The sequence below is a fragment of the Phalacrocorax carbo genome, chromosome 19 (assembly GCF_963921805.1).
Source record: "Phalacrocorax carbo chromosome 19, bPhaCar2.1, whole genome shotgun sequence".
Lineage (NCBI taxonomy): Eukaryota > Metazoa > Chordata > Aves > Suliformes > Phalacrocoracidae > Phalacrocorax > Phalacrocorax carbo.
In genome coordinates, this window is record NC_087531.1 from 2,341,367 (window position 1) to 2,474,674 (window position 133,308).

General features: G+C 59.3%; 12 protein-coding genes across 23 annotated transcripts in view; 6 read left to right on the forward strand and 6 right to left on the reverse strand.

The window, feature by feature from the left end:
- The window catches only part of GDF15 (growth differentiation factor 15), a 3,133-nt gene extending 988 nt beyond the window's left edge, over positions 1-2,145 (reverse strand). The window contains exons 1-2 of the mRNA XM_064469771.1: positions 1,079-2,145; positions 1-332 (exon numbers count right to left, since the gene is read on the reverse strand). The exon at positions 1-332 is cut by the window's left edge and continues 988 nt beyond it. Coding sequence (XP_064325841.1) covers positions 1-332; positions 1,079-1,391 — 645 coding nt within the window. The 5' untranslated portion in view covers positions 1,392-2,145. The remainder of the gene's footprint in view (positions 333-1,078) is intronic.
- Positions 2,146-10,511: 8,366 nt separating this feature from the next.
- PGPEP1 (pyroglutamyl-peptidase I) lies at positions 10,512-26,808 on the reverse strand. 2 transcript variants are annotated; one of them, XM_064469775.1, is made up of 5 exons: positions 26,787-26,808; positions 23,609-23,661; positions 17,980-18,096; positions 17,221-17,453; positions 10,512-16,858 (listed from the first exon to the last, which is right to left on the reverse strand). In XM_064469775.1, the coding sequence occupies exons 4-5, from the start codon at positions 17,424-17,426 to the stop codon at positions 16,666-16,668; spliced, it is 399 nt and encodes a 132-aa protein (XP_064325845.1). In that variant the 5' UTR covers positions 17,427-17,453; positions 17,980-18,096; positions 23,609-23,661; positions 26,787-26,808; the 3' UTR covers positions 10,512-16,665. The 2 variants fall into 2 exon arrangements, with proteins under 2 accessions (XP_064325845.1, XP_064325844.1); XM_064469774.1 differs by lacking the exon at positions 26,787-26,808 and adding an exon at positions 26,293-26,442.
- Positions 26,571-34,111, forward strand: LSM4 (LSM4 homolog, U6 small nuclear RNA and mRNA degradation associated). The gene is made up of 5 exons (XM_064469779.1): positions 26,571-27,073; positions 27,174-27,215; positions 27,350-27,448; positions 29,932-30,115; positions 32,601-34,111. The coding sequence occupies exons 1-5, from the start codon at positions 27,071-27,073 to the stop codon at positions 32,687-32,689; spliced, it is 417 nt and encodes a 138-aa protein (XP_064325849.1). The 5' UTR covers positions 26,571-27,070; the 3' UTR covers positions 32,690-34,111.
- A 4,797-nt stretch (positions 34,112-38,908) lies between these two features.
- Positions 38,909-40,336, forward strand: JUND (JunD proto-oncogene, AP-1 transcription factor subunit). Its single transcript, XM_064469777.1, has one exon. It carries the CDS (start codon positions 39,078-39,080, stop codon positions 40,014-40,016), a length of 939 nt encoding a protein of 312 aa, XP_064325847.1. The 5' UTR covers positions 38,909-39,077; the 3' UTR covers positions 40,017-40,336.
- A 407-nt stretch (positions 40,337-40,743) lies between these two features.
- Positions 40,744-45,188, forward strand: CIST1 (colon, intestine and stomach enriched 1). The gene is made up of 3 exons (XM_064469772.1): positions 40,744-44,392; positions 44,854-44,999; positions 45,084-45,188. Exons 1-3 carry the CDS (start codon positions 43,522-43,524, stop codon positions 45,129-45,131), a joined length of 1,065 nt encoding a protein of 354 aa, XP_064325842.1. The 5' UTR covers positions 40,744-43,521; the 3' UTR covers positions 45,132-45,188.
- Positions 45,189-45,903: 715 nt separating this feature from the next.
- Positions 45,904-55,799, forward strand: PDE4C (phosphodiesterase 4C). Of its 4 annotated transcripts, none has more exons than XM_064469761.1 (17): positions 45,904-46,127; positions 46,715-46,929; positions 48,723-48,785; positions 50,648-50,836; positions 50,914-50,950; positions 51,062-51,126; positions 51,247-51,296; positions 51,910-52,025; positions 52,161-52,254; positions 52,793-52,971; positions 53,055-53,153; positions 53,225-53,389; positions 53,481-53,580; positions 53,664-53,818; positions 53,918-54,040; positions 54,236-54,418; positions 54,493-55,799. In XM_064469761.1, exons 1-17 carry the CDS (start codon positions 46,086-46,088, stop codon positions 55,015-55,017), a joined length of 2,400 nt encoding a protein of 799 aa, XP_064325831.1. In that variant the 5' UTR covers positions 45,904-46,085; the 3' UTR covers positions 55,018-55,799. The 4 variants fall into 4 exon arrangements, with proteins under 4 accessions (XP_064325831.1, XP_064325832.1, XP_064325833.1 ...); XM_064469762.1 differs by having other exon boundaries at positions 51,913-52,025; XM_064469763.1 differs by lacking the exon at positions 48,723-48,785.
- A 1,820-nt stretch (positions 55,800-57,619) lies between these two features.
- Positions 57,620-61,610, forward strand: RAB3A (RAB3A, member RAS oncogene family). Its single transcript, XM_064469773.1, has 5 exons — positions 57,620-57,713; positions 58,657-58,884; positions 59,144-59,262; positions 59,378-59,502; positions 59,933-61,610. Exons 2-5 carry the CDS (start codon positions 58,657-58,659, stop codon positions 60,121-60,123), a joined length of 663 nt encoding a protein of 220 aa, XP_064325843.1. The 5' UTR covers positions 57,620-57,713; the 3' UTR covers positions 60,124-61,610.
- Positions 61,295-66,306, reverse strand: MPV17L2 (MPV17 mitochondrial inner membrane protein like 2). Its single transcript, XM_064469776.1, has 6 exons — positions 66,256-66,306; positions 63,070-63,276; positions 62,610-62,780; positions 62,222-62,298; positions 62,003-62,131; positions 61,295-61,897 (listed from the first exon to the last, which is right to left on the reverse strand). The coding sequence occupies exons 2-6, from the start codon at positions 63,242-63,244 to the stop codon at positions 61,832-61,834; spliced, it is 618 nt and encodes a 205-aa protein (XP_064325846.1). The 5' UTR covers positions 63,245-63,276; positions 66,256-66,306; the 3' UTR covers positions 61,295-61,831.
- Positions 66,307-66,587: 281 nt separating this feature from the next.
- Positions 66,588-68,671, reverse strand: IFI30 (IFI30 lysosomal thiol reductase). Its single transcript, XM_064469548.1, has 7 exons — positions 68,457-68,671; positions 67,507-67,686; positions 67,354-67,428; positions 67,178-67,273; positions 66,944-67,096; positions 66,792-66,860; positions 66,588-66,715 (listed from the first exon to the last, which is right to left on the reverse strand). The coding sequence occupies exons 1-7, from the start codon at positions 68,589-68,591 to the stop codon at positions 66,650-66,652; spliced, it is 774 nt and encodes a 257-aa protein (XP_064325618.1). The 5' UTR covers positions 68,592-68,671; the 3' UTR covers positions 66,588-66,649.
- A 693-nt stretch (positions 68,672-69,364) lies between these two features.
- Positions 69,365-89,876, reverse strand: PIK3R2 (phosphoinositide-3-kinase regulatory subunit 2). Of its 3 annotated transcripts, XM_064469256.1 has the most exons (16): positions 89,753-89,876; positions 82,196-82,919; positions 78,586-78,678; positions 77,994-78,056; positions 76,804-76,935; positions 76,410-76,611; positions 76,008-76,093; positions 75,602-75,707; positions 75,398-75,496; positions 75,094-75,274; positions 74,734-74,859; positions 74,311-74,453; positions 73,935-74,111; positions 73,591-73,662; positions 73,199-73,369; positions 69,365-72,909 (listed from the first exon to the last, which is right to left on the reverse strand). In XM_064469256.1, the coding sequence occupies exons 2-16, from the start codon at positions 82,533-82,535 to the stop codon at positions 72,717-72,719; spliced, it is 2,184 nt and encodes a 727-aa protein (XP_064325326.1). In that variant the 5' UTR covers positions 82,536-82,919; positions 89,753-89,876; the 3' UTR covers positions 69,365-72,716. The 3 variants fall into 3 exon arrangements, with proteins under 3 accessions (XP_064325326.1, XP_064325328.1, XP_064325327.1); XM_064469258.1 differs by lacking the exons at positions 82,196-82,919; positions 89,753-89,876 and adding an exon at positions 79,700-79,923; XM_064469257.1 differs by lacking the exons at positions 82,196-82,919; positions 89,753-89,876 and adding an exon at positions 79,675-79,717.
- A 1,092-nt stretch (positions 89,877-90,968) lies between these two features.
- On the reverse strand, positions 90,969-119,410 carry MAST3 (microtubule associated serine/threonine kinase 3). 6 transcript variants are annotated; one of them, XM_064469252.1, is made up of 29 exons: positions 119,315-119,410; positions 116,371-116,402; positions 114,753-114,842; positions 107,009-107,097; positions 106,687-106,759; positions 106,490-106,510; positions 105,315-105,393; positions 104,598-104,755; positions 102,838-102,913; positions 100,487-100,696; positions 100,306-100,407; positions 99,618-99,750; positions 99,043-99,110; positions 98,564-98,649; positions 98,239-98,447; positions 97,764-97,902; positions 97,404-97,536; positions 97,128-97,293; positions 96,749-96,850; positions 96,348-96,470; positions 95,905-96,014; positions 95,642-95,787; positions 95,247-95,479; positions 94,935-95,135; positions 94,625-94,851; positions 94,386-94,508; positions 94,096-94,232; positions 93,712-93,893; positions 90,969-93,607 (listed from the first exon to the last, which is right to left on the reverse strand). In XM_064469252.1, the coding sequence occupies exons 1-29, from the start codon at positions 119,351-119,353 to the stop codon at positions 92,562-92,564; spliced, it is 4,533 nt and encodes a 1,510-aa protein (XP_064325322.1). In that variant the 5' UTR covers positions 119,354-119,410; the 3' UTR covers positions 90,969-92,561. The 6 variants fall into 6 exon arrangements, with proteins under 6 accessions (XP_064325322.1, XP_064325321.1, XP_064325325.1 ...); XM_064469251.1 differs by lacking the exon at positions 119,315-119,410 and adding an exon at positions 116,575-116,793; XM_064469255.1 differs by lacking the exon at positions 114,753-114,842.
- Positions 119,411-123,628: 4,218 nt separating this feature from the next.
- IL12RB1 (interleukin 12 receptor subunit beta 1) lies at positions 123,629-127,545 on the forward strand. Its single transcript, XM_064469606.1, has 12 exons — positions 123,629-123,769; positions 124,298-124,334; positions 124,512-124,622; positions 124,706-124,788; positions 124,870-125,356; positions 125,448-125,549; positions 125,655-125,798; positions 125,882-126,025; positions 126,167-126,263; positions 126,358-126,439; positions 126,543-126,786; positions 126,835-127,545. Exons 1-12 carry the CDS (start codon positions 123,644-123,646, stop codon positions 126,987-126,989), a joined length of 1,812 nt encoding a protein of 603 aa, XP_064325676.1. The 5' UTR covers positions 123,629-123,643; the 3' UTR covers positions 126,990-127,545.
- The last annotated feature ends 5,763 nt before the right edge of the window (positions 127,546-133,308 follow it).

Sequence of the window (133,308 nt, forward strand, 5' to 3'; positions counted from 1 at the left end):
GGGCTGGATGGCCGCTGTGAGGTCCAGGCTTGGGGCGTGGCGGTCCAGCTCTTGGCTATGCAGGAGCTGGGGGGTCCCATGAGACCCCCCCAGCATGTAGATGCTGACACGGGGGTGCACCGAGGTGTTGAGTGGGGACATGCCAGGGGATGCCAGCGACTGCTTGAAGAGCTTCAGCTCTGCCTGCACCACCCGGAGCTGCCGGTGGAAAGCCTCAGTGCGGGAGAGGATGAGATGGTAGCAGTAGGGGCCACGGGGGTCCTGGTCTCCCTGGGGGTCCTGGTCTCCCTGGGGGTCTTGGTGTTCCCGGGGGATGTCCGGCCGACGCAGCACTGCAGGGACAGGGAGGACAGCTGATGTAAGAGCTGGCAATCCATCCCACCAGCCAAGGCTTGTGACCAGCTCTTGTCAGGCAGCCAAACTGCTTCCTCTGGGGAATCACCCAAATCCCAAGGGATGACGAGGCTGGGGAAATCCAGCTCCACCCTCAGTCCTGGATCAGCTGGGACCCACCGTCGTCAGGGAGCCCCAGCCTGAGGGTCTCGTCAAGGGCGGTAGCTGGGGACAAAGCAGATGCCCCAGGACCCAGAGGGGTGGCCCCCCCCACCCCGTGCCCCAGTTGTGTCCCCCCCAGCCCAAGCAGCAGGACCTGAATCACCCCAGATCCAGATAAATCCCTAAATGACCCCAGATCCAGGTAAAACCCAAATGCATGGAGCAGCCAGCTGGGGCTTGATGGATGACACCTCCCCTCCGCTCACCCCCAAGCCGGCTCAAACCCTGCTCCGAGCACCCGCAGCCGCCACCACGCTGTCAAAGCTTTCATCCCAAATTCACTGGGTTTTGCATTTTTTAAGCAAAACAGCTTGAACCGGTGGCTCCTCCCCGCTGCCGGGGCAAGGGAAGTGGCTGAGATGGGATGACCGTGGCCACCGCGATTCATGCCCAGTCATGTCCCGGCACATGCCGAGGCAGCCGGGCTGACATGCCCGAGCAGGGACACGTTGGGACACACACACACGTGTGTGCCCGTGGGGGACGAGGGTCGCGGGATGTGCGTGGAGCCATGGCCACTTACGCGTGGGAGTCAGGCGATGCAGGCGCCTGGTCCCGGGCACGGCTCCCTCTTCCTCCCGGCTCTGGTTCCACATCAGCTCAGCCACTTTCTGCTGGTACAGCCGCTGCGCTCTCCGGATGCTCTCCCGGTCCAGCCGGTGCCGGACCACGGGGGGAGCGGACATCCCCAACCGCTCCAGGATCCCCTTTTTGATGGCTTCCAGCTGGAACCTGTCCTCATCCCACACGTGGGGCCTCAGCTCCACACCGACAAGAAGCAGCAGGAGCTGGAGGCAGGTGAGGGCAGCCCCCACGTCCCGCAGTGCCCTCGGCATCGCGCAGGCAGCTGGTGGTCCGGGGGGATTTATCTGCAAAACCTCTTGTGCAAAGGCTGGACGTGCAGCTCCCAGCAATGCTGCCAGGGGAATGAATGAAGTGGACCAGACCTGACTTTATAGGAGCCGAACTTTGCCCGCCCTCCATCCCCCCCTCCCCATCCCAGGCTGCTGGCGGGTGACGCCGGAGTAAACACCCAGCAGGAATCTCTCCTCTCCGCCTGGGATTTCATATGGGAGCTCTGACAGTCCTGGAGTTGGGTGATTTACAAGCTGGTTTGCAGCTGTGGAGATGAAAAATGTAATACTTTTTCTCAGAGACAAACATTTCCCTTCCACATCCTGTTTCCCCTGTGGATTTCCACACCAGCTGATGGCTGGAGGGATCCCCCTCACCTTCCCTGCCCCTTCGGTGCAGGGCAAGCAGTCATGGGCAACATCCGATGGCCTCGGAGGCGGCAGAGCGGGTGGCAGGGGGTGATGGAGAGAGGATGATGCGCGGGCAGGCGAGCGCTGCGGGCAGCATCATGGCACAGCTTGAACATCTCTGCATCCTTGGCTGCCTTCTCCGTCCTTTGCCTTGCACCGGTCCCCGCTGGTACTCGGGTCCCTGTTATCGCATGGGGCTGAGCCAGGCACACAGCCCCTTCCCTAAAACCTCTCTGAAGCAGAAGCGAAGCAGGGAAGTGGCGGCCAGGCAGCCTGGCTCATGCCGGCACATGGACGGAGGAGGGGGCGGATCAGCATTGGACCTTGTCCTACCAACCCAGCTGACGACACCGCAGACCGACTTGCAGCAGCGGCTCCTCTGAGCAGCCGGTGGCAGGTGTAGCCAGGGTATAGCTCTGCCCCAGGTCCCGTCCCTCCTGAAGCAACAGTGGCTGGGGTTATGCCATCCCTGGGCAGCCTGAAGACGGTCGGGAAGGAGCTGGGCATGCCGGGGTGGCACGGATCCAGTGGGGCCACGTGCGGCGGGAAGTGCTGTGCCAGACCGGGGCTTCCCCACGCACCGGCAAAGAGGAAATCTGCGGTGGGAACAAGCCACCAAAGCTGGCACGGGACCACCCACCTCTCACCTTCCCTAAGGGATGCTTTGACCAAAAAACATGAGCAGAGGGATGAGAAACACCCAGTGGGATGAGGCAACGGGCAGGTCCCCCCGGCGCTGGCCGGGGCAGGCAAAGCTGTTCCCAAATGTCCTGAAGTTGAGCCAAGCGCCTGGTCTTTAACTGCGCTCCCGCCACGGGATGGACGTGCTTACAGTAATCCCATGATTTATGGCTGTTTATCCTCTGCTCCTACTCGGGAGCTAGTTCCAGCGTTACTTCTGCCTTTCTCACCCAGTTTCTCAAGGGGTTGCCTGAGGCAAAACCGAGACCAAAAGTTTCACCCTAAAACACGTGAAAGGAGAATTTTGTCAGCACAAGCAGCATCATGTGGAGGGGATTGCCCCAGCTCCGTCTCCTCTGCCCCGCTCTGGATCTGTCCGTGCAGAGGGATGGATGAAGAGGGGGCAGGAGAAGCCCACCCGGAGACCTCACACCATTTCATGCTGCCTTTCTCTGTCTGGAGCCTCCAGCTTGGAAAGAAACCCCATGTGTCACTCACAGGGAAACCTCAGGGCCAGGCCTATCTCAAGTGCTTTGTCTGACGCAGAGCTGGGCACCGTCCTGCTGCTGCCATGGGTGGCACATCACCCATCCCTGCAGCAGCCGGGCAGGGAACGCTCTCGGATGAGCCCCCTCCCAGAACACCTTCCTGCAGGAAGCTGCTCCAGGCGCTGGCTCCTCATCTGGTGCTTTTGTTCCAGCTGGAGCTGTGGGATCCTTCAGGAGTTCCTGAGAGCACCCAGCCCCTCTGTGATCCCCTCTCCTGGGGATTTTATCAGCCGGGGTGATTGCAACCCTTCAGCTCCCCAGTTCAAGGAGAAGGAAGATGAGCCACCACCCCAGGAGGACCACAAACCTCCGGGTAACGCCCCAGGGCAGAACCGCCGTGCCACCCCCCTCCACCCTGGGCATCTCAGGTGCCACCAGCACCCTCCACCATCTGCAAGGTGCCAAACATGGTTGTCCAAAGCTGCACCGGAGCTGTGCGGCATGTCACGGCACAGGAAGAGGCCCTGACCACCCAACAATCACATTGGCCGGCCCTTGAGCAAGACCCAGCAAAACCCTAAATCCTGAAGTTCTGCTTTTGCAATGAATTTTCTAACCGTAGGCGTGTTGCACGGTACAAGCCCCATCCACGAGTGACGCACGGCGGCTCATGCTTAGAGAGCATCAAAGTTTGCTGAAGCCGGATGTTTTCCCCCAAAAGGCGCCAGCCGTGGAAGTCAGAGATTTACAGTCCAGCAACAGCCATAAAACTTGTGTCTTAAAAGCAGTGGTTGTGAATGCTGAGCGACCTGTTATGAAATGTCCCAGCGTGTCCTCACCAGCCTGCAAGATGCGATTGCACAGCCTCAGCTCTGTGCGTAAACAGCATCCCACGTTTCCTCTGGTCCTTGCTGGGCCGTTAGCCTGTCGTCTTTTGCAACAGAAGGTCAGATTTATCCAACACCCCTTCCCAGCAGGGCGCAGGGTCCTCTCCACTTAGGGCATCCCATGAGCATCCCTCGGCAAGGTGCAACCGCAGCGCAGCTCTCGCCTACCCAGCGTGGATCTGGAGCAGCAATTTATAGAGGCGCTCAGCCATGGGGTTGCAGGTGGCTGGGGACTGCCGGACCTCGGAGGGGCCGACGCAGGGGCTGAAGGTGAGAAGGAGCTGATGTCCTCGTGCTGTCACTCCTCCACACACAGCGAGCAGGAAAGAAACTGGGAATTTTGGCGATTAAAGCATTACATGGGGGCCAGCAGCTGGAAAGGCTGCGAGAAAGTCTAATGAAAGCTCAGAGCATGCGCTGCTGAGCCTGGAAAGATGTAAAATACTTTTTTGCCTTCTCTCCCCCTCTAGACATGAGGTGGTTGGCAGGGAGCAGGGCGGGGGACATGGCAGATGCTTGCTGTCATCCCGAGCATCCCCCCAGAGCCCCCCACAGCTCCCAGCTGAGCCAGCACTAGGGAAAGAAGCCCATGTTGTAAATTTTGAGATTAAATACCAAAAGAAACAAGAGGGGAACATGAGCATTAGTCACTTCCCCATGAAAGGCAAGCCGACCGCAGCCTTGAACTTGAACTAACTCGAGCAGGGCTTGGAGCAGGACCGGAGAAGTTCCCAGCACCGTGCAGGACTGTGGGACAAGCCCCAAAATGGCCATGAGCAACCGGGGCTTTGTGGCTCCTTGAATGCAATTGCCTCCCCAGGTTGATGCGATCATGCCCGAGGGGACGGCCCCGCTCTGCTCCCCCCAGCCCAGGTGATGGGAGGCTGACGGGGGGTGAGTGCAGGTGAGGGGGCTCCGGAGGGCTTCCATTCCCCCCAAAGTGCAAAACTTCCCCACAGCTGCTCACCCACACATGCTTGCAGAAACCCTGGTTATTTTTGCAGCGTTCGTTATCGCAGGCAGCAAGAGGGGAAGTGCTGCCCTCCAGGTTTTAGGCCTATCAGTTCCTTGCAGCTGTTGAGCAAGCAGCTCCCAGAAAGGTGCTGAGAGCCTCCGATGAAAGCCAGAGCCCCCCAGGAATGGGTACGCGTCAGCCCTGGGACCGACAGAGTGAGGTTACAGCATCCCATCATCCAGAGCATCCCTCTGCAAGGCAAACTGCGTCGGACTCGGTGCTCCCCGTGACCCACGGGACCTCAGGCGCTCCCCGAAACCACGTGAGTTGAGCAAGTCGGATGCTGGAAGGGGGATATTTCCTGCAAACTACTGTAAGTGAGGTAGATTAAGTGCTTTCCCATGACCTATTTTTCAGCCAAGGGCCAAGACGGGAAGAGCAGCACGGCTTCCTCTATCTGCTGCCACCACGTGAAGCTCCAAGCAGCCCTTAGAGCTTGGTCTGTAGGGAAGTTGGTGGCTGGAGGCAGCTTCAGCACTTCCAGGAGTAATTTGGGGTGAGAAAACACCTGGTAGAGGGGAGGAACCCAGCCGGCCTCCGAGGTGGTCCATGGGTCGCATCATGGACAAGGTTTGTTCCATGCCATCTCGTTCCGGGTCTGGACACGGGCACAGAGGGATGGGAGAGGAAAGTGCTCGCTCTGCTGCCGGTGCGGGATGTTTGGGAAGCTGCATCCCATGTTTTCCCAGCACTGGCCGCGGTCATCCTGAACTGGCAGAGTTGAAGCGATCTTGACCTTCAGACATTTCTAAATAAAAAACAAACAGGAAGGGTCAGGTGAGCAAAAAGCAGCTTTTGCCCCGTCGCGGTGGGAATCACATTTTTCCTCCTTTGCTGCAAATTTACAGTATCTGCCAAAAATGAGACTTCTGCTCCACTTGGACAAAGACGTTTCTGCTTTGGCTGCGCCCGCGGTCAACGATTAACTCGAATTCCCAGCAGAGCAGGAAATTACTCCAATCCAACCACCAAAAATGGAAATCTCGCTTGAGAGATCCTCACTTGCCACCCCGAACACCTTCCTTACAGCAATGCCTTCGGCACGAGGAAGTTCTTTGCTTGCAACGAGCACCTTTCCTGGAATGGACTCCCGGACAGATGGATTTAGAGGTAGGGTCTGTCCTTCAGCTAGGACGCATTACAGCTTGCAATGGTGTTTCTCCTTCAGCAGATGTAAATATGGTCTAATACCTTGAGAGCATCATCTGCATAAGCAGCAGGCAACGAGCTCAGCCTGGGCGGGATAGAAGTGATGGTTATTGAGAAGCAGCCTTAAAAAGCAGCTTTTCCATGGTGTGAGACTCTTTCCCTTCAAAGGGGCATGCGTCTCACCCCTCTGACATGCCGAAACAGCCCTTTGCCTCTGTTTTTAGTGTAGATGCAGCGCAGGCCGAGGCTTTCGGGAGCATCGGGCTCCCGCGGGACGGCGGTGCTGAGCCCAGAAGCGAAGCACAAGGCAGTGGCGGAGCGAAAGCTGCAGCTCTAACCGGGGACCTACCTTTGTGCAGGCTCCAAGCCGTGCTCCAGAGGGACCCAGATGGGCTCTAAATCCTTCCTCCAAAAAGCTTTCCACTCCAGAGCAGGGTGCGGAGAATAGATGAAGGAAATCAAATCCAACCTAGGCACATCCCAGAGCAGCATGTCTTTTACCAAGGAAAGCCTCAGGAGATGCTACAAGGGAAGGACAACCCAGAAAGCTCCTTAAAACCGCAGGATTTTAAGAGTGTGGATGGTTTTTTTTAAGTGCAAGGCACAATTTTGGATGAGGCATGAGAATGAAAGCTGTGGAAGAATTAGGTGAGGTTGCTGTTAGTCTAACCTCCAACAGAAATAAATTTATTTATTTGTGAACCCGGGCATGGACCAGGCTTCATGTGCCCGTCAGGAAGGAATTAGTCACTGGAGCATGACTCGGGGAAGGGCTGTGTACACAAGGCACGCTGCTCCTGTGTGGAGCATGCCTGCATCCACCGCAGCAGGAAGCAGCTGGCAAAGACTAGCAAAAAAAGACTTTCCCCCCAGGCCTGAGCCATGGTGCTGGATGGGAACCAGCCAAGAAAACCCCAGCCCGGTGCAGAGGTTGGTGGTGAATATCCATTTATATCTCCTGGAAGGCTGGAGCCAGACGATGAGGTACCTCCGAGCAGCAGGGAAAGAAAAGCGTGGTTGAAATGCCACGGTGAGGAGCCCCGGCATGGGGAAATACTCAGCCAGAGCATCATCCCCAGCGAGGGAAGTGCATACCGGGAATTCTCTGCTGCTCTGAGAGCCTGTTCATCCCCAGCCACCCAGCCCAGGGTGCAATAGGCAGCGAACCCTGACCTGGGACCTGCTCGTACATCCCTCCAGCGAAGGCAGCAAGGGCTGCTGTGAGGAGGCAGGAAATTCCAGCCATTCCCCTGCACCAGATCAGCCGCTGTGAGTTTCTGATTGAAGCCCTGGGGAGCCCTTCAGCAGCGGCTGTAAGAGAGGGTGGGCTCTCCACCACCTCTGCTTGAGGTCAGCTTTGATTTGCAAGCTGGGAAAACATGGAGGAGAGCAGCCTGCCAGATGGACGCTGCCCAAAAATCCCACCTCATTTACGAAGGGTTTGGAGGGCTTGAGGAGTAGGGGAGGAAGAAAAGAGGGGGAACAGACCAGGCTGTTACAAGAAAGAATTAAGATCTATGAGGAGCCAGTCTGCCAAAGAGATCTCCTCCCCAGCTCTCTGGATCTGTGTCCAAGAAACCCAAGCGGGATGCTCTACGATGAGTTTCCTCAGTGCTGAGCAGTGAAACCTTCGATCTTCCCCTCCGGAGAGTTCTGGTTGCAAAATAACCTCATCGACACAGGGCTTACCCAACAGCATGACATCACTCTGGAAACACTGCCTTGCAGGAAAAGCTTATCACCTTATAAAGTGAATTAAAATGAGAGTGATTTCATCAGGGGTTGACTCATGGGAGAGCCTGTGTCCTCTCCAGCACACATCCTGGCTCACGGGTATCAGTGAGTGTAATAAAAGCAGGAGAACATCACAGTGCTCCAGTTCTGAAGAAAAAGCTGGAGAACTCAATGAGATCGCCACAGCAGCTTGGAAAATAAAAGGGTTCCCAGAGGTAGGACATCAAAAAAAGGCAGAAAAGCAGAAATGCAAAAAGAACCATAAAATTTTCCTCTCGGATCCCACCTCCAGTAACAAACCACTGTTAACTCTCCAGACCAGGGGCTCGGTAAGTCCTCACAGCGCAGCTTTTGGGCTAAGACCGCTGCGTGACCCCCCCGAGCCCTCTCCCACCTCGAACGCTGGCCTGGCTGTACCGGGGGCAGCCTTTAGCTCTCCGTCTTAGCAAAGCCATGCCTTGCGGTGATAAATATGACATCCAACCTGCTCCGCAGGGCAGCTGGCGAGGGGTAAAGGCTGAATCACCGACACCCTCGCTGCAGTCTCCCCTCGCGTCGCAGGGACCTGACGCTGCCTCTTCACTGGCGACACCTCGTCTCCTCCCATCGCTGTAACATCGGAGGTGGTGAAAGGACCACAAGAAGCCCTCAGGACCAAGCTGAAGCTGTTGAAGTGCTGTACCTGTGCCAGGCTGTCCCAGTCCATCACACCGGGGTGAAGCTGAGCACAGTCCGGCTGTATGGCAGCACCATCTGGTGGCACCAGCCCTCCCCGCCGCCCCAGTTTGCTCCCAGTCAGGACCAGTGGCAGCAGGCACAGGGTAGCAGCCTGAAAGCAGCCAACACAGGGCTTCTGCCCGTCCCCAGCCGAAGCCAGGCTGCATCACACCCCACCATGAGCAGCCGCCGTGGCAGCCAGCCTTCAGCAGCACCGACAGCGACGAAGCAGCCCGGCAAGGCAAAAAGGTGCTCTTGGGGAAGACGGGCAGGGCTCCAGGGTCACGCTCAAGGAAAGCGGCACGCAACAGTGCTTGGATTTGCTGCACCCCAGCAGCTTCCAGACATGCTGCTCATCTTCCAATCATCCTCGAGGGAGCTCTTCCTCCAAAAAAGAAGCGTGGCAGAAGAAAACTGGCTAGAAAATGACTCGCAGCGGGTTCCCAAGCGGCTTAGGAAGGCTGCGAGGGATTTGCAGCCTGTGGATCAAAGCCAGCTTCAGAATCACAGCAGCTTCTGCTGCCAGCACATCACCTGCTGCATCCCACAAGGCTTCGTTGCTGAAAGCCCCTTTGGTCAAGACTATGTCTATGGAGAGGTGGAGAACTGCTGCTGCCATTTAAGCCCATGTGAGAACAGTAAAGGGCGGGTAAAGCAGAAATACTTTATTAACTGACAGATCTGGAAAAGACTGAAAAGATTTAGGGTTCACCAGGCAACGCTGACTTTGCATGACATGGCTACGAAACTCGAGCTAAAAAGGAAACCGAAGAAGTCAGTCGGATGAGCTGTGATCGCCAGCTCCTCGTCCATCTGACATTAGCACGCCTCAAAGTTTTACCAGACTTTAACACCTTCCCCCAGGAAAGCGACCGTCCGTCTGACCCTGCAGTGCATAAGTATCTCCAAAGGAGTTTTGGGAAGCTCTCTGAACCCTGCCAGACCACGCCAGACCTCCCGGTCCTCCGAACGGACGGCTGCAGACAGACCTGCTCGCCGGGAAGCCTGACATTCAGCGCTGCTCTTTTCCATGCGGAGAACATGCTCTCGCCACTCGTGCTCCAGCCGCTGCGGACCCCAGAGGCGCTATCAAGTGCAGACTGGGCCATACCCATACCTCATCTAAAGCAGAGAAGGAAGAGAGGGGTTTTTTTGTTAAAGTAATGCCATGGAGTGGTTAAAACCAGCATTAGCCTTGCCCCAGTTCCAGCTTGGGATGCAGAGACAGCTCCAGTCACTGGAGGAGCGCGGCCCCAGACCCCGCTCTCCAAGACTTTGCCTCATGAATAACAAGAATCTAAGAAAAAAAAAAAATATCTGAGTAGAATTGGTGTTTTCAGCGTGAGAAATGTACAAGGGGGTTTATTAATCAGACCCTTTCGCCACTGCCTCCTGGAATTATCCAGCTCGGAGTGAAACGGGGAAGTCTCAAACTTGCAAAGAAAAACTGTTAGGTAGCTTTCAGGATCACAGGCTCTCAAGATCTAGCCGTGCTGCTGCACGCTTTGAGGAGTCATCGAATCAGGGGAAGGACACAGTCCCCGGGTCTCTGCATCTTAAGATCAGTAACGTTGAACAATTTTTTGCATTAATATTTCAGCGCAGTCTGTTGAGAAGGGTGGCTGTTGCCCCCTTCGGCCTTGTGGTCTAAGGGAGGGCCGGAAAATTTACCTCAAAGTACAAAGAATATACAGATAAAAGAAACACACGTATATAATAGGTGGCAAGCTAAAACTTCCAAATACTCCTGTAAATAAAAATGACACAAACACCCAAGGTACGCAGCTGAGGCCGAAGAGAATGAGCCCAGACAGCATCTGTTCCCATTCCGAAAAACAGCCACGCGGGGATCCGTATAGTCCCAGGGCTCGTCTCCAGCAGCAGCAGGTGCTTAGGGAATGGTATAAAACCAAATACGCTGTTATCCCGTCACTCTGTGATCACCGATATGTAATCGCCACCCTAAAAAAGGCATCTTTAAAAATTACGTCTCCCGCTGACTGTGAAAGAACACCAGGAGTCAGAGTTAAACTCTTTATTTACTTTGAAACATCGGTTTAAATTTTCAGTTACAAAGTCCAGTCTAGCAATAGCAAGCTGAAAGTATGTTACCGGTTCTTTATTACACAGCCCTTTTGTGACACACTAGATTGTTTGGTTTTACAAGGCACTGCAAGAACACACTGAGAAAAACAGAAGCCCCGACAGATTTAGAATTGTAGCTCCAAGAGTCCTGGTAAGCACGAGACTGGCGACACCTGAGATACCCAGACAGACAACTGTTTATTTCACCACAATTAACGAGCAGAGGACCCGGAAGGCTGAGTGATGCTGTAACATGCAGAACGGAGTCCAAACAAAACACGTAACCTTAGAGGAGAGACAGAATAACCTTCACAAATTTGGCCAACCTAACCAAGAGTGACAACGAAGTAGCAAATACTCTGTTTTTTTTTTTTTTTTTCCCTTTGTCAGGTCCGAGAAAACCTCGAGAACTCAATTCAGTGCAGTTTCTGAAGAGCATCCTTGCATAAAGGGGATACCGAACAAGTCCAGCAGTTTCTCCCGGTGCCGACAGCCCAGTCTTTCCACCCACCTTATGTGCAAATGGCTCACCTGTCGCCATCCCCACCGCCCCGCTTCCCAAAAGCGAGCCCCGCACAGGACAAGGCACTCCCTGTTTAATCAAAGTAAACATTTGCGATTTAAGAAGCTGGTGCAATAGAAAACCTGAACGTGTACTTAAGTGGCACAGAGTTTTATTTAAGGGCAGTGTAAAGTTTCGTTTCCTATATTTAATTCCTATCTATGGGGAGGCATTTTCTTCTCTACTTTGTCTTAAAATAGCCTGAGCAGAAGCGGGTCTCAGGTTTCAATTAATACGATGAAGAATTAACAATATCCTCAGCTTTGGAGGTTTGGCAGAATATCACTTTCATCACATAAGACACTAATCAGACATGAATACAAGGTGTTTTTTTAAGAAAAAGTGCACTTTATACTGCAAAACTTTAGGGCTTCTGGTGCAAAAATAACAAATCCATCTATGTCAAGATGCGTACTTATGGTATCAACTAGGGGTATTTTATCCAAGCCAACGGACGCAGTTTGGAAGAAAACCTTCGCAACTCGGAAATTCCTCTCATGAAAATATTACTGGATAGCGTAGTGAAGTAAAGGAGACAACAGGAAGGAAGTCGCTTTGTGAAAATATGTAAAATTAATTGTCGTCGATTTTATTATCTGCACTGCGGGATGAAATCTGAAAACCGTAATTAAAGAAACCACACAAGCGGTAGTTTCTACGGCTAAACATACCGGTTTCCAGTCAGCTTTCAAACACTACCACTCACTCTTAAAGCAGCTTAGCGTCTGAGCACCGGCGGCGTGGCTGGAGTTAGAAACACGCTATCAGTTAAAAAAAAAAAAAATAATGCACGAGTCGCAACAAGTTAAACCATGAAATAACATGGTCAGACCGTAATGGCTGCTTCAGCCTAGCGCCAGCTCTCGTGTTAGCGGGGAATTACCAATTCAACTCATTTACACGGTTCTCCTATTTTTGGTTTTAAGAAGCCCCTCCTTCTGGAATTCCTTTTACAGATTTCATAAGAAAGCCCGCACGCGAGGTCAACGAATCGCCCAAATGAAGGCTATTTGAGTGTTAGAAGAAACTTCAGTGGATTGTAACTTTTTTTAGCCTTTTCATCAACAAAAATAAGAACACTGGGAGCCTGTGCCGTCCACTTCGAAGTCTGCAGGCCTGGAAGCTCTTGGGCTTTTATTCCAGGTGTGGCACTGCGTGACAGTGGCCCGGAATAACGCCCTTTGCCAGCCGAACGAGGCACTAAAAGGTTAAATATTGCCTGCACAACCGGCAGAACGGTGAGAGACACACCGGAGTTTGAATGCTACATCTAAACGTGACTGTCCAGGTAAGTAAATACAAATAGCAGGGTTTCCCACCTGACTTACCACAGTACGTGCGGTACAAACCCTACGGAGATAAAGGTAAGTTGACATATTAGATCAGAGCCCTGGTTGAACGAGTCTGTTTTCCTGCTGCGGGCAGCAGGCACTACCCAACGCACCAGGCTACGCGCGACAACGCGACGCTGCCTGCAAACGCCTTCTCAATGTCTGCAAGGAGTTGGCCACGAAGCCTTGCCTCTGAACTTCCCTCCTCTCCGGGGAGAAAGCAGAGCAACTGGTTCGTTTTCACGAAGCCTGAAACTTTTGAAGACCCTCAGTCAGGTCCCCCCCCCGGGAAGGACTCTTGAAGCTCAGCAGTTCTCGGCTGCAGTCTCATGTCACAACCGCACTCAACACCTCTAACCATCTTCATGACCTTTTCATCCTTTCCCACTACTACCACATTTAGGAGGAAGCAATCAGCTTGGGGAATACTCCAGATAAGCGTGAACTGCTCGGTATGATCTTACAGGTTTTGATATCCTTTCCAAAAGCTGCCAAAAACCATACAAATAGCTTCTGTACGATGGGTGTTTACCTTCAACCATGTCATAGAATATCTCAAGTTGGAAGGGACCCCTAAGAATCACCAAGTCGCTCACGAGGCTTTAAGGTAAAGAAACTTCCAAGCTCACAGTTTTTTTGCTGTGTTTTATAAAGTCAATTACCATGTTTAATTCAAGGGAAATATCTCCCGACATCAGTGTCACCAAATTATGAAGGAGTTTACGAGTATCTGGCGTTCCTCAAAATCCTCCGCAGCATTTAATAACTGAAACAATTAAATTGTCATCACCAAACTTCACCAACGCGTTAGCCGGTTCCTACTCCAAGCTGTTGGCAAGTAGAAAAAATGACGTCAGACCCGATAACAGTGGAACCTCCCTAATTCTCTCTTCCACACAAAATATTCTCACCCCCGTTTCACCGTGAAGTGTATTCCCAGAGACAATTTGCAGTCACAGGATTCTAAAACATGACCAGCTTTTTTTTTTTTACATTTTACAAATTGCAGGCACAGTAATTAACACTAAACCTGAACTTCCTACACTCACTCACCAGCACGGAATTTTTTGTGGTTGGCAGCAGGTCTCCCAGTCAGTGCAAATTAGCAAATTCTATTTATTGATGAGCCGGAAGAGAAAGTAGATAGTAAGCATTACACAAAACATCAGCTTCTTGAAGCTCTGCATCAGTTTGAGGTCATATTTCCAAAGAAAATATGCACCTATAGGAAAGGCATTATGAATTAATGAATTTAACACAAAAAAAAAACTTTCAAAAAACCCCAAAGTATTTAATTTAGGTCAGATTAAATAATATTAGTTTAATGCCATTTTCAAAAGTTTCACTATACAAAATTTCTCTACCACCAAGACACCCTTTACAAATACAATCTCCGAGGACTAATTCTCAAAAACCCCAAAAGATTATAAAATAAATTATGTTTTCTAAGAAACCGATCACACGGAAGCTTCACAAAAAACAAACTATGAGGAAACACACACCTCGAAGTAACGCCCAAAGCAAAGTATTTCCAGAAACGAGATTTTTAACACTGACACACAGAAGGTCAACCACTGCAGTCCTCGGACAAACAGCAGTCACAGAAACTGGCTCAGGATTTCCCCCTTGAACAGCAGAGAGCACCCAAGAAGGAATATCGACGGGTGTCGAACAGGACACGCTCCACAGGCTGAATAAACTAGCGTGGAAAGCCTTTCTCGCCACGCAGCCGCCGCTGTCTACCTTCCCTGCCGATGAATTTGGAGCTACTCCTCCTCCTCGGCCACATCCAAGGCGGGGGGATCTCCAAGGCTGCCCGCTCGTACGCTCAAAGGCGGCGAAAACATTCGGCAGGCGCGGACAGAGAGGGCTCACCTCGCTCAGAGACATTTATCACCAACAGAGCCTGACCGGCGACCTGCCGCCGAACCCTTCCCGCCGCTCTCCGAGCACGGCTCCCACGGGCACCGCTGCTCCGACCAGCCCTGCCTACGGCCGCTTCCACTCCACGGTCATCTTCGTGTCTGTTGTCACCTCACTAAACTGTTGATCTTCCGCTCCCATTTTATTCACAACTACAATACACGTAAATTAAATAGCGTTACTGAAAATTACTTAAATCAACTGCTGACCTTAGCAGAATACGCGAATTACTCCTCTTTCAAAAGTTTAGCAGCTAGGATACACTGATGACAAAAAACTTACCAGATAAAGGAATAAACCTACATGATAAGTAGCTCTACTATTTGCAGAAATGCGTCAAACCACGAATATTTAAACAAAATATTAAATATAATAAATTACTAATCAGAAAGTCTGCCTGCCCGCTGACAATCTGACAAGTGCTACTTCGTATTTGAATGCAGAAGAGAACATTTACTTTGAAGGCAAACTCCTTTGATCGGGAAAGCCCGTATAGTAAATACAGCGGTAATTTCCTCGGTAAACCAGAAGTCTATCCAAAAATCTTCATACACAGGTCCCCTTAGCACAGTTATTACAACGGCAGAAGTCTCCGTCCTCTCTCAAGGGTTACAAGGAGAAGTGGTGTTGCCTCTGTCACTAGGCTTCTACTGGAAAACAGCAAGTTAATGGCAGCTCTCACTGAGAGATACTATAGCAGAATCATTCATAATTAGAAAAACTAATATAATGGTATTTTAAAACGGTTCAAAATGTTGTGGTTTTTTATATATATATATATATTTGTAAAGGTATTAGAAACAAACCACAGACTCTTCATTTAAATGAAAACCCTCAGTGAGCCCTACCAGTCATCAAGGACCAATTTGGTGCCCGTTCCCACCGTAACACCATCTGTCTTTTGCTGGAATCTTGTAATTTGGAAGCAAACCTACACGCACGACTAGCGTCAACCGCGTTTACAGTCCCGCTTAGAGCCTGCATGTACACTTCCCCAATTTAATTACTGGGGAAGTTCACACAAGGAGCAGCACTTTGTACCCTCCCATTGGGAGGGGGACACTAAAACAGCCCCGAATACTCATTCTAAGCAAAACTCCCAGTTTTCAAATAATTGCCTCTGGTTTACAGACAGTGGGAATAGGTTTAAGATTTTAGATTTGATCTGGCAGCACGCCTTCGAGTCCGCACGTTTGCAGATTTAGGCCTGCAATAAATCCAGGTGGCAACTTCGAATTTAAGTTAAACATTACTCTTCGCCTAACCTTTAACAAGAATGAAAACTTATAACTAAAGAAGTTATAAATTACTCAACCTTCACCTTAAAAATAACAGCTAGCACCAAGAATCTAGGATAAAGATCTCCTGCGGAGAAAGTGGCCTTTAGCAAAGCTATTTAACCGCTAATGATTTGCTTTATACACATATGAAACAATGTGTTTTGTACAGGAGGTATATGGTTGACTTGAGTGAGGAAGGTGGCACTGAGAGCGTAATAAAAAAAGACATTTGGAAATATTTGGCGCAAGTTAGGCTTTTACTGTGTACAAAAAAAAAAAAAACCCAAACCAACCCCTATCTTCTGCTCCACAGCAAAAGGAACCCAAAAAACCTCCCTTCTATCTGCAGCTACCACTTAACCAGCACATTACAGAGGACCCTATGGATATCTGGACAATGTGGGGTGAGAAATCAGTGCCTAAAATATTTTCCACTTCAGCAAAGTAATTTCGAAGACTCCTTGTCTCCACCCAGCGCTGTTTCACATCAGACAAGCCCACACCATTCCAACTCTTCTCAGTTGTACTTTTGCATCATAACCTATCATTTGGGCCAAAGGGGGGGAGGGAAAACACCAAACCAAAACGAAAGCAAACCTTTCAACTTAAGGACTAGTCATTAGAAGACTGGGTTATCAATTCCCTGCACCTGAACGCCAAGTCCAGATGAGAAACTTTCCATCTGCGCTGTATTAGACTGGTCGGTAGCTGTCACTTGGCTGACAGATAAGCTCTGGACAAAGCACAGCACACACACTTCAGTCACTTCAGAAATGAGGAGCTGCAGGTGTTTTAAAGAAAAGATTTTTGAATCCTTTGTTGCCTAGGCTGAAATGCACACATTTGACAAAAAAAAAAGTCAATTTCTAGAAGTGGAATTTTCCTTTTTGAAGTCTCCAATTCTGGGTCTGTATGTTCCAGACCGTCTTCCCCAGTACTTCAGTACCAGGGAAAATTTTGGAAGTGCAATACTAAGATAGCTTCTGCCCGCTTTCAGTGTTCATGCTGACAATTGATTTTGTCTTCAGAATGCTCCAAAACATCAAGCATTTCTTCTATTATAGCCTGTAGCGCCCGACCCAGCTGTTCTGCGGTATATGGTTTTCCCAGTGGAGGCACATGAACAAAAGCTGACCTCCCGCGGCTCTGGTACAAGGAAGTGTAGTAAGTGAAGTCACAGAGGTATCTGAAACACAAGAAGAGAGCTTATGTAGCAACAAGTGACAAATACAACGTGCCAACGGCAGGACAGGGGGAACGGTAGATTCTTATCATTCAGCATTGCAGCAACATCCTGCGATAGAGAGCGGAATACAAGCCAGGTGTTGCGAGTCTGTGCGATTGCTTTAATCAAATCTAGGACAAAGAAGCGTTAAGATCTCTCTTTCTCCACCCCGACGGTTGGGTGACCGATGAAAAATAGATGGTATTGCCAGCCCCGTGAGAAGCGAAAAGCGTAGGAATCGTACGGGTCTTGTAGCTGAGCACGGAGGGAACACGTGTTACAGTACGAGGCTACTCTCCCCACCGACCACTGGCATCCCATACCTGCCGGCATCCTTCGATATAGTGACCGTGACATCCAGCCCCAGTGCTGAGACTCTCTTGCAAACCGTGTCCATGTCAATAATGGAATCGATGCATTCTGGGCCGCCTTCTACACAACACTGAGAGCCGGGGCAGAAACGGCAGTTGTCTAAGCCTTTGTAACCTACGTTATGGCCACACTTCTCCAGGGTTACAGTCGTCGCCATACCCGAAACACCGACATGAACCACCAACTACAAGAGAAAAGGAACAAGTTAAATCAACCAAAATACAAACGCCGGAGAGCCGACGGCCCGCTATTCCCAGTTAAAGACTGGTGGAGTTGTGACAGGAGTTCTGGCATGAATATCACAGTAACAAGTCATTTTATCGATGAACTCGTGGGTCCGGTACAGAACAATTCTTGTTTCACCGCCTCCTGGCCTAAATTGTGATGTAGTCAGGGTGAAAATGAACGTTGGCACGATCACAGCCGAGCCCACCGCTGGCACAGCCCAGGTGGCACAGCCTAACGCCAGCTGTCTAGACAGCCCTGTGCAGCGGCCTCTTCACACCGACTGCTCCCATTAATTGGAGCACTCTATTCTGAGCTATAAAATTCTACAAATTCACATGTTCTCACGACAACAGAGGAAAAGACCTAGTGAGGGACTACCAGTCTGAACATTCATTAAAAATGGGCACTTCACACCATGCTCGTTGCTGTAAGCGCGGCAGATTTCAGCCATTTGCCCTGCCTTTTCTCCTTTACTCACTCACTTGTGGACTGTGCTTTTTCCATAATGCAGGAATGAGCCTTTGCACTGTCTGGTATTCAACCGGGACTTCATAGACGTGCAGATCCACATCATCTCGCAGTCCTAGCTTCTCCAACTCCTAAGAACATAAGGAAATAAACAAAAGCAAGACGGTCAGACACAAGCTCAGCAGAGGACATACTTCTGGAAAGTTTATTAGCAGAGTGAATCTGCTGTGAGGGACTAACATCAGCTTACAACACAGGCTGGATAACCTTGTAAAAAAAAACAAACACCTACATAACGGGGAACAACAAAGGCATCTCTCCACCTGCGTTAACAGCCTTCACCCACAGGACCATTCGTTTTGCTCTGATGTGTGTATAACAAAGAAATCCACATTTAACTGACAATAGCTATCAGTAACACCCATTCTCAAAAGAAAGGTTGGCTACATTATTTACAGAGGTATAGAGTCATATTCACTTCTGAAAGAACTAGATATTATGTAGAGAAAGTAGAACTGGGAGGACTATAATTCATCATCTGATTTGTCCTCTCTCAGGACTGCTGGCCTGGAGAGCAAATTCACACTTGTTTCCAGATAAAGAGCTCTCAGGGTTAGGCGACGGTACTACCAGGCTGCAACTCCGTGTCTGTGAGTCTCCAAACATTAGCAAACATCCCTCGTACGAGAAACTGAAGCAATATTGGCACACCCTCCTCAACATATTTGCCTTACTTCTATTTTGGCAGAATGTGGAATACAATACAGCCTGCTTCCGAAATGTAAAACGGGTTTCCATCGCTAGCTTTACCCATACCTAATATATTGTACTTAATTTTGCAACATGAGCTGTTACCATTGTAGTGATTCAACTAATGCGGTAAATTATTTTTCTCTCTGTAACGTTAACTGAAGCCATGCCTTGAAAACATCCCAAATATCCAGGCAGTAAACTTAGCCAATTTCCTTTAAACTTTTCATAACACAAAGTTAAATATCTTGAAAAGACTTCTTTAAAACCAGAAGGAAGAGGAAAGGTGGTTTTTTTTACCCAGTATACCTGACTGGAAAGAACACAGTTTCATCCCAGCACTGAGAGTTCCCACTACATACAGCCCATGGCCCTGGACACTTCTCCCTTGCTCTTCTTTGGTCTCCGTTTCAACACACTCCAGTCTCACCAGTAAGGCTTCAGTTCGAGGCTCATTTGGTACTTCAGACTTTACCAGTCTAGCCCAGAACAGGACTCCATCAAAAGTGAAAACTTTCAGAGCCATCAAACCCAAACTTTTAAGAATTCAAGGAACGGATACAACCACATGATCTGAAGCTTCTGGACGAAAAATGTTCTTAAACAAAATCATCAGCTGAGCTCAAACCTAGGAGCCTTGCACAAGTCTATACTGGGAAGCTGAAGCGACTTCAGCTATCGTGTTTAACGAGTTCCAACAGCATCTACCTTGGAGCAAGTTTCCCTCTGATGAAGGCAATGTTTTTTGGCACTCTGAAAAATTTTACAGCTGCTTTTTGAGGCTGATAAGTGACTGGACAGGCCATAAAGCTAACAGCCTTAGTCAGAGCCCTCCCATAGCTCTGACTCCTCTGGAAAGAAGCTGCAAGTGCATCCTCCTCACTGAAGACAGAAGGAGCCGTGCGCTCTTGCTTCTCTATCGCCAGGCCTCTGTTTCAGTTAGAAGAATCAACTCCAGCTTTTCACAAGTTAATACACAGCAGAAGCCTGTCATCTGGTGCTGCTCTTCTCCTCCGAGACACAGATCGGTTGAAAAAATGCAAGCTTATTCGTGCCAAAACCGTGAGATGATTACCTGCGCTAACACCAAAGGGGCTGCACGCACAGCAAGAGAATAACCTGCAACTCCCATCCATAAACCACTGTAGTTGTTCTGAGGTAAAAACAGCAACGTAAGAAGCCATTACACTATCAAAGACATTTCAAAATATTATTGGATGATTAAGTTATCTCTGTTTTGGGTTCGGATTCAGTGATCAGAGCCAGGAGCTGCTCTTTCAGGTAATTCTTAGGCCTTATTTTCCTGTGCAGAGAGGCTGTACTTGCAAACGGCAGGCTAAGAAGTACAGATTAGCCATTTCAACGAAGCTTACTCACTTTCAAATCTTGTATTTCCCTAGGTTTAGAATTCTCCCAAATTAAAGACAGCTGAAAGGAGAGGACAAGTTGAGGTTTTTGGACTGCCCTGTTACAATCCTACCTCCTCTACATAAACGCAGCAGTATCTTAGCATCCCTTTTCTCTGTAGTTATCAGCATGAGCCGTTTCTTTACTGAGAAAAGAAAAATAAAACCTTTAACACTTGTACTGACAGACCACAGTCAGCGAAACAAGGCTTAACATAACTAAAACACGGAGCAAAGGCAAGAGTAAGACTTTCAAGGACCAGCAGATATGAGCAACAACAATGATAAATCACTTGCTCTGGCTCTAAGGGCAAGTCTGGTATTAAAGGCTTGCTGTATTGATTAGTGTCTGGCACACACAGACATTCATTACCAGAGATGGATGCTAAGTGATGTTTCATCACATCTTCTTTACACAAATCTGCCTTCAAAACGCTAGCTGGTTTATGTGGAGCATTAATAAAGTAAGTAGTTTACAAATGAGAGTATTCAAATACAAGTCAGTCTCTTTAGGAAGATCTCCAGAGTGTTAATTGGTAGGAATTCATCATCACTTCTCTAAAGAGCGTGAAACAGCTCCTAAAGGTGAATTCAATCGCCAAAAGTTTTACCGGCTGCGCAGAACGAGCGTCTACAGCGAGCAAGAAACCTCGGGCCGTAGGAGCCGCGCCATCTCAGTGACAGCTACCTTCTCCAAGCGCAGATACGTTAAACCTTAGCTTTACAAATTCACAACTTTCTTTTAACCAAACGCAGCGTTCACGCGCTTCCATTCAGTAATAAAGATGTACACTGGCCCCCAGACAACTTACTACCCACAGCCTTGTATACCTGACAAATATAGAAAAACGAACATGTTTGACCGATTCCCTGACCCCTCAACAATGGTCGTCTTTGTGAGCCTTTAATATCCTTATCAGGTCTGTCTAGACACCCTGACAGCAATTGTCCTTAGTAATGTCAAAACGCACCCTGACCTCTCTCCTCCTCCTCCTCCGGCTCAGCCAGAAGCACTTCAGGGGGATGAAGGCAGGAGCCCATTAGCTTCACAGTCCACAGGGCACACCTGTGTCTACCTAAGTCACACCAGGGAGGCCAGAAAATGCACTGAACAGAAAGCTCGTTTCAGTAACTTCTACTCGAAAGGAAGGTCCCTCCCAAGCAAAAATTGCAGCTGAAAAAACCCCTCAAATGAAATGTTAAAACGATGAAAACCAGGAACAGCAAATCCACATTAACTCAGAATATTTTTACTGTAAGCCTTAAAGAAAAACCAGAAAGAAGTTATCCTTCACTCTGAATTTATAGGAAATCTCCCCGCCATGTGTGAAAATCTCCAAACATTTCATCTTCGCGTTATTTAAGGTACCCACGTGTAAAAATAGTGTAGCTTTCAAAAACAAACAGCTAGACTAGAAATTCACTGCAGTCAGAGGGAAAACGCACGCCGTGTCGGTGTTCTATATAAGCCAAATAAAACCAAAAAGAGGACTGGAAAGAAAAGCAGAGAATTTTATCCTCGGGATGCAGGATAATAAAAGATGTAATAAACCAGAACTAGCTTAGCCCTAAAGCTAGGAAGGATTTACAAAGATTGTTTAATTGATTTTTCTTCTATTAAAATGCAGATCACACCGTCTGGGATTCAGAAACTCAGACACGCCTTTGTGTCCACTCAGCTCCATGAAGTCCCCTGTCTGAAACTTGCACAATGCCCAACTCGCATGTGCTCAAAGACATGCTGTTCCTTTTTGTCTGGGCCTCTCAGGGCTGAGACAGGCTAAGGAAAGGCAAATCCTCCCCGCTGCCTGAAAGTTTATGTTTTTAGTTAGAAGCTAGCGCGAGTATTGAACAGGAAGACGGGCTCCAACGCAGATCATCGCAACACCACCAACTCTAGTTTTATGCTCTCGAAACACCCCCAAGCCCACAAAATGAATTTAAAATGCACGTGATTACTTCATCTATCAGCCGCACAGCTGAGCAGCCATCAGTGCCTCGAGCTGCAGGGCTGAAGGAATGACACGCCATTTCTCTTTATGGGAATTATACATTTGGTTTGTTTTCGTACACAACAGCAGAACACCCACCACTCTTCCTGGCCCAGAAGCACAATACCCTTTTGTCCATCTCCTCCAGAATAAAACTAGCTTGTTTACAACAACTGACATTACACAAGTAAGAACAAACCAGATCAATCAGCCTTACTACTAAATTTCAGTAATATGTGATCTTTTTTCCACGTACACAGCCTGCATTTCTTCCCCAAACTTAAGCTGAGCAAACCCTAACTCAAACATATTCATTTCCAAAAGGCTCTTGGAGGCAAAGGTTTCGTCTCCTCATACCAGCCAACACATTAGACATCTGGACATTAGTTGACTGTAATTGATTAGAGTTTGTGATTTAATTTAAAAGCGTTCTAAAGAAGATATTAATCTCAGAGCTCTGAAGGGAATAGAGATGTGTTGGGGAGAAAAATAGATTTAATTCCCTGGGCAACTGTACTAAAAGGTACTCTTGAATTCCCAGTAGCTTTGTCATAAACCACATCCAGAAGTGACAAATAAGGAAGACACAGGATAATGTGGCAGCGCTGTCCCTAGCTCGTGTTTTTACAGCAAGCAACCTTAATCCCTTAGTTCAGCTGGGCATCTAGCAAGGGTTTGACTTCTTCTCCTTGCCTCATTTGCGAGCATATCAGCGTTACACGGATGAACACGTTCACATGGAGCTAACGGCGGCATAAACTCGATTTGTTCAAGCGCGTATGACCTGCTCAAGCAACGAACCTCTACAAGCGCTCCTGTCTCCAGCAAGGTCCAGCTCCGTCGATCAAGCATCACTCGCTGCTGCTTCTCAGCAGAGAGGAGGCTGGCTCTGGAGCAGCAAACGCTACCTGATCCCCCCGCGCAGCCCACCGCCGAAAGCAGGCGGCCGCAAAAGGAACCGAGGGGAAAGGAGGCAGCGGCAGCTGCTTTGCTTTGGAGTCAGAGCCCTGACGTTCAGACCTCCGTTGGACAACCCTGCTGTACTCCGCAAGACTACCAGGTGGAAGTCTCATTATGGACGAGACTTGGCTTAAAGGTTAACCAACTTGCCCAGATCCAAGCTAGAGCTGAGAGAAAAACATTAAAATTCTTCTGGGTTTGTTTGTTTATTTATTTTGAATTCTCTGTGGCGGAGGAAGATTCCAGGCTCCCTGCCCCATTTAACATCTCTCAGACCTAGGGAGTTAGCCTGTGAATTCCTTACTTGCCTTAGCTACATTAACTCAATCTCATTAAATTCTACTAGCTAAGGGATTGTTTTCAGAGAAGCGAATAAAACATTATCCAGCTGACCATCTGGGTATCTGGAGCGAGCTGGTCTCAGTTAATAAACTAGGAAGACAAGTTATAAAAGAGCTGCAAACTAAAATTTGCACGGATATGTTATCAGCACGGCGCTCTGTTTTAACTTGCTAAGAACAAAGTTATAGTGTTACCTGAACTGCGATCCAACTGGCGTTAACAGCGTGCTCTCCAAACGGACCAAACCCTGGAAGAGAAGTAAAAATCCACAGTGATGAAGTCATCCCGGCAGTTTTGACTAAACTTAAAGTTGCAAAGCGGTCTGCGCTTTCCTGTTTGATATATCCTGAAAGAAAACCCACTTCTAATGCCCAATCCTTATTTACTTAATATCCAAGTATTTAATAAGAGACCTTCAGAGAAATATCTGAACTATACACCTTTTACTGTGAGGGAAAACAATAGCTTGCCTCAAAAGAAGCTCTTTTTTTCCCCCAACAGACACTGAGGAAGCGTATTTCTTCCTTCCTGACCAGGTCAGAAAAGCTTCTTATCAACAGATAAGCTGGCCGATGTCACGGAATGAGAATCATTATTGGATTTTCTATCCCTGATTGTTTTAGCCCACAACAGATGCTTCCACAAATGCAGATACCCCTGCCTCGAATACTTCTTCCCTGCCCAGGTCTTCACCAAGATCCCTGTTAGGATTAGTTACGCCTTACGAGGAAACAAACAAAGCGCTGCTGACAACTCGCCCACACCAAGCAGAAAAGGTTATGATAGCATTATCAAAAATACTTACTCACCATGTTTAAATTTCCTAATGAATAACTTAGAGTTAACTAGTAATCCATAACATCTTTTCCTGAGCAAGCACACAAAGGTTAAGCAATTTATCTGGGTGCAACGTCAATATGCTTTAATTTAAAATGTCAGAGTTACCCTGCGAGCCTAATGCAATTAGGAGACATAAATTTTGTCTAACTCATGAAAGGACTTGAGAGGGACTACACATATTATATGACACGTTAATGGAAGCATTCTACTTGCCATCAACAGTAAGTCTGAGGTAATACGGCACACGACGACATAAGGAATGGACCTTTTACAATCTGACCAAAATAAATCTTCCCGAGGTTTCCACAAAATCAAAATGTAGGTATGTTTTCCTGTGAGCAAACCTCGAATGTTACTAAGACAATCTACAACTGCAGCACGGGGGAACAAGTCAAATAACCGGATGCCTTTTCAGCTGTTGCTGCAAGCTGGGGACTCTCTGGAAACAGTCACGACCTGCTAGGTTTCATTCCTAAAGAAACCATAAGAGTCTTACAAAAGAAATAAAATACATCTATTTAACAATTCAGCTGCTGGAAGGCTGAAATCCTACAGGTGCCCACACACATAAAGGAGCCCTCTTACTCTGAAGCCAAACGCAAACTGGCACAAGCACAGCTGTGGGCTATTGCTCCTCTGACTCATCTATACAGATCCCTCGTGTTATCTCTTTCGAAGAAGATAAGGAACTTTGTCAGCAGCATCAAACTCCACCGAGCATGCCCAGGAGTTCCTCCACACCCACAAAAGGGCCCTCCAAGGCTCATTAGCAGTAAACCAGCTGCACAGATCTTTATGGGATTATCTCCTTAAAGAGTTCTAAAAAAGAAATTGCACGCAAATAATACTTATCCTCAGTGAACATACACTCGTAACCGAAGGGGAACACAACCCCATTGCTGATTTTAAGGAGGAGTTCAGCACTATATCGACGACAGATTATCAATATGGGTAGACCTGACAAGATAACCACTGTATTTTAGAATCAGACTTCCCTGAAAACAGGGGAAAAAAGAGAGAGAAGCAGTATTGTAAGCAGCAGAGTATTCGCTGACGCAAGTTTTCTGTTTAGTCACTGCCAAGTGCGGCCGCTCAGCAATAGACACAGGTTTGGGAAAGCCAGAATTTGCCACCTGCTTCTTCGCTCTCCGCAACTGTTCTCTGCAAAGACACTTGCCTCCAATTAAAACCGCTCCAGCGCATCGACGACAACGAACCCCTCGCCCCCGCGCTCGCTATTCAAATAGCCTCAACTTCAGCTGCTGGGGGGAGACCTGAATAGTTTCACCGAGTTCCCCATTTGTCACAGAACTGCCTTCCCCACAAATCAAGCCAGCCAGCCTTTGTACCCCAGGGAAAGGAGCCTGACAAGCTCTCGCCTGCGACACCAGGGCCTTTCATTCCCTCACTTATTCTTCCCCGAGGCGTTTCTGCCGTGCTGCGTGGGTTATTTTGATAGCGGCGTGGACACCCTGACGGCTGGGGATGGGGCGCTCAGCGAGCAAATGTGACCCCTCCATGCTCTGTTTCTTCCTGCTCCTTGGGAGATTCAGCCCCCTTCCTTCCCCAGCCAACAAACCTTCGGGGAGGATCAGGGATGGAAAAAGGGGGATCCCAAAGCCCCCCCTGCCTGGCCAAGCCTTAGGAAAGCCCCTCACCTAAGAGCATACCCCCCCCCCAGCTCCTGATACCCCTCACCCACAGCAAACGCCCCCTCCCCACGTTCCCCAGAGCCCCCCCAGACCGTATCCGCCACCCCCAGGGCTTATCACTCCACATAGGGGACAGCCGCCCCCCCCAAACACCCCCTGAGGGAGAGCACGCACCCCCACACCCCCCCCTCCTGGGCACCCACCCCGCCACACTCACCCCAAGCCCTCACCTCAACCCCCCCACCCCTCATCTGCCCCCCCAGCCCCCATTTGCCTCCTCACACCCCCCAGGACAGCCCACCTCACCGCCCGCCCCCCCGGACAGCCCCTCCTCACCTGACCCCTCAGGAACCTCCCCGCCCGGGGCAGCCCCCCCCCCCCCGTACCCGTCACCACCACCGCCCGCCGCGGCTTCTCCATCGCGGCTCCGTCCCGTCCCGCCGCCGCCGCCCCGCACTGAGCGCACGGCCCCGCCCCGCCACAGAGCGCGCTCCGCCCTGCCGCCTAGAGTGGCCCCCCGCCACCACTGAGAGCGCTCCGCCCCACAGCCTAGAGCGGTCCGACCCACCGCGCCAGACCATCGAGCGCGCTCCGCCAAACCGCCTAGAGCGACGCAAGCGAGCCGCTTCCGCCGTCGCGGCGGAAGTCGCTCAGCGGGACGAGGCAGGGCGGTGGGGCCGCCTTCGGGGCGACCCGGGAGGGGCTGGGTCCGGAGACGTTCCACCGTTGAGCAGCGTCCCCCGGGCCTGGGGGAAGTTTGTAAAGGGGCCTCAGTGGGAGTTAGTTAAACCGTTACAAAACGCTCAGCCTGATCCACGCGCGGGACTCTCCCCCTCCCGGGGAGGCTGCTGAGAGGGGGGAGCCTGGGGAGAGCACGAACCGGGGCCTGGATCCGCCGGTACTGGGAGGGGCCTCAAAGGACACTGGAAAGCCGGCGCGTGCCCCGCGGGGCACTGTGGGTGCGCCACTGCTTCCCGCCCCGCTGTTCAATTTGCGGCACTGTCATAAAATCGCGAACCGGGCTCCTCGTCGCGGCTTTACGGCCGAGGCCAGGTTCCGTGCTCTGATTGGCTCCGCCGGGGCGGCGCTGCGAGCTGATTGGTCCCGCCCGGGGCCGGGGGCGGTTTGAGCGGCAGCGGCCGGTGTGGCGGCGGCTCCGGCACGATGGTGAGTAACGGTGGGGCTGGGCCGGGGGTTGTGGGGCGGTGTCCCGCTTTCCGTCCCGGTCCCCGCCGGTGCCTGAGGCCTGTCCCTTTTCCACTCACAGCTACCCCTGTCCCTGCTGAAGACGGCGCAGAACCACCCCATGGTGAGTACCGGCAGCACGCCCCATCCCCGGTCCCGCAGCCCACCCTCGGGCTTACTGGGGCTGTGCGAGTGACACCAGGGCAGGTCCTGGTACTGGGGCTGGACTGGCGCCCTCATGACTCCTGTTTCTTGCAGCTGGTGGAGCTGAAGAACGGGGAAACATACAACGGGCACCTGGTGAGCTGTGACAACTGGATGAACATCAACCTGCGGGAGGTCATCTGCACGTCCCGGGTAAGGCCAGACCCCTGCCGTGGGCAGCCCGCTGGGGTCACCCACCCTCTGTGCCCCCAGTGAACCCTCGGGGAGCGTCCCCGGGGGTGCCCAACCTCTGGCCTGGCAGCTGGGCCGCCCCTGCTATAGCTCAGAGGCCGTCGCTCTGCATGAAGTGCAAATTTAATCCAGTTATTTATAGTATCAGTGACTGAGGAACGCACCCAGGCGCACGCTCGAGCGGGGTGGCTTTCTGCACTGCACAGAAACCTCGCTGAGCAGTTCCCCCATGAGAGGGTTCTGGGCACAGGGCTGGGGGCTGCAGGACGGGGCGTGATAGTCCTTGCCATGATGCTGACCTGAGTTTCCTGGGAACGGAGCCTTCATCTGTCACATGCCGTTGGAGAAGCAAGGTCTGCTTCAAATGCTTGCACTAACTTTTTATTACCTTTCTCGTCTCTTACCCTCTAACTCTCCACATCAAAACGGAGGAGCCTGTTGTTTACTCGCGCCGGGGCTCTGCGTCGTCTGGTACTTTTGCCCTTGGCCAAAGGTGCTCCAGAAGATTGTGATCTGTGTTTTGGGCTTTGACCTCAGTCAGAAATGTCTGGTCTTGTCCCTACCAGCCATGCGCTTTTGGAAGCGGCAGCCAGGTGCATGTTGGCTGTTGCTGCTCTTTCCGTGCCCTGGAACATCAGAGCTCCATGGGAGAGCCTGGCAGAGATCCTTGTTCTTCTGAAAAATTTCTCTGCAAACCCCCATACCTGTTGTCTTCGGAACAGGAAAGTTTTGAGTGATTTTCCTGGGGCAGAGAGTCACGTTTTCACGTCGATACGACAGAGCAAATGGCTTGAGCGAGGTTTGAGAGAGGGGCTTGTGGGGCTTTGGAATCTGTGGGCGCATCTCTGCTTCTGGCAGGACAAGCAGGGGGGAAGCACTGATGAATTTAGCAGGAGGGGGGACTGAGAGGAGGTAACAGACAGCAAAGCCTTATCCATGCCCGGCCTGCGACCTGGGTGATGTCCTTTTCTTTGGGAAGTTGTTTCCTGTGGCTGTTGTGGAAGAGCAGTAGCTCGTCTTTTATTCCCTCTGAGTGATGTAGAGGTATCCTGTCACCCAGCAAAGCAGCTGGACTCATCAGCTGCGCCTCTGCCCGCCTTTAAAACACCAGAACCGCCTCCAAAGCCCGGGTGAACGTGGAGTGGGGCCGCTGCCGGGGTTGTACTGGTGGCACTGGTGGGGACTGGCCGCTAGATGGCACGGAGCAGCGGCGGACGGGCAGCACCGGCCCGGGAGGCGGTTGTTTACTCCGGGGAGGCCGGAACGAGGAAGCGAGGGAGCCTGGCTCCATCCCTTCCTGCATCCCGAGCCAAGGAGCAGCCAGGCAGATCCAAGGCAGGGTGGGGTTTGTTGGGTGTCTCTTGGAAGAGGACTGTTTCTCTCTGTCTTGTCTTGTGCGCAAAGGACTTGCCTGTACAAGCAGAGTTGCCCCAAATAACTCCTGGGGTGGGGGTGGGGGGGAGCCGACTTTTTTATCCCAGGAGAGGAGGAACAAGGCATTCTTGTTTAACCCACTCTTCTGGGGTGTTACAGACACCTCGTCCACATGCTGCCACTTGAGAATCGCTGGGCTCGAGCGATCCCATCTGCAGCCAAACCCTGACGGAGCCGCTGCGGTGGCGAAGCGGGGCGAGGCGGGTCCCTGTCCCTCCTCCCAGTTACATCATGGGCAGCAGCCGAGTTGTTGTTCAGCTTCAACGCTCTATTCCTATTCCCACAGCCGCCATCGACGCGCAGGAGGTGAAGCCCTGATAGGTTGCGTCCTAGAAAAGCCCTGAAACTGCGTTAAACAACTAACAAGCAAAATATAAAGATAGCTGCTCTGTAACTGGGTGCCTGAAGACTTTCTTTTTTAAATATATATATAATCTGTAAGCTCCTTATTCTCCACAGCTGCAGTTACTGAGCTCTGGTGGCACACGCCCCGCAGCCAGCTGGCTCCGGACCTGCCTCACTGCTCCATCCACACCCCAGAGGAGCGAAGGAGTGAGGTGACTCCCAGCTGAGGCTGCTGGAGGAGAAACCCAGTCGTGCACACGCCTTTGCTACAGCTGTGTTTTTTCTTGCCAGAGTTGGTTGTTTGTAGCCGTTGTGTGTAACTTACTACCCTTGCCTCTCTAGTCCTGCTTTCAATTCCCTTCTTATATGAGAAGGGAAGGCACTTGCTTCCTCAGCCTCTTCATTTTTGTGCAAGTGCTAGAAGCAGTTGTGGAACAAATTGAAACTACAGTTGTTCGTGACTGTGTGCCCTCCCCCCCTCAGGTTGTAACATGTTTTGGAGGAAAAAAACCACCCTTTTTTTGCAGCTAGTTACAGATAATGCTTTCAGAGAAGACTAGCAGAGCTGTCATGCTCTCCAGAAGTGATGGAAATATTCAAATGCCCCAAAAGTGACACAAAAGCACCGGTTTTTGTTCGTAGCCTAACATGTTGCTCCCCAATAGGATGGAGACAAGTTCTGGAGAATGCCAGAGTGCTACATTCGTGGCAGCACTATTAAATACCTGCGTATCCCCGATGAAATAATTGACATGGTGAAAGAAGAGGTGGTGTCCAAGGGCAGAGGCCGTGGCGGGATGCAACAGCAGAAGCAACAGAAGGGCCGTGGTGTTGGAGGTGCTGGACGAGGTAATGATCCTGTTTGTTTTTCAGCTCGGAGAGGGGTGAGCAGGATCCCTGCCTTTAAATTTCACCTCTTGTGCAAGGGATGGCTTTTGCTTCTTGGCTTTAAACCCGTGACCGTGTGTCTGGGAGAAGCTGGAGCCGCTCCTGTGCAAGATCTAGCCAAGCGAGCGTGTTGCCTCGCTTGTAAGGCAGCTTCTGCCAAAGAATAGAAAGGATTCGTGCCAGGGATGTGCCTCCCTCATTACTGGGGTTGGGCAGGAGCTTAAGAGAGTCTGAACTTGACCGTTTCTACCCTTCCCGGCTCGGGAGCATGGCCCTACAACACTGGTGTCTGTTAGCTGAGCTAGTCAGGGAGGAAGACAAATGGCTATTCTGTTTGAAAATAGACTGGGCTCTGACCATGGCAGTGATAGAAAAACATCATCTTTTCTCCCATTATAATGGGGCTTTTGATCTCCTGACTTGTTCTTTTTTTTTTTTTTTTTTAAAGTATCTGAGGGTTTGTGTTCCTCCTGCTCGACATGAATAATTCATGTTTCTGATAAAAGGGGAGGTTACCACTTGTGAAGAAATAGGTCACCAAAACGAGTCTGCCTTCCCTGTCCTACTTCACATAGTTAGGTGATCTCAGAGCACTTCAGCTTGGGGATATATTTTCTCTTTTCACCCCAAACTGTCCGGCTGGAAGCCTGAGAGCCATTTCTCTCCTTTCCTGCTCACCCCTCCCACCACATCTTTGCAATTCGCTTTGTGGTCACCTCGCTCGGCCCCGGGGTTGCTCTCGGTGCAGGCTTAGCCTGCAGTAGGAGCTTAAAATCCTGAGTGTGCTCACTTGCGACAACAGAATTGGGTTTGGCCTGGGAAATCTTAGGTTTTAAAAGGAGCCCTGAGGACTGAGACACTGACGGGCAAAGTCCCTCTGCAGAGCAGCTTTAACGAGCTGCCTGTGTTTTGACTATGCGAGGAATCCTGGTAGGACGACTGGGATCTACCCGGGGCCATCACGCCACGCTGGGACGCGCGACGTGCAGCGTCTCCGACTCCCAGGGACTTCTGGAGGGGAAAAACCCCTGTGATTTCTGCTGCTCGTGCTACCGCCTGGAACCTCCGAGCATGCAAAAGTGACCTTTACAAATCTGAAGGCGCCTTTATTTTTCTTCCTTCCCTATTTTGGTGTCCAAAGCACTTGGCATAACAACTTTTTTGGATATGGTTATTTGGACAAACATTTTAGCTGAAATAGTTTCTCAGCTGTGGAAATATCCACCTTGTGGAGAGCAGAGCTGAGCTCTGCTTTGAGGTGGAGTTCCCTGCTGTTTTGATGTGCAGCTTAAATTCGCTGATGGAATATTTTAAAGGGAAGCTTCAGCATTTGCTAATTAGCTAAAAGGTTTGGCTCTCATTACTGAGACATGAAGGGAGGAGGAAGAAGAAAAAAAAGGCAGGACAATTTTGTTGAGAGGCCAGCAGGCAGAAGTGAAGCTATAATTGTGCACACAGTTGAAAGGATTATTGTTCCTGACACTGGTAATCCTTCATCTTTTACTTCTTGGCTTGCCAAATTCAGAAGTACGGCAGTCTTTGTTCGGCTTCGCTCGCAGCCGGAGCCCTGTGAGCATCCCAAGGACTGCAGGGTTAGGAGCAAGTTTTTTTGCTGCTGGTTTAGGCACGTCTCCTTGGCGAAGCAACCAGAGCAGAGGGCTCTAGAGAAGCTCTTCTGCCTGGTGCCCAGACCGGGTCTCCTCTGGGTTCTGCCCTTTGTGCGGAGGTGACTGGCAGGGTAGATCCGCAGTCCCTTTACCGCTTGCATGCCAAGATAAAAATTACTGCCTGGAATTGCTTTCTGTTTGTTAGGGGTGAATCTGAGCAGCAAGGGAAGGATGAGGGTGGGCTCGACAGCTCCCACGGCAAAGACGGTCGCAGCTCTTGGGTACGAGGATGCTCGTTCGCCTGCAGTGGGTCTGATGGCAGCCACCCGGTCCCCGCTGCCTCCCGGGCAGCGAGCGGTAGCCAGTGCCCCTCTGGAGCGCTGGATCGCTCTGTCCAGCAGCGAGGCGGTGACAGAGGGACGTATTTTTTTTCTGGTTTGTAGCTGAGCAGTCTTCAAAACGAGTCACCCTCTTTGTCACTTTTGATTTGCCCTTAGAGCTTTCAGGGGACACAGTATAACCTGCTCATCCCTCTGGATTTACGATGTGGTATCTCTTACTTGGTTCCATTTTTCAGAAGAAGTTAACTTTGATTTAGGAGGGCATGTTAACACACTGCTGAACGGTGAACTTACCGGCGAGGGGAGAGAAGTTTATGCACCTCGTGAATACGGGGTCTGAAACTGGCAAGGGAGAAATCTCCAAGTCCTGTCTCTGCAAAGACTGGAAAATAGGCGTGTGTTTGGGTAAAACATAAATACCTGCAAAGCTCTGAGCGGTTGGGAGACATCGCTGCCGTACCCTGATGCTGTTATACCCGTGCTCTTTCTGTCCCGTAGGTGTGTTTGGTGGCCGTGGCCGAGGAATACCAGGCAGTGGAAGAGGCCAGCAAGAAAAAAAGCCAGGCAGACAATCAGCAAAGCAATGAGAGGCTGTCTGCACCCTGGCCGGGGACAGTGCTGCGATGCCGTTTGGTTTTTATCACCTCAGGATTGCCATGTGTTCAAAAGCGTTACCTTTCTACTCTTCCGTCAGTTGATCAGTGCCCGAATCATGTTGCTTGGAAGCCCCTCGCAATTTAATCTGGTAAAGTGGAGTTGTTCGCTCCTTGTAGTCAGCAAGTCATTGGAAATATTTAGAAAAAAAAGTTTGTGGTTAAGGACCTCACTTCTGCCCTCTCCTGAGAGTGAAAGCACTATTTAATTTTTCAGGGTCACCAGGCTTAACTTAAAAGATTAACCGTGTCCGGTGGTATAAGAACGAAGGCAAACACTTTTCTGGATTGTTTGGATTTGTTGGTTTTTTTTTTTTATACTTGAAACTTGGGAAACTTGTTGCATTTGTAAGAGTTGTGAGTATTTTCGTTTAAAAACACTGAACTTGAGGCTATTGTATCTTTATGCGACTAGCCTTAAGGGTTTGGAGTTTTTTTTAAAAACAACAAACTTTTAAGCTGTTGCTTATCTTCTGTTTCTGGCCAGTCAGTTCTGTCTCTCTCCTGCAGCTTAAAGGAGAACTTGGGATGAACATTGCATTGGCCTTTAAGGGTTGTTTCCAAGAGAACTCTGTGATAAATGAGGGTTTCCCAATTAGTCTATTACCAATTTGACTTCAGATTAGAAGTTTCCTTTAAAGGAAAGGGTTTGCTGTGTTTTCTTGCGGAAGGCTGGTGTGCCCCTTACTCTTCGTGTTTGGAGTTTTTCTTCTATTTTTTTTTTTTTTTAGTGAGCTGTTAAGTTGATTTATTTCCCACACACACACTTTGAAAACTCTCTCCCTTGTGCCTGCGACACAAACTCCTGAACTCCGACAGTATTCCTCAAGCTTATTTCTTCTGGTACCTAGTTACTGACTTCACTATAAGTACTTGTCGTTTCCTTTTCTACTCACCAATTATCTTTCCTTGGGGACACAGACCAGTGTGTGAGCGTGGCCCTCCTGTGGGTTAAGAAAGCTCCTGTGAATTCCCAGGTCGGGTTGCTCCAGTCTTCCATCCCACGGGGTGCAGGGTCCCCCGAGCAAAACACACCCGCAAAAATATCCTGGCTGATCTGAATTGAATGTCTGCATGAGGGCACCGGGGGAAGGAAGAGGCGCTGGCTGTGCCTCAGCCCCCTGAATGGATGTAATAGCTTAATTTTAGGGGACTGATATTGTGACTTGTTCTGAACAGGTTTGTTTCGTTTTGTTTTTTACAACTGATTCCCATACTGAAACCTACTCTCTGCCATCACCACTGTAGTGAGAAAAGGAGTAAAGAACATGCTTTTATATATACTTATTTTTTTAATGTTTATAGAACTTGTGCGCAGTGGTGAGTAGGAATAAATCGCCAACCTGTACAAAACGACTCCCTCTCTCTGTCTGCGACAGTGCTGACCCCTGCCTTAACCCCTACACGCTCCCGCAGCTGGCCAGCTTCGCCTAAACCCTTGCTCAGGCCCTGGTATAAGTACTAAATCCCTCAGCACACAGGCTAAACCTTTGGTTTCTAACAGCAGCCACGTGTTCTCCATGGCCACCCCTCCTCGGCGAGGCATTAACCGGCAGCGCCGGCACCCGATGCCCATCCCGGGCGAGCCGGCTTTGGCCAAGGAGCCAGTTCCAGGCGATGGCAGCGGCGCACATGTGTCCTCCCTCCTGAAAACTCGGTCTCAACTTAAACACCCGTGTGGCGTTCTAACAAAGCTCAGGCTGAACCCTGTGTCAGACTTTCCCTTCCCAACCTGCTCCCTCCCTTTCGAGTCCCTCCAGCCACAGAAACCCCATGTGTTACAGCTGCCCTGGTGAAAAAGGAAACGACTGCAGCGCTGTCTGGATTTAAGGTCTGTTCTGGCCAGATAAATCTTCACCGCAACAATGGGACCTTTGGCTTCGGCTCAGGGTAGAGTCCTCCAAGTACGCCTTATCTCCTGGCAAAGCTCTAGGGTCAGGCGTTGGAGCTCGTTAAGTTCTGCTTTCGTCTAATTACAACCACGGGCTTTAGCAGCCTTCCCTCCTTGCCTCTCCCCTTCCTTTTTCCACCTCTGCAGGAATATTTTTGTCCCGAGCTGTGGCGCAGCCCCTGCGAGGGCAATTGGCCCCACGGGGCAGCAGGTTGGGTGGAAGATGGCTCTGTGTAAGAGGGGCATCGAGCCTGGGCGCCGATGTGACACTCGTTGGTGGCTTGGGGCATTTCTGCCCCAAAAAGGGGTGTGTGGGGATGTTGGGTGCTCCAACCCAGCCCCATGGCAGCGCAGGGAGGGGTGCGGGGAGGCGAGCCACAGCTGGGGAAAAAAATAAAACACAAAAAACAAAACCAAAACAGGGAGGAGCAAGATAAAAGCAACAAGCAGAGAGAAGGAAAAAGGTCTGAGCCTTGCTGCTGGCGGGGGTGGGTGTGCGGAGCCTGGCAGGGCCAACGCATCCCAGCCAGAAAGACGAGCTGGGTCTGGGGGGGCCCAGCAAAGGCCACCGTGGAAACCCTCCCTGCTCCCTTCTCGTGACACTTTCGCGGCGACTGGGCCCGTGGTAGCTCTGGCAGCCACAGGCCGTGTCTCCGGCGCTGGTGCTGCGGCACGGCACTGCTGGCTGCCCCGCGGTGACTCATAACTTCTGTGCCTCGCCGGGGAGGCAGCACAGGAATAGTTACACACCAGCCGCCTGCGACGCGGAGGGAGTGGCTGCCGAAATATTTCAGGGCTGCGCTAAGCAACTAAAAATACACGTCAAACCCTCCTCCTCCTTTTTCCTTTTTAAATATGTTTTCTTTCTTTCTTTCTGTTTTTTGTTTGTTTTTTTTTTTTTTAATTCTTGGTTTTGATTGTTGGAGGCCCCCGCGCCTGGGGGTAGCGCAGCCCCTTGGGGACCGGCGCGGGTTTGGGGGCAGGCGCTGGCGGCTGGCGACTTCTTGTTTTCCCAGCTTGGTTCCTCTCTCCCTCCCTGTGGGAATGACTAAGAGGCGGCTTCCCCTGTGCACCCAGTGCCTACGGAGCAAATCCTGGGGCTGCAAACACGCTCCTGCTTGTTCCCTTTTCGGGGGGCAGCTCGGTGTGCCAGGAGGGTAGGGGGATATGGGCGCATCCACAGTAGCTCGTGGGCATCTCAGCATCTTGCTTTGGATCCAGCCCCTGTCCTCAGTTGGAGCCGTGGGTGTCGAGTGGTGGCATCTTGGCTCGGCTCGTGGCCGGAGCGGCAGAGCAGGATCAGGCACAACCAGTGTCACGGTTGCGTGCAGGGAATGGTCCTGTTGAGGCCAGGGAAATGGGGAGAGTGGGAGCCACGTGGGGACCCGCCACGCTCAGAGGTGCGAGGACGCTCCGGTGACCGTGGCCCTGCTCAAGGCTCGATGTGCCTCGCCGAGGTCTGGCGGTGGCGTAGGTTCATCCGAAATCCTTGCTGCCTGCTCCGGGGTAAATATAGCCCAGCTGGCAGGTGGCAAAGTACAGTGTGACTCAGTGGGTGCTCGCGGGGCTGAGCCGGGCTCCGACGCCTCCGGGAATAGCAGCTTCAGCCCCCAGCCCCCAGCCGAGGTGACAGTGGCACTGCCACTGGCTCCGTGGACGGGGACTGCCCCGCTTGTGCTCCCCATGGGTCTGCCCTTCTGGGAGGCGGAAGGGGACGCTGAATCACGACCCTCATTAAACGCTCGTTAGGAAAATTAAGCTGCCGGCTTGCCGCAGGCGTCGGGCTGCCACTAGCGAGGCGACCTGTGGTGTCTCTGGTTTGGGGACAAGGGACACGTGGGATGAGCACCGGTGGTGACAGAGCGGGATCACGCAGGGGGACACAGCAAGACGAGCCCTGGGGTGCTGCGACACTCGGGGAGGGATGCTGGGGGGTGGCGGGTTTTTGCCGGCGGGTGCTGGCGGCTGGGCCCGGCCGTAGCGTGGCTCGTGGCTCACATCCCTGGCTGCCAGCCAGCCGCTCTTCCAGGGAGGCCCCGGGGCCGGTTCGTTCCTCCCTGCAACTGATTAAAGCACCTAAAGCCAAAGCTGGTTCTCATTTCGTCCCGCTGCAGCCCGGATTGCGATGGGGTGGGGGGGGGGGGCGCGGGGGTGCAGGCAGGGTGCAGGCAGAGGCACGTATGTGGATGCCCACAGAGCGTATGCCATTGCCCATGGGTGTGACCCCGGCCGAGGGGTCCCTGTGCGATGCCGGGGTGGGGGTGGGGAGCTGCCCCTCCCAGTCCCTGTCCCTTGCAGGCTGAGTTTCATCAGGACGGAAAGTCTGAACCTGCCGGTCCGGCTGCCGGCCGCACCCCTGATGACGGGTTTGCAGCGGAAACACGGACGGAGGCTTCACCTGGGAGCTCCGTGCTGGCCCAGCCCGCCGAGCCCCCAGGACACGGGCACCGCTGCCTTGGCTGCCCTCCCTGGGTCAGGACACTGGGCAAGCCAGGGGCAACGGGCTGGCAGGGATGGGAGAACCCTGGGCACGGGGTTCAGTCGTGCTCTGGTTTAATTGGGGTTTAATCAACTGGGTTTATTTGGGGTTTAATTAACTGCAGCTGTTGGGGAAGGGTAGGTCCCCATCGGTCCCAGCCCCCTCGTGCCTTGGTTTCCCCAGTGCCAGCACCACATGTCCTGGCTCCGGTGGCTGCCCCAGCCCTGGCCTGGTTGTCACCCATGTCCCCTGCGGCCTCCCTGCAGCCAGGGCCGAGCCACGCCGTGCCCCACGCCGTGCCCTGCCCCACGCCATGCTCTGCCACGCCGTCCCTGCGTCCGGTGCCGTGCCTTATGCCATGCCACACTGTCCCCACACCTGGTGCTGTGCTGTGCCGTGCCCCACGCCATGCCATACCGTCCCCACGCCCGGTGCCGTGCCCCACGCTGTGCCCCACGCCATGCCACGCCGTGCCAGTCGGCTGCGGTCAGGCAGGCCGCACCTGGGAGTGCCGGGCCAGGGGTCCTCACTGCCCTTGCCCACACTGGCAGAGTAGAGGGCACGGGGCCAGCGCGGCACCAGCACCGCCGGCACCGCCGGCGCAGGGTCCCACTGGGCACCCCACACCCCCAGGGCTGCCACCACTGATTTATCGCCCTCGTTAGCGCAGGCCCAGGACCATCTGGCTGCAATTAGGGACAGCTCAGCGTCACCACAGCATCCCCACGGCCTCGCCATGCCCCGGGCGAGCGGTGCCGGGACCCCTCGGCCTGTGCCTGCGGGGGCCGCATCCTGCCGGTGCGGGGGGTTATCGTTGGCCATTGGTGCTGCCTCCCCTCCACGCGGGGACGGGTGACGTCAGCCGCTGACGCCGATCCACCCCCTCAGCCGCCCGCGGGCTTGGCCGGCGTGACGTGCACTGTCGCCGCCACCGCCGCTTAACTCCTTCCCGGCTGCCGGTCGAGTGGGGGGCCCTGGGGCAGGGGGTGCGGCCCCAGGCCCGGTTGACCCACCGTGCTGTGGCACCGGGGCAGGCCAGAGCCATGATGGCGTGACCCCACAGCACACCACGGTCGGCCGCCTGCCGTGGTGGTGTCACACACCGGTGTTTGCGGGGCAAACCCCACTGTCCCTGGTAAACATGCTGGGGAAGGGGACACGGTGCCAAGCGGGGACGCGGTGCCGGGGACACGCACGCCACCACGGCCCCGTTCCACCGGGACAAAGACCGGGTGGGAAGGCCCCGGAGTGCCGGGGCACCGTCCAGCCCCGCCGCCGGCCCACGCAGGTCACGTCCCAGCCACCCCCGGCCCGGGGTGTTTGTTTATTATTTATTTATGATTTATCACTCCTTTTTTCAGACAGGGACTGGTCCCCGGTGCCGGTGCTCGGTGCCGAGTGCCACTGCCCGGTGCCGGTCCTCGGTGCTCAGTGCCGGTGCCCGGTGCCCGATCCCCGCTCCGCCCCTCCCTTTGTGCCCATCAACCCCCGGCGGGACGCGCGCGCGCGCGTCGCGGGGCCCACATGACCGCCCCTCCCCCGCCCTGACGTCAGCCCAGGGGCCCTCGCGCTGTTTGTCCCGGTTACCCGCCCGGTCGCCCCGGCGACGGCGGAGGGAACGAAGGGGGGCGGGGTGGGTGGGCGTGGCCCCGCCTCCCCTGAGCGGAAGCCCCGCCCCTATGCAAAACAAGAAGGCGGGCGAGGACGTCATCTGCAGCCAATAGGAGCCCGGCGCGGTGAGGTCACCGCGGCGGGGCCGCGTATTTAAGGTGGAGCGGGGGCCGCGGCGGCCGCAGACGCGTGTGTGCGCGCGCGCAGGAGCGGGGCCGCCGCCGGTGCTCACCGGCGCCTCCCCCGCCCTTCCCCCGGCCCCGCGCTCGCCCCGGTCCTTCCTTCCCCATCCCCCCCCCCGCCCCGGCCCCGTTTCCCCCGCAGCCGGGCGGGGGAGGAGGATGGAAACACCCTTCTACCATGATGATGTGTTGAGCGGCCTCGGCAGCGGCTTCGCCCCGTCCTCCGGCAGCAGCGGGCTCCTCCTGCCCTTCCCCGGCGGCAGCATGATGAAGAAGGACGCTCTCGGGATGGCGTTACCGGAACAGGTGGCGGCGGCTTTGAAAGCACCGGGTGCGGCGAGCGGTGAAGCGACGGGCTTGCTGGGTTCGGCCGAGCTGGGTCTGCTGAAGCTGGCGTCCCCCGAGCTGGAGCGGCTCATCATCCAGTCCAACGGGCTGGTGACCACCACGCCGACCAGCGGGCAGTTCCTCTACTCCAAAGCGGCTGCCTCCGAGGAGCAGGAGTTCGCCGAGGGTTTCGTTAAAGCGTTGGAGGACTTGCACAAGCAGAACCAGCTGGGCGGCGGCGCGGCGGGAAGCGGCGGCGGAGGAGGAGGAGGCGGCGGCGGCGGCGGAGGCGCGGGCGAGTTGCCCGCCGCCGGCCTGGCCCCGGAGCCGCCGGTGTACGCCAACCTCAGCAGCTACCCGGCGGTCAGCTACGCCGCCGATCCCGGTCCCTTCGCGGCTCCCCCTCCGCGGCTCCCGCCGCCGCCGCCCCCACCGTTAAAAGACGAACCTCAGATCGTCCCGGAGGTGCCGAGTTTCGGGGAGAGCCCGCCGGTTTCCCCCATCGACATGGACACGCAGGAGCGTATCAAGGCGGAACGAAAGCGGCTGAGGAATCGCATCGCCGCCTCCAAGTGCCGCAAGAGGAAGCTGGAGCGGATCTCCCGCCTGGAGGAGAAGGTGAAGAGCCTCAAGAGCCAGAACACGGAGCTGGCCTCCACCGCCAGCCTGCTCCGCGAGCAGGTCGCCCAGCTCAAGCAAAAGGTCCTCAGCCACGTCAACAGCGGCTGCCAGCTCCTGCCCCAGCACCAGCACCAGGTGCCGGCTTACTGACCCACGGGGGACCGAGGGGGGTCCCCTCACGCTCCCCGGGCACGGACAGAGGGGTCCCGGACACGGACAGAGGGGTCCCGGGCACGGACAGAGGGGTCCCCGTGGGACTTGAGGGTTGTGAAGGGAGGGAGAGGACGGTGTTCCTGAAGGGGATGGGGGGGAGAAGTTGTGGGGGCCGCCCTCCCTCTCTCCCGCCCCGCAAACGGACTGAAGTGGGGAGGGGGGGAACCCGGTCCCGGACTTGCGGGATCCCCCCCCACACGCCCCCACCCCACCCGAGACATTCCAGTCAGGCTCCAGTAAAACCCCCGCGATATGGATGATTCGCCTCTCGCTGTCTGCTGCGCCGGGGGAGAGCGGGGAGGGACGGACGGACGGACGGATGGGCCCGGCGGCGCGGGCAGGAAGCGGCGCGGCCGGCTGCCATCTTGGGGCGGCGGGGCGTGGGGGCTCCGTGGGCATTTTGAGGGGTGATGAGGGTCGGAGGGGAGGGATGTGGGGTGCTGAGGGGGGAGTGTGGGCTTACCCCTGGGGGAGGCGGCTCTGGAAGTCGCGGGGGGGGGTCCTCGGGGTTCCTGGGGGGTAGTCTGTGGGTGCTGGAGGGTGTTGAGGGGGGGGATCTCATCGGGTGATAGTGGAGGGGTTTGGATGTTGGGCTCCTTTGGGCTGAGGGGGTGTTTTGGGGGTGCTAGGGCTCCTTTGGGGGGGTTGGGGGTCCCCTGGGGCTGGGGAGGCGTCCCTGTGGGTGCGGAGGTGGGGGGAACCCGGCTGCTTGCGGGGCTGTTGTTCCTGGCAGTGGCTCTGTCCTGCCAGGCCCCTGGGGTGGCTGGTGGCTCCCTGGGGGTGTCACCAACACCCCTTACACACACTGTGCTGGCACCCCGGGGTCACCCCACGGCGCTTGGCTGGGCCCCACCGGGGCGGGCGGCAAGGCTGGGCCTCCGCGGCTCCTCCCTGGGCTTCGGCAACTGCCCTTCGCTTCCCGGCACCACCGTCGCTCCTCCTCCGTGTCCCCCACCTGCGTGCAAGGCCTGGTCCCAGCTCCATCCCACGGAGCGGCACCCGAGGGACAGACCCTCTTTCCTGGGAGCATTTGGGGACAGTGGCACTGATGGCAGGAAGGTTGGCCCGGTCGCCGCTGGGTTGGTCTGGCCTGTTCCAGCCGCAGCGTGCCGAGCTGTGCCATACCGTGCCAACACGGAGGATCGCCCCGCTCCTGGGGGGCTGGCAGGGAGCCCGGCACGCTGGGGCCCTGCGGTGGGTGGTGGCGGGGGAGCGTGGCCTCCCCAGGGACACGGTGCAGTGCCGGGCCAGCTGCGGTTTGCCAGGAGGAAGCGCCCTTCCCCTCCGTGCGGAAACAGCCCCGTTCTGGCGTGGCTGTGCTGCGCCCCGGATGTGCTGCTCCGGCACGGAGATAGACAGGGCGTCCCCTGGGCCCTCTGGCAGAGCCAGTGCAGCCCCACGGCTGCCACCAGCAGTGGGTCTGGTGTCACTGGGTCCCCACATCCTCAGCGCCTGGATTCCTTTGTCCCTGTGTTCCATGTGTGTCCCCATGTTCCCTACATCCCCAGGTCCCTAAGTCCCTGCCTCATGATATGTCCATGTCCTCAGATCCCCTTGTTCTGAAGTCCCCACATCTCCTTGTTTCCAAGTCCCCACACCTCTATGTCCCTAGATTGCTTTGTCCCCAAGTCCTCACACCTCCATGTCCACAGATCCCCATGTCCCCACATTTCAGTGTGCCTAGATCCCCTTGTCCCCATGTTCCCACATGTCCATGACCCCAGATCCCTATGTCCCCACATCTCCAAGTCCCCAGATCTCCACATCTCAATGTCACCAGATCCCCATGTTCCCACACCTCCATGTCACCTGATCCACTTGTCCCCAAGTCCCCGCATCTCCTTGTCCCCACGCCCCCACCCGACCCCTTGTCCTCCCCGGGGTGATGCAGGCAGGGGCAGCTCCCGGTGCCTGCCGTGGTGTTATGATCCGGGGGGCTCAGGGGAAACTGAGGCACGGGGTGGGCAGGGGGATCCTCGCGCGGTCCCGGGGGTTCGGCGCTGCCCGGTACCGGCAGGGGGCGCCGCGGGCGGGGTCGCCCCCGCCTCCCCCGGGGCGGATAAAGGCGGCGGCGGCATGGCCGGGGCTGCGCTCCGCCTGCTGCTATGCTGCGCCTCTGCCCTGGCTGCAGGTACCGGGGAACCGGAGGAGGATGAGGGGTACCGGGGAACCGGAGGAGGATGAGGGGCACCGGGGGGGCCTCGGGGAGACCGAGCGATGAGGGTCACCGGGGACCGGGGAGGCTCCGTGGAACCGGGGAGACCGGGCAATGAGGGGCACCGGGGAGGCTCCGTGCACCCCGGGGGTCCCCATAGGGTCCTTGGAGGTACTTGGGGGTCTATGCACCCCGCAGTACCGGCGGGGTAAGGGCGGGGTGTCTGTGTGCTCCCCCGCGCTCTGTACTGACGGGATCAGTGTGCTCTAGGGCCACCAGGTGCTGGGGGGGGCTCCATGTGCCCCCCACCCCGGGGCTGGGGACCACCGGGGGGGGGTCCTGCTTACTACGTCTGGCCCCGGGGGTTGCAGCAGGGCTGCATCCAGCTCTGTCTGGGGCAGCTGGGGACCCGTGGCATGGGGGTGGGCTGCACTCACTCCCCTGGGGTCCTGGGAGGCTGTTGAAGATGGTCTCCACGGGGGCTCATCAGGCTGGAGACGAGCACCCTGCCCCTCCCACAGCTGGCTGCACTGTGGGGCAGGATGCGGCCCCGGTGCTGCCAAACCGGCTGGGCTGGCTGGCACTTGCGGTGGCATGGGTGCTCCGGCACCACCACAGCACTCCGGGGGCAAAGGGCCACCGGTACCCTGTGCTGCTGTGGGCTGTGCTGTGCTGTGGTCCCCCTGTTTCCAGCCTGGGCCCCCAGCAGCCCCCCCCCACACCCCAGGGTCCCTCAGCTCACCCCTCTCATCTCGGAAGCTGGTACCCAACCCTGGGCTTGCCACCATCCCAGCATAGGGTGGCAGCTGGGTGGGAATGGCCCATCCCAGTGGGCCCAGTAGCTGTGGGGACCCCCAGTACCTAGCCACGCCGGTCCCCCCGGATGCTGGCACTGGGTGCTGGCTCTGCCGTGGGACATTTTCCTCCTGTGTTGCCTGTGGGGCTGGGCTGGACCTGCTCCTCCTCTTGTGCAAACAGGACTTTGGCGGGTAATGGCACTGCCAGTGCTGCCCAGCAAACACTGCTACATTCCATGTGACCACGGCAGAGCCCCCTCATGGGCTGGCCCAGGGGTGTCCGGTAGGTGCCACGAAGCCTGGGCAGGTGTGTATCCCTGTACCGTGGCATATGCCCCCCCCCCCCCCCCCCCCCCTTTGCTTGTCCCCATGGCACTGTGCCTGTGCTGTGACATCTTGGGAGGCTCTTCCCAAGCCTCGATTTCTAGGATCCAATATTGCCTAAATCCTGGTCTTCTGGCCCTCTGTGTATGGGGAAACCACCTAGAAAATGAGCAATGAGGCCAGGAGCTGGGGCAGGTGCTACTGCCCTTCCCGGGGCTCTGCCTGTCCCTGCCAGGGCCCTGCCACGTCCTTGCTGACCAGCTTTCTCCTCCATGCTTTAGAGACAGGACAGGGTGTCAATATGAGCAGCACAGTGTCTCTACCCAGCTCAGGGACAGCCGTGCCACTGTCTCCATCCAGCACATCCACAGCCGCCAGCTCAGGGACACTCAACATGTCTCCATCCAGCTCTGACTCGGGGACGGCCAATGTGCCTTCATCCAGGCCGGCCACAGCGTTGTCTCCATCCAGCAAAGCAAGCGCAGAGACACCTACAACACCGCCTCCTGACCGAGTCACGGGAACACCTCCACCCAGGACACCAGGCTCAGCAGCACCTACGTCTCCACCTGACCCAACTGCGGCAGTGTCTCTGTCCAGGACACTGGACTCAGTGGTGCCCATGACGCATTTATCCAACACAACTGCAACACCTACATCTTCATCCAACCCAGCCACGGCATCATCTCCCTCCAACATAAACAGCTCACCAGCAACTATGACACCTACGACATCTGTATCCAACATGACCATGGCACCATCTCCATTCAGGACACTGGGCTCAGCAGCAGCAACATCTCCATCCAACAGGACCACGGCACCGTCTCCGTCCCACCCAGCTGTGCCCAGCTCCCTGCCCACAGGACATCCATCCAACTCGACAGCAGTGCCAGCCCCGTCCTCACCCAGGCCCCCCAGGCCCACTTTTGCTCCCAGCTCTCCTGCGCCCACTGTGAGCCCAAGTCCCAGCAGCACCTTGGCCGCCAGCTCCAGAACGACACCAGACATCAGCACCAGCACTGCAGCCGGCAGCTCAGGTGAGAGCCAGGCTGGGGGGCAGAATTTTGCAGGCAGGGAGCCCCCGGACCTGCCCACAGCCATGGCCATGTCAGCAGCCCCGGTTCCCTGCTAGACCCCCCCCACTCAGGGGCTGTGCTCACAGGATGGGGTGGGGGGCTCCGGGGTACAGATCCTCAGATGTGCCCAGAGCCCCCCTGGGCTGCCCCATCCTCCTTTGGGAGGTGTGTGTGCTAAGATCTCTCCCTCTTCCCCCCCCAGTCTTTCTGTAGCAGGATCCTGGCCAGGGCTGGTCCCCGGCAGGCAGAGGTGACACAGGAGCCGGGTGCTGGATCTGTGAGGGGTGGGATGGCAGCTGGGGGGGAACTGGAGCTGATGTCAAGCCCTGTTGAGCCCTGAGAGCCACCATGGTGCTCGGAGGCTGGGCACGAGGCTCAGGAATGCCAGGGGGTGTAACGGGGTGCCCATCTCACCCCCACAGCACAGCCCCCTGCAAAACTCAACCCCGGCCTGGTTGTGGTCATCTGCCTCTTTGTCTGCGTGCTGGTGGGGGGAGCAGCGGTGCTGCTGGTGTGGCTGTGCCGGCGTGGGACCCCCCGCTTCCACCACCTGGATGAGGTGTCCATGGTGCGTAGGGGACTGGGGGACCTGAGGGCGGGCAGTGGGGCTGGGCTGCAGATGCTAACCCCACTTTTTCTCTCTCTTCCCTAGAGCAATGTGACAGAGGGGTCCCCTGTCACCCACTACCCACCCAGATAACCCCCCACCCTGCGGCTCCCCGGGCTGCCCACGTTGCTGAATAAAGAAGCTGCTTCCTTGGCTCTGGTTTCCCATCTGCTGTGTGCTCTGCACCCTGCCTGGGGAAAACCCCTGGTCCTGGGGGAGGCCCTGACCACTTTTGGGGTCTCCTGTACTGGGCTGGAGGCCCCGGGGTGCCCCCAGGCCGGGCAGGGTTGGTGCTGGGTGCGATGGTGCGCAGGGTGGTGGGTGCTGCGCAGCCCCCCCGGCGGGGTGGGATGGGAGGGAGCGAGCAGCCAGGCACGCACGTCGCCTTCCTTCTGCTCCGCTGCACTCGGCCAGGGCGGCACACGGCGAGGACCACGGCACACGGCGAGGACCGGGTGCCGGTAAGGGGCTGCGGGTGAGGGCAGGGGGCTGGAGGCAGCGTGGACCCTCATGCCAGGGCTCAGCATCCCCCAGGCTTGGGCTGAGGCTGCTCCCGGTGCCGGTTGGGGCATTGGGGGCTCAGTCCTGGGGGGGTGGGGAGCTCTGTGGGCGCAACCGGCTGAGCCACCCCGGTGCACCCCGGTTCCCTGGGGATGGTGGGTAATGGGTGCTCATGGTTGATCATTAACGGGGTGTTGGCGGGTTCACGGCTTGGCGGGTGCTGCGGGCCAGGGGCCATCCCCGTGGCCTCAGGCCCATGTCCCCCGGCTGACCGGTCCTGGTCCAGCCCTTGGGACACCGGGGAGGGAGGGGGGGGGGCTGGGGGGGGGGGGGGGGGCGGGCGGGCGGTGCGGGGCCCTGAAACCCGAGGCGGGGGGCTGAGCCCGGGCAGCCGCCGCGGCCGCGATCCGGCGCCCATAAATCACGGGTGGGAGGAACCCGCGTGTCCCGAGGCGGCCCCGGCCCGGGGCGAAGGGGGGGGGGGGTCCCACCGCCGAGACCCCACCGGCCGCGGCTCCCGGAGCTCCCCCCCCCCGCAGGGCGGCGATGCGACGGAGCCGGACGGCGCTGCCCTTCCTCGGCGCGGAGGTGAGACTGGCACCGGGACCGGCGGGGGGGTGGGCGAAGGGGTGTCCCGGGGGGCCGGGGGGGTGTCCCCGGTACGAGCGTCCCAGCACCGGGCCCCTGGGCAGCAATAACCGGGATGGCGACATTCAGTGGGAGTTAATTATCCCCTTAATGGGCGGTTAATTATTATTCACCTCTGCGTAATTGCGGGCTGGCTCCGGGGGGGTTTTCCGGCGGGGTCCCGTGAGACGGGGGGAGGGCCCCGGTGGCGGCGGAGGGGTGTCCCAGCGGCTCCGTGCGCTGCGGGCCGAGCCGCTCCCGGTGCACCGGTTGGGCCCTTGGCCCGGTGCTCCCGTTCCCCTCCCGGTGCCTCCGGGATGCAGTGCGGCACCGTGCCCGGCAGGGGTCGCCCGCCCGCTACCGGCGCCCGGTAATGGGGGGGGGGAGGCTGTCCGGGGGGGGGGGGGAGGCTGTCCCGGGGGAGGGACCCCGTACCGAGGGGGGAGGGAGGGAGGACAGGGACACCGGGCGCACCCCTGGAGCAGCACCCTGCAGAGCTCCCCGGTACCGCTACCCGCGCTCCTCACCGTCGCCCCGGTTCCCCGCAGCGCTGCCGCGACGTCGCCGAAGCCGCCCCGTCGGGACCGGGAGCGGGAACTACGGTGGGCGCCGTTCGGCGGCGTTTCTCCGGGACCCCGCTGCTACCCCCGCTGGGCTACCGGTTGGCGGAGGGGGCCCGCGGCCCCGAGCCCGAGGGTGCCCGGGTGGTCTTCACCATCGAGGAGAGCGGCCCTAGCAGCGGCGACGAGTCCGAGCCCCCCCGGTAAGAGCGAAACGGGGGGGAGGGGGGTTTGCTCACCCCGGTATCCCCGGGGTGGGGTTACCGGGCAGGGTGCTGCCGTCGGTGCCGCTCCCGGTTTCAGCACCGGCGGGCGGACAGCGGCCCCGGGGCATGGCCCCGGGGCACCGGCCCCGGTACCGGCACAGGCACCGGCAGAGCACCCGGTGCCGGTGGGCGCTGCGGCACTGCTGGGCTTGGGACAAACCCTTCCGTCACCGTCCCCGGGATGTCCGTCCCGATCACCGTCCATCTCCGTCACCCCTGTCACCCCCGTCACCTCCATCCCTGCCCCCCTGTCCCCATCCTCGTCCCCTCCATCCTCATCCCCGTCACCCCCTCCCCATCCCTGTCGCCATCCCCCTGTCCTCACCCTCCTCACCCCACCCCCGTCCCTATCCCCTGTCCCAGCCGGGTGACACCGCAGGGCTGGCCTGGCCTTGCCCGGAGGTGACCTCGGTCCCTCCCGCTGTGGCTGCGCTGCTGCAGGGTTATTTTTGGGCCGTTCCCCACCGTGCCCGGCTTGTGGGGACAGCATGGGGCTGGCACACCCGAGGGACCTGGCTCCGGTGTCACCCGCCGTCCACCCCCTGCACAGACACGTGTCTGGCAGGGACAGCCGCAGCCCAGGAGGGGACGGGGACTGGCTGTCCTGGGGACGGGGACTGGCTGTCCTGGGGACGGTCCTGCCCAGCTCCTGCTGTCCCAGGGGGTGCTGGCTGCCAGGCAGCCTAGGGGGGGCTGGCTCTGCCCCCGTCCCGATGTCCCCTGCTGTCCCTCTCTCCCAGCGTCCCTCTGCCCTGATGTCCCCACGACCATCATGGAAGTGAGGGGGGACCCCTCCACCAGGACCACCCCTCTGGTGGGTTTTGGGGTCCTCATGGGCACTGCTGGGTGGGCACCATCTCCCACAGCCGGGCCAGCAGTTCCCCCATGGGTGCCACCACCACCGACCGGGCCTCATCCTGCTCCTCCCTGTCCTGCTGGGCATGGCCCCCCACTGGGCAGCGAGGAGGGGCTGGGGGCATGACGTGAGTCCTGGAGTGGCCTTGGCACTCAGGTCCCTCGCGGTGGCATCGTGGCACAGCCACACCACATGTCAAGGATGCTGCAGGCTTGGCTGTGTCCCTTGGTGGCACCACGGCACGGCCATGCAGTGTGCCTGGGATGCTCCAGGCTTGGCTGTGTCCCTTGGTGGCACCACGGCACGGCCATGCAGTGTGCCTGGGATGCTCCAGGCTTGGCTGTGTCCCTTGGTGGCACCATGGCATGTCCACACCGTGTCTCTGGGATGCTCCAGGCTCAGCCACAGCCCTTGGTGGCACTGCACGTATACTGTGGCCGCTTGGGGCTCAGTGTGACATTTTGCCGTGTGTCCAGGCAGAGCACCCCTGCCCTTGCGGGAGCAGCTGCTGCCTCAGGGACAGCAGTGTGGCCGGTGGCACGGGGCCAGCGAGGGGCCACATGCCTAGGCAGCCAGGCGCACACCGGGCCGACGCAGCCGGGGGGGACCCGCTCCATGTGTTGGCTGCCAGAGCCAGACAGTTGTTTAATTTCCCAGGCTCGGGTGGGAGGGGGATGGAAAGTTTCCCGGGGACACCAGGGCCGCGGCTGGGACGGCCGTGCGCTTCCTGCTCCGCACCGGCGGGCAGCGTGGCCTCGCCATCACTGCCGCCGCCGTGCTAGGGGTCCCTGAGCCGTGCCATGCTGCCCACCGCGCAGCACTCGCCGGGGGCTTCGCCGGCAGCGTCCCCCCACAATTCCCCCGTCCTCTTCAGGAAGCTTCTGATGAACCAGAGCATCCGCCTGCAGCGGCGCTTCACTGTGGCGCATCCCCTCTGGTAAGGGGGGGATGCCGGCGGGTCCCCAGCGAGGGGCCGTGCTCGGCCCCGGGTGGGTGGGAGGAGGCACTGGGCTGTGCTGCCGGGATGGGGTCAGTGTAGACCCCCCCTCAGTGCTGTGGCATGTCCCCAGGGCTGTGGGCCCATGGGGATGTGGGGGATGAGCAGCAGACAGCGGGGGTCACCGCACGGCTGAGGGCTGAGCCAGACAGGGAGGGAGTTGCTGGCTGAGCACAGATGCACTCATTGCAGCAATGGCCAGGCAGGGACACTGTGTGTGCTAAGGGCATCCGCCCTATGGCGTGAGGACCGTGGCAGGGAGGGGACAGGGGCTTCTCCTAGCATGGCAAAGCACTGAACCTCCCACCGTGGCACAGCCAGGCACCTTGCTGACCCCCCCCCATTGGAGCTATATAGGGTTTGTTTTGGGGTGCCCCCATGCCTATGCCCCAGGGTCCCAGTGGGTGCTGGCCCCACCTGCGCGGGTGCAGTGGGGATCAGCAGATCACTCCTCAGCAGCAACAGCATCTATTTATAGCAGCCCCCGGCCCCCCCGCTAACCAGCACCGCTCAGCGTTTATTAATGCCGACTGCCCGTCACCAAAACAAGAGGGTTTAATTCGGCATCAGCCCCACGGTGGGGACTAGTGCCCCCCCCGCCCGCCCCGGGGGCCCGGGGCTGTCCCCTGGGGTGGCAGCGGGGTCAGAGGTGGTGGCACAGGGCCGGGAACAGACGCGGGCATCACCCGCGGGGCCGGCAGAGCCACAATGCGGCTTTGTGTCCCCGGTACCATTGGGGACATGAAGCAGAGGCAGGAAAACAAGGGGCTGCGGGACGGCATGACGCGGTGCCTGGCCAGCCCTGCCGCTGCTGGGGACGGCCACGCCGCAGGGATCGGGGCTGCCGGCGGCACTGCTGGAGCGGGGAGATGCTGCCAGGCAGCCGGTGCCCGTCCCGGAGGCACTCCTGCATCGGGTAGGTGCTGAGCTCCCAGCGGCGCGATTGGGACGGAATAGCACCCATGCTTTCCCAGTTCAGCCAGTGCTCTGGGGTGGCTCATCCCCATTCCCGCAGCGGTGGCGGCTGCGGGAGGGGACAGGCACTGGGTGGCCCTGGCCATGTCCCCACGCGCAGCCTCTCCCATGACACCCGGTGCCAGTGGAGCAGGAGGGGGGTGAGGCGGCCGTGGCCACCATGGGGACACCGCAGGGTCACCGTCCCTGTCCCCATGTCCCTTGACCCCCCATGGACCCGCATGGCTGCTGTCTGGTTGGGGTGTCCCCAGGAGTGGGGGTTTGGCTTCCCCAGGGGTTTCTGCCCTTTGGCATCCCCTGGCTCTGTGCCATGGCTGGGACATTGTCCCCCCCCCATGGGACATGGTGCCCTGAGCCGGGGCTGATGGAGGCTTTGGGGCTTTTGAGGACTTGGGGCAAGTGGGGACCATGGTGCTGCAGGGAGGAGGGGACTAGACAAGTAGGAGCTGGCCCTTTTCGGCGTCTCTGGAGCTGGGGTCTTTAGGGCAGAGGGTCTTGTCCCACCTGAGTGACATGGGACACCTACCTTCGCTAGCTGGTGTCCCCAGTCCCAGACTCCACTGTGCTGGCACACTGCTGAGGGGGTCCACGTGCACTGAGTTGTGCCTGTTCTCAGCGCTTGGGTGAAGGAGCTGGCAGAGCCAGACTGGGAAGCGGCTGGTGTCACCGCAGGGATCACCGAGCCAGGGCATGCTGGGCTGAGTGAGACGGTGGCATGGAGAGCCTGGCAAACCTGGTGGCATCCCCCAGGCTGTGCTCCCACCCCTGTGGGCTGAGGTCCCCAGGCCACCTGCCCCACACTAGCCTTGTCCCCTCTCCCCTTGCAGCTTCGACCTGGAGAATGGCCCCCCAGGCCGGGGTGTGCTGGACCCCCAGGCAAGCCCGGGTGCAGGGCTGGTCCTGCAAGGCACTTTTCCCCATGGCCAGCGCCGCGAGTCCTTCCTCTACCGCTCTGACAGCGACTATGACCTCTCCCCGAAAGCCATGTCCCGCAACTCCTCCATTGCCAGCGACCTGTGAGTGTGTCCCCTCCCCAAGTCCCCTGGGACCCCCGGTCCCGTCCCTGAGGCTCACACTCCCTTTGCTCCCGCAGGCATGGAGAAGACATGATCGTCACACCGTTTGCCCAGGTAGGTGCTGTCCCCACACCCTGGCGAGGAGGAGACGCAGCCCTGCACCCAGCGCTGGGGTGGGTGTCCTGGGGGGGGTCCGCCCAGTGCCAGTCACCTCTCGCCCCCCAGGTCCTGGCCAGCCTCCGCACCGTCCGGAGCAACCTGACCCACCTCCAGGACCGTGCCGGCATCAAGTGAGTTGGCTGTGGGATGGGGAGGGTGAGGGTCTTACCTGGGTGGGGGACTCCAACCCATGGCAAGAAGCGGGCATGACCCCGGGGGTCCCAGCCTCTCAGCCCCTCCATGTTTTGCAGGCGAGGGTCGAGCAGCAGCCTGCCCTCTGGGAGCAAGGCCAGCCTTGCCGGTGAGTGCCGGGCAGGAAGATGGGGGGGATGCTTTTGGGGTGAGCTGGCTGTCACTATATCCCTGGGGATGGGTCCCGATGGGCCCTGGAGTGTGCAGCAAGGTCCCCCTGGCCCAGGCAGAGCTGCATCTTTGCCCTTTGGGATCCATGTCTGGTTTTCGGCAGCTCCTCCCGCCTGGCCGCCCTTCGCGCCGCAGCGGCGGTGGAAAGGCTCCCGTTGACGTCAAACCTTCCATTAATAAAACCCCGGCGGCGAGCGGGGCCCCGTGGGAGTCCAGCTGCCCCAGGGCTGGCTGTCACCCCGCAGGGACGGCATGGCACGCCGCATGCCGGGGCTGCCCGGAGACGGGGGCGGTGTGATGGGGCTGAGCCCTGCTGTCTGGGGATGCTTGACCCCAGCCCCCAGCCCCAGCCGGTCCCCTGCTTCCCCCTGTGCCCCCAGCCGCCCTGCTCAGGGGGTGATGTGAGCAGCCGAGCCGGTGAGCCCCTGGGCTTGGTGTGGCACAGCCACCCGCCGGGGCTTAGGGTGCCGCAGCCAGGACCCTGCGTGTGCCCTCGTGCCGGGTCGCCGTGCCATCGGCAGGTCCCTTGCCAAGCTGGCGGCTGCCCCCAGCAGAGGATGCCCACCAGAAGCTCTCGCGGGAGACGCTGGAGGAGCTGGACTGGTGTCTGGACCAGCTGGAGACACTGCAGACCAGGCACTCGGTCAGCGAGATGGCCTCCAACAAGGTAAGGATCCCCGGCACGGAGCCCCCCTATCACCTTGGGGGGCACAGAGATCCCTGCACCGCAGAGCCCCCCAGGATGGGCAGCCAGGGGTCCTGCCGGCCCCCCACACTGCTGAGCCCTGCCTGCTGCCCGCAGTTCAAAAGGATGCTGAACCGGGAGCTGACGCACCTCTCGGAGACCAGCCGCTCGGGGAACCAGGTCTCCGAGTACATCTCCAGCACCTTCCTGGGTAAGGACCCCCCGCCCCAGGGTCATTGTCCCAGTGTCACCTCTCTGACGGTATCAGGGTGGGCTTTGCACCCACAGGGACCTGGGCACGAATCCTGTGGCACCTCGTGGCACTGGGTGCTGGTGGGGACGGCACCAGGGGCTGGTCCTGCTTGCTTCTTGCAAAGAAATTAAATGTGGGGAGCAGAAGGGGGCTTTCCCTGGTGTCCCTGTGGGATTTGCTGCTTTGGGGTGTCACAGCCTTTGTCCCGGCTGGGAGCACCGGTGTATACCGGTGCATACTGGTGCACGCTGGGGCTGTTGGGGCTGTCCTTGTGGCCCCAGGGGGGTGCCCGGGGCAGGGTCTGGGTCCCACGGCAGACAGGTGGCCCCTTGCAGGGGGGCTCGGGAAAGCGCTGGGTGTCCCCTATGCAGCCCCTCCCGTTGCCATGGCATCACGGTGTTATCCGTGCCAGCTGATGTCATCGGCATGACCGGGGGGATGCCGGGGCAGGGGTATTGGGCTCCCACCCTGCTCATGGCCCCCTGTGCTGGCCCAGACAAGCAGCATGAGGTGGAGATCCCTTCGTCGCTGGCCAAGGACAAGGAGAAGGAGCGGAGGAAGCGCCCCATGTCCCAAATCAGCGGTGTCAGGAAGCTCACGCACAGCTCCAGCCTTGCCACCTCTGGCATCCCCCGCTTTGGGGTGCGGACGGACCAGGAGGGGCTGCTGGCCAAGGTGGGTCCCAGTGTGGGTGACCCAGCTGGCTATGGGGTCCCTGGTGCTGGCCCCACATGGACCTCTGTCCCTCTGGTGCCCAGGAGCTGGAGGACACCAACAAGTGGGGGCTCAATGTGTTTAAAGTCGCCGAGTACTCAAGCAACCGCCCGCTGACTGTCATCATGTACAGCATCTTCCAGGTGAGCATCCCAACAGGATGTCCCCGTCCCCATGCCCGGATGGGGACGAGCCACCTCCCACCTCCCCGCAGGAGCGCGACCTGATGAAGACCTTCCGCATCCCCGTCAACACCTTCATCACCTACATGCTGACACTGGAGGACCACTACCATGCCGATGTGGCCTACCACAACAACATCCACGCTGCCGACGTGGCTCAGTCCACCCATGTCCTCCTCTCCACACCCGCACTGGAGGTGAGCCCTGGTCATCCAAGGCCACCGAGGCCACCAAGTGTGTCTGGCAGGGCCATAACACATCCGCAATGCCTGTATCCACCATTCCTAGGCTGTCTTCACAGACCTGGAGATCATGGCTGCCATCTTTGCCAGCGCCATCCATGATGTTGACCACCCTGGCGTCTCCAACCAGTTCCTCATCAACACCAGTGAGCTGGGGTGCAGGGATGGGGGGGTGAAGGGGACCCCGGCACCCAGGAGCCACCCTGGAGTGACCGGTGCCATCTCACAGACTCGGAGCTGGCGCTGATGTACAACGATGCCTCGGTGCTGGAGAACCACCACCTGGCTGTGGGCTTCAAGCTTCTCCAGGAGGAGAACTGTGACATCTTCCAAAACCTGAGCAAGAAGCAGAGGCAGTCGCTCCGCAAAATGGCCATTGACATGGTATGGGGGGGCTTGGACCACCCAAGGGTGGGGGGGGCTGGGCTGGGCGGATCTGAGGTGGGGTCAGGCTGAGCCTCATTCCTGGCTTGCCCTGCCCAGGTGCTGGCCACAGACATGTCCAAGCATATGAATCTACTGGCGGATTTGAAAACTATGGTGGAGACCAAGAAGGTGACCAGCCTTGGGGTGCTGCTGCTGGACAACTACTCCGACCGGATTCAGGTGGGCACAAGGGGAAACCTTCCTGGCATTGTAGGTGTTGGTCCTGGCTCCGGCCATGTCCCGGGATGTCCCGTTTGGTGCCACCATCCCTCCCAACCCCAGTTGGCCATGGCCAAGGGGGGGTCCCTGGCACAGGGGTGGTGGCCCTGGGGGACAAAGGACTTTGGGTAAGCGCTGCCGTGGACGTGTCCGCAGGTCCTGCAGAATATGGTGCACTGCGCCGACCTCAGCAACCCTACGAAGCCACTGGAGCTGTACCGGCAATGGACTGACCGCATCATGGTGGAGTTCTTCCGCCAAGGCGACCGGGAGCGGGAGAAGGGGATGGAGATCAGCCCCATGTGTGACAAGCACACCGCCTCCGTAGAGAAGTCCCAGGTGGGGCAGCGGTGTAGGGCTGGGGTGGGGGGGCCACAGGGCCAGGCTGGGGGCTCAGCTTTACCTTCCCCCAGGTGGGCTTCATCGACTTCATCGCCCACCCACTGTGGGAGACGTGGGCTGACCTGGTGCACCCCGATGCTCAGGAGATCCTGGACACGCTGGAGGACAACCGGGAATGGTACCAGAGCATGATCCCACGCAGCCCATCCCCACCGCCCGAGGGACCTGGAGTGTCCCCTGCCACCACCGACAAGTTCCAGTTTGAGCTGACGCTAGAGGAGGAGGAGGAGGGTGAGTCGGACACAGAGCTGGAGGGGGCCGAGAGCCCCTTGGATGAGGACAACAGCGGCTCCAAGACACCAGCCACAGATGACTCGGAGCTGGCTGACACCGAGCACCCATCACCCGGCCCTGGGGACCAGGACTCGCCTCCTGTCACCCACCCCAGGGACGTGGACAACCGGCAGGCACTGGAGGGGATGCTAACAAAGGACAGTGGTGGCGGCGGCGGGTGCTCGGTGCTGGGGCCTGAGGGCAGCCAGGGGCTGTGCCTGGACACAGAGGGCAATGTCACATTCCTGCCCCTGGGCACGTAGCGGCACCAGCCAGTGGGTCCCCTCACTGCTGTGGGGACGCGGGACTGGGGACTGCCCCAGTACCGCAGGGACTGTGGCAGCTGCTGGGACATGGAGGGACCCAAAGCATGTCCCTGTGCAGGAGCTGGGCAGGTCCTAATGGACACAAGGATGCCGCTCACCCTCTCCCAGTGACCGTCCCCTGTTCCCACCCAGCATGCCTGTGCACGGCTGCTGGGAAAGGTCCCTGTCCCCTTCAGACAGGGCTTGGGGATGATGTGCTCCTGCCCCATCCCAGCCCTGGGGGCATCATGCCCCACTGAGCTCTGGGGAGAGGTCCCCCACGGGGCCAGGCACAGCCAAAAGCATTTTGATATCTCTCTGGGTGGCCCCTTGCACAACAGCAGTCCCACGGTGGGACGGCGAGGTGGGTAAAGGGTGCTGGTGACAGCCCCCAGCACCAGGGACCTCAGTGCAGCCAGGCACCGGGGCACGGCACAGGCATGAGTCAGTAGTTTATTTAATTAGGGACAGGTTCACTTTTTAAAGCCTTTTGTAGCTCACTTTTTAATACAAGCCTCACCTAGGTGCACTCACACGCGTTCCTGTGGCAGAAAGACACATTTCTGCTCTGTGATCTGCACTCGAAATGCTGCGTTTGTACTTTGCACTGTGGGCCCCGGTGGGTGCCATGACCCCCCGCATCTCTGCAGGGGCCAGGGCAGCCCCCGGGGTCCTTTTGGTTTCTTCCTTCACCTTCTAGAAATTAAACCTGGGGTTTTTTTCCCCCTCCCCAAATGTGAGCCTTGTAAGCGCCTCTTTACTGTGCTGATGCCACGGGAGCTGTGGTTGTGTCAGTCGGGCCCAAATCCCCAGGGACCAGCGCGGTTGGTGGCCCCGTCTCCCGCCAGGCACCGGGGAGGGCCCTGCTCTGTGTTTGAACAAAAGCGAGCTCCTCCCTGGAAACGTCGATCCATCACTGGCAAACACAACCAGCTAAGATAAATATTTAATCGCCGGCTTGGCGCGGCACAGAGCCCGTTCCCCTGCTCTTCCGCATTGCTCCCAATGGTGATTTATATCTGCAAACACGTCCCCACCCGTGCCACTGCCCTGGCACGTGGGGCCCCACCAGCTCTCAACCACTACCTGCCCCGTGCTCCTTTGTTGGCAGCGGGGCCATGGGAGCCAGATGCTCCTTTCCCAGCCCAGCAAGTTTCTAGGGCTTGACTGGGAGTGCTGGGTGCCGCACAGGCTGGCGGGTAGCTCTGTGCTACCCCAGCCTTGTGCTCGGCATCCCCCCCTCTCTCTCCCAATGGAGAGGGGCTGAGTGCCAGCAGGTTGAGAGGGACCAGACGAGGCTCTGTCCTCCCAGACCTCCCTGAATGACCCCATGCCACGCTCTGATGTGGCTCCAGGCTCACTGCGGGGCTGGGAGCAGGGCAGGAGCTGGTTGAAAAAGCCCTTTTCACCCTTTGCTTGGCTGAGGGGCTGCAGCATCCGTGCTCTAAGGAGGGTGGTGAAGCCCATGCCTGGAGGAGGTGGGGGACAGCACCCATGGCAGCTGGATCCATCCCTGCCTCCTGGTTGTGCCTTGATGGACTGCCCATGCAGGCCCGCTGCCTCTGGGTGGGTGCCCGTGCCCCTGCTGTGGGTGCTGCCACCGGGCAGCTCCGGTGTCCACCTGGATGGTGCCCACCCATGGCCAGTGGGCTCCGGGCAGGGCCCCAGAGAGCCAGGGGTGTCCGGCTCCATCCTCCCATGGGCTGTAGCATCCTCAGTGCGTCCCCGCAGTGGTGAGGAGCTGCACCAGGACAGAGGCCCTTGCGTCCCCGGCGTCCAACGTGCTGCCACGGGCAGGGCAGGGCCAGCCTGGGATTCCGGGGCCTGCCGGGCTTCGGGCAGGGCAAAGGCGGGCCCGGGCGAGGGCAAGGCCAGCGGGCAGGGGAGTGCCTCTGCCCCGGGGCCTGCGGAGCCCCCGGCCGGGCCCCCACTGCCCCCCCGCGGGGCGGCCATATGCTGCCTCCCTCTAATCCTCACCGATCGCCTCAGGGCCAGGGAGGACGCAGGGGCCCGGGCAGGACATGGCCGCCCACCTGCGCCCCTCACCCCAGCTGGGCCGAGCACCGGGAGCACTGGGAGCACTGGGAACGTGTGGGGCACTGGGACCACCAGGCCTCACCTTAGGGCCAGGTGCCCCTGTCAAGGGATGGGGTCAGGCTGCCCGTGGCTGCAGGCCTCAGGGATGCGGGGCGCGGACCTTGCTGGCCGTCGCGATAAGGAGTCATGTCGTGACAGGGGAGGCTGTGAGGACTCGCCCCCCCCTCCCCCCAAGCGGGAATGGTCTGCCCCGCGCCCCCCGCCCGGGGAGGGGGTGGTTCAGCCCCCGGCCTGCGGGGCGCCGCCGGACCGCACCACTGCGCGCGGGGAGGGGGGGCGGCGCCCACCACCGCGCCGGGAGGGGGGGTCTCCTCCTCCCTCCCCGCCCCTCCCGGCGTGGCCCCCGCCGCCTTTCCATCACAGCGCGCTTCCCACCAATCAGCGCTTTCCCGCGGGGCCCGTCCGCTGACGTCATCACTTATTTACATACCGCACCACGCCCATTCCCCCCCGCCCCCCTGCGGCGACGTCATCCGGGCTCTGCAACCGCCGGGGCGGCGCGCGCCGCTGCTGCAGTTGCTGCAAGGAGGAGGCGGCGGCGCGAGCGCGGGCTGGAGGTGAGCGCGCGCGCCCCCGGGTACCCCCCCCCACCCCCCACCCCTCCCCAGCACCCCCGACACCCCCCGGTACCCCCCGGCACCGGGGGCGGGGAAGGGCGGGCGCTGCTCGGGGAGGGGGCGGGGGGCACGCCAGCTGGGGGCGATGGCGACCGCAGCGGAGGGGGGGGGGATGCAGCGGGGGGGCGCGCTCCTCGCTGCAGGGTTGAGGGGTGTGTGTGTGGGGGTTTCGGTGCACCGGGCTGCGGCGGGGACCGGCCGGCTGCACCGGGCTCGGGCCTGCGGGGAGGGGTCGCGGCTGAGCCCCTCCCTGCAGCACCCTGCATTGCCCCCCGCCCCCGCCCCGCAGCACCCTGCGCGCCCCCGCCGCAGCAGCACGCTGCGCTCCGCAGCGCCCGCTGCCCGGCATCCCCGCTCTCCGCCCTGCAGCACCCTTGCACCGCCCCGCAGACCCCGGGCGAGCACCCACCTCTGTGCACCCCTGCGCGGCATCGCTCGCCCCCCCCACTCCCCCCACCCCGCAGCACCGCGCGGGGCTGGGCACGGCGTGCGGGGGCTCTGCTGCAGGTGCCATTTTGCAGGGGAGATGCAGGAGAGGCTGCAGCACCCCGGCCGCCAGCTGCACCCCTGCCAGGGTTGCAGCAAACGCTTTGCTGGGCCAGCAAACGCTGGGGTCTGCGCGCCCCACATTTGCTGCGGGCACCTTCTTGGGGTCCCTGCGTTGGGGGTGACAGGAGCCGGCCCGTTGATGGCAGCGCACCTCGCCCTTGGTGATGCTCGCCGATCCCGAATCAAAATATGACTTAACCCTGCCCGCACCGGTGGGAAACGGCTCCGGACTGCAGCGCCGGTGCCAGCCGGGGCCCGGCATCGCGTGAGTTTGCAACCACCGCCCTGGCTGTTGCCACGCCGTCCCCGTCACGGCCTCTCCTCCGCCTTGCAGATGGCGTCCGCTACCGACTCCCGCTATGGGCAGAAGGAATCCTCGGACCAGAACTTCGACTACATGTTCAAGATCCTGATCATTGGCAACAGCAGCGTGGGGAAAACCTCCTTCCTCTTCCGGTACGCCGACGACTCCTTCACGCCTGCCTTCGTCAGCACCGTTGGCATCGACTTCAAGGTCAAGACCATCTACCGGAACGACAAGCGCATCAAGCTGCAGATCTGGGTGAGCCCCCCGACCCCGGGGGTCCTCGCCGGTCCCCGCACCGGCACGGGGGTGCGTGGCGTGGTGGGGGGGGATGGTTGGCGTGGGGCTGCTCCGCCATCTGTCGGGGCTGGAAGCGCCGGGGGTGGGCTGCAGTGCTGGTGGGGAGGGACGTGTCCCTGGGGACCCCGCTGTCCCCTGGAGCGCCCTGAGGGGTGGCTGGACCCCGCAAACCACGTGTCCCCACGTCCCCGGGGGTGACGTGCCCTCTCCACCCCAGGACACGGCCGGCCAGGAGCGGTACCGCACCATCACCACCGCCTACTACCGCGGTGCCATGGGCTTCATCCTGATGTACGACATCACCAACGAGGAGTCCTTCAACGCCGTGCAGGACTGGTGAGCGCCCTGGCGGGCCCCGAGCACCTCCCCACAACCGTCCTCCCCTCCACGGGCATCCCCCCAGCGCCGTGCCCTGCCCCCGATGTGATTTCCCTCTTTGCCTTCCCCAAAGGTCCACCCAGATCAAGACCTACTCCTGGGACAACGCCCAGGTCCTGCTGGTGGGGAATAAGTGTGACATGGAGGACGAGCGTGTCGTCTCCTCGGAAAAGGGCCGCCAGCTCGCCGAGCACCTGGGTGAGTTGGGGAGGGGGGGCCCGCCCCGGTGCAGCCATCTTCCCACAAATAATTTAATTAGGGGCTTAATTCCCTCGCTGTAATTCTTCTGCTTCAATGGCAGAGGTGACTTGTCGCCTAACGAAAAAAAGAAAGAGGTGTAATTAAGCCACTGGTTTCTATTACAGCCCCATAAACCTGCCGCCGGCTGCCGAGAGGTGCCAGGTGGGGAAAATTGGGTGTCCCCGGGTGGGTGCAGGGGCAGGTGGCAGCCGGTGGTCGGGGCGCACGGCACACGCAGCTCTTCAGTGTTGAATGAGGGGAGGAGGAGCTGGAAAAGGTTTCCGATGGTGGGTGGGTGGATGCGGGGCTGCGGCGGGGTGGGGGTTTACAGCCCTGATGTCGTGTTTCCCCCCCCCCCTCCGCCCCCCATCGTGTTCCCCCCTCCCAGGTTTTGAGTTTTTCGAGGCCAGCGCCAAGGACAACATCAACGTCAAGCAGACCTTTGAGCGGCTGGTGGATATAATCTGCGAGAAGATGTCGGAGTCGCTGGACACGGCCGACCCGGCGGTCACCGGCGCCAAGCAGGGTCCTCAGCTCACGGACCAGCAGGCCCCCCCGCACCAGGACTGTGCCTGCTAGGGCCAGCCCCCACCCCCACCCCACCCGCCCCCCAAAAATCGGTCAGTGCACCCCCCCCCGCCGCCTCCCCGTACCCCCCTCTTGGGGGTCCCGCGGGGGCTTTTGCTGCTGATACCTCCGAAAGGGCTGCAGCCCCTCTAGGAGCGTCCCCCCCACTCTAATTCAGTTAGGCTGTGCCCCCCCCCCCCCTTAATTTATTTTTAAGCCTGGGCTGGTAGAAGACTCCCCCTGTTCTGCTTTTAATCGCTCCACGAGCCCCACTCTCTGAGAAATATTATTTTCTCTGTCCGCTCGCCACCGTCAGCTCCCGCCACCGGCGGTCCCATCCCTCCCCGCTGTCCCCAGGGAACAGGGGTGCGTCCCCTGCCCAGGGTGGGGGCTGCGATGGGACCCCAAAACCTCCCGTCCTGCTGGGACTCCCCGTGTCCCGCTCCCCAGCCCGGCGGAGGTCCTGCCCACCCAAAGAGCTCCTGGGGGCTCTTTGCACCTGCCTCTTGTTCCCCCCCCGCCCCAGATGGATGGATATTTCCTAACTCTTGTTTATTTGTATAAATAGATGCTAATTTATGCTCCCGCCGTCTTCCTCCTTGTACATAAGGAAAACTCCTTGTAAATAGGCGTAGGAAGTGACGCTGTGCGCGTGACCTGCTGTGCTGTGGCCGTGCTGGTGCATTTTTTTTCCCCCCCATCAGTGTGGTAACCTTGCTTGTGAATATCACTTTTAAAAATGCTCTTATTTAAAGTTTTTTTTTTTTTAAAAAAAAAACCAACCCACGAGCGAGGCCAGCCAAGCAAACTGCAGCAAATTAGCTCCGGTTCAGGGATGGAGACCTTTGCAGAGCCCCCGGTTTTGGCTCGTGAGGGAGGGGGCGAGCGGGGCTCGGAGGAGCGTCGCTAATTTGCTGCAGGGCCTTGGGCTCCTCGTGTGTTTCTGTAGTACCGTGCTTCTGTGCAGACTGTGAATAAGTGGATATTCCTGTAGTGACGACGGCCCCGGAGATCTTGCTGCCCTCTATTTATTTTTCTTGGAACGCTGTGTCTTTATTTTACAGATTTTCCCCCTCCCTGACTGCGGTACCATCTCTCCCCCCTTCCCCTTTCCTATTTTTTGTGAAGTTTACTTATGGAAGAGTTACACTGTACTGTACAAATGTCAAAAGTGTCAAAAGAGTACAATTTCCTAAAAATCACTGTATTAAAGAAATGTTGTGAAGAAATAAATCAATGCTGATCACCGGTTCCTCGGCCTCATTGCAGGTGGGGAGGGGGGTAGCGGGACGGTCCCGCCGCTCGGTGCCGATAACCTCAGCGTTCTTGGCCCCGTGCTGGCGCGCTCGGTGCTGGAGAGGAGCAGAAATTATCTGGTTTCTTAATTAGCATCCACCAAATGGCTCCGGCTGCCGCGCGGCAGCTTGGCTTGCTGCCGTGGGAGGGCTGCTGTGTGGCAGGAGGGATGAGGGCAGAGCTGTAAGTAAGGCACAGCTTTAAGCTTTAGAAAAACCACATTTAGGCATCGTTGCAGTCGGTGGATGGGTTCATCAGCAAGATCCGCACGGGCTGCAGTGAGCTGCAGACGGCGCGCGCGGTGGTCTCTGGCCATCACATTTCTTCGGTGGATTGAGCTGCGTCCACCACGACGCCCAGAAAAACTGCTCCCCGCGGGCACAAGCCTCCGAAAATGTTGCACTCGCTGAGAGCAGCTGCCTCTTTACGTCCCGACACCGCGCTGTTTCTCATGCGGTGAGTCCTGCTTAGCGCTCGAGGGGCTGCCAGGCTGGAAAATAAGGGAAAATTAAGAGAAATAAGGCACGTTTGGCACGACCCTGGCTGGCCGCAGCGGCGAGGCCCGGCTGCGTGGCACCGTGGGGCTGCCGCTCACCCGGTGTTTGAGGTAGGAGAGGTAGGTGTCCCAGCCCAGCGTGATCACGTTGATGTAAACCACCCGGTACTTGGGTGGGACGAAGAGGAAATTTATGAGCTGAGCCGCCGGCCAGATGCACCAGTCAGCCTGTTGAGAGCAAGGAGCAGCCAGGCACTCCCTGCCAGAGCCCAGGCCCCAGCAGGGATGGGAGGGAGAGCTCCAGCGGGGTGTATTTACCTTGTAAAACTCCCAAAATTTCTCTTTCAGCTCCTCCCAGCTCTCCTCTAGAGACTGGCCCTCCAGCGTGCCCATGCCTGCGGGGACAGATGGACATCCGTGGGGTAGGGAGCCCCCACGGGGCTCCACGCTGCGGAGCGTGGATGGGATTTGCCACCTCAGCAGCGCCGGACACTGAAAAAACGCCCCCAAAAAATCCCACTGTAGGAGGGAAGGGCAACACCACCAGCAGCACCAGCCGGAGGGAGTCCCGGGACACCCACATCCGCCCCGCCAAGGGAGGGTGACAGGCGTCACGCCGGCACCCACGCGCCTTAACGCGTCACCGGCGGCGTGGGCCACGCGCCGTTCCCAGTGCCGTTGCCGCAAGGCGGGTGCCGCCGCGTACCGAGGAAGTACCAGCCGCCCAGGGCGGGCGATGCCACCAGCTGGTCGATGAGGACTTTCTTCAGGACAGTTTTCAGCCCCCGCATGCCCTGCGCCGGGAAGGCAGCGTCCAGCCAGAGGTACCAGTAGTGCATCAGCGGGCCCATGCTGCAGCCGACAGCGAACATGCGTCCTGCAACACAACACCGCCCCGGCGGCCGGTTAATTATTTATGTGACACCCCCACCCCCCCCTTCCACTCCCTGGGGCCCCCCTGAAAGCGGATCCGGCGCTGGGGAAGGCACAAAAAAAATGAGCGTGGCTTTGCGTCGTGCCAGGGAATGCGACACCCCCTCCCCAATTCCGCCCCTCCGGTGACAACGAGCATGGATTAAACGATGTGTGAGGCCGCGCTGCATCACCACCCCCCCCTCCGCCGCCCCGGTTCATGGCTGTCCCCCTCCCCGTCCCTGGGTTGTCACCTGTGCGGGCCACCTGGAGCTCGGCGCCTGGGTGCCGCCGGCGGTGCCAGGCCTGCTGCAGCGTGTCGCCGGCGGCCAGCAGCGCGCCGCAGCTCGCCGTGTTGGTCAGCAGCAGCAGGCGGCCGGAGAAAAGCGGTTTCCAACAGTGCAGGAGCCGCCGGCCCCGCGCCAGCATCCTGCGGTCGGACACGCCCGCCCCCAGCCCCCCTGCCACGGGGGTCAGTGGGGATGGAGACCCCCCACAGCCCCCCCCGTTAGCCACACCGTGCTCCCCAGTTCCTCCAGTTAGCACCGCTGTACCCTCCCAAAGCCCCCGTGGCCCTCTGGTTAGCCACGCTGTGCTTCCCAGTTCCCCCATTTAGCACCGCTGCACCCTCCCAGTTCCCCCCCGGTTAGCCACGCTGTGCCCGCCAGTTCCCCCCACTGTACCCTCCCAGTGCCCCCCCAGTCACACACGCTGTGCCCCGCAGTTCCCCAGTTCGCACCGCTGTGCCCTCCCAGTGCCCTCCCAGTCACACATGCTGTGCCCTCCAGTTCCCCCAGTTTGCACCGCTGTGCCCTCCCAGTGCCCCCCCAGTCACACACACTGTGCCCCCCAGTTCCCCCATTTAGCACCGCTGTGCCCTCCTAGTGCCCCCCAGTTCCCCCAGTTCACACCACTGTGCCCTCCCAGTGCCCCCCCAGTCACACACACTGTGCCCCCCAGTTCCCCCAGTTCGCACCACTCTGCCCTCCCAGTGCCCCCCAGCTCCCCCAGTTCACACCACTGTGCCCTCCCAGTCACACATGCTGTGCCCCCCAGTTCCCCCAGTTCGCACCGCTGTGCCCTCCCAGTGCCCCCCAGCTCCCCCAGTTCACACCACTGTGCCCTCCCAGTGCCCCCCCAGTCACACACACTGTGCCCCCCAGTTCCCCCATTTAGCACCGCTGTGCCCTCCCAGTGCCCCCCAGCTCCCCCAGTTCACACCACTGTGCCCTCCCAGTGCCCCCCCAGTCACACATGCTGTGCCCCCCAGTTCCCCCAGTTCGCACCGCTGTGCCCTCCCAGTGCCCCCCCAGTCACACATGCTGTGCCCCCCAGTTCCCACCGCTGTACCCTCCCAGTGCCCCCCCAGTCACACATGCTGTGCCCCCCAGTTCCCCCAGTTCACACCGCTGTGCCCTCCCAGTGCCCCCCCAGTCACACATACTGTGCCCCCCAGTTTGCACCGCTGTACCCTCCCAGTGCCCCCCCAGTTACACATGCTGTGCCCCCCAGCTCCCCCAGTTCACACCGCTGTGCCCTCCCAGTGCCCCCCCAGTCACACACGCTGTGCCCCCCAGTCCCCCCAGTTAGTACCACTGTACCCTCCCAGCGCCCCCAACTTAGCCATGCTGCGGTCCCCAGTTCCCCCATTTAGCACCACTGTACCCTCCCAGTGCCCCCCCAGTTGCACATGCTGTGCCCCCAGTTCCCCCAGTTCACACCGCTGTGCCCTCCCAGTGCCCCCCCAGTCACACATGCTGTGCCCCCAGTTCCCCCAGTTCACACCGCTGTGCCCTCCCAGTGCCCCCCCAGTCACACATGCTGTGCCCCCCAGTTCCCCCAGTTCACACCGCTGTGCCCTTCCAGTGCCCCCCCAGTTACACATGCTGTGCCCCCCAGTTCCCCCCGCTGTACCCTCCCAGTGCCCCCCCAGTCACACATGCTGTGCCCCCCAGTTCGCACCGCTGTACCCTCCCAGTGCCCCCCCAGTTACACATGCTGTGCCCCCCAATTCCCCCATTTAGCACCACTGTGCCCTCCCAGTGCCCCCCCAGTTACACATGCTGTGCCCCCCAATTCCCCCAGTTAGCACTGCTGTGCCCTCCCAGTGCCCCCCCAGTCACACATGCTGTGCCCCCCAGTTCGCACCGCTGTACCCTCCCAGTGCCCCCCCGGTCACACATGCTGTGCTCCCCAGTTCGCACCGCTGTACCCTCCCAGTGCCCCCCCAGTCACACATGCTGTGCCCCCCAGTTCCCCCAATTCACACCGCTGTACCCTCCCAGTGCCCCCCCAGTTACACATGCTGTGCCCCCCAATTCCCCCAGTTAGCACTGCTGTGCCCTCCCAGTGCCCCCCCAGTCACACATGCTGTGCCCCCCAGTTCGCACCGCTGTACCCTCCCAGTGCCCCCCCGGTCACACATGCTGTGCTCCCCAGTTCGCACCGCTGTACCCTCCCAGTGCCCCCCCAGTCACACATGCTGTGCCCCCCAGTTCCCCCAATTCACACCGCTGTACCCTCCCAGTGCCCCCCCAGTCACACATGCTGTGCCCTCCAGTTCCCCCAGTTCGCACCGCTGTACCCTCCCAGTGCCCCCCCGGTCACACATGCTGTGCTCCCCAGTTCCCACCGCTGTACCCTCCCAGTGCCCCCCCAGTCACACATGCTGTGCCCCCCAGTTCCCCCAATTCACACCACTGTGCCCTCCCAGTGCCCCCCCAGTCACACATGCTGTGCCCTCCAGTTCCCCCAGTTCGCACCGCTGTACCCTCCCAGTGCCCCCCCGGTCACACATGCTGTGCTCCCCAGTTCGCACCGCTGTACCCTCCCAGTGCCCCCCCAGTCACACACGCTGTGCCCCCCAGTTTCCCCAGTTCCCGTTACTCCTGCTGTGCCCCGTTTGCCGCCCCGCTGAACCCTCCCCCATCACCCCGGTGCCCCCCAGCTCCCCCAGTGCTCCCCAGTTACCCTTATACCCCCGTTACCCTTGCTGCCCCCCCCAGTTCCCCCGTTACCCTGCTGGACGCCCTCCACTCACTCCAGTTTATCCACTACGTCCCCATGTAGTCTCCTGTGCCCCCCAGTTCCCCAACCGGTGCCCCCCGGTTTCCCCTCCTGTGCCCCCCGGTTCCCCAACCTGTGCCCCCCGGTTCCCCTCCGGTGCCCCCGGTTCCCCAACCGGTGCTCCCCAGTACCCTCTCCTGTGCCCCCCAGTTCCCCAACCGGTGCCCCCAGTTTCCCCTCCTGTGCCCCCCGGTTCCCCAACCGGTGCTCCCCAGTACCCTCTCCTGTGCCTCCAGTCCTCCCAGTGTTCCCCCGGCCCCCCCCAGTCCTCCCTCCTGGACACCCCAACCCAATTACCCTGTGCTTCCAGTTCCCCCAGTTCCCCCCACCGACCCACCCCAGTCCTCCTCTCCCGGCACCCCTCCCCCGCTCACCGCCGCGCGCTCCCGCCACCGGCACGCGGAAGAAGGGACGCCTCCCGTGACGGGACGCCTTCCGCTTCCGGTGTCCGCCATGACAGCTACCGAGGCGCAGGCGGCCGCCATGACAGCTACCGAGGCACAGGCGGCCGCCATGACAGCTACCGAGGCGCAGGCGGCCGCCATGACAGCTACCGAGGCAGCAGCGTTCGGCGGGACCGGGAGGGACCGGCGCGGAGGCCGGGGGCCCCGCTCCCGCTCTCCCCCCGCACCGCGGCGGCGCGCAGGCCGCCGCCTCCCCGCTTCCCTCCCCCTCCCCGCCCGCCTCCACACCACTCCAGAGCCTCTTGTTTTTCCATCAAAACCATCCTTTTTATTCGCCTCTTGCTCGGTGCTCCCACGCCGTCCCTCAGCGCCTGCAGCCGCTCAGGGCTTTCGGGGCCGCCGGGCCCCCGCAGGCTTCGGGCTTCTTCCCCTGCGAGAGAGCGGCCGGTAGAGCCCCGGTGGGGACGGCGGCGTGTCCCCCAGCCCCCGCCGGCCCCTCGACCCACCTGGTAGAGGCGGCAGATCAGCCCCAGCAGCGAGGCCTCGGCCTGGGCCTGCAGCTCGTCCGTGTGCTTCTGTGTGTGTGAGGGGGGAGAGGGGGCAGGTCAGGGGGCGTCCCGGTGCCCTGGTGTCCCCCCCGTCCCCTGCCATGCCATACCCCGTTGATGACGATCCAGGGCACGTATTGGTGCGGGGGGTCGAGCGCCTCGGTGAGCTGGGCGTTGCGGTGCATCAGGGCGGCCCCCGTGTCCCCCTGCACGCAGGCGGCGATGCGGTCCTTGTCCAGCTGCGGGGCGTAGATCTGCAGGCACTGCCGGGGAGGGGGGGACACACGGGGAGGTCAGGGGGACGGGGACGTCCCCGTGGCGGGGCGCGGGGGACGGGGACGTACGGCCTCCAGGTTCTTGGTGACGGAGCTGCCCGACTCCAGGCAGAAGATGACGGGGAAGTAGGTGCTGAAGTTCTTGGCCTCGTGCATCAGGCAGGTCTATGGGGACAGGGTGGGCAGTGAGGGGCCGCCGGACCCCCTCATGCCTTCACTGTGGGGACAGGGACTGGCACCATCACCTCAATCATGTTGCCCAAACACTCCTCCGGGCCATGCTGACACTGGAAGTGCCACTTCCCGCTGACGATCTTCTCCTGCAGGACCAACCAGTCTGAGCAGGGCTGGCGGCACTGGGGTGAGCACCCGCGGCACCGGCTCGGGCCAGCTCCTACCTCGGCGTTGCCGTAGGGCACCAGGGTGATGTTCAGGGCCTCAGCGGGCAGCAGCAGCCAGGTGGTGAAGAGCTGCTGGACCAGGAACCCACGGCACGCTGGGCACAGGCTCTCATAGTACAGGGTCAGCTCCACGGGGGCAGCCGCCGAGCGCGAGAGATTGGCGCAGCGGCTCTCCGCCTGCGTGCGGGAAGGTTTTGGGGTGTGCAGGAGGGTGTACAGCTGCAGCCCTCCCCCATATTTGCAGGGGATGGGGCAGAGCTCCTGGGATGTGGGGCAGGAGAAGGATGAGGGTGTGCTGGGCTGGAGGGAAGTGAGAGCAGTCAGGGGCCTCCTGCAGCCTCAGGGTCCCGTGTGCTGCCAGTATGCAGAGCAGGGGATTTCCATGGGAACTTCCCCAAAATATTTTGGGGTAAAACATATCCGTTTGGCCGGGACAAGCCTGGGTAGGGGTACAGCCCAGCACCCACTGCTGGGTGGTAGCTGCAGACCCGTGGGGCTCACGGGGCGCTGCCGGACCCACCATTGCAGCAGTGTCACTGTCCAGGGATGTTCAGGGCAGAATAAGATGAAAAGCTCTTTTATGCTAAAAAAGCAGAAGTGCCAGCAGCGCCTGGGGAAGGGTTGGGGGTCCGGCTGCAGCACGGCGCTTCCCCAGGGATGCTGGGGAGTGCTGTGGTGCCAGCGCAGCACACGGGCTCCAAGTATCCCTGTGGCGTGGCAGCCTGTGCCGCAGGGATGCTCGGAGCCAGCACTTGCACCAGGTCCCGCGGCCAGGTGATGCCCCGACACCGTCCCCGCGCACCCCAGCCCCGCTCGCCGGGCGGGCGCCCAGCCCTGCGCGTGCCGTTTTGGCAGGACATGTCCCCGTGTGCCGGGTGGCCCTGCCCTCCGTGGGCTGCCAGCGCGGGTGGGTGACCGGGGCAGCCCTTGGCACCAGTGGCTCTGACCTGGCAGGCGACGGCGATCTCCCGTGAGCTGCACCAGAGGTGGACCGGGTAGTCACAGCTGGGGAAGGCCACCCCTAGCCCCGGGGCCAGCAGGGCCACCAGTGCCAGGAGAGCCAGCGGCACCGCAGGGGCCATGGGGACGGTGGGGTGGCGCGGAGGCAAAACCTGTCCCCGCGAGGACTTTTAAAGCCTGGCTGCGCCCGCCTCCACACGCCCTTCCTGCCCGGCTCAACCGGCCTCCTCATGTGACGCCAACGCTGCTGACTCACGGGGGCTGACCGGCTCCTGCCACCCTGTCCCCGCTGTCCCGCTGGGGGCCACAGCCCCGAATCGGGGCTTTGGGGTTGCAGCCCCTCGCCCCGGCCCCACTGGCAGCTGCCGCTTCCCTGCAGGTTGCAACAGGTCGGGGACAGAAACCCAACCCCGAGCAGCCCGCGTTCGGCGTCTCCCAAACAGGCAGGGGGGTGGCTCAGTGTTAGGCCCCCGCTGTGGTCTGCTGGGCCCCCACGGAGCCCCCCTGGGCTGGGCACAGGTGCCAAAGCACCCCTGGGCTGGCAGCTCTGGCTGTGAGTAGCAGGTGCTGCCCAAAACCTCCCCCTGGCCTCATTTCTGGGGCCGAGCATGGAGGAACCTTGTACTTCCCCTGCCGCTTATAGCCACTGTTTCCGGCTGTTTCTTACCCCTTTGGGCTCAGCTGCCACCTCCTCAACCGGCCGGTGCGCCCAGGGCTCGCCCCCACACGCCCCAGCCCTGCAAGAGACCGGGGCGCAGAGCCCTGGCACAGCTCAGCACCAGCCAGGTGATGGGTCACATCCTGCACCCAGCCCAGGAGCTGGCGCAGAGCCCCAACACCCTCCCGCCTCCGCTCCCCTGCTAAAACACCCTCCCCTAAAAATCCCCACAGCCACTTCATTAATTCTCTTTATTTCTCTTTTTTTTTTTGTGGGTTTTTGTGGGTTTTTTGGAAGTACCGTACAAAAAAAAAAAAAAAATCCTCTTACAGTAACAAATACTGGGTTTACATTAGTAAACATCAACAGAAAGAGCATAGAGAACTACTGCTGGTAACAAACAGCTGAAGTGGCAAGTTATTTATTATTGCATATACCTAGGAACTAATATCTTAGGAGCACTCACACGGCCGCCACGTCCTCTCCGAGCACAAAGCAGCTGGTGACATGAGAGCCCTGGGGAGGGTTTACACGGGGGAGCACTAAGCATCCCGAGCTGGGACACGGAGGGACAAGACCCGAGCTGTGCCCCGGGGAGCAGGAACGGCCACGTCGCACCCACGGGCTGCGGGTGCGAGGCTGGGCTGGGGGACACGGAGGGGTGGGGGTGGGTCACAAGCAGCAAAGCACAGCCCAGGGCTTCGAAACACATCGCAACCGGGTTCATCCGGTGGGGCGAACAGCACGAGCGAAAGCATCAAAGGGACAAATCACAACTAGCTTATTCTGGGGGAGCTGCGCTGCAGGCAGGGAGCTCGGGGCTTGGGCTTCCACCCCAGGGAGAGAGGAGGGAAAAGCTGCGTTTTCAGGAGCAAAGTCAAGCACCGCTAGGGAAAGGCAGCCCTGGGAAGGGTATTTTCCTCCTTGTGCACCGGACTTGCGAGCAGAGGCCCGTCAGGGATGGGCCACGGTGATGGGTGCCAGTGGGCAGAAATGGCAGTGCTGGAAGATGCAGAGGCTGACTGTGACCCACTCTGTGCTCAACGCTGAGCTGCCCACGCTCCTGGGGAGGAAGAGCCTCCAGCTGGGTGGCATGAAGGGACAGCATGGGGAGCAGAGCAGAAATTCAGCCGAAAGGACAAAAAAACCCCACCGTCACGAGAAGCTGGAATTTCCCCAGCCACCAGAGCTGGGACACGCACCAAGCAAAGCGTCGGCAGGCGACGGCTTGAAGCCGACTCTCCCAGATGCTCGGCAGGCCCTGGCATGAGCCGGGAGCAAACCCTACCCCCGGCAAGACTGGCCCCGAGCTCACGTTGGTGGGGTGGGGGGATACGGCCCCTGTGGGGCAAGCAGCCGGAGGATCCCATATGCCTGAAGCCTGCCTCGTGGCACAGGGTTATGCTGGAAGTGCAGGGACAAGTGCAGGACCAGGGCAGGACCAGCACAGAATCCCCAGGCTAAGAATGTGCTGCCACGACCGGTGTGGGAGCCTAGAAGAAAGCTTTGGGGTGCTGGCGTGGCCCCCCCCAACCACCCCACAGACCCCAGGAGGCCTCTGCAGAGAGGGCTGTTGAGTGCCGGGCCTCCCTCCTCCATTCCCACCTACTCTCATCTCTCATGTGTCTGAGCCCAAACTATTCTGTTAATTATCCCCAACAGCTTTTTCCAAGGGAACCTCAAAGCCAAACGCAGCCTCTCCGGGGCCGTGCGCCCCGCAGCTCCCCCCCCCAGCCGCTCGCCTGCCCCTTCCCTGGCACTTTGGCACCCGAGCTGCGATGGCTCAGGGACAGCACTGCTGCCCCGCATCCTCAGAGCACCAAACACTGACAAACCACAACCAAAAAACATAGCCCAGGGCCCAGAGGGGGCATGCAGAGCAGGGAATGGGGTCTGTACAGTTGAGCATAGGAGAACTGCCACAAGCAACAGGAATGGGATGTTTGCTCTGGCAATCCCAGATCCAAAAGGATCTGGGGACCAGCCCGGAGCAAGGCGAGCAGCAGAGCTGACCGGGGGAGGAGGGACAGCGTGGTCCCTGATGCAGACGGCATGTCGAGGACAGGACACAGGCAGAGCACACACAGCACCCTGCAGATCCGGCGCAGCCCAAGTCGCAACACAAAGCAGAAGCGTCAAAGCCTACAGCATCCACCAGCCCGTCCTGAGGACGCGGCCTCCAAAAGGGAAAGGGGCCTCTCCGACAAATCAAGAGGACAATTAATGCTTTCTTCAAGCCAGGCAGACAGGATAACCCAGTAAAGCAAATGCTACCACGGCCTCAACTTTTAAAGCTCTTCCACGGCCACCTCCGTCGCCCTCGAGCCCTCTGAACTCAGCATTATGTGAGAAGACACAACAAGCCCTGCCCACACCAGCGGCCGCGACGGGCACTACAGCAACCCCCAGCTCTTTCACCCCAAGTCCCCATACAGTACTCATGATTATAAGTGCTTTGCATACATAGTTCGACGTCATGCATATACATTTCTATGTGCTAAGGCCCTTGGCCCAGCGGATATACCATCCTCCTGCAGCAGAGAGGTCCTTCATTTTGAGTAGGGCTCATAGCGTGTGTCGGACTCTGGCCCCCTCCTGCTTCAGCTGGCAGGACCCGAGTCTGCAGCAGCCTGGCCAGCTGCTGCCCACGCGCTTGCGTATCATAGTGGGAGTTCAGCAAACACTAGGTAAGCAGCCAATTACGAAAAGAACCGTATTTACAGAGCTACAGTTAGCTTAAATGGGTTACGTCTGCAGAGATTCACCGAAGACAGCCAGAAACAACGAGCTGTGTCCCCCACAGATTCTGCCGGGAAAAACACGGGTACCAACATGGATTTCACAGCTTAGTTGGCACAACTAAGGCGAGAGATTCATCGCTAACTGGATCCTCCCTCCCCAGACAGCAACACTCAAGAGGTGGTTATGACACCAGGGAACAAAACGGTGAGGTGGGGCACAGCACGGAGTGGAGACCTCGGCTGAGAAGCCCCGCGGAGGACAGGGTTTCTACTTTCCAAATGAGTCTCTGCGTGGAAGAGCAGCACCCCTCGTACCAGACACCACTGCAGCCCACAAGACCACTGAAGGAAGCGAGAGTGGAGGATGCACATGCTCAACTGCTCAGCGGAGCCTCCTCCAGCATCCAGGCAGGGAGCCCCTCACGCAGAGCGGCGCTCGCAGCCGCTTGGCCGCGGCAGTGACCGACGCCGTAGCGCACCAAGGAATCGGGAATCTAGCTCTACAGTGATGCGTAGCGGGGCAACCTGCCAGCAAGAAGGGGATTTGACCTGCTTATTGGGGAAGGGGAGGGGGCTGTGCTCGCCCACAGCAATTCAATCACAACTGGATCCCACCTCCTAGAGGCTGGAGCCCACTGGGAGTCAACAGCCTAGACTTTTTGTCCCATCAGCCAACATGGGTTTCAGCTACTGACCAAAAGAGACACCAGGAACGGTCACAGACATCTCAGAGGCTCTGGAGGGGCAGGAGCACAGAGACTCAACTATACAGGGTGCAAGAGTCCAGAGCCAGAAAGCAGCGCCCTGGGGAGAAGCTGAAGGCAGCTGTTGTGTTGTGCACGGGCTGCTCATCTGGCTGGCGGCTGGGAAAGGACCGGGTGAGCCAGCGTGACATTCAGGGAGTCATTGTGCTGCACCAGGGACGTGTGCTTGTAGTGCAAGACCAGGTCCTTGAGGGAGGCGTAGAGGTTGTAGGGTTCAGCGAACCCGTAGCCGGTCGCCGTTTTGTAGATCACGCAGTGTTTGGTGTCACCGTCCACCCTGCCAGGGAGACAAAGGAGGACGGGTCAGCGGCACACCAGAGCCCCGCAGCGCGAGGGAGCCCCGCTGGGACAGGGACAGCCGAGCACAAGCGGGTGTCACCGAAGCAGCCCAAAGATATATCTGGCCCTGGCAGGAGGAGCCGAGGCAGACGGGAAACCTTGGGGAAGCCCAGCCTGCCAGCTGACGCCTCCACCAGCCTCCAGCATCTGGCGAGAGAAGGGCAGAGCAACGCGGGAGCACAACCCGTGCCAGCTCCACGCCGCCACGTCTGTTTGGGGGTACTCACACCACGGAGCAGGCGTAGCATCCCTTCTGGCTGCTCTCACGGATCAGGAAGGTGCCGTCCCGCTTGCCGCACAGCATCTCTTCTGCCTGCAAGCGGTTGATCTTCCCCACGTACCACGTCCGCTCCTCATGGTGGGGCAGCTCCTCCTCATCATCCATCATCGAGTACTGGCTGCAGTCGAGCACAGGCAGGGTCAGACCCCCTTGGTTTGGGCACATGGCCCCCCACATCTCCCCTCCCATTGCTAGCTGCCGTCACCCCTTCCAGCGGGGAAGGCACCCTCAGCTCCCAGGCAGGGAGATGGGACTTGCCCGCCGCCCCAGAGCAGGCAGAATCGGCTGCGCAGCCTGTGCTCCTGCAGCCCCCTGCATCCCACAAACAGGGACACTCACTCCTCCGTCTCGTTCTTGATGCCCAGCCACTCGTTGATTTTCTTCTGCCGGGCACCTTTCTGCGTCAGCCACCTGGGGAAGGAGAGGCAGAGCTCAGTGCAGGCAGCGCGCCCGGCCCAGACACCACTTGCGCAGCCATCACCAGAGGGCAGCAGCCATCCCCTTTGAGGGACTGCTGCGCCCCGAGGCTGCACGCTGCAGGGCTTGCTCCTGCACCGAGCAGCCTGCAAGCCCGGTCTGACAAGCCCCAAAACCCTCAAGGAGCCAGCTGGATCGCTCCGGGCTGAGCTGGAGGGGTATCAGGGCCCCACTCCCAGCCCTCTGCGGGGGCAAGCACTACATACACCAAATACTGGTCCCGCAGTTTGCGCAGCTGCATGAGGTCTGGCTTGAGGCTGTTCATGCGCTTGTCGATCTCCCGGTTCTCCGAGGCTTGTTTCTTCAGGTCCTGCTCCAGCTTCATCTTGCTGTCGTGGATCTCTGTGATGCGAGACTTGAGCTTCTCCGAGTTCATGAGGATCCTGGGAGAAGGAGGGGGTTTTAGGCTGTGAGCCAGAGTGGGGGAGGCAAAGGAGGCAGCCTGCCAGCTCGAGCCCACAGCACGTTGCCAGAGAGACAAGGATTGCGCATGCCTCGGCTCTGTGCTGGGCCAGGATCACCCTTCCAGCCCCCAGAGCCCTTCCCCAGGCAGGGAAGGCCACCAGCAACCCCCGTCCTCACCGTTGCACCTCCTTCTCATTGCCCTCCCGCCGGAAGCGCTCGATGTACTCCTTGCTGCACTTCTCCTGCGTCTGACACTGCTCCTCAAAGATCTTGATTGTCTCATTGAAGGCCTCGATTGCTGTCCTCTTCATCTGCAGCTCCTGAGGAGAAAGGAGGGGAGAGCTGACGAAGGGGGAGCATTTGGGCAGGTTTGTGCCCATTCGCATCCCCCTCTTTGCCCCTCCCCAAAGCAGCACTGTCCTTGCTGCAGCCAAAATATCTCCCGCTTCAAAGCCCATTCTCTGGGGAGTCCCCTCAAGTCCAGGAGCAGACAAACGGGGCAGAGGGTGCCCGTTCTCTGCTCTCCTCCAGGCACAGCAGTGCGGCTGCCAGCGCTCAGGGGATGTCAGGGCAGCCCAGGGGGACGCAGCGCCCACGTACCTGGGAAGTGCGTGTGTACTCCTCATACAGCAGGTCATACTCCCAGCTCTTGTCCTGGTACTGCTGGTGGTAGACCTTCAGCTGCTCCCCGACGGCTTCCACGCTGTCCTCTTTCACCACTTGATCCTGCCACACACACACAGAGCCTCAGTCAGGACCTGCTTCTGCCCTACAGCAGCCCCCCAGCAAGGCAACCAGTCCCATGAAACCCCCCCAGCCCCCCATCACCCCAAAAAGCAATGTCCCAGCAAAGAGGAAGGGGTGGGACACTGTCATCTACCAAAGGGCCAGGGATGGATGAGCAAATGCCCCTGTTTCAGGCTGTGCTGGCCAGCTGCCCCCCTGTGGCATGGGCCTCACCTGCTGGTACTTGGAGATGGGGTAGAGCAGCCTGGTGTCCAGCTTGGCGTTGTACTGGGCAAGCGACTCGTGCCGGTAATGGGTGATGAGCTCCACCACCGAGCCGAAAGTCAGAGGCTCTGAGAAGCCGTACTTCCCCTCCCGGTGAAAGATCTTGATCAGCTTGTTATTGCCTCCCTTCCTGTAGTGGGGAGGGGAAGGAGGGCACTTATCACCAGCCTGATGTCTGGGTGTCCAGACAGCCACCATCACTTGTGCCCGACAGCTCTACCCCAGAGCAGCGGAGGCTCTTGGAGGACCCTACCTGAGCGTGAGCGTGTACTCCCCCTGGATCTTGCTGGAGGCATCGCGCACCAAGAAGGTACCATCCGGTGTGTCCCGTAGCTTCTCATTCACCTCCTCCCTGTGAGGAACATGATTGTCATGGCCTGTGAGGTGCAACCAGAGCTCCCCTAGATGACTTGGTGGACGGGGCACCCAGGATGTGAGCTGCCAACCACCCCCTTACCGAGAAATGTCACCCCAGTACCACTCAGCGTCCTGCAAGGGCATGCTGTTCCCGTTGGTCAAGCTGGCTGCGCTGGGCTTTGGCTTAGGTGGTTTTGGAGGCAAGGCTGTAAGAGAAGGAGGGTTGAAGGAGGGTGAGCCCAAGTCCCAGTTCCTCACAGGTAATCCCTCAGAGCACTGAGTCCCCCTCCCTGCAATGGCCGTCCTGGGAAGCCCCGCTTGGCCACCACGCTGCCAGAAGCTGCTCCAGGCACACCTACAGCAGCAGATGAGCGCCTCAAGCCAGCCTCAGGCACAGCTGGGCTACAGAAACACCCTCAGCAACCTGCTCCCAGGCAGCAGAGACTCCACACCCATGAAGCACAAACGCCAGCGCCTCGGGCCCCAAGGACGGGGCATCTCAGTACCTGGAGGCAGCTGTTCCGGCTCCAGCTCCTTTGTTTGCAGAAGTATCTCCAGAAACAGCACAGAGAAGTCAGGGCTCAGCTCTGGGCTGCAGGGAGAGAGGAGCCAAGATCAGTGCTTGCGGGGGAGAACTTGGCACTGCTCCCATGCCCCCTGGGCAAAGGGGCAGCCGGGGTCGGCTGGTTCTCCCCAGCACACAGCCCAGCTGCCAGATCCCAGGCTGACACAGAAGCAAGGCCTGCCCTGGCTTTGAGTCCCACCTCTGTGTACTGCCAGCGGTTTAACCCCACGCAAGGCGAGGTAGGGGCTGCGGGCAGACCTGCTGTTACAGGCTGGACTCCTCGTCCTGGCAGGCACAGCGGTTGACACTTGGTACACGGCCGGAACCCGAGAGCCTCACGTACCTGGCGCCAGGCAGCCGGAGGAGAAGAGGGCCGAAGATCTCTCCAAGGGCCCGAGGGTGGAGGCTGTTGCTCTCAGCCTGCTGCGATACCTTCCCCAGATGTCGGAGCAGGAACTGCAGGGTGAGCGTGTTCTGAAGCGGGACCGCAGGCGACTCCAGGGCCAGAAGCAGCTGCTTCCGGCAATTCTCCGGCTGGGGGATCTCTGGGGAGAGAACAAGACACGATGGAAAGGCTGGGACAGCCGGCACCGCTCTCCACGCTCCGGCTGCGTCACAGCGTGGGAGCACTGTCGGCAGCAGGGCCTGTGTGCCAGACCCCATAGGGACAGAATTTATTTTAATACCCCATCCTGCCCAGCCACCCACTCCCAAGCGCGGCCAGGGGAAGCCCTTACCCTGCAGGATGCGAAGGATGTCTCCGTGTACGGACACCGGCACCACAGGGGAGGGCAGGTCCTGCAGGTAGCCTCGCAGCGCCTCGCCCAGGGAGTGCATGTCGAAGGGCTCCAGGTCGCCCAGGGTCCAATCTGCCAGGGCACAGATTTGCCATGGGTGGCAGGCACAGCACCGGGCACCCAGCTGGCAGCTCTGGTGCTGCCAGCACCCACCCCAGAGACCACCGCACACCACCTGGCCAGCTATCACGCGACACAGCAGCCCAGCACCATGAGGGAGCTCAGGCAGGCAAGCAGCCCACACAACAGAGGATGCCTGGAAGTGGTCGCTGCACCCCAGAAATAAGCTGGCTCTAGGAAGCCAGGCGGGTCCCCCCCAAGAGGGGGTGGAGGTCATTTTGGGCACCCCCACCCTTTGCCCTGAGCCCTACCACAGGAATTGTGGGCACGCACGATTTGTGTGACAATTTTATTCCCTGCTGCTAGTAGAGACAAGCACAGACTGACCAGCCAAGGGGGAAAATGTCCCCCTCGAACCATTCATGTCGCCCCATGAATGCAAGGCGCAGGCTTTCGGGGCGGCACATAAAGCCTGCCCCGAAAGCAGCGTGGCCAGAGCTGACAGCACCGCGTAGTTGGGGTTTGCAAGAACGTCTGTGGAAAGGGACAAGCCAGCGCCGTGCTGGATGAGGCCCAAGCCCAGCCGAGAGGCAGACAGCTCCGAAGGCTCCCCGGCAGAGACATCAGCCGCCGGCACAGTGGAGCCAAGGCTCCAGCCGCCAAGCTGAGCTGAAAGATCCTCTCCTGCTTATTAGTGGTGTGACAGAGCCAGAGAAGCCTCCGCCAGCCTGTTGGCAGAGCACCCCAAGAGCGGGGCACCCCGAAGAGACAGGGGGAGACAAGCACAGGCGCTCACTCATTGGCCTGCAAGCCTCCAAGCCGGCACCATATCCCCTTGCTCCAGGCCACGGACAGCAGCAGGAATTCCCACTCTCTCCCATCCCTTCCATGCAAGATGGGGATGTGTCGGGACGGGGACAGCCCAGCCCCATAGGCAGCGTGCTGGGAGTCAGGAACTGCCGGGGACAGGCGAGCCTGGCCTGGATTGCATTACTGCTGGCGCTGTCACATCCACTAATCTCCTCCATCTGAGCCGATTCGCCTCCTCACCACGCGGAGCTGGTTCTTACCGGTTCTCAGCGCTTGCCTCAGTTCGGAGCCAGATGTCCTGTACAACATCTCGCTGTCTAACCCTGCGGAAGCGGGGACATTGCTGTTCGCTGCGAGCCGTGCAGCTCCCAGCGCACGCACCGTTTCGGTGCCAGCCCGGCAGCCGCACGCTGGCCGGGCAATGGCTGCGGCACGGCTAACCAGGCCTGGATGTTGTCCAAGCCAACGTCCTGCAGATGCTGCTGCAGCCCCCTTGGCCCCCAGGACAGCCGGTGCAGTGGCCCCATTTCTCCCCCATGGCACAGATCCAGGGTGGAAGCGCTTCCCAAACCCCAGCACCCATCCAGGGGCGTGTAGGCATCTTGCGTGCAGACCCAGCACCCTCGCCCCAGGCCTCTGGGCACAGCAGGGTCAAGCCCAGCTCTTTGGGAACAGCAACTCAAGCCAGGGAGGAGCAGGAGGCCCTCCCCCTTCTGCAGGCAGCTGTGTCCTGCATGTCCCATGGAGCTCAGTCCAACGCCAACAGCTTTTAAAGACAGCTGCCTCCCCCTCTGCCCTCGCTGGGGGTTTTGGGGGGTATCAGCCCCTCGGTGCTCAGCCTCCCTCCCTTACCTTTCTTCTCAATAGCTTCCACCAGCTTCACCAGCAGTGGCGGCGCAATCTCCGGAGGGCTGAACTGTTCCTGCAAGTCCGGGAGAGGAGACCCTGGGGAAGAGGGAGGGAGACAAGGGGTCAGCCCCAGCTCAGCCCCCAGCAGATGCTCTGCAGTGGGGCCAGGCTGGGGCACAACCAACGCTGCTCCCAACGGCAGCGTCTGAGAGCAAGAAAAGCCGTGGCCCCTGCCACGAGGCCACAGCCCATGCGAACACCGCATGGAGGCCACAGGGAACCTGTGAGCTGGCCCAGAAAGCAGCACAGCACTTGTTGAGCTCAGCTTTGGTGAGCCCCTGATGGTGCGTACATAGGGGGATCCCTAGTGCTCCATGCAGAGGTTAGGAGGCAGAGCTTATCTCCCTGGGGACCCCGGCACCCCGGGCAGGCAGTGCAGGGGTTACCAAGGCTCCTGGAGCTCAGGCTGGGTTCAGTCCCTGCCCAGCACAGGGGCTGTGCAGTGCTGGTGGAGGAGCGCAGCCAGGGAGCTCGCTCGCAGTGGTGAGCTGTGATTAATCCAGCGATTCAGACAGAGCGCCATGTCAGCAAATTCCTGCCCTTGATTGCTCGTTTAACATGGAAACCAGCCCTCTGCCTCCCCCTCCTCGCGAGCCCACAGCCTCCCCGCAAGCTCTTACAGGGCACAGACGGCCTGCGGCACGGGACTGGGGTCCCCCCTTCCCGGGGGAATCTGTAGCCCCACACCGGGTGGCATTTCACTGTCACCTCCAGAAGATCTTGAGGTCCCGGCTCTGGGCACCCCCCCTTCCCTGTGCTGGAGGGGTGACGCATGCCGGGGCAGGAGCATGCAGGCCCGGCTGGGCAGCTGCCAGTAGGAGGTTTGCCGAAGGATGAGTGGTGCCAGGCCCTGTCTTGCTTCCAATTGAGCACCAGTCGGTGCAGGAGGCTCCTCCAGGCAGGTCCACAGCACCGTGCAGACCCTGGGGAGCCCACAGTCAGTGAGGGCACCCAGCACACTCCACTCTGGGGAGGCAGAGCCAAAAGGCTGCTCCCCGTTACGAAACACAGCTCTGTTGTCATGGATCTGACCTGAACTCGCCCGGTGTGGTCTCACCATGAGGTGCAGCGAGCTGAAACTCTGCACCCAGCTGAGCCTCCTGCACCCACAGCCTCACAGGGAGATGAAGCAGCTCATGTTGGTGCTTCAACTCAGCAGCCGCAGAGCAGGGCAGGGGGGCAGGCACCCAGCAGTTCTGCAAGGGCTATCCCCCACCAGAGAGCTCCTGGGCACGGAAAGGGGCCCAGCATGGTGCTGGTCAGGGTGGCGAAGCTGCAGGCAAGCGGCCAGGTTGGCAGCTCCGAGCCTGACCCTTGGGAAAGGCTGAAGGGAGAGTAAATACTGGCGCTGCCCACGTGGCCCGGCCGGGAATGTGCTGCTTCAGCAGGCAGCAGCTTGCCTTTTTTTATCAGGCAGCCTGTGCTGGAGCCAGCAGCGGTTCCTGAGCCTGCCGGGCCTCTGGGCTGGGCCGCCGTGAACAAGGCTGCTCACAGCACGGCCGGGGCAGCTGCGGAAATATTTCCAAGCCACATTTTCCGCTTGTGATCTCTGCGGAAGGCAAACACCGGCAGCTCGTAAATTCACCGGCAGAACACGCTGGGTCTCGCCACGGTACGGGGCCAGCCCTCCTCCGGGGCTGCGTGACAGCCGTGGCACCGGCCCTGCTCCATGTGTGATGCTGTGGGGCTAAGGGATCCCTGCCAGCCAGGGCAGGACCCAGGAAACAGGGCAGAAATGCCACCAGTATGAGCTTTGTGGAGCAGCCAGGAGCCATCTCTGTGCCCCCCAAAGCACAGACCACAAAGAAATAACACAGGCTTGTCTTAAAGACAGTTTCTCGGTTGCAAAATGTGTCTCCCCACCAGCATCCCTGCAGGTTGCATGTAAGATGTCACTGGGTGTTTGAATTGCCACCCTGCAAGCCCCACCTGGGCCTGGTGGAGGTGGGCTGTGGGGTACACGCACAGGGGACGGGGACAGGGCTGGCACCCCCCTCATCTGCCCTGGTACCTGACCCTCACTCTGCTCCATCCCCAGGCAGGACGCAAACAGGCTGGCTTTTGGTTTCTTTCCCAACAGTGTCTTTTCTGTGCGTCAGGAGCTTTGGCACGTATCTTCTTCCACATCCCAAAGATCCCCACCCCTGCGCAGGGCAGTGGCTTTGACCACCCAGACACACCTCCACCAAGCCCTGCTTGAGAAGAGGAGGAGGAGGAGAGCGCCCACGAAGGTATAAATACAGCCCCCGAGGGAGCGCAGGGCTGGATGCAGGCAAGGCCGACGCATCCACCGCAGAGCATGCCCCAGGCTCCCAAGAGGAGCTGCTTTCTTGGAAAGGCAGGTTGTGAGTGGATGACTCAGGTCAGCAGCTCTCGCTGCCAACCCAAACGCACGGCCCGGCCGCATTCCCACCCTGCGGAGATGTTTCTTGGGGCCGCCCCTCCGGCTCTGGGAGCAGAAACTTGGGAGGCAGCTGTGGGGAGCCACGCACCCAGCCCCACCACCCTGGTTTCTGAGACCGGGGCTCCATTCCTTAAGACCCCAGAGATGTTTCACACAGCTAGAAGCATCTGTGGGATAGCCATGACTCCCGGGCAGAGAGGGACGGCGAAGATGCAGGACTGCCAGCCAGGAGCGTACTCTGATGCCCACCAGCTCCTGCTGCTGACCCTTCTCCCGAATGCACCAGCACGAGGTCTTCTGCAAGGCACGGGAAGGCAGAGTGTCGCTGCAACCCGTTTGCAATCTCAGAGCACCCAAGGCCTGCTGAGCCCCTGCCACAGGGTTTATGTGCCTGGGAGCAAAAAAATAGGCAAAGAGAAGGCAGCTGCCACAGCTCTACGGGCAGTGCCGATGCACGGCAGCTCTCCCAGCTCCCAGACCAGGTCCGTGCCAAGCCCGGTGCCAGCTGGGAGGCAGCCGCAGGTGCAGGACGGCCCATGCCCTGCCTGACGGTGACTGCCCAGCCCCAGCGAGAGCTCTGCAATCTGCGGGGAGGGACGGGTGCCAGGCAGACAAGCAATTAGCTCCAGTTCTCGGAAGCACTCTTTTAGACCCTGACTTTTCTCCTCTTGCCCAGAGACAAGTAATTGTGTGTCTCAGCGGGGCTGAGCGGCTCTTGGCAGGGAGCAATGCCCCGGGCGCTGCAGAGGCAGAGGCAGGGAGAGGTCAGGACTTATTCCTAAAGGGAGGGGAGCGAGGCAAAACCCTCAGCAGAGCAGGGAGAGGGACCAGGGACTGCTGGGATCCTGGCTGGTCATGGGCCAGAGAAAGAGAAGGATCTTGCAGAGGTAAGAGCAGGACAAGGCTCACCCCAAGAAGCTCTGCTAAACAGATTGATAAGCTGGAAGAACAATGTGATTTTCTTTGGCCACAGCCAAGCATCAGCCCACAACTCCCAGGCAACTCAACCACACCGCTGCTGGCAGTGCAATCCAGCGCTGCCCAGCCGAGGCCTTCACGGCAGTCCTGCAAAGCCACTCACACACCCTCATCCGCTGCATGCCGGGACTGGAGGTGTCTCGGAGCAACACAGCAGACAGCAGGGCTTACCTTGCTCCAGAGCCTCCTGCAGCCGGCAGCTGCTGGCCCCTGGTGTTGCGGGCAGGGGTCTCTGCACTCGGGGCCGGTGAGAAGGGACAGAGATCTTCACCGGCCCCACGTATTCCACGTATGTGCCAGGAAAGTCACCCTTCTGCTTGGTCCGCTCGTTGACACCCAGGATCCACCCGATTTGATTGGGGGTCTGCTCATCCCCATCTTTGAAGCCCAAGGCTTGCAGGGCCCCCTTGCTCACCACCAGGATGTCCCCAGGCAGGAGATCAATGTCCTCCTCGCGTTCCTTGCGGTAGGGGTAGAGCGCGCGGTACTGGAACCCATCGGTGCTGCCCATCCTCTCTGCTGTGGGGAGAAGGGCTCTGAACGGCAGCAAGGCAGCGTGTTTCGGGCGGGAGAGGAGGGAACTCAGAGGCAGCTCTCCCCCATCAGCACTCTGAACGTCTCTGCGTGAACCAGCACCCCAGGAGCCTGGTCCGGGTGCCCCGGCGCGCTTAGGTGCAGCCCCTTTTCCTTAGCTTGAAACCACGATTCAACCAAATTATGGAGCAAAGGGAGAAGGAGACAAACATAATCCAGCACTGGTGAGCGGGCATGCAGCAAAGAAACAGGAGATCAGGGTCCACTTCACCAAAAAGGGTTTCTTGAAGTCCGGGGGGCAAAAGCACAGCACGCTTCCAGCCCTGAACGGCGTGGCATGCTACGTCTCCCTTTCCAGCACCTGCAAAGAAAATGAGACTTGTCACTGTACAGCCAGGCACCCCACACCCTCCCAAGACACTGACATTCAAACTAGGGGTTTATCTGAGCAGCTGAGAGAGGCAGGACTTGTTTCTCTCCTACCTACCAGCTGATGCTGAGCCCTGGATCCAACCAGGACATGCTAATACCAATTTACACTCCCCAAAGCAAGAGAGGAGCCAGCGGCTCTGGGCAGGAATGCCACCTCCTCTCTGCTAGAGTCAGGCAACAGCTCTGCATCTTAAAGAGGTTCACTCCTGCTTCTTCAGCTTACCCTCCTCGCAGCACTTATGCAAACAACAAGACAACAAGTGGGACAAAACAGCCTTTATGCAGGAACTTTTGCATACAGAAAAGGGTGACCCTGCAACCACCAGCTGGAGGCTCTGAACAGGAGCAAAACAAACAGATTTAACCTTCCCTTGTAAAATTGATTAAATTTCACAGTTCACCTTTACATCTCCCCATGCAGTCCTCCACAAAGTCGTTTTCTGAAGGTAGCTGCCCACAAATGTAGGTTAACCAAGCTTTCAGCGAAAGGCTTTCGAGATGCTTTTGCCATTCCCACAGAGCAGCACTTCAAAGCTTTGCTCTGAGCAAAGTAAATTTTTGAACTTTTCAAAAGCAGCAACTGCATCAAGTGTGGGCATGGGTTCTTTTCACAGAGATGGAGGTAAGATGAATTAAAATAATCTTCAGAAGCCCTGAAGTCTGCTTCGAGCTGTTAACTGCCTTTCAGCTATTCAGAGAGAAACTGAAGAATATGCTGCCTGCCCTGCCCAGAAATCCACCAAAAAGAACAAACCTGGGTTATAACATGTTGTTGAAGGGATGTGTGAGCTGGGGCATTCCCACCAGCCCAGCACGTCCTCTTTTCCCATCCCCTCCTGGCTGCACAGGCCAGTTTTCCACCTCCCCCAGGCAAATCTCAGCGTTCCAGTTCCCGCAGCCATGGCGTGCGACCAAGGACCGGACCTACAAGGCACCGGTGCAACCAGAAACCAGCCTTCCCAGGGACACCCTAGGCCTGCTGAAATGCTGCAGGTCCTATTAATGGCTTGAGCTGTTTTGGCCCAGAAACCACCAATCCCAGCCCAAACTCTTGAGTCTCATCTGAAAACTATTAGCGAGCAGGAAGGCGCTTCTCAGGGCTGCGGGAGCCTCTGCAGAGGGAGGCGAGGAGGCAAACGTAGCCAGGGCACCCTTCCCAGCGGGGTCAATGCACAACCAAGCGTGGCACAAAGCCAAGGCTGCTCCGACCGCTGGTTGGACTCTGCGAGAGGCACTAATGTTGGTGATCTGCAGTATTTTAAAATAACCCTTTCGGGTCAGCAACACGTTACATGCAGTTCACATCAGCTTCAAGCCCCCCTTTCCTCCTGCACGTGCTACCACCCCTGCATGCTACCAGAAAGTCCAAGGTCAGTGCAAGTTCCCTGTGAAGAGCCGGCTTTACCTCTCTGCAGCCAGGCTCTCCAGCCCAGCACCACGCTGCGGGCTCCTTCCCTTGACAAAGAAGAAAGGCACAAAAAGGCCATGGCACATGAAGCCTGTGCAACAGCCAGGGCCTGCGCTTGTTGCCTGAGCTCGGGCAAGCGTCCCAGCCGGGCTGTCTTTGCCATGAATGAGCAGGCGCTGCCCTCAGGGAGGTAGGACACTTGCAGCCAGGCTCCGGCGGGTGGGGAACAGGATCGAGCCTGATCCGGGTTAGCAGAGAGCTTCTCCAGACCTCCAGGAGCAACACCAGGCTGCAGGACTCACGGAGAGACCCTGGGGAGTGGGGACGTTTCTGGGAGAAGCAGCACATCCCAGCACAGCTGCCGTGCAAGCTCCCACTGCGCTGGGACGGCAGCCGCAGGGAACTCGCAGCAAAGCCCGCATTTCCCCAATCCAACCAGCCCCAGCCAGGAAAATATTACTTCATAATCCAGAATATAAAGAGAGATTTATGGCCAGGCTCACTGCCTGCCCCTCGCCCCTCTGAACGCTGCCTGTCATGGTCCGAAGGAGCCGAGTCGGCAGTGCCGGGGGCACTGTCTGACTGCCAGGGGCCCGAGCGGCCGCTGCCTGCTGGAAGAGGTGCCGGCAGCTCCCGCTCCTCCTGGAGAGGACAGACCCCATAACGCACCCCAAGGCAGCAGAACCCGAACCCAGTGGGGTCGATGGTCCCCCGCAGGCACGTCCCCAGCTTCCACCTGCAGATCCCAGCCCTGACTCCAGGTGCCTCAGACAAGCCGGTGCAACCGAAGAGGCTGGAAGGACAAAACGCTCAGCCCTGGCAAACTTGTTCAGTAGCTTTTATAAAAGCAGACCTGCACGGAGGGGTGGGAAGAGGAGAGAGTCGCTTCAGAGCACCAAATGTCTCCAAAGAGCAGGTCCCACAGCTCCTGCTCTGTCAACGCCTTCCAGCCTCCTTCCCTGCGGTGGGAACACAGAGCTCTGTGCCACTCTGCTCTCCAAATTCACTGAGCACACACAAAAAATACTCAGAGCCAGCCTGGTCCTGGAGCAGCCTCACCTGCGCTCCCCACACTCAGCCCGTACGGGGATCAAGTGCCCGCGAATGGGGGTGAGGAGCCCCCGAGGAAACCCAAATCCACACGGCTAACACCAACGCTGTCCTCTCGAGGGGAAACACTTGTCCTCTGTCCTGCCACCGACCCAGCGAGCAGCTTCCCAGGCCGAGCTGCGTGTGCGGGACGGCAGCCGCCGCAGGAAAGCTCTGCGCCCCACAGAGAGCAGCTGAGCGGATCGGCGCGTCTTTGGGGAGAGGCAACGCACGCTTCCCAAAGCCCCGAAACAGCTCTTTGGAGGGAATGCGAGTTGGGGAAGGCAGCGCTGACAGCCCAGGACACGCAGGAGCCTGTCGGCTGGAAGCACACCTCCGAGCCGAGGCTCTGCGTGTGCAAGAGAGAGGGAGCAGCTTGCCAAAAGATTTCAGCTGGGCCCGGCTCCAGGTTCGCTCGGCTTTTGGAGAGGAACCTCGTGTGTCCGCGCTGGCGAGCACTTGCTTAGGCTGCTCTGAAAATCCCATGCATCAGACATCTAAATACCTTTGGTAAATCTATCTCAGCGCCCAGAAACAATCCCTTGATTCATTAACTGCTGTCAATACTTTCTTTGTTTAATACATCGGTTTGAAACAAAAAACACATTACAAGTCTTTTTGTGTGTGCCCAGCACATAAATAAAAGCATCTTAACGTTTCAAATGTGGTTCCTGTGCTTTTTAAGCCAGTTCCAAGCGCAGTTCAAAGTGCAGCTTGACTCGAAGCGAGACTGAGTGTTACTTTCCCTCCAGTGAGGCAAAAGAATGCATAAAAAATATTTAAAAGAAGAATACGCTTACAACAATCTACAGAGCTCAAATCCTTCCAAGTTACACCAGATCCTGAGCGAGCAAAAAACCACCACATCCAGTTCTGAACTGTAAAATGCTACATGTTAATGGGTTACGAACACTGAAAACAAACCTTACCTTTAAGAAAAAGAGAAAATAGGACAATGCAACTAGGGATGGAAATAAAAATGGGCACGGAACCGCCTGCCACATCGTGCCCTATCGTGACAACTGCTGGTGCATCAGAGTCCTCCTGACCCATGCAGCCAGGGCAGCTCTGCTGGCCCTGTACCCTGCCAGAGTGGCAGAAGCCGGCGGTGCTGAGCACGCCGTGGGTCACGCTGCGCCCACAAGTACCTGAACCACCAAGCAGCACCAGGGTGGAGTGGGTGAGAGCTTGGGAACGCCTGGTTTATAATTCGGGACAGACAGCACAGCAAACCCCTGCGCTTGCGGGCAGCTTCCTGGGCCAGCTCTCTCCCGGGCTCGCCGAAAAGCCTGAACGATGACTTGCAAGGCTTGAGCCACCGAGCGAGGCCGTGGCGGACGTGGCAATGCCACGACGAGCCCCAGGGGAAGGAGCAGGATGAGGCCGCAGGGAGCTGGGGTGGGTGGGAAGCGAGGCTGGACATGTTCCACCAGCTGCCCCATGGGAAGTAGCCAGAGGAGGGGGGAGAGCCAGAGCCGTGCCGGGGGTTCACGCTCCCGGGCTGGCAATGGCCACAGCGCTGCCAAACCAGCTGGTATTTCCCTCCAAACAGCGAAGAGCGGCAGGGGAGCCGAGTTATGCCATAAGCCGTGCCCAAGCCAGGCCTGCTGTCCTGAGAACGACCGCATCGCAGCGGCCATTTTCACCTCTTTTCTCACCAAGAAATGCTTCCCATGCAGCTGATAACAGAGCCGGAGGAGTATCAGCATCCTGCCCGTGGCCACCAGCTGCGCTTTGCCAAGGACACAGAACATTGGCTGCTCAAGCTTACGTTTCATTAAATATTTTGCTTTATTTACTGAAGCCTGTGAAGGAATATCTGAAACATTTCACTGAAAAAGTGAATGACATGGTTAGCAGGGAGTCGAGGAGCCTAATAAATCTCTGCCTTGGGATGACCGATACCTACCTCATTTTTGAGACAACTGGAGGTCTCAGTGACTTCCTCCTCAAAGGCTGGACAACCTGGGAGCATCTAGGCAATCTGCACACCTACTCCAAGACTTCTCTTATTGTCCCAAGGGTTTCTCCTGACATCGGACTTTCTTGCTTCAGTTGAAGCCCGTCCTGTCTCACCCGCCTCAGGGACTTTCTCCTCCTCATCGCAAGAGCCTTTTACACACCGGCACCGAGGAGGGGAGGACCAAGTGCCCCACACCAGCACCATCCCTTTGCTCCAGGCTCCCTTTACACCAGCGCCCAAGCAGCAAGAACACACTACTTCTATTTTAGGAGCATTCATGAGGCAGGATTTAGGGTTTTTTGTTGTTGTTTGGGGTTGGTTTTTTTTTTTCCTTTCAAAAACAAACTGAGGATCTGCATTTTGGCTACTTCCCTCAAAAATTACAGTTTTAAAAAAATAAGTACATTAAAAAAAATCCAACTGCTCTTGCTAACTCATTTGCTTAAAATCATATTCCCTGGGGTATTTGGAATTTATATGATGATTTATTAGCAGCTCTGCACAGAGCAGCAACAACATGAAGTAGCCTACAAGGTGAGCAGTAACCATGTTAGCAGACCAACATTATTCGGTTACTGGTTGAGAGAGGCAAGACCTTCCAACTTGAGAAATCCACTGTCCCTTCCTCTGTTTGCTTTTTATCTTCCATTACTCGGTTACTTTAGCTCCAAGCTGCGGTTCCAGATATTCCCAGAGGAATTAAAAGAGCCCTCGATATTATAAATACTCTTTTTCATTGTAAACACACCCCAGCACTCGGAGCGAAGCGCCAGCGCTCTGACACGGCTCCAAACTGTCTCCGCAAACCACTCTGCTCCTCGCCACATTCCAGCTGAGCCGCGGTTTCTCTTCCAACCCAGAGCTTTTGTCCAGCAAGACCCAACTGCGGGCAGAAAGCATTTTCCTGTGTGCTTAAAACCTTGTTTTAGCGAGTTAAAAACCGAGGGTTTGGGGCAGCGATCACCTTTAGGAGGACCAAAGCCTCGCCATGAACTGCACGGGCAGATCAAAGTGTGGTCTGCCCACGTCAGAGAAGAGAGTCACCAAAGAAACCAAACCATCGCTTGGACTTTCCCACATCATGGAAGAGTCGATGACTAGAGCAGAGGCCAACCCAGCCTCGGGGACACACACCAGCCCATCGCATGTTAGGGAAGGGCAGGGGAATGGCCAGGAAAGCAGTGATTTAGGCTATATTTACTCAGCTGTCTCCATTCTCTGCTCTCACAAAGTCACAGGGCCAGTTCCCCAGTGGCTCCAAGAGCTGCTCGGGAAATAAAAGCCATGCATTAATGGAGAAGAGAGGCGGGCATTCCCCTGCCACGCCAGTCAGGGGTGCCAAAAGGCACGATGCTAGTGCCACTCCAGCTCTCTGCAGCTCTTGCAGAACTCATTTTAGACAGGATTCTCCCCCCTAGCTTTTATTTCCCATTGAACACAAGCCCTCAGTTTGGGAAGTACGCGACCATGGGAATCTCCCTCTTCAAGGGGCTCAGGAACGTCCCCAGCATTAGAAAAGACGCAGGGCACAAAATCCCCTGGAAAGAGGTGGGATGGCCACCATCCCAAAGCCAGGGTTTGGGGGCACCGCTGACTTAGAGCCAGAAAAGCCACAGCCACGCCGGTCCGGGCTCTGGCACATCCATGGGGACAGGCGCATTCCTGGGCCATCCAACCCCAGCCTGGGGTCTGCGGGCCAGAACCGCGGGGGGGACGAGCCCGTAGCCGGGCTGGAGCCGTGCAGCCCCGACAGGCTGCTTCTCCCCGGCCCTGGCACCCAGAGGGGGTGCCCAGGCACCCTGCCAAGGCGGGGTCCCTGCGCTGGCACCGCTGCAGGGGGAATGGCACAGAGACCCCCGTGCTGGGGGTGGGGACAGCCCGGGGGGGGGCCGGGGGGCGCAGGGAGGGGGCAGCGCTGGCACCTCGGGGCGGGGGGACAGAGACGGCCCGGGGGCGGCACGGCGCGGGGGGTGACACTGCCCTGGCAGCGGGGCGCCCCGCGATGGCACCACGGGGAGGGGGATGGCGACAGCCCCGGGGCTGACCCCGGGGAGCGGGCAGAGCCTCGCCCGGGGGGCTCCGAGCCAGGGACCCCGGGGCGCCTCACGCTGAGGGGCCGCGATCACCGCGGGTCCCGGCGCCGACCCGACCTCCAGGCCCGGGAGCTGGCTCCGACCCCGGCCCCCCGCTCCCCGCCGGTCCCGGTTACTCTCCCCCGGCCCCGGCCCCGGCCCCGGCCCCGGCCCCGGCCCCGGCCCCGGCCCCGGCCCCGGCCCCGGCCCCGGCCCCGGCCCCGGCCCACCTCTCCGCCGGCCCCATCCGCCGCCGCTCGCCTCCAGCCCGCTCCTGCCTCCCGGCCCGGCGGCAGCCTGGGAAAGGGCCCGAACACCGCCGGAACGGCCCGAGCCCGCCCCGGAAATACCCGACAATTGACGGAGAAGAACGAAACTGTCCGAAGACTCGGAGGCCACGCCTCTTCTCCGGCCACGCCCCCCGCCCGAGCAGCTCCGGAAGGAGCCGAAGGGACCCGGCGCCATCGGCCAATTGGGGCGAGGGCGCGCGCGGCGGCGCCACCTAGCGGCGGGTCGGGGCAGCGGAGCGGGCACCGCACCGGCACTGCGCCGGGCACGGGGCACCGCACCGGGGCTCCACCGGGCATGGGGCACCGCACCGGCACTGCGCCGGGCACGGGGCACCGCACCGGGGCTCCACCGGGCATGGGGCACCGCACCGGCACTGCACCGGGCGTGGGGCACCGCACCGGCACTGTACCGGGCACGGGGCATCGCACCGGCACTGCACCGGGCATGGGGCACAGCACGAGGAGAGCACCGGGACTGCACCGGGCATGGGGCACTGCACCGGGACTGCACCGGCACAGCACTGGGACTGCACCGGGCATTGGGCACTGCACTGGGACAGCACCGGGCATGGGGCACAGAACAGGGACAGCACCAGCACGGCACCGGGACTGCACGGGGCATGGGACACTGCACCGGGACAGCACCGGCACAGCACTGGGACTGCACGGGGCATGGGACACTGCACCGGGACTGCACGGGGCACGGGGCACTGCACTGGGACAGCACCAGCACTGCACCGGGACTGCACACACGGGGCATTGGGACAGAACCAGGACTGCACCAGGATAGCACCGGGACTGTAACGGGCATGACGCACAGCAGCGGGGCTGCACCGGCCACCAAGCACTGCACTGGGTGCTGCAGGGGGCACTGCACTGGGCACCGGGGACTGCCGACATTGGGTGCTGCACCGGGCACCGCACCCTGCCCCAGGCACCCACAGCCCGGGCCCGGGAGCCAGACGTGCTGCTGACAGGGCCACAGCCCCCCAGCCCTCCCCGCCTGCCAGGTGAGCAGAGCCCGGGGCGAGCAGGGGCAGCTCCGGCACCCACCAGCCCCTCTTCACCCCTCACCATCACCCCATGCAGCAGGCGCTGCTCCCATGCAAGCAGTGCTGAGCCCAGCCCACCCTGGCTGCAGACACCACACCGCAGGTCATTGCAAGGAACAATTTTAATACAACATAAAACTTCCCAAAGGCAAGAACAGAGCCAGCCGCTGAGCAGGAAGACACGGTCCCCTTGGCTTTTAAGACATTTCCCATTAAAAAATCCTTTTCCCGCCATATCTGTGTCACCGGTGTGTGGCTGAACCCCAATTCCCACGGTGCTGGTGGGCACGGGGTGCCTGGTGTCTCCCCCAAACCCCGCTGCCTTCCTGAGACCTTAATACAGACGGCGGAGGAAGAAGCAAAGGAAACGCCGAGCAGCTCCGGCTGCTCATTTTGGGGGGGTTAAACGTTACTGGTTTAACGGGGGGAGAAGCAGGATACGGAGCCTGGCACAAACCGCACGTGCACAAAATAATCCAACACGCAGCCAAAAAAGAATCCACCGGCTGCTTCGGGGTAGGAGACGCACTCACCGGTGGGCACAGCGATGCCTGACGGCAGGGGGTTCATCACACCAGTGACGGGCCCCCCATCGCTGGCACGGTGCTCAAAGCACCGGGGCGGCAAACCGCGGCGGGTGGAAAAGCCAGTACATGCATTATCAAATGGAAACATTTATATCATAGAAAACAGTAGAAATGGGGGGGAAATGACATGTTGAGCCATAGTTTGTTAGATTAAAAGCGACAGGGGGGTGAAATTTCCAAATTACGAATGAAGCAGCAGCACAGGCGCTTCTAGGGATACTGGCTTTTTACAGACGTCTGCATGTACCGACCAATGAACACCGTGGGATGTGGTGGTAGAATAAATGCAAAGAGCAAAAACTGACCCTAAAAATCCCGTTAGTATTCCCATCTGATTGCTGACCCCATGGGGAGGTCTCTGCTTTTCCCACGTGGAAGGGCCAATGGGGCCGAGTGGCTCCAAAAGGCTCCAAATAAAAAAATTAAAACCTTTACATCCACTATACGCTTATAAAATGAACGATACGCATCGTTATATGATGAACCATATGCACATAAAATCACCCACGTGCATCCCAGCTCGGACCGCCAGCATATGGGAGATGTTGATGTGGGTTTGGGGTTTTGGTTTTTTTTTTTTTTAATATTACAATTACCCCCCTGACAGGGATTTCTTAGGAGATTTGGGGTGTTTCCAGCTAAAACTGAAGTTTAAAAGTGAGGAAAAAGCAAGTGGGTCTTTGCAAGGTTAGAAAACATCGTGTCATCCAGCTGGGAGCTGGGAGTCGCACAGAAAATCCTGGGACCCCCCAGGGCCGTGTCGGACCCTGCGACGGTCCTGCACCGCCCATTTAGCTTATAAAAGTAATAAATTAATTAACGAATATTTGCATCAAGTCCCTCCTATACACAAAGATTGGGGCGCTGCTGGGCAAACACTGCCGCCGGAAAAGCTCCCACATCTCTATAAAAATATGAGCATCTTTCGGGGAGTACAAAAGGCCTTCAGGGGAGGCGAAGTGCCGGGGCGCAGCCAGCCCAGCCAGCGCCCATGTCCAGAACGGCTCCGGGGATGTTTATCTCATGGATACGCCACGCAGGATGGGTTTTTTCAGGGAGGTGGTGGGATGCCACGGGGAGCCAGAACCATCCCCAAGTGCAGCGTGGGGCTCAGGCGTGCTTGGCCCCACTCCACGTGCTGCCCCGGGGTGCTGGGAGCTGAGCCCCCGCTGGCTCCTGGCCCCGTGCCGGCAGTGCCGGCGGCACCCGCGGTAGTTGCCGGTGACCAGTTGCTCTCTCCCCGCAGTTCCGGTGCTGCCGGGAGCCACGGTCCTGATGCTTGCATCCATCCCAGTGCAGCGAGGAGACGCCGCCATCCGGCCGCTCGGTGTTGCTGATGGGGTAGGAGCCCTGGCATTCCCACTCGGCCGCCGCTGGCTCCTGCTCATCGCTCTCGGAGCCCTGCACCGCAATTTGCGGGACCGGGCTGGGCTTCGGCTTTGGCTCTGTGCCAGCCGTGCTGCCGCACCAGAGAGCTGCGCCCTGCCTGGCTTCGCTTTTGCTGCCGTCTTCGTTTGCCGGCGCTGGCTCTGGCTCATCGAAACTCACTTCTTGAACTGCTTCTTGCTTCTTGAAGGAGTCCCGACGCTCAGAGAGGTTCAAGCGCCGCATGACCACCATCTCCTGGTCCCGGTCGTGCCTGTCCCCCAGCCGGCAGCCAGTGGGGTGATAACCATGCTCCCCGGGGTAGACTGGTGCTTCGCCATCCCCGACGGCCTCACCATCCATCGCAGGCATCTCCAGCCCCAGCTTGCGGCCGCCACTGGTTTTCTTCTCTGCCAGGATGGTGACGATCTTCTCGGCCGACTGAACACGTTTGAGGAGCGGGGAGCGGGGACAGTCGGCGCTGCGGGGTCGTGAGCTCTGCCGGACGATGGTAGGGGGGGATAGGGTCTTGCCCTGGAAGGAATGGGGGGTTTTGGGGTACCCTGGGAGCGGAGATGGGGAGCGTTGGGGAGAAGGTGGGCGCTGAGCAGAGGAAGGGGTGCAGGCGAGGGGTGAGGGGGGGATGCTGCTGGTAGATTTGCGACGTCCCACTTTGTAGCGTTGCCCACCCAGTTTGGGTGCCAGCCCGTGCAGGGAGCTGGGGCGCACGTGGCCGGCGGGTGACGTTGGGGTGCTGGAAGAGGGAGAGGTGCTCTGCGGGGACACAGCATCTGCCGCACAAAGAGAAACAGGTCACCGCGAGGGATGGAGGGACACATGGCATCCCCGCCATGCCCGGAGCTATTATCCAGCCCCCCGCCGCAGGTTGGGGTACCTGGGGGCAGGTCGGGAGCAGGGCTGCGGCAGGGCGTCGGGGGCCCCGGGGACAGGCTGTGCGTGGGGGACTCCGGGAGGCTCTCGCTGGAGGACAACGAGTGATGGAGCCCGGAGGAGAAGCTGCGGCTGGTATGCAGGACTGACGACTGCTTGGAGATCTTTTTGAAAAGGGTTTTTCTCCTGCGGGGAGGGGGACAAAGGTGGTGGAGCCAGGAAGAGCCTCGTCTTCTCCTTAAAGCTGATGGCCCCGAGTCTGCCAAGCTGGCGTTGGCAGGACTGGACCCTGCTGGATCGCCAGTATGGCAGAGCTGGAGCATCCCCCCCTGGTATGGCACACGCCGAGACAAATGCCATTTTATCCCCCCCCCCGAGTTCTACCCACCTGTCCTGGCTGTCCCTTTTCCTGCTCTTTTTATTCCTCCGTGCCATTCTCGTCTTGGAACTGTTTTTCCGAGCGGGGCCGATTTTAATGGAGGTGTTCTCCAGGGCAGTGGTCCGCAGGGCCACTTTATTCCCGCTCTGGGGAGCAGAAAATGAGTTGCTGCAGTCCACGCACCGGCTCTGAACCAGCTCCCGCCTCAGCTGTTGGTGGAGGCGATGCCGGGGAGCCGCAGGACCCATGCACCGGTGCTGGGGCCCAGCCGGGCAAGCAGCGTGATGCCAGTCACTTACCTTCAGCAGCAGCTCCACGACGTCCCGGTGAACTAAACCCAGCACTGACTCGCCGTTCACATGTGTGATGAGATCGCCCGCTCTCAGCCCCGCTTCCTGCGCAGGGCTCCCCTCTTCCACACTCTGCAATCAAAAGACCAAGCAGATGCAAGCCTAAATTTCCTCCCAGGGTTTTCCCATCGGGAAACGTGGTGTCTGGCACTGCCGGTCCCTCCCCACGTGGAGCCCAGGCCACATACCCAGACCATATGGTGGACAGTATAGACATCGCTGTCCCCCATGTAGACGCGGATGGCTCGCAGGGTGAAGCCGTACTTCTTGCCCGAGCTGTGGATGATGATGGGGGGCCGCAGGCTGGTGATGGTGAGGGATGAGTCTCGGCTCGGGGAGGAGTCACGGGAAGACGGGTTGGATGAGAGGGAGTGGGGGGAGATGGGGCTCATCAGTGCGCCGCCGCTGAAGTCGTCTGCAAGCGGGAGAAGCCAGCTTAGCCCAGGAAAATCACGTGGCAGCCGCCATCCGGCAGGATAAACCACGCAGCACACAGACCTGATGTGATGATGAGGGACAGGGCTGACACTGAGGCGGATTTGGGGACACGGCCACCCCGTGTGGCTCTCTGCCCATCCGGCATGTCCTTCTGGCTGTTCAGCCGTCGGCTCCCGCCTGGCTCCAAGCCCCGGGGAGTCGAGTTTTTAGTGCCGGTGCTGTTGCTCCGGAGGCGGATGCGATTCAGGCTGACGAGATCAGCTGTGCAGAGGGGAAGGGGGAGAGTTTGGGGACATGGAGAAACCACCCCGCACCGTGCGGGACCCCGGCTGCCCCCAGAGCATCCCGCACTGGCGCCTGCAGCCTACGCACCGGATAACGCCGTCGGCTTTGCTGCACCACTGGTCCCCGCATCGGGGTCTCCCAGCACAAACTTGGGTCTCTCTGGCTTGGAGGAGGGCACACAAGGGCTTTCATCCTCTGAGGAGAAGGCAAACTTGGGCATGGTGTCCAGGCTGTAGGTGCTGGGCAGCGCGGCAGGGCTGCGGCTTCGCTCGTGCCGGGAGGTGTATGGCGTGGAGCTGCAGGACGTCCAGGAGCGGAGCCTGCGCAGGGAGAGCAGGAGGGCTCAGGACAACCAAAGATGGGTGAAGGGGACAGCATTGAGTCGCTGCAGGACCCCAGGACACACCCCACCAATGCCTCTGCAAACCCTCGGTGCCAGCACAAACCCCCATTAGCGTCGCATCCCCCATCTCACCACGCACCGAGGCTCTGCGCCCGCCAGCCGGCCCCTGTCCTCATCTCCCGAGTGCCTGTCCCATCGCTCCTCTTTGTCCTCGCCTTGACTCCGATCAGAGGACGAGAGGCTGAGGTTGGAGTGAGCCGCCAGGAATTCGGAGCTGCTGTACACCTGAGGAGGAGATGAGCGGTCAGCGAGGAGCAGAAATTCGGGAATCCAGGTGCTCCGGCACAACCGTGCCGGCTGTGGTGCCCATCATTTTGGATACTGGAAGAGGGATTGGAGCACCTTGCTGAAGCGATGGGAGCAGGAGGAGAACTGCCCGATCTCCACGGACGATTCCTCATCGTTGGTTTCTTCATCCTCCGAATCCAAGTGGCGGTACCTCTCGGAGCGAGCTGAAAGCAAGAGCCAGAGCAGGCAGGGCTGTCGCGCTGCCTGCAACACACTGCATCCTGCCTGCCCGCGTGGCTCCGGTGGGACCTGCAGCCACGGGAGCTGTATTGTGGCTGACAACCCGTTTCCAAATCCCAGGGATGTTTTGGGGTGAGAAAGTAGGGGTTTTGGTAAGGCTGAGCAGCCTGGAAACAGGATTGCATCTGTTTCACGACTTTGGTTGTAAAGTGACCGATTTCATGCAGGAGATTTTCATCTCCCGCAGGAGCATCCGACCTGCAGCTGGGATAATGGATTGGCAGAGGCAGGGGAAAAGGGGATGGATTTGGCCTCACTGTCGAAGTAGCTGGTGTCGTCCTCTGACTCCAGCTGGGGGATGAACTCGGCCTTCTGCCGCAGCAGCCCGTTCCAGTCCAGGTGGAGGAAGAAGGAATGGTGCTTCACCTCATGCGCTCCCCCTGCCAGGCAGAGAAACCTGTGTCAGGGGGACAGGGCAGGATTGGGGATGCTCCTGCCTCCATCCCAAATGGCACGGTCTCTCCTCCATGCAGAGCAAATGGCTTAAAATAGGATGGATCAGATCCCTGTGCTGCCTTCCTGGGGCGAACCCGGAGAAGGGGACCTCCTCCGAGCATCCTCAACACAGCAGGACACGCTTTGGTTTCAGAAAATGGCTTGGCGTGAATTAGGGTGCCAGGTCGCCCCCCCAGCACTGTGTTGGGGCCGCCACACATACCGGTGCCCAAGCGCTCAAGGGGACACTGTCTCAGCAACCGTGTGATCAGGTCCTGGGCATCCGCAGGAAGAGCTTCGTCCCCTTCTGGCCACATAATTTCATCTGCAAGGAAAAAGGAGAAGGAGTTTGGAGTGGCCGGACATGACGGGGGCTGTGACGACGCGAGGTCACAGGAGAAGTCACTTCTGGGGAAGAGGAAAGTCCCCCAGGAGCTGCAGCAGATGAAAGCATCCTTCCAAACTGGGAAATCAAAGCTTGAGGAGCCTCCTTGCCATTCAGCAGAGTATGAAATGAAGGAATGAAGCTCTCTGCGTGTTAATGATAAGCCATGACTGCTGGGAAGAGCGAACCGAGGAGCAAAGTTGCCACCAACACTCACCACTGATGACCTGCCCGAAGAGCTCCTCAGGGGTGTCTCCGAAGAAGGGGACGCAGCCCACGAGGAACTCGTAGAGGATGATGCCCATGGCCCACCAGTCAACGGGCTTCCCGTAGCCCTGTATGAGGATGACTTCTGGGGCGATGTACTCTGGAGTGCCACACACCTGCGTGCAAAGCAGCGGCTGACGCCTCTGCAATGACCTTTGCAACAAGTCCTGAGCCTATCCTGGTCCTTGGTGATGGCAGATTGGCCAAACAGAGCAGGACCTCATACCTGCTTGTCCATGAACTCCCGAGTGTCCTTCTCCATATGCCCTTCGTAGAGGTTCGTGGTCATGTTCATCAAGCCGATCTTTGACAGACCGAAGTCTGTCAGCTTTATGTGGCCCATGGAGGTGATGAGCAAACTGCAAGAGAAGACAGATGCCCCGTGATGATGCCATTTGCTTCTGGGGAGATCTGGGCTGGACCAGCTGGACCCCAAGACCTCTGGTCCTGGTGCAATGGCACAGAACCAGATCTTTGGGCGCTGGAACACATGACCTCATTCTGCCTTATCCTCGCTTGGATCAGTCTCTCCCACCCCCACCCAAACCCAACCCCATCCTTTTTCAGACCTGACCCACGTCCTCACTTGTCGGGTTTGAGGTCCCGGTGGACGATGCCGTAGTTGTGGAGATACTCGAGTGCGAGAACGGTCTCGGCGAAGTACATCTTCGCCATGTCTACAGGCAGTGGGCCCATGTTCTTCAGCAACGTGGCACAATCCCCCCCTGTGGGGACATGGGTCCTCCTGAGCATGGGGGGCTCAGAGAAGGCAGCGAGGTCATCGGGCAGGCCTACGCTGCCTCCCCTGCCAAGCAGCGTCCCAGCCAGACCCTCCCATCCCTCCTCGGAGCAGAGCTGATCCCTGGGCATGGGGCACAAATGCTCTTCTAGGTGAGCATGACCACCACCTTCATCAAGGTGAGATTCAGGATCACCAAAGCATCTCCTCATGTTTCCCTCCATTCCCTGGAGCAAAGCAGGGCAGGACACGTCCAGGTGGTGTCCTCAGTGCTCAGACATCGGTATTGCCCCCTCCCCCCAGCCTTGAATCCTGTTCTCACCTTCCACATACTCCATCACCATGCAGAGGTGTCGCTTCGTCTCGAAAGAGCAGAACATGCTGACCACGAAGGGGTTCTCCGCGAAGGTGAGGATGTCCCTCTCCACAAACACCTGCTGGATCTGGTTCCTCAGGATGAGGTTCTGCTTGTTGATTTTCTTCAAGGCGAAGCGCTGCCGCGTCTCCCTGTGCCTCACCAGGTACACGGCCCTAAGAGAGAGTGAAATGGTTGGACCTCAAAACATGTCCTCCAACCACCAGGACTGACTACACAGCATGGTGGTGCTTGGACAGGGAGGACAAGCGTTAGGAACTTCCCAACTTACCCGTAAGCCCCATTGCTGATCAGCTTGATGGTCTCAAAGTCCCCTTCGCAGGGCTTCCTCCGGGGAGCGGTGGCTGAAGGCTGGCTCTGAAGAAGACACGGAAGGTTTCCAATGTTTCCTGGCGTGCCGGTGCTCTGAGTGCAGGCAGGAATTCACCGAGCACCACCATGTATCACCTCCGAGTGCTCCTTGCTGCCATAGGACATCCCTCCCTGAGCCCTCTCCAGCCACAATCCCCAAACCAGAAGACCAAGATGCTCTGCAGATCAAGTGCCCACTCTGAGCTCTGTCCAGTGAAGAAGCCAGTTAAGGGACTGTGAGATATTACACCTGAATACAGCAGTCACCCTTGGGGACGACCCAAATTAACACCTCCCAGTCTAAGATAGCAGAGGAGCTGCTGCAAGGAGCCTGGTGTGGGGTGAGGCAGGGCGAAGCTGGAGGCAGCAGGTGAGACATGCAGGTAGGACCACACTCACCTCACAGGTGTCATCGTTCTCCGGCGTGATGGTGTTCCCGCTATCAAAGTGATCCAGCTGGACCATTTCTGCAGAAGACAGGGATGGGTTTTACCTTCTTCATGCTCAACCCCCACGAAAATAACCCCCCACCAACCACTTTCCCTCCAAACTTGGGAGATCCCGCGCGGATTTAGCCACACGATTTGCTTGGGCTATTGCGCAGAGAAATTCAGGTCATGGCGTAAAGAGGTTCAACACAAGGTTAAACATTTACATAATTCTCTTTTTCCCATAGTCATTCCTGGGTTCTTCAGGGATTATGCTTCCCCCCCAAGGCCATGGCTTCCTATGGATTAAGCGTTCTTGAGCTTAATCTGCTTTGCTGAACGTGTTGGGAGCAATAACGAGTGATGTGGGGCTGGCTGGGAGACCTGGACACTGTCCTCATCCTGCTGTGACCCACCCCATGACACCAGCTCAGCCCTGCGGTGTCCCTGTCACCTCCCAGTGCTTGTTCACGCTTGCCAGTGGCCAAACTGGGAGTCCACATCCCGCTGCAGACCTCGGGGACACCAACCCAAGCGGTTCCCTACCTTCCAGTGGGTCCTTGACAAGCCCCAGCTGGCTGATGATGTATCGGGGAATATCGGTCTTTATTCCCTGGCCAACTTTGGCATGTCCTTCTGCAGCTTCCAGAAGGTGGTAAAACTCCTCTGGGTCAAACTCCTGGATGGGGAAAATCAAGAACAGTTGAGGAGCAAGACTTCGCAAAGTTAAACCTTTCCTCTAAGCCTTGCAGGTGATATCTGTAATTGAGGGCGGGCTCTGAATGCTTGCAGAAGAAAGCTAAATGCTCTGCTCTGTTCCTACCATCATTCCCAATGTAAAGGGTTGATGATAAAAAAATGAAGCCCCATAAGCTCCTTCTTCCAGCTGCAGGAACCACAGCACAAAGGTGAGTGCTTTAGAAATTCAGTGCACCAGCTAAAAAAACCCTGAAAATTGATGAGAAAGCTTGCCAAGAAGTTCACATCTCCCTACTCTGCTAGGAAAAAACAGCTTCTCCCCTCCAAGAATTGGCTTTAATGCTGGGAATGGTCTTAGCTCCTTGGTAAAGCCTGGCCAGGATGGTGAGGAGCAGCAGTTCCTATGGTGGACCAGGCAAGGTGCTGAGAAGATGCCTTATCTTTCATGGTCTTTGTCCACCTGGAGAGGCAAAGCCTCCTCTCTGGGCAGGTGCAGACCATGAAGGAAGGCACATCAGGAGCTGCCATGTCTTACCAGGCACTCCAGAAGGCGAGCAGGACGGGAGATAATGATCAGCAGCTTCCTCACCAGTTGGTCGATGAACTTTACCTCCTCACTCTCCGAACGCTCCTGAGCCTGCCGGAGGGAAGACAGAAGCCAGGCATCTATCGGTGGCCTCAGGAGATGAGTGGGCAGGGAAGTGCCTCATACTCACATCTCGGAGCATCTTCTCAAGTTTCTCCTGCAGCTCCATGAAGTAGCGGGAGGTGATAAGAGCTCCCTGGGACTTTGCCAGGCAGTCGCGGGCCAACTCAATGATCTGGTGGTGGATGAAGCCCAGCACCCCGTCTGCCAGTGGCAGAGTGCTGCTTGGAGAGAAGTTTGTGATGGTGTCCTGCAGACGCTCTTCCATTTGGGCCGTGGCCTGCAAGGCAGAATGGATGGTGATGCCTAGAAACACGTGCCCCCATACCAAGCGCTGGGTTTGGCCAGCCCAGATCCCATGCTACCACCTCCTGCGCTGGGTTTGGCCAGCCCAGATCCCATGCTGTCACCTCCTGCATTGGGTTTGGCCAGCCCAGATCTCATGCTACCACCTCCTGCGCTGGGTTTGGCCAGCCCAGATCCCATGCTGTCACCTCCTGCATTGGGTTTGGCCAGCCCAGATCCCATGCTGTCACCTCCTGCGCTGGGTTTGGCCAGCCCAGATCCCATGCTACCACCTCCTGCGCTGGGTTTGGCCAGCCCAGATCTCATGCTACCACCTCCTGCGCTGGGTTTGGCCAGCCCAGATCCCATGCTACCACCTCCTGCATTGGGTTTGGCCAGCCCAGATCCCATGCTGTCACCTCCTGCATTGGGTTTGGCCAGCCCAGATCCCATTCTGTCACCTCCTGCATTGGGTTTGGCCAGCCCAGATCTCATGCTACCACCTCCTGCGCTGGGTTTGGCCAGCCCAGATCCCATGCTACCACCTCCTGCGCTGGGTTTGGCCAGCCCAGATCTCATGCTGTCACCTCCTGCATTGGGTTTGGCCAGCCCAGATCTCATGCTACCACCTCCTGCATTGGGTTTGGCCAGCCCAGATCTCATGCTGTCACCTCCTGCATTGGGTTTGGCCAGCCCAGATCCCATGCTGTCACCTCCTGCATTGGGTTTGGCCAGCCCAGATCCCATGCTACCACCTCCTGCGCTGGGTTTGGCCAGCCCAGATCTCATGCTACCACCTCCTGCGCTGGGTTTGGCCAGCCCAGATCCCATGCTGTCACCTCCTGCATTGGGTTTGGCCAGCCCAGATCCCATGCTGTCACCTCCTGCATTGGGTTTGGCCAGCCCAGATCTCATGCTACCACCTCCTGCATTGGGTTTGGCCAGCCCAGATCTCATGCTGTCACCTCCTGCATTGGGTTTGGCCAGCCCAGATCTCATGCTGTCACCTCCTGCATTGGGTTTGGCCAGCCCAGATCCCATGCTTCCACCTCCTGCATTGGGTTTGGCCAGCCCAGATCCCATGCTACCACCTCCTGCGCTGGGTTTGGCCAGCCCAGATCCCATGCTGTCACCTCCTGCATTGGGTTTGGCCAGCCCAGATCCCATGCTGTCACCTCCTGCATTGGGTTTGGCCAGCCCAGATCCCATGCTACCACCTCCTGCATTGGGTTTGGCCAGCCCAGATCTCATGCTACCACCTCCTGCGTTGGGTTTGGCCAGCCCAGATCCCATGCTACCACCTCCTGCGTTGGGTTTGGCCAGCCCAGATCCCATGCTACCACCTCCTGCATTGGGTTTGGCCAGCCCAGATCCCATTCTGTCACCTCCTGCGTTGGGTTTGGCCAGCCCAGATCCCATGCTACCACCTCCTGCATTGGGTTTGGCCAGCCCAGATCCCATGCTGTCACCTCCTGCATTGGGTTTGGCCAGCCCAGATCCCATTCTGTCACCTCCTGCATTGGGTTTGGCCAGCCCAGATCTCATGCTACCACCTCCTGCATTGGGTTTGGCCAGCCCAGATCCCATGCTGTCACCTCCTGCATTGGGTTTGGCCAGCCCAGATCCCATTCTGTCACCTCCTGCATTGGGTTTGGCCAGCCCAGATCCCATGCTGTCACCTCCTGCATTGGGTTTGGCCAGCCCAGATCTCATGCTACCACCTCCTGCGCTGGGTTTGGCCAGCCCAGATCCCATGCTGTCACCTCCTGCGCTGGGTTTGGCCAGCCCAGATCCCATGCTACCACCTCCTGCGCTGGGTTTGGCCAGCCCAGATCCCATGCTACCACCTCCCACAGCACCAATATCCACATGCACATCCTGGCCCGACCTGACAGCCAGCTTCCATCAGGCTGCAAAAGCTCCACCAAAGTCTCCAGAGACCTCTGCCTGCATGTGTGATGATGCAGACCTGGCTCCCCAGTTCATGGCCACATTTCCAGTGTCCTCCAACATCCCCTGGTATATCTACCCATGCATTCTATATTCCAGCACGGAGAAGAGGTTGTTCTGGAGAAGATGCTGTCAGGATGCCGCGGAGACACTAACGTGCTCACCCTCCCCCATGCCAGCAGTTACCTTGGGGAACCGCTCCTTGTAGACATGGTTCATCATCACAACCTCGTTATCAAACGTTCCACTCGTCCGTCCAGGGCTGTGGAAGGAAGAAACCAGTTGCGTTATGAGGTCCAAGTCATTTACATCTATGCAAATAGCTACTACCCCTGGAGAGAAATTTGTTTCCTCCTCCTGACTCCTGATCCCAAGTTAACCTGAGTGGAGCCATCAGCCTTGGGCCAGCACTTCCAGCAGCACCACTCTGACCATGCATGGATCTGGAGGGCCCTGGTCCAGGGAACATTAGCCTCCTGCAGACTCACATCTCCAAACTCAAGTCACTTGAAAATCCAGAGCTGAAGGGCTGCTGCATCAGTCACTTGGCTTTGAAGAGCAAGCTCATCCTTTCCTTCCTCTGGATCTCACAATTTCTCGCCATCGTTTCCCTTTTGCAGCTCACCAGCAAAAAACCCCACCAAACCCCGTGGTGGATGCAGGGACCTTCATCAAACAAGGCTTCTCTCTTACCCTCACCCGAGGCTGTCTCTCTCAGGCCCCTGCCTGGTGATCCCTTTATGCAAAGCAAGTCCCAGGAGCAACCAGCAACTCATTAACTGCTATATAATAAACGCGGTGATTAAAACCAGACCCAAACTGCTCACAGCCAGCCCCAGCCCAGCCCCAGCTCAGCCTTTGCCTTTGCCGTGCCGACTGCAGAGCTGGCACCTCCTCGGTGAAAACCTCGCCACCTACAAAACCCTGCCAGATAATTAATCTGATTTTAATGAAATTTCAGCCGGCCACACACAGGGCTATGGCTCTGCCTCCGGTGCAATGAGCTTTTTCAGTGGGAAAAGAGGATTTAACTGAAACATCCCCTGTTAGAAGCACAAGCTCCTGGTGCTGGACAAGAGGAAACATGTCCGGCTCCTTGTGTGGGACGTGGTCTTGGAGCAGCAACGCGGAACTTGGCAGGTCTGTAGGGTCAGCTCACATAATGCTAAGGCCACTGGCTCGATGCTCTCTCCAAATTTTCCTCTCTCCAGCCTGTAAATGCCTGTCCACCTGTGCTCCTTGTTTTTTGCAGAGTCTGATGCTCAGCCCCAGCAAACACAGGTGACGTTTCCCAATCCAAGCCCAGAAATGGGATTTTTAACCTTTTAACGGCACGTCAGGCCAGCGGCCTCCCAGCCGTGCCCTGCAAGGACAGCCACCGCTTGCGTTTCTGTTCACCAAAACCTTTGAGACAATTGAGCAAGAAGCTGCAAACCAACTATTTTGGAACGAATCCCACTTTCTCCAGCTTCAGCCCCAGGAAACCTGACTCTCAGGTGTCATCTGTTGCCAGCAGAGCAATGCCACATCCCAACAGCCAGGAAGGTGCTGAGAACCAGACCCTAACGCCCAAAATCATGGAGCTTAGGATCATAGAATCATAGACTCATGGAATGGTTTGGGTTGGAAGGGACCTTTAGAGCCCATCTAGTCCAACCCCCCTTCAGTGAGCAGGGACATCTTCCACTAGATCAGGTTGCTCAGAGCCCCGTCCAACTGGACCTTGAATATTTCCAGGGATGGGTCATCGACCACCTCAAGCCGTAGCCGCTCCACTCCCCTGCAAGGGCAAAACCCATATCAGGGTCAACACCTTGGGACGGGCTTAGCAGGACCAGGACATCCCAGGAACAGCTCACGAGAGGGCAGAGGATGCGCTGTATGCGCCGGCACAGGGTGCATCGTCCCGGCAGCACCGGGGCTGCTCCCCGCAGCGGGCGCCGTACCTGAGGCTCCTGGATCGTGGGCGCAGGCAGGGCGAGTGCCGCCCCTCCTCGCCCATGACGCTCTCCGTACTGCGGAAATGCTTAGAAAGGAAATGCAGCTCGTCAGGGGTGGGCTGGTACGGCAGCTGGTGCAGGCGCTCCTGGGAGGATGAAGACGACTGGAAAGAGAGAGAGATGCAGGGGATCAGGAGATGGATCCATGCTTCCTGGCAGTGGGGTGGAAACCAGCAAGCCCACGAGGAAAATGTTCCTCAGAGCCTCTTAGGAGGCTGGAAACACTGATGGGCAGCATGCTCTGTGCTCGGTAACATGAAATATGGATGGCAAGGCCAGCCCAGTGAGGTCTGCACTGCCCACTCCCACTCCAAACCGCCCTCCCTGCTGTTCTCCCACTTAACCCAGCTCCGCTGAGCCCATCCCTTGTACCCACAGCATCCCGGGCAGCTCCTGCCCGGCCATTCCCCTGCACAGTCGGGATGCACCCTGTGCACACTCGACCCCTGACACGCAGGGATGCTGTAACGCCCAGGGTTGCTACAAGCTGTTAGCTGAGCTCGATGGCTTTCTTAAAACCACATTTGGAAAGTACGATGCAGCTAAAACACACGGTTCTTTAGGAACAGAGGAACTGACGCTGCGGGGCTTGGAGGGCATTTCACTAGATATCAAGCAGTTTTGGGTTCTTCTCGCCTGCTGCCATGAGAAAACAAACATTACCGATACAGTGGAGCTGGGGGTGTTGGTCCCATAGCCAGAGGAGGGTAGCGAAGCCAGTGACCACCTTCTGCCATCAGCCCTGCGAGTGCAAACATGCCAATCACATACGGGAAAAAAAACCATCTAAATGCAAATAAATGATGTCAGAGCGATAAGGATGGGGAAGAGGATGCAGGTTTGGCTCGAATAACAAAGCCCTGAAACCTCTTGTCAGAACGGACTGAAACTGGGTGAAATGAGAGGGGTTTGCAGGTGAGGGGGGCTGTTCTGCAACCCTGGCATGCAGGTGTCCATGGGGACAGTGAGCAGGGTCCCTGCGAATGAGCAGCGCTGGGGCTTGGCTGGGTGGCGAATTCATTTCAGATGGAAAAGAAAACCCCAAACCCGTGAGAATCTGATTTTTAATTAGAGCAAAATTCAGCCTTCTGGGACTTTGTTCTATAAGAAACTGGGATTCCTAAAGACCCGTCCTGAGACAACAGGCGCCGCGGAGCAGAGCCTGGTTATAAACAGGAAGGCAACCGCTCATACGTAGGCGAATGTTTCCTCTTGGAGATGTTTCTAATGGATGGGGCAACATCCAGGTCAAGATGAGGCCCTTCACCTCCGCCGCCGTTTCCTGTGCGGGGCCAAGGACGGCGGGAGCTGGCAGGGTGCCGGATCTGGCACCGGCACCACCGTGTGCCCTCACCGCCGGCAGGCTCGCAAACCCCCCCGGCCCTGCAATTTGGCTTTTCACTCTGTCCCAAGTGTGAAAGTCATCTGTGAGCCTCCAGCTTTTTTCCATGTGATGAATAATGGGTTAAAAATCAGCCATCCATCCCCACGTGTGCAATTAATTAATGATTTAAACAGCATTTTGGCGTCTGCATCTTGAGCAGCGCGGGCTGGGGAGGGGATGCAGCAAGATCTGCCTCCATGGGGACCTGGCCAAGCATCCGTCCCCGGACATCTGCTGAGCATCCATTGGGAGCACCCGGAGCGGGTCTGAGCTGGGGCTGAGCTCATGGCTGGGGATAGTGTGATGGGAACAGGGATATTTCTGCTCCCGGAGCTGTAGGGAGCCCTGTGCCAGAGCAAAATCTCCTGCCCAGGGATGCACACAAAGAAGGGCCGTGCTGATGTGGAGCAGACGTCTCCCCAGAATGCAGCCCCAGCCCGTGCCCGGTACTCGCCTGTCAGTCCGAGGAGCATGGCTGGGATAGTGGGAGGCACCGGTCACAGCAGAGCAAACAACACCAGACCAAAAATCAGGGAGAAAAAAAGCAAAGAAAGCCAGAACAAACCACTTGAGATCAACAGAACAGTCCGAGCTGGTGAATTATAATTGTTACTCAATATTAATGGTGTGGGAGGGGGGCCAGGAGCTCACCTGCGAGCGAAGGGGAAGTTGATGGAGGTGCTGGCGGAGAAGTTGCGTGGGCTGTCCAAGGGGCTGCTCCCAGCTGCAGGGAGAAAGGGGGAAAAGTCACCCCAATACCCACCCTGGCGCAATGCCTGGGGTGCTGCAGGCTGCTCCTTCAGGGGAAAGAGGGGCTAAATCACTTCCCAAGCTATTCCCTCCTGGAAAAGGCACCCGTGGCCAGGAGCCGGCCCACTGCTGCTAACAAGGTGCTGCAGTAGCATAAGTTACCCTCCAAAATATTTGGGTAATTCTGAGAAACGCTCAACGCATCCCCTGGGACACCCCTTACCTGTCGGCACGGAGAGAGGGGAGAGAGGCCGCGAGAGGGTCGGAGAGGGGGTGCCCACCACTAAGCTCTTCCTATTGCTGCTTCGGCAACTAGAGAAGAAAAAGAGGGAATAATTTGGGGAAGCAAAAGACAGGCAGGGCTGGACAGACTCGGGCACGTACTGGTCCACTTGTATGTGGTCCCCTGTGCCAGGGGACACGGCTGCCGTCACCCCATCGATTACAGATCTCCTGCAGCAGGGAAGATCCGTCCCTGGTTCACTGCTGCTGGAGAAGGGCCAACGGGGTTATTTTTAATGACAAACCATCTCGTCAAGGTCCCACTTCTGGTTTTGGCTCGCTGGGGAGGGCAGAAGCAGGCAGCCCCTTGGGCAACGGGCCGAGGGTGGGAATAGAAAAAGGGATGTAAAAAGAGGAAGCGATGGAAATACCAAGCGACCACAACCCGACCTGTTCCATTGCAAGGAAAATGCTCCCAGTTCCTATAAACCTCCCTATGCTTGGTGGTCCCCCACATCGCAGCTCCTCTGGAACAACCGAAAGGCCAAGTCCGCAAGCGCCGGGTCTCTGTATCGCCATCTCCCTTCCCACCCTCCCAACTCACAAGACTTCAGTCCTTCTTGCAGGAATTCCCTTTTTCCTTTCCTTTCAGCCCTTCTCCAAGGCCGAGCCCAAGGCTGCCTTGTAAGCATGGCCCAGTCTTGAAAAGCCCACCTGCCCACAGGGATGCTGCAGCCCCACTCCCGCCCTGTGCAGCCCATTTCAACCCCATTTAAAATACAATGGGCTCATTTAAGTTTTCTTTCACTTTGCAGAGAGGAAACTGCAGATATCCACAGTGCGGTGCAGAACCTGACGTGCAAGCGCGAAGACGACCTCCCCTTTCCTCTGTCTGTGCTTCCTCAGGCTGCAAATTCTGCAAAGGCGACGCTGAATTTCCTCACCAGGCTAGAGACAGGAACCCGCACAGATGCCACTAATTGAAGGACGTTGTTTAACATCATGCCGTGGCCAGATATACCCGTAAAATAAAGAGGATGAACCCAAGGCGAAACCCAAAACCAGAAGCGAACGGCAAGTGCGGTATCCGGGGTGCAAAGGGCAGCGTTTCGCAACACGCCGTCCCTCCAGACATGTACACGGCATCGATGCAGAGCCAACGCCGGCAACACGTGCTCAGAGCTGTGCTTGCAATGCCTGGCACCCTGTCACCTCCCGCTGGCATCTCCCCTGCCGTGGGCCGCCTCCTGCCCTCACCCTAAAACCAGGAGCCCCAACTCTTCTGCTCGAGACTGAAGGTCTCGGCCAAGCCAGCGATCAGGGAGGCTCTTTAGGGCCCCCCCCCCCAAACCCCTCCTCTGTCAGCTGCACCTTCCCTGCACCCGGTACAAGGGGTCCCTGAGACATGCACCCCCTGACTGCCCTGAGCTCACCCAGAGCTGCAGCAGCTTTGGAGGCTGGGAGCCTCCTGCTCAGCACCTGAGCTGAGTCGTGATGCCGAGGGGTGAGGCAGAAACCTTCCCCCTCCCCCCCCACCTTCCTGCCCCTGCCTGGCCCCTCCATTTGCTTTTCTTGCTTAAACACCAACTGCAGCACCTACAGCTGCACACTCACAGCCCAGCAGCCCCGAAGCAAGAGCAAACCACAGCCTCTTGCCACCGCCGGCTCCGTGTGCCGGATGGAAACCGAGGCACTGCAAGCAAAGCTACTCTGCCACCAAAGAGGCACAAGCAGAGGTTTATTAACCAGGAGGGCTGCAAAGAGCAGCCGGCTTTGGCGTTGCTTCACCATTCAGTCCTGCCACAGGGACTGGGGTGCACGTACACCTGTGTTTTGCGGTGGGGGACATCCCAGGGGATGAGGGGCTCGCTCCTGCCTGCTCGGTTTCATTTTGGAACTGAAAACAAACCTTTAACGAAGCAAGTTCCAGTAATGGTGACACAGAGGGAGGCCGATGTTTCCTGTTTCCGTGCGCTCCACCCTCAGCTCTGCAACCATCTTGCGCCACTTTAACCCCCCTTTGCCTGATGCATCATCTACAGCTGGTTCCCATCCTTCACAGCATGGAAACCTCGGGCTAGAGACAAGCCTCAGGGTAGAGATGAGCTGCTGAGCCCTGAAAGCGGGAGCTAGGGCTGCTGCCCTCTCTGCCTCCATCACCTAATTGCACATGGGTACCAAAAATGGAGTGGAAAATCGCTGTCAGCATCTCCTGTGCTGCTCATGCTGAGGCTGCCTCGACGTTGCCATTGCTGTCCAGCACTTTTTTCAAAGGATGCGGAAAGTGTGTGACAGCCGGTGTGACCCCGAAGCCTGGAGCAAAATAATGTGTCACCCATCCCGAGGCTGCCTGCAAGGAGGAACTGGCACCTCCCACCGCCTGCTGACACCCGCACCAGCACCCAGCCTCGGCATGGCATGGCTGGGACGTCCACAGGCAGGAGGCAGAGGAAAATCTGGCAGCTTCCTGCAGGCTGCCTCCCCGGAGCTGCGGGAAGGGCAGGATCCAGCTGCGCAGTGCAGCACCGATGTCTCTAACAGGCAAATGGCTCCGCCAGGATCTGGGCGAGTGGCGTTGGGTGGCAAGGAGTGAGCACCGTGCAATGCCGACGGTCACACTAAAACCACCCGTCCGTAGGCAGGGCCGTTACTGGAAATGCACGGAGTGGAGGATGGGGACTGCAGCGTCCCGCTCCTCTCCTGCAGGATCTGACCCCTAAAACTTCCCAGGACGGTAGAGCATCATCCACCAGACGCCAGCCCGGTGCCGGGCACCGCCGGCGGGGGACTGCCAGGCAGAGAGCCGGCGGTTTGGGGCAAAGCAAGTGCAGGGTGGTGGGAGCAGCGCAGCTGCAAGGGCAGGGTCAGGCCGATAAGGGAGCGGGCGCAGTCTCAAAGTACAAGCAGGCGGCTCCGCTCCCGGCTGCGTGATTAAGAGCACGAGTCGGCACTCCCAGCTCCCTTCTTCACGTGGCTGTGGACAATATTTTGCCTCCATATCCCCCAAACCGGCGCACGGCATTCATGCGCCTGGAGATTTGGGGAAGTGCTGTGGATCACCATGTCCTGGAAAAATCGCTTTCCAGTGGGATAAGTTTGTGTTTAACATTGAAACCTGCTGAACCAGGTAGCTGCATCCCAAGTTTCTCCATGACATTTCTTCTCCATGGCTTTCTGATGACCCTGAACTCGACCGCCTCTGGAGGTAGAGGCTGGGATGGGGGATGGCTGGGATGGGGGAGGCTGGGGACCAGGGTCTGGACGGTGAAATGCAACACGCTGCCTGGCACGGGCCGTGCACAACCCCACCACATCTTCACAACCCCACCAGGAACCCAGCATCGCTCCGCAGAGCTGCCCTGGCCTCTCTTCCCACCCCAGCTGAAAGCCTGGCACTGCAGATGCTCGTATTAACCCGCCCCCAAGCAGTGAGCAACGCGCCGGGCACCTCCCAAGAGCAAAAGCCCAAATCCCCGCAGTGAATCGTGGGGTACCAAGTTGTGTCAAGACATTTATTTCTTTGCACTGAAATAGAACAACCTGAAGAAACCGCTTTGCTCCTTGGGATGCATCCCTACACGTGCCTGTGCTGCAGTTTCCCATCAGTGGGTAGGAAACGGTACCTGTTCTGTACGGTTATGTATGCTGGCACGTTTTTCTGTGGTGTGAGAGGTGTGAACAGCCACAGGCAGCATCCACAGAGGAGTAGAGCTCCATCAGCTCCCGAACCACCAGCCATCCTGCCCCACGCCAGCCATCTCAGCATCCCCCCATGGGAAATTAGGATCTCTCAGCCCTCTTAATCCCACCAAATAACACCATATGCTTTCTGCCCACTGTAAAATAGGCCAGACCGGTTCTTGCCATGCATTCTAGGAATACTGGTGAAAGAAGAGAAAATCCTCTGCCCTTCATGAGAATTACAGCCTCATCACGCTCAGCTGGAGACAGATGACTGCCTAGATCATCTCTCCAATTATACATCTTTCCCAGGGCCTCCCTGGTTCGGCCACACCAGGTTGGAAAACCCCATCCAACGCCTTTTCTCATTTATTAAGGGTCCTATTTGGCCATCCTCGCGCATCGGCAGCTGTAATACCCGCAGTTTGGGAGAAGCAGGCACCTTCCCAGGGCTGGGATTCAGCGCTGGATGGATTAATTTGCTAAGCAACCGTGTTGCTTTGTGCCAGCCCACAGTAATATTAAAAGACATTCACAATGGGAGTATCTCCCCTCTGCCTCCGCGCTGTCTTAAACACCTTTTTTATGTAAAGCCATGGAAAGGTTTTATGCCTGGGCTGGCTACAGCATCCCAAATCTGATGGATGGAGGTGCCAGCCTCCACCCCCTGCACCCGGGGGGCTCAGTGGGTGCTCGTTGCATCTCTCTCAAGCCCAGCAGTGCTGCCTGTCCCCCTCCTTGGGGACATGTCCCACCTCTTACCTGTGCCAAGCCTGGTGTTGCAGCTGGAGAGCTGGGGTAGCCCCGCTAACACCCTGTTAATGCAGTAGCCCCTGACAAAGCCAACAGCCCTTTGCCCCCCCCCCAGCAGTCCTGCCCATGGCTGGCTGCAGGGGACTGGCACCTTCCCACCCCCCCGGGCACCTTGGGGACCCTCACCCTGGCTCAGGACATGTCACTGTATGGGACACATCCCATCGGTGCGGTGCCCACCTTGGCACAGGGGCTAACAGGGGTATTTCCCACCTTGTGCATGCAAGACCCCCCCTCCCAACATGCGCCTGCTGCAAAGAGCCCCAGCCCACACCCCCCTGGGACTGGTGCACAGCACCCCAAAACGTGCATCCCTTAATGCCCCAGGACCCCGAGTTCTGCACCCACCATGGCACTGGGCTCCCAACCAACATACCCCCTCCCTCGGTGCACAGCCCACCCACCCCAGGCAGCCTCGGGGTTCTGAGGATGTACCCTCAGTGCACAGCCCCCCCCCCCCCCCAAACCACACACCCCACAGTGCTCAGCACCCCCCAAATCACACACCCCCAAATCACACCCGCGCTGCAAAGACACCCCAACCCATGCACCCCCAGTGAGCGCACCCCCAGTGCACAGGCCCCCCCCCCCCGCACCCCGGGGTGCCCCCTCGGTGGAAAGACACCCCCCCCAAACACGCCCTTCGGTGTGCACCCCAACATGCACCCCACGGACGACGGTGCCCCCCGCTGCAAAGACACACACACCCCCCCCCCAACCCACGCACCCCTGTGCACAGCCCCCCCCCGTCGCAGGCCCCCCCCCCGGTGCAGGGCCCCCCTCCCCGGTGCAGGGCCCCCGCCGCCCCGGTGCAGGGCCCCCCTCCCCGGTGCAGGGCCCCCCTCCCCGGTGCAGGGCCCCCGCCGCCCGGTACCTCTTGGAGCGCTGGAGGAGGGCGCCGGCGGCCTGCTGGCCCCGGTAACCGGCCGGGGCGGCTCCCCAGCAGCTCGGGTCCGACATCGCGGGCGGCTCGGCCCCGCCGGGGCCCGGCCGCATCCACCGGCACGGCCGAGCGGCGCCACCGGGGACGCGCGGGGCCGGGACCGCGCCGGGGGCTGGCACCGAGACCGGGGCCGGGCTCCCGCCGCCGCCGCCTCCCGCCGCCGCCCGCCCCTTCCCGCCCGGCGGCGCCGGGGTTACCATGGGAACGGGGGAAGCACCCCCAAAAGGAGGGGGGGGGACATACGGGGTTACCATAGAAACCGGGCAGCGCCCCGATATGGGGTCGGGGTTATCGTAGAGATGGGCCTGTGCCCCAAAATAGGGACCAGGTTTGCCACGGAGATGGGGCAGCACCCCAAAAGTGGGGTCAGGGCTACCATGGAGATGGGGCATCACCCCAAAATGAGGTCAGGGTTGCCATAGAGATGGGGCTGCACCCCAGTATGGGGGCTTGGAGTTAGCATAGGGGCGGGGCAGCACCCCAAAATAGGGCCATGTTTACCATGGAGATGGGGCAGCACCCCAAAATGGGGTCAGGGTTACCGTAGAGATGGGGCAGCACCCCAAAATGAGGTCCGGGTTGCCATAGAGACAGAGCAGCACCCCAAAGTGGGGTCAGGGTTACTATGGAGATGGGGCAGCACCCCAAAGTAGGGTCAGGGTTACTATGGAGATGGGGCAGCACCCCAATATGGGGGATTGGGGTTAGCATAGAGTTGGGGCATCACCCCAAAATGGGGTCAGGGTTACCGTAGAGATGGTGTAGCACCCCAAAATGGGGTCAGAGTTACCTTAGAGATGGGACAGCACCCCAAAATGGGCTCACAGTTACCATGGAGATGCAGCATCCATCACTTGTGCACTGGAGGGGCACAAATCCTTCCCAAAAGTCAGCTGCGGTGGCCACAAAGCCTGGGTCTCCCTCGGGGAGACCCTGATGGCACCCTGCCACCCACGGGACACCGTGCTCGGAGGGCAACCTTCCGGCAGCGCCCCGGCAAGCGCCCCACTGCCCCGCAACCTCCCTCCCACGCCGGCTTTCACATTTAATCGGGGAGATCCCGAGCAAAGACCCAGTGACATCCATCCTCCTTAGTGACGGTGACAAAACACCATGCGGCAGCACGCTGGGGCCCACGGAGCCTCCTGAGCCACATGGCATGGCATCGCCATGCTCGCCGGGTGGCAGCCGGCAAATGCCACGGCCAGAAATCCCTATGCTGGTGGATTTGGGCAGGGTTTCAGCATGGTGAAAGGGCAGCACCGGGATGGGCAGCGCTGCTTCCCCTTACCTCCAGCCCAGCAGCCATGAGACACCAGCACATGGAGACACCCAGGGGTGCTGCCAGACTGCCTGTTGTCATCCTCGTCCCCATCCCGAGCATCCCAAAAACGCCCTCCCCAAGGCCTCAGCTGAGCAATTGCGTGGCCACGCTTGTTTTCCCACGTGCCACAGTCATTGCGGGTAAGGGGTGGCCAGTCAGGGCTCATGGAGGGAGCACAGCAGGCAGGGACTCCCGTGTGCAGGCAGGGTGCAGGCAGCGCCCTGGCTCCTGCCTGCCCGCAACAAATGGCTCTGCCGGTTGCTGAGCAGCGGCAGAGCTCCCCGCCGCTTCCTTCTCGCCCAGTGCCAGCCGCTCCCCCCGGCAGACGACGGAGGCACATGTTGTCACCCATGGGTGCCAGGCAAGCCACAGCTCTGCCCCACAGGCGCTGCGGGGCACGGGGCCGGGGTGTGACCGCCGGGTGCCAGTGCACCCACTGCACCTTGTCCCCAGGGCAGAGTGCAGCCGGCACGTGCTGCAGGGTCTGGCCACCCGCCTCCGTGACGGCAGCACCCGGCGGGGTACCCCAAGGGGTTCACGGCATTTTGGGTGGGGGCCACTGGCAAAGCAGAAGAGGTGACGAGGGAGGTTGATGGGTAAGAGGAAGGCACCATCCCTGCTCCCACCACGATAACCTGCCCTGATTCTGAGGTGATCCCCCCCCCCGAAACGAGGATGCTCAGGGCCTGAGCTCAAGCTATGGCGATAACGTTCCCATCAGGGCTCCCCAAAATGGACCAGCTGGTAGCTCACCAGCACAGCCAGGCTGCTTTTGGGGCACACAGGGCTGGAGAGACCCCGGCCACGTTGCCCTATGTGCCACGCAGAAGACAGTGCTGCTTTTGGGGCCCCCTGGGGCCTCCATGCTGGGGAGGACCCACCTTGCTGCCTGCATCTCCACCTCTCCCCTTTCCCTGCTCGGTCCCTCTTGACCCAGAGCCAGTGGCTGCGGTGCCTGGGGAGGGTTTGGGGGTGGGGTCTTACCTCCAGGGGTGCAGGGTTAGTAAGGGGCTGCAGGGGCTGCAGGGGCTGCAGGGGCTCAGCAGCGTCGGGCTCTGGCTGCTCGGAGACAAGCTGCAAGGCAAGACGTGCCGGTGCGGTGTCAGTGGGTGCTGGTGGGCACCCCGGTGGCACAGCCTCCCGGCTGGCCTGGGGAGTCTGGAGGGGGCTGGGGTCCAAGATCAGAGGGGGCAAAGGCTGGAGCCAGGGACCCAGGGCCGGGGGGCCAGGGAGGGCAGGGAGTGGGGAGAGGGGCAGAGCTGGAGGGGGAGTGCAGGGGACAGCAGGGACACTGCGGGGTCTAAGGCTGGGGGGGGAAGACACCCAGGGGTCCGGTGTTGCCAGGGGAGGGGGTCACCGCGGTGGGTCTGGGGCTGTGGATGTGGAAGGAAAGGCTGGAACCGGCGGCCTGGGGGCAGGAATACAGCGGTATGGGTATGGACTGGGATGGGGGTGCAGCAGGATGGGGGGTGGTCCAGGACAGGGATGCAGTGGGATAGGGGAGCAGCGGGATGGGGGATGGTCCAGGAGAGGGATGCAGCGGGATGGGGGATGCTCCGGGATGGGGGTGCAGCGGGATGTGGGGTGCTCCGGGATGGGGGTGCCCCGGGGCGCCGCCGCCCGCCCCCCGGGGCCGGTACCGGCCCCAACTCACTCCAAGGTCAGCGAAGGGATCTTAAGCCTGTCCCGCCGCGACTTCATGCCGCCGCCGCCGCCCCGCTCCGCTCCCCGCGCCGCCGCCGCCGCCGCACCGGCTGCCCCCGCGCTGGGCGGCTCCCGCGGGCGGGCGGCAGCGGCGGCTCCACCGGGGCTCCCCGCTCGGCCCGCCGGGCCCGGGCCCGCCCCTGCGGCACGGCACGGCACGGCACGGCCCGGCACGGCACGGCAGCCCCCGGCCCGGCCCAGCGGCAGACCCAATCCGTACCGGGGATCCGACACCGTAGCCCCAGCACAGCTCCAGTACAGGCCCAGTATAGCCCCAGCACAACCCTAACACAGCCCCAGTGCCCCTCCAGTGTATGTCTAACACAGTCCCAGTACGGCCTCAGTGCCCCTCTGGTGCCCCCCGGCACACAGCCCCGTGGTCCCCCCGACAGCCCCAGCCTAGCGCCAAGACCCCCCTGCATTACCTCTGCAACACCCCAAAACACCCCCTGTGCGCTCCAACACACAACCCCAGCACAGCTTCGCAACAGCCTCCTACCACATCCCAGTACACCACAGTACACCCCAATACTGCTTAGAACACCCTAATGCACCTGCAGCAGAGCACAGCACACCCCAGTACATGCCAGTACACCCCAGAACACCCCAATACACCCAAAACAGGGCTCAGCACACCCTAGTACATCCCGGTACGCTCCAGAACACCCCAATACACCTGCAGCAGAGCACAGCACACCCCAGTACATCCCAGCATGCTCACATCAGGTCCCACCAGTATCAGAGAACACAGCGATGCCATCCTGGATTTGGGCACAGCCCCAGTGTCACCCGCCACCTGTCCCTGCTGCCCCCCGCAGTGCCGGTGTTGCATCCCCAAGCGTGTCCCTCCTGGTGACACCCCGTCCCGTGCCCTGGGTGGCCCAGCTCAGGGACTTACGCTCTTCCTCGGCGTGGCAGGCTCAGCTCCTTCTGCAATGAGAAAAGCGAGAAGCAGGGTCAGAGGGTGGCCCCAGGTGTTGGGGTGTCCCACGCATGGGACCCCCACCTCCCACCAGCCATGGTCACACGCCTGGCAGCATCCTCACTGCCTGCAGCTGGCCCCTGCCACCAGGCTGTCACCGCAGGATTGGTCCCCGCTCACCCTGCCGCGGGTGCTGTGGCTCTGCCATGCCAGGTGAGGGTGACAAAATGCCCACCCGGGGTCAGCACAAGGGGACATCTCCTTCCAAGGTCCCCAGGGCTGGTGGCCCTGTGGCCAGGCCCGGGAGCGAGGGCATGAGGGTGGCGGAGTGGGAGCAGCACCCAGCTGCCTGCCTGGAGCGTGGCCCCAGGGTGGTGATTGCACCCTGTCCCCCACCCTGTCCCCCCGACCCCAGGTGTGGGGAGCAGCTGGCAGCCCCCACGCTGTTTATTTTTCCAGCTGCTGGGAATATTTCTTGCAAGAGCTGTTTGCTTGCAGGTGGTGCAACAGGACAAAGGGCAGCTGTGCGGACAGGAACCCTGGCCCACGCCATCCCCCTGGTGCGGCAGGCACTGCCTGGCTCCGGCACAGACCCAGTGCTCACCCGTGTGCCACCAGGCAGGACACAGAAAGCGGCACAGATCCCACTGGCACGCTGCGAGGAGCACGGCGTGACCGGGCCGGTGTGTGCCCTGGCATGCCGCGGGGTGCTGGCACACGCGACGGGTGCATGAGCTGGCTAATGCCCCATCGTTGCCCTGATCCTGTGCCCACCACCGGTGCCCGCCAGCCCCATACCCTTGAGCAGCTTAGACACATTCCCCACGTGGGCAGGGGCTGCTGCCACCCATGTGGGGGCATGCAGCAGCACCCATACACCCAGCATCCCCTGGAGTGCTTTCACCCTGTCCTGCTGCCCACACCGTTCAGCCCCTGCGGAAATCCCTGGATTGGGGCACGCTGCAACGCAGTGATGCAGCAGCATCACCATGGCAACGGGTGACATCATGCCTGGGCGCACAGGGACTCGCCAGCCCCCAGGGCCCACGGGTGTGCATCTGCCCTAGGGTGGCGTGGGCGCTGGGGGGCGGTGTGGGTGCAGTGGACAGGTCCCTAGGGTGGGTGTGGGTGTCCCAGTGCACACAGCATCACTGGGTGACCCCCATGCCTGGGCTGGGGAAGGGGATGCAGGGTCCCTGTGTGGAGCAGGCGCCCCCCAGTACCCTCACCCAGCCCTGTCGTCACCCAGCCTGGACACCCACCCACACCCACGGCTGCGCCGCTGGCCACCAGCCCCTGAGCAGAGGGAGAGGCAGAGGAGGGTCACGCCAAGTGTTTTACTTGCTCAGCCATGTGCAGATGGGACAGTGGGAGAGAGGACAGACACCCCTGTCCCCCACACTCACCCCCACCCCACGGTGCAGCATCCCCACCCATCGCTGCCAGGGGCTCTCTGGCCATGCTGCACCCCCAGGAACAGCGAGAGCATCCTCCCAGGGCCCTGGGGACCTATGCGGGGCAGTGCCACAGGGTCAGCACCCACAGGGTGCACGATGCACCCATCCAGCACAGTGCATCTCCCACCAGCAGGTCCCAGTGGGAGCCAGGATTAACCATCAGCCGATCCCTGGGGGGATGGCATCGGGGATGGCATCAGGGTCAGTGCTTCGGGATTAGCTCCCTGGCGGAAGCCCCTTCCCACCCCTCCTGCCATGGGGATGCGGGTGTGCAGCCATGGCCCCGGGGGTCTGCTGGCCACAGGGACTGCTGGGAGCGACACCCACGGCCAAGAGCCCTGAACCCCACGGCCATGGCTCTGTCCGGGTGCGTCGGTGGGGAGGCAGCTCCCGCGCAGGGCTCCATCCCAGGCTGAGTGTGCGGCGGAGCGCGGCTGCCCTGCGGAGCTGCCAGCTCAGATGAAGGCAATGCCGTGCCATCCTCCAACCACCCAGACAGCTCAGGCTGGGCCCCCCAGTTACTGCGGCTCCCTTCTGCAGATGGGGATGGAGGCCTGAGGTCAACTGGAAAATTGGGCTCAGAGCTCAGCTCTGCAAGCCGGGGGGGGCCATGGACATCACCCCTCCAAACACGGCAGTGGGTGCTGGGGTGCCTGTGGGGAGGGGGTGCGGGACAGATAGGGAGGATGGGTGCCCCTCGGTCTGCCGGGGGCAGGAGCACAGGGTGATGAAGAGGGCAGCTGCTTGGAGGGGCAAACTGGTGCTGGCACAGCAGTTTGGCACAGACCAGCAATGTGCCCTGGGCTGGAGGGACCACAGCACTCCCATGGGAGCCCCCAGCCCCTGCACAGGCAGGTGACCCCCACCCCCAGCACCCCACGGCATGGCTGGGGTTCATACCCTGCCCCGCTCCTGGTGCTGGGTGCCTGGCTCCTGTCCCACCCGTCACGCGCTGCTCACCCCCACCTCTCACACGCACAGCCCCCATCTTTCACACGCAGCACCCACCTCTTGCACACGCGCACCCACCTTGCACGCACACACAGCACCCAGAGAGCCCAGCTCCCACTCGCAGCACCCACCTCTCACTCACAGCGTCCACCTCTTGCTCACGCAGACCCAGAGCACCCAACTCCTACACAGAGCACCCACTTGCACACACAGAGCACCCAGTTCTCACCCGCAGCACTCACCTCTTGCACACGCAGCACCCATCTCGCCCGCACCCAGAACCCCCGCCTCTCACCCAGAGCACTCACCCCTTGCACACCCTCACTCAGAGCACCCACCTCTCACCTGCAGCACCCACCCCACACCCCCGCAGCACCCACCGCTTGCAGACCCGCACCCAGAGCACCCACCTCACCCCAGGTTCACGGGGTCTGGGCTCCCCCCGGCTCCCTCCCGCCCCCGCCGCGCCGCCGCCGGTGCCCCGCTCGCCGTGCCCGGTTCCCGGTGCGCACCTGGAGTCCCCGCCGCCGCAGGATGCTGGGCTCGTCCATCCCGCTGCGCCCGCCGCCGCCTCCCGCTCCGCCCGGTGCGCCCGGTGCGCCCGGTCCGCCCCGCCGCCGCCGCCGCCGCCGCCGCCGCCGCCCGGTGCGCCGGGGGCGCCGCCCAGCGGCTCCGCCGCGTCACCGGACGCTCATCAGCACCGAGCCCGGGGCTGGCACGGCACGGCACGGCACGGTCCGGGGCTGGCACAGTCTGCCTGGCTCGGTACAGCCCAGCACGGCAGGGTTTGGCACGGCACGGCATCGGCACGGCACGGCACGGCACGGGGCTGGCACAGCATGGCACAGTCTGGGGCTGGCACAGTCTGCCTGGCTCAGTGCAGCCCAGCGTGGCAGGGTTTGGCACAGCACGGCATGGCCCAGCACCACACAGGATGGCCCAGGGCTGGCACAGTCTGCCTGGCTCGGTACAGCCCAGCATGGCAGGGTTTGGCACGGCACGGCATGGCCCAGCACAACACAGGATGGCCCAGGGCTGGCACAGTCTGCCTGGCTCGGTACAGCCCAGCATGGCAGGGTTTGGCACGGCACGGCATCGGCACGGCACGGCACGGGGCTGGCACAGCATGGCACAGTCTGGGGCTGGCACAGTCTGCCTGGCTCGGTGCAGCCCAGTGTGGCAGGGACTGGCACGGCACGGCATGGCCCAGCACAACACAGGATGGCCCAGGGCTGGCACAGTCTGCCTGGCTCGGTACAGCCCAGCATGGCAGGGTTTGGCACGGCACGGCATGGCCCAGCACAACACAGGATGGCCCAGGGCTAGCACAGTCTGCCTGGCTCAGTGCAGCCCAGCGTGGCAGGGTTTGGCACGGCACGGCATGGCCCAGCACCACACAGGATGGCCCAGGGCTAGCACAGTCTGCCTGGCTCAGTGCAGCCCAGCGTGGCAGGGTTTGGCACGGCACGGCATGGCCCAGCACCACACAGGATGGCCCAGGGCTAGCACAGTCTGCCTGGCTCAGTGCAGCCCAGCGTGGCAGGGTTTGGCACGGCACGGCATGGCCCAGCACCACACAGGATGGCCCAGGGCTAGCACAGTCTGCCTGGCTCAGTGCAGCCCAGCGTGGCAGGGTTTGGCACAGCATGGCATGGCCCAGCACCACACAGGATGGCCCAGGGCTGGCACAGTCTGCCTGGCTCAGTGCAGCCCAGCGTGGCAGGGTTTGGCACGGCACGGCATGGCCCAGCACCACACAGGATGGCCCAGGGCTGGCACAGTCTGCCTGGCTCAGTGCAGCCCAGCGTGGCAGGGTTTGGCACGGCACGGCATGGCCCAGCACCACACAGGATGGCCCAGGGCTAGCACAGTCTGCCTGGCTCAGTGCAGCCCAGCGTGGCAGGGTTTGGCACAGCATGGCATGGCCCAGCACCACACAGGATGGCCCAGGGCTGGCACAGTCTGCCTGGCTCAGTGCAGCCCAGCGTGGCAGGGTTTGGCACAGCACGGCATGGCCCAGCACCACACAGGATGGCCCAGGGCTGGCACAGTCTGCCTGGCTCGGTGCAGCCCAGCATGGCAGGGTTTGGCACGGCACGGCATGGCACAGCATAGCACAGCACAGCACCACACAGGATGGCCCAGGACTGTCACAGCACAGCACGACACAGCATGGCATGGGGCTGGCACAGTCTGTGTAGCTCAGTACAGCCCAGCATGGCAAGGTCTGCCACGGCACGGCACTGCACGGCATGGCACAGCACAGCACCAATGGCCCAGGACTGTCACAGCACAGCACGACACAGCATGGCATGGGGCTGGCACAGTCTGTCTAGCTCAGTACAGCCCAGCATGGCAAGGTCTGCCACGGCACGGCACTGCACGGCATGGCACAGCACAGCACCAATGGCCCAGGACTGTCACAGCACGGCACAGCACAGCATGGGGCTGGCACAGTCTGCCTGGCTCGGTGCAGCCCAGCGTGGCAGGGTTTGGCACGGCACGGCATGGCACAGCATAGCACAGCACAGCACCACACAGGATGGCCCAGGACTGTCACAGCACAGCACAGCACAGCACAGCATGGGGCTGGCTCAGTCTGCCTGGCTCGGTGCAGCCCAGCGTGGCACGGCCTTGGGTTGGCACAGCAGGACACTGGGTGCAAACGGCCCCCGTGGCTTGGTGTGGGCCAGCCCCGGTCTGTCCCGTGGCTGGCCCGGCCCAGCACAGCACGGTCCGTATGGCCTGGTACAGCCCAGCACTGCCCAGTACAGTCCAGCGTGGCATGGTCCAGCATGTCACAGCCTGGTGTGGCATAGTACAGCATGACCTGGCCCGGTTTAGCATGGCATGGCACAGCCCGGCCAGGTACAGCATGGTCTTGCTGTGTGTTGTGGCATGGCAAAGCCTGGCATGGTTCAGTTTGGCACGGTGTGGCACAGTGGGGTGTGTACCCCCAGCTGGGAGGGCAGGAGGGGGACACAGTGAGGCAGGAGGGCAGGAGGTGCCAGGGGACCCTCTGTGCCCCCACCCCAGCCATGCCCATGGCAGCAGAACAGAGGGGTCCCAGCAGCACCATCCTGACGCAGGGACGCTCCTGCCACCGCCGCCCTCCGGCTCCGAGCAAAAGCCACACAAGGGGATGCTTTCTGCAGGAACAAGGGGACTCTGTGCGTGGCCCTCGGTGCCACTCGGCTCCGCCGTCCCAGGGTCGCCCTCCCCGTCACATGGCTGCCGGCATTCCAGTGACACCACACTCTCCCACCTCACTGGGGCTTTGTTCATGGCCTCAGGGAACAAGTTGTGCTGGAGATGGGCACAGGAGCCTGGTTTCGGCAAGAGCCACGTGCACATGTGCATGCACACGCACGCACATCTCTGAAAACCCCAAAAACCCCCAACCTTGGAGCAGCTGCTTAAGATTCACCCGGTTACAGGCAGGGGATGAAAAAAATGCCCTGAAGTCTGCAAAAAAAAAAAAAGCCCCAAAACCCCAAAAACCCCAAGACATCTCTTTTGCTTACCTTGCACTTCTTGCGGGGCTGGGGCATGAGGTGCAACCGGAGCAGGGTTTGGCTGAGTCCTGGCAGGCGTACTAGCAGAAAAGGGGGATATTTTGGTTGCTTTCTCTTTTGCTTTTGGTAAAAGTGAGGCATGCAATCACGCCTTGCATTCTGCCCTGCATGGGAACTGCGCCCTTCAGCAAGCTTTTAGCAGAAGAGGAAACATCAGGCACGGGGAACCGTGCTGAGCGCCGGGGCTGCCGCCGAGCTGGCAGGGGGCACCCACTGGGTGCTGGGGGCATGGGCAGGCGGGAAGGGCAGCGGAGCCCTGGGTCCGGCATGGGACACTCCGGATGGCTGATGCTGGGGTGGCTGCTGGCGGCGCTGGAGGCGCTGGCACGGGGTGGTAAGTGCTTCTGCGGCGCCGGGAGATGAAAGATAACTTCAGAAAACTTTCAATGAACGATTTGGGGGCGATAAGGCTCGGGGAGCTGTTGCTGTGATGGAGACGCTCACTGAAAACCACAAAGGCAGAGTAAAGCTGGGTGAATCCCCGCCAGTGGTGGGAAGGAGCTGGGGCGAGCGGCACCGGTCAGCACCGTATCCCTGGGGTGGGGGGAACTGGTGTTTTTTAGGTGAGAATCAGCAGCATGGCTGCTCTGATCCCCTGCGTGAGCAACATGGTGATCAGACAACAGCTACACTGCTGGTCCATCCCAGCCTTGCCTGAGCTGCTGGGGTTTGGGGTGCGGGAACCCCCAGCTGCTGCCCTCTCCCGCAGGCACCGCTGGGGCCCCCAGCTTCTCCTGCTGGAAGCAATGTGGCTCCCGATGGTTCCTCTGCTCCTGGCCACCCCACGGCCCCACCGGCAACACCTCCTACCTCCTGACGCTCTGGTGAGTTGGGTGCCGCGGCAGGGATGTGCACCGCATCCTGGGGACGCTGAGGATGTGTCCTGACTGGGACACATGGGGACACGTGGGGACATGTGCCTTCTGCATCCCAAGCCTACCCGGCGGGCGAGCGCTGCCCCATGCAGATCTGACCTTGCACCCACCCTCCCCCCGCAGCTACGTGACGCCCAGGCTGTGCCAGCAGTTCAAGGCGGGTGCGAGTACAACGTATACCCTGAAGCATCACGATGTTTACGTCCTCACCAATGCCACAGCCTGGGTGGAGGCGCACTGGGGGGACCACGTCCACAGGACCCCCAATCTCACGCTGTACCTCAACGAGGCTGGTAAGCACCCGTACGACTGGGCTGGGCGCCAGCCCTAGCACCCATAACCATGAGACCACCTCATCTTTACAGTCAAGCCAGATCCGCCCACCACCGGGATGTCCTTCAGCAAGACCGGTGGCCGGCTGCGGCTGCGGGTGCCGTGGCCGCCGTGCCACCGTGGACACCAGCCGCCACAGCGGGAGGCTCGCTTCCGAAGGATGGGTGACCACAGCTGGATGCAGGTAAAAATGCCTTTGCTGGAGCCAGCGGTGACTGACAGGATGGTTAGTAGCATCGTGGCAGGCCAGGCAGCCTGGGGAGCGCGGGGGCTCGGTGATGCCACTGTCCCCCCCCAAACCCTTCCACATACCGTCTGTTTTGCGGCGTTATCGGCTCTGCCCTGTCGTCCCAGCCATGGGATCCCGCCGCCACCTGTAACAGGATCAGGCTGTGATTCGCAGGGATTACACAGGCAAAACCCCAGATTAGACTAATGACGACGATGGATGAGATCTGGCCTCTTGTCCCCAGTGAAACCCCCCCACATCTGGGGAACCCCCACCCCTCACAACTGCTGCCAGGAGGGTCCTGGGGCCGAAGCCGTGGCACCCCTGCCAAGGGGACCCTCCTAGCCACTGTGTCCCCTGCACCCCATTTGGCTCTCCCAGCCCCTGGGATGTTTGGGAGACACAGGGCAGCATCTGCTTTCATGTCCCAGTAACATACTGGTTTTACTGGGCGGGTGCCTCTGTCCCCGGCTATCTCCGCAGGTGACATGTGAGATGGTGACGAACCAGGATGACTCAGGTTGGTTTAGCCTGCAGGGAAGCAGGGGATGAGCACCTCCTGGGGGTGCTCCCACATCCTGATGGGGAGGGGCTCTGCTCCATGCTCCCCCCCGTCCCCCAGCACCCCATGATGGCCAAAAGCTGGGAAAAAGGAGGGGGGTGTTACCCCCCACCTGACCCTGCCACCCCTCTTTAGTGACCTGCGCCCTGGGGAGGGAAGGCGCCTTCGAGGTCCAGCTCCGGCACAAGTCCCCCCACTGGAGCAGCTACTGGAGTGACTGGAGCAGCTCCATCTTTGTTCCCGAAGGTGAGGAAGAAGAGAGGAAGCGGGTGGGATCCCAACAGCTCCTGGAAATGCCGATAGCCCAGCTGGGCTCGTTCCTCTTGCAGAAATCCTGGCGAGCCCAGTGCTGAGCTACCAGCTGGGAAAACTGGGGAGAGATGGGCAGCGGGTGCTGAGGCTGGGCTGGCAGGTACAGTGGCATCCCCCAGGGACCCTCCTGGGTGTCCCCCCACCACTTCATCCTCCAAGGTGATCCCACTCCCTCCTCCAGCGAGCCCCCGTGGAGCAGGGGGATGTCACCTACACGCTGCGTGCCCACATGCTGGCATGTCGCTGCACCGAGCCAGCCGACGAGGACACGGTGGAGCTGGGGACGGAGGTGACGGCACACAACCTCACCCTCTCCGGGGGCGAGTATGAAATCCTGCTGACGGCATCCAATGCCGCCGGGCCGGGGCCAGCGCGGCAGCTCCGTGTGCCACCGGAGCAGAGCGCAGGTACCTGCCCTGCGGAAGGACTGAGCTCCCTGGCAGTCTCGAGGGACCTATTTTCCCAGCCATCCCTCACACCCCCACATTTCATCCCAGATCTCGGCTTCAAGAACGTCACCGTGGCTGGCAGCACCATGTTGGCATGGTGGGAAGCACAGAGCCCTGGCTCCATCTACTGCTTCGAGCAGCAGCAGCTGCCAGAAGCCCCGAAACAGGGCGTTTGCATCCGACGGGATTTCCCTGCCAAGAGCATCCACGTGGAGAGAGGCAAGGGAGTGCCCCGAGTCCCCTGCCCGTCCCCTATCCCGCAGCCGGATCCTGGCAGGGGTTTAACCGGCATCCCTGGTTCCTGCTCCAGGAGCACTGGAAGCACCGGCGTGTTACCGCCTCGCTGTGCACAGCTGGGCCCGGCCACAGCGCTGGTCCACCTTTGCCCTGCAGCACTACTACGCCAGCAAGGGTACGTATGGAAACACGGAGCATCCGCTCCCGGTTTAACTGCAAAAACAGGGGGTTCCTCAAATGCTCCCCCATTTTTTTTTTCACCCCCCCCCAACACATGCAGCCTCGCTGGCCGTGCCCATCCGCATCAACACCAGCGCCGGGGATGCTGCCGTTGTCTGGTGGAGCCCGTCCCCCCGCGCCGCCTGTCCCGGGGCGCTGGCCAAGTATCTCATCTGCCACGCGGCCGAGGGGGACAATGTGACCTGTGAGTGGGACCCTCCTCAGCCCTGTGGGGCAGGAGAAGGGTGCTGCCTGCAGACTACCGCCTGCTCGTTATCATTTGCCCAGACAGCGAAGCGGACGCCGCGGCGTCGCAGTACACCCTCCAAAACCTACAGCCCAGCACAGCCTACAGGGTGGGTGTTTGGGAGGTGACAGCAGAGAGCAGGGGGACCTGCAGCCCTTGGTGGCACTTTCAGACCAAGGCTCTGGGTAAAGACTGGAGACCCCATCCCCCCCGGTCCCGTGAGTGCTCACTCCATGGGGTGCTCACCCTTGCCCCGAAATGGCTCCCATGTCCCACATGGAGTTCTGGTGACAGAAATGCCACCATCCAGCCATGCCCATCCCCAGGTTCCCAGGGACCAGCGTGGAAATCCAACCTGAAGTACCTGGGCCTCTTGCTCAGTCTCCCCGCCATAGCTGCTGTCTACCAGCTGAGCAAAAAAAGGTGACGGGGCACCCTCACCCCCACCCTGCTTTGGCCATCCCCTCCCTCCCACCTCCCCCATTACCCACCCCCTCACCAACCACCCCTTCCCCAGGGCTCGACGCCTCCTCTTCCCACCCCTGCCCAAGCCCATGGGCAGCAAAGCCATCCAGTTCTCTGCAGGCGAAATGAGCCAGGTGAGGTGCAAGGTGCAGGAGGGGCCGGATCCTGCACCCCAGCAGGTGCCTGTGCATGGCCCTGGCATGGGACGTTCCCACCCAAAACACATCCGCCCCTCAGGGACACCACTGGCCGGGCTTCGTGGAGCCCTCAGAGAGGTTCAGCGCAGCCGAGCTGCTGCTAACGAAGCTGAATCCCGGCAAGGAGCCGACCGACGCCGGCACACGGCCCAGCACGCCGCAGCCCAGCCCCACGGCTGAAGAACCCATGGTCGTGTGCCCACCGGGCTGCGAGAAGGAGCTGCCGTTCGCCTACCAGAGGCAGGAGGTGCTGAGCCCGGTTGGATTTCCACCAGCTGGCAGCAGCAGCTGCTCCAGCCACCTGGCCAGTGAAGAGGAGGAGGAGGAGGAAGAAGAGGAGAAGAAGAAAAAGGAGGAGGAGGAGGAGCAGGGAAGGCAGGGGCTGCACCAGCTGCTGGTCCCCATCGCTCTGCTCATCTCTGACAAACCTGTCATCATCAGGGACTCGGAAGGCTGGGACTCATCGCTGGAGAAGTCGGTGCCGTAGCCAGCGCCAGGCTGGGGCAGCGGGGATGGATGGCGGGAGGGGGACGAGGCAGGGTCCCATGGGATGCTGAGCAGGCATGCAGGATGCTGAGCACCCATCCCACGGGGTCGTGGTCCCACCGGCACTTTCAGGGAGATTTCTGGTTTCCAGGACAAGGAAGGTGATGCCTCCAGATGCAGCATCGTATGGGGCTAGGATCTGGCCATGTGCTTCCCAGCCTTGATCTTTCATCGGTAATAAATAACGAGGGAAGGTGGTTGCGGAGTCTGGCAGGGGCTGAGGGTAGTCCCTTGGCCAGGTTGGGAGGAGAGGCAGAGCTTCATCCCAGCCAGCTGCCTCCTGCCACAGCTGGGGCCAGCATCGCCCCAGCCCCTGCAAGACGGGGGCATAAACAGCCCTAGCACCAAACACCGGCTACTTCAAAAAAATTAAAAATATGCAAAAACAAATAAATATGCAAGATTTAAAAATATGCAAGATTTAAAAAAATTAAAAATAAATGCAACAATAGAAATATGCAAAAATTAAAAAATTGAAAATAAATGCATGAAGCAGCAGGGCTGAGACGGCTTCCCTCGCCTGACCGAGCAGATTACAGCAAGGATTTAGAGTCGAGGGCAATCCAGTGCGCTGCAGAGGACGCAGCCAGGCAGCAGGGCCAGGACTGGGGGTGACCTGGGCCCCCCCAGCAGCCCCAAGTGGAGCTGCGCCGCTGCTGCCTCAGGCCTTATCTGGGGCAGAACTGGAGATGCTGCTGAAGATGAAAAGCGGTCTGTGGTTTCATCTGCCCTGCACACAGGGACCAGAGGCGTCAGCGTTTACTTGCTGAGAGTGCAAAAAATAAAAAGGAGGAAAAATAAACAGGGTTAGTAGCACGGGGAAGTCCAGGGAAAGGCAGCACCGGCAGAGCTGCGGTGCCTCTGCCGCAGCCGCCAGCGTGCGGCTCGGCCTCCTCGCTGCTGCTTTTAGCCCCGGTTGTGCTTTGCAAGGGATTTCACCCAATTTACGCTCGCAGCACCGGCATGCGTGGGTGGAAACCGCGCTGATGCCGGATCTCCGGTGACTGGAGTTAACGCACCGGGGAGCATGGCCAGGCTGCGCCTCAGCATGTTCCCCCGCATGACCTCTGCCAGCTGTGGGTGGGCTGGGATTTAGGGCTCTTCCCGGCACTCCGGGGATGGGGATGGCTGCGACGGTGTCATTTCCATGGCCGGGGGTCCTGGCTGTCTGTGTGCCTGCAGGAGACCCCGCCGCCATGCCCACCCGTGTCCGGCACTGCACACCCAGGGTGTCTCGGCTGCCGGTGGAGCCACGAGGTGGCACCAGCCCCGCGTCCCCACGGTGCTTCCCCACCTCCCGGAAGAGCAAATTCATCTTTCCCTTGCCACCACGCTGCCAGGCATCACCCCACGGGCCCCTGTGTGGCCGGCAGCCTCCATCCTTGCTCTCCGGCACCCCAGATCCCTGGGGATCAGAAGGAGGCCAGAGATCCGGCATCCTCCCTGCCCCAGAAACCGAGCCAGAGAGATCAGATTTAGGGATTTTACTGGGATTTGGGCAATGCTGGGCTCACCATCGGCATGCACCAGGCCAGCCACGTGCAGAGGAAGTATTTGGTTACCGGCTCAGTGTGAGCACACACTCAGGTTTCACCCCGGCCCCTGTTTACAGCCCTTTTTTGGGGCCGGAGCGGCGAAGGAAGCGGCGCCGGGGTCACAGCTTGGCCTGGTTGGGCAGTGGTGGTAAACATGTTGCCCGGCTCGGGGCCAGCGCTGCCGGCGGTTAATCATTCCTCTTCATGGAACAGTTCATGCCAGGACAGCCAGTCCCGACTGCTGCGTTAAAAACACCCGGGGCGGGGGGGGGGGGATGGGAGACCCCCCCCATCACCCCTGTGGGGTTCACTCTCCAGGGACCCATCCCACCCATGGTGCTGCTCACGCCTCCCCCCCCCCCCCCCGCACCTTCGGGGACAGCCCTGTCCCCACAGACAGCCCTGTGCTTCCTTTCCCACACGTGTCCTGAGTTGGCCAGTGCTCTGCTGGGAACACAGTGCCGCACAGAGCCCACAGGCAAAGCGCTGGGGAAAACTAATTAAGCCGGCCTTGCCAATCAGTGCCAGTGAACGGCTCAGGACTTGCTAATTAGTTTAAATTTCACAGCACCGTTCTCCAAATGAGTCTCCAGGAGCTGCTCTCAGCCCAGGGACCTGAGGGTGGCTGCCGGGCCGGCTTTTGCAGCCAGGATGTGACCTTCCCCACTCCTCCATCCGGATCTGACCCCTTGCGGGACCCAGATGCGCCACAGGGCGCTGGTTACGCCTGGTGAGAGCCGCAGCCTGAGAACAGGCAACTCGTTACACTGAACAAGGAACTTCTAGAACAGCTCTGGGCTAAGCAGCAAAAAGCCACCTCAACGGGGAAAATAAAGCTCAGCCCAGCGTGGTGGATGGCAGGAGCACAGCTGGACCGGCATCGATCCCAAAGCCACCCCAAGATGTGGGGTCCCCCCAGCTTTGGGGTCTTCCCAGGCAAGGAGAGCGGAGCAGCCCCAGCCATCCGCACGCATGTACCCCAACACCTTCACAAGCAGCTAATTTGAGACCCACAGCCTTTTATTTTTAGAGGAGGACATCTGGTTATGTCCTGCAATGCCTTTTTATATTGCCTGATATGCTGACTATTTCTGTACGGCTGTTTACACCCGCCGGTGCCACCGCTGCCCGAACGCCGTGGGTGAAGGCGCCGTTTGCCGGGGCGAGCGGTGAGCATCGCTGCCCTAAAGGGGAAGAACCTCTCCCTATTCCCACAGGGTCCCGCTGACGCGTCCTCAAAAGCAAATGGCACCGGGGACATGCACGGGTGGATTTACCCCGCGCCGCCTCCGGTTGCTCTTGCTAAGCAGAAGCTTCAGCGCTGCATCCTGAAACAGCACGCGGCGCAGCTAGCCGGAGCTGCGGGAAGATGCTCAGAGCCTGGGGGTTTGCTCTGGGCTCCCTCATTTTTGGGGGATGCGAGCTCAGGCTGGCACCAGAGGAAAAACCACAAAGCAGCCGGAGGGGTTTGCTACAGCCCCGTACACATCAGCTCCTGCGGGGTCTGAGCCCCCGGGGAAGGCAAGGTCCATCCCCGCGGGTCTGGGCTGGGATTTTGCTCCCAGATCAAGGCGCTTACCTGTTTCCCAGCCTCAGGGGAAACACAGCCCTGAAGAGCAACCGCCTGGTTTTAGCACAGGCAGCAGAGAAGGTTGCAACCCTGCAACCCTTTCCCTCGTCCGTCCTTCCTGCAGCCCCTTCCCTCGTCTGTCCATCCCTCTCGCAGCCCCTTCCCCGCACCCTCTCTTCCTCCCCAAGCCCCAGCCCAGAGAGGAGCCGATGCCAGCGAGGTGTTTAAGCCCAGCCTGACCACAAGCCGGAGCAGGGAGGAGGATTATTTGCCAGGCAAAAAGCCACCGCCGCCACCACCTGCACAATGCCACCCGCTCCTGAGGGGATTAGGTTACCATTCAGGAGCTGCTTTGACTTAATCTCTAAGCAAACAAACTGATCCCTAGGGTATTTTTTTTAATTCTTTAAGCGGAATTCAATGGTTGCATCTCACCCAGGGGCAGGCAGCTCATCCTGCACCCCGGCCTTGCAAAACCCCTGTGGCTGGGATGCCCGGCAGATCCTTGGCGTAGAAAAATCTTCCTTGCAGTTGGGTATTTTTGCTTTTCCTCCCTAAGAAGAGCTTTTGGGGTTCTTCCCTCCCAAAATCCCCCCTAAGCATTGCCGGCACAGGCATCCTAGTTGTGCCCGTGCAGCGGGGAAGGGGCTGCAGGGACCACAGCTGGACAGACGGCCACAGCTGGACAGAGGGCAGCCGGCCACAGCTGGGCTCAGCTTGTTTTGAAAGTCACGGGTATTTCAGAGCTGACGTTTCGCAACCCTACGGGTGTCACAACAACAACAACAACTGCAGTTTTACTTTGCAAACAGGGCCTGCGGCCTCCCAGCACCCCCGGCTCTTTCCTGCTCGCGTCGGGCTGAGCTCGCCTGCTGCAACAGCTTCACCCAGGCAAGCATTATTTCCAAACCCAAGAATGGAAAATGACTTGAAGCAACATCAAAACTGAATATTTAGTGGTTTTTTTTCCCCGCACCGAGTGGGGCTCGGAGCTGCCCCATCCCCTCCGGGGCTGTGCTTGGTGCTCAGACCACTGCAAAATCCCCCATGGATGCTGCGTGCCCCAGCACGCGAGCCGGGAGAAGCGGTTAGAAACCATCTTCTCCCTTTGCCATGCGAGAAACGTCCAGGTGATGGCAGGAAATATTTTCTTTCTGCAGTTTTAATGTTTTCGGATGGCTGCTCTCGGGGCTGGCAGCCCGGGAGCAGCTCAGCCTCTGGCACGTCCGAAGCTTTCCAGGCTTTGGCAGCAGCCTGGTGTGGCAAAGCCACAGCTATTGATTTTTTTTTTTTCTTAACCAAAACCTTATAATAATAATAATAAAAAAAAGAAATCATAAAACAGGGGCGCTGGGAGCTGGGCAACTGCCTCCCTGTGCTTCCCCGGCTATCAGGTGATCTGGAAGGAAAGGACACGGCGCCCTTATCAGCACACACATTCCCCTCCCTGCTTGGCAGCGAAGCCATCCAGAGGTTTGTGGCATAAACATATTTTGCTCAAGCAGGCGGCTGGGGTTGAACTAAGGATAGCTGGCTCACCAGGAACCAGAGCGCCCTGTTCCCCCCCCCAAAAAATCCCATTTTTGCAGCAAACCCCCATTCGTGCATACAGGGAAAGGGCTGATCCTGGAGCAAGCAACCAACCAAGCTTTGCAGCAATAAACACAGCACCAAGAGCAATCCCCCCCACCCCGATCCACTCGCCTGGTGTTTACCAGCTCGTTGCAAGCAGATTGACTCTCCCTCATTTTTTCACACACGAAACCACTGGCAAAGTGGAACAAACTGGCTTGGGACCCCCCGGAACTGTCCGGTGGGGCTGTGGCCGCGCTCCCCACCCTGAGCTGCCAGCTACGGCCACCTCCAACCGGCTGGGACCCCTCCAGGCTATCGCTGCCTCTATCGCTATGCTGGGATATGGCGGCATTTACACAGCTGCCTAGCAGGAAAATCCCTCTCCCTGCTCCACATAAACCCTTGCATTTAAAAGTAATTGGGTGCAGGCTTGCTAACAGGGTTGGTAAATGGGGAGGGGGTTTAACTGCAAGCTCCTGGTGATGTGTGAGTACCCCTACAAGCTGGCTCAGCGCCTTCTTCTCAGCCAAACTAGGCTTAGCTCAAGGGCTGGTTTCCCCCCCCCGCCCCGATACTAGCTCAGACTTGCAGCTTCTTGCAGGGGTGGAGGAAAAAGGGGAAGAAAAAAGGAGCATGATGTTGTTTCTGGAGGCTTTGAGATTGGGGAGCAGATGGGGGGATTGGAGCTATGGGGTTTGCAGGGTCACCTCATTGCAGGAGCTGCCCTGGGAGTGGGGCTGAGATAGTGGGGGACAGGGAGCAGTGGGGGTGATGGCCCCCCACTTCTCGTCTCTCAGCTGGGGATGGCTGCATCCCACCAGCACCCAGAGCAGCCCACCGCTGCCACTTCCATCCTCCCTGGTGCCAAACACCCCACGCGAGCACGGTTTTAGCTGCAGGGAGCTGCACAGAGCATGGGATACCACCCCACTGTGTCCCCCGAGATGGGGCAGGGGCCGGGCACCCCGCGCCTGCCGGGGGCTCCCGCACGACTTGCGGAGCAGCGCCCGGGAGTGACGGCGAACGTGGCTGAGGTGGGGAGCAGCGCTGGGAGCAAAGTCCCGCCGCGCCGCGTCCCTGGCACAGGGCACAGCTGTGTCACCCGCAGATCCCAGCCCATCGCCATGTTCCAGCCGTGCCGCATCCCCGGCCGGGCCAGCGCCATCCCCACGCGTCCTGTTTGTGTGCCAACACATCACGCGCCGCCGTCGGATGACTCGGGAGGGGGGATTTTTTTTGGTTTTTTTTTTACTGTTGTTGTTTTTTTTGAACAAAGCCAAAATATTTGCGTCCCTGCGGGGACAACTCTGGGTTGCCGAGCCCAGGACGCTGCACTGGGGTCCCAGTGGGAGAGGGGACACCCAGCTTGGTGGGGTGGGTTCCTGCTGGTGCCTGGCGCCGGCGGCTCCAGCCCCCCCTACATGGTTCCCGCTGTTTATACATAGACATGTTTGTGCGCAGCGCCAGGGCCATCTTGCTCCCAAACAACTGGATAAAAGTCAAAAAGTCATAAAAATTTTCCATTGCCCCAGGGAGGGAGTGGTGACCATGCAAAGGGCTGGGCAGCCCCACAGAGAGGG

Bases quoted from the DNA above. Each gene is read 5' to 3' on its own strand.
- PGPEP1 (XM_064469774.1), bottom strand. From the start codon at position 26,326: ATGGAGAAGCCGCGGCGGGCGGTGGTGGTGACGG. The intron at 18,097-23,608 runs GTAACACTATAA...TTATGTTCTTAG, and splicing joins CCAGTTGGATCGCAGTTCAG to GAGTTGGAGAAGCTAGGACT. The intron at 16,859-17,220 runs GTATGGGATGCC...CTTGTGTTTCAG, and splicing joins ATATCGAAGGATGCCGGCAG to ATACCTCTGTGACTTCACTT.
- LSM4 (XM_064469779.1), top strand. The intron at 27,216-27,349 runs GTGAGTACCGGC...TGTTTCTTGCAG, and splicing joins CGGCGCAGAACCACCCCATG to CTGGTGGAGCTGAAGAACGG. The intron at 30,116-32,600 runs GTAATGATCCTG...TCTGTCCCGTAG, and splicing joins TGTTGGAGGTGCTGGACGAG to GTGTGTTTGGTGGCCGTGGC.
- JUND (XM_064469777.1), top strand. From the start codon at position 39,078: ATGGAAACACCCTTCTACCATGATGATGTGTTGAGCGGCCTCGGCAGC.
- CIST1 (XM_064469772.1), top strand. From the start codon at position 43,522: ATGAGCAATGAGGCCAGGAGCTGGGGCAGGTGCTACTGCCCTTCCCGG. The intron at 44,393-44,853 runs GTGAGAGCCAGG...TCACCCCCACAG, and splicing joins CACTGCAGCCGGCAGCTCAG to CACAGCCCCCTGCAAAACTC. The intron at 45,000-45,083 runs GTGCGTAGGGGA...TCTCTTCCCTAG, and splicing joins ACCTGGATGAGGTGTCCATG to AGCAATGTGACAGAGGGGTC.
- PDE4C (XM_064469761.1), top strand. From the start codon at position 46,086: ATGCGACGGAGCCGGACGGCGCTGCCCTTCCTCGGCGCGGAG. The intron at 52,026-52,160 runs GTAAGGATCCCC...TGCTGCCCGCAG, and splicing joins GCGAGATGGCCTCCAACAAG to TTCAAAAGGATGCTGAACCG. The intron at 54,041-54,235 runs GTGGGCACAAGG...ACGTGTCCGCAG, and splicing joins ACTACTCCGACCGGATTCAG to GTCCTGCAGAATATGGTGCA.
- RAB3A (XM_064469773.1), top strand. From the start codon at position 58,657: ATGGCGTCCGCTACCGACTCCCGCTATGGGCAGAAGGAATCCTCGGAC. The intron at 58,885-59,143 runs GTGAGCCCCCCG...TCTCCACCCCAG, and splicing joins GCATCAAGCTGCAGATCTGG to GACACGGCCGGCCAGGAGCG. The intron at 59,263-59,377 runs GTGAGCGCCCTG...CCTTCCCCAAAG, and splicing joins TTCAACGCCGTGCAGGACTG to GTCCACCCAGATCAAGACCT.
- MPV17L2 (XM_064469776.1), bottom strand. From the start codon at position 63,244: ATGCTGGCGCGGGGCCGGCGGCTCCTGCACTGTTGGAAACCGCTTTTC. The intron at 62,781-63,069 runs GTGACAACCCAG...GTTGTGTTGCAG, and splicing joins GCTCCAGGTGGCCCGCACAG to GACGCATGTTCGCTGTCGGC. The intron at 62,299-62,609 runs GTACGCGGCGGC...CTGTCCCCGCAG, and splicing joins GGGCGGCTGGTACTTCCTCG to GCATGGGCACGCTGGAGGGC.
- IFI30 (XM_064469548.1), bottom strand. From the start codon at position 68,591: ATGGCCCCTGCGGTGCCGCTGGCTCTCCTGGCACTGGTGGCCCTGCTG. The intron at 67,274-67,353 runs GTGATGGTGCCA...CTGTCCCCATAG, and splicing joins GTTTGGGCAACATGATTGAG to ACCTGCCTGATGCACGAGGC. The intron at 66,716-66,791 runs GTGGGTCGAGGG...GCTCTCTCGCAG, and splicing joins TGATCTGCCGCCTCTACCAG to GGGAAGAAGCCCGAAGCCTG.
- PIK3R2 (XM_064469256.1), bottom strand. From the start codon at position 82,535: ATGGGCAGCACCGATGGGTTCCAGTACCGCGCGCTCTACCCCTACCGC. The intron at 78,679-82,195 runs GTAAGCCCTGCT...CCTCTTCCCCAG, and splicing joins GCAGGAGGCTCTGGAGCAAG to GGTCTCCTCTCCCGGACTTG. The intron at 74,112-74,310 runs GTGAGGACGGGG...TCCTTCTCCCAG, and splicing joins AATGAGAAGGAGGTGCAACG to GATCCTCATGAACTCGGAGA.
- MAST3 (XM_064469249.1), bottom strand. From the start codon at position 112,836: ATGCCCCATCTCCATGGTAGCCCTGACCCCACTTTTGGGGTGCTGCCC. The intron at 107,098-112,375 runs GTACCGGGCGGC...TTTCTTCTCTAG, and splicing joins CTCCTCCAGCGCTCCAAGAG to TTGCCGAAGCAGCAATAGGA. The intron at 98,448-98,563 runs GTAAGTTGGGAA...ACTCTCTCTTAG, and splicing joins ATCAGCAATGGGGCTTACGG to GGCCGTGTACCTGGTGAGGC.
- IL12RB1 (XM_064469606.1), top strand. From the start codon at position 123,644: ATGTCCTTCAGCAAGACCGGTGGCCGGCTGCGGCTGCGGGTGCCGTGG. The intron at 124,623-124,705 runs GTGAGGAAGAAG...TTCCTCTTGCAG, and splicing joins CTCCATCTTTGTTCCCGAAG to AAATCCTGGCGAGCCCAGTG. The intron at 125,357-125,447 runs GCAAGGGAGTGC...TTCCTGCTCCAG, and splicing joins GAGCATCCACGTGGAGAGAG to GAGCACTGGAAGCACCGGCG.